This window comes from Bufo gargarizans, chromosome 6 (assembly GCF_014858855.1).
Source record: "Bufo gargarizans isolate SCDJY-AF-19 chromosome 6, ASM1485885v1, whole genome shotgun sequence".
In the NCBI taxonomy this organism is placed as follows: Eukaryota; Metazoa; Chordata; class Amphibia; order Anura; family Bufonidae; genus Bufo; species Bufo gargarizans.
The window spans coordinates 152,804,846-152,949,024 of NC_058085.1; the positions used below are offsets into that span (position 1 = coordinate 152,804,846).

General features: G+C 45.0%; 1 protein-coding gene across 2 annotated transcripts; it reads left to right on the forward strand.

Annotated features, from left to right (window-relative positions):
* Nucleotides 1–14,213: 14,213 nt before the first annotated feature.
* LOC122942482 (acyl-CoA desaturase-like) lies at nt 14,214–77,587 on the forward strand. 2 transcript variants are annotated; one of them, XM_044300132.1, is made up of 6 exons: nt 14,214–14,294; nt 57,725–57,989; nt 63,628–63,758; nt 66,176–66,381; nt 68,818–69,050; nt 71,637–77,587. In XM_044300132.1, exons 2-6 carry the CDS (start codon nt 57,743–57,745, stop codon nt 71,834–71,836), a joined length of 1,017 nt encoding a protein of 338 aa, XP_044156067.1. In that variant the 5' UTR covers nt 14,214–14,294; nt 57,725–57,742; the 3' UTR covers nt 71,837–77,587. The 2 variants fall into 2 exon arrangements, with proteins under 2 accessions (XP_044156067.1, XP_044156069.1); XM_044300134.1 differs by lacking the exon at nt 14,214–14,294 and adding an exon at nt 42,854–43,011.
* The last annotated feature ends 66,592 nt before the right edge of the window (nt 77,588–144,179 follow it).

A 144,179-nucleotide genomic window follows, 5' to 3' on the forward strand; every position in this document is an offset into this window, starting at 1 on the left:
GTACCATCACTTTTTTTGTATGTATTTAGAAACCCAATTGGATGACAAATGCCGTATATCTACAGACGTGGACAAAATTGTTGGTACCCTTTGGTCAATGAAAGAAAAAGTCACAATGGTCACAGAAATAACTTTAATCTGACAAAAGTAATAATAAATTAAAATTCTATAAATGTTAACCAATGAAAGTCAGACATTGTTTTTCAACCATGCTTCAACAGAATTATGTAAAAAAATAAACTCATGAAACAGGCATGGACAAAAATGATGGTACCCCTAACTTAATATTTTGTTGCGCAACCTTTTGAGGCAATCACTGCAATCAAACGCTTCCTGTAACTGTCAATGAGACATCTGCACCTCTCAGCAGGTATTTTGGCCCACTCCTCATGAGCAAACTGCTCCAGTTGTGTCCGGTTTGAAGGGTGCCTTTTCCAGACTGCATGTTTCAGCTCCTTCCAAAGATGCTCAATAGGATTGAGGTCAGGGCTCATAGAAGGCCACTTTAGAATAGTCCAATTTTTTCCTCTTAGCCATTCTTGGGTGTTTTTAGCGGTGTGTTTTGGGTCATTGTCCTGTTGCAAGACCCATGACCTGCGACTGAGACCAAGCTTTCTGACACTGGCTAGTACATTTCTCTCTAGAATTCCTTGATAGTCTTGAGATTTCATTGTACCCTGCACAGATTCAAGACACCCTGTGCCAGACGCAGCAAAGCAGCCCCAGAACATAACAGAGCCTCCTCCATGTTTCACAGTAGGGACAGTGTTCTTTTCTTGATATGCTTCATTTTTTCGTCTGTGAACATACAGCTGATGTGCCTTGGCAAAAACTTCGATTTTTGTCTCATCTGTCCACAGGACATTCTCCCAGAAGCTTTGTGGCTTGTCAACATGTAGTTTGGCATATTCCAGTCTTGCTTTTTTATGATTCGTTTTCAACAATGGTGTCCTCCTTGGTCGTCTCCCATGTAGTCCACTTTGGCTCAAACAACGACGGATGGTGCGATCTGACACTGATGTTCCTTGAGCATGAAGTTCACCTTGAATCTCTTTAGAAGTCTTTCTAGGCTCTTTTGTTACCATTCGGATTATCCGTCTCTTAGATTTGTCATCAATTTTCCTCCTGCGGCCACGTCCAGGGAGGTTGGCTACAGTCCCATGGATCTTAAACTTATGAATAATATGTGCAACTGTACTCACAGGAACATCTAGTTGCTTGGAGATGGTCTTATAGCCTTTACCTTTAACATGCTTGTCTATAATTTTCTTTCTGATCTCTTGAGACAGCTCTTTCCTTTGCTTCCTCTGGTCCATGTCGAGTGTGGTACACACCATATCACCAAACAACACAGTGATTACCTGGAGCCATATATATAGGCCCAATGGCTGATTACAAGGTTGTAGACACCTGTGATGCTAATTAGTGGACACACCTTGAATTAACATGTCCCTTTGGTCACATTATGTTCTGTGTTTTCTAGGGGTACCATCATTTTTGTCCATGCCTGTTTCATGAGTTTATTTTTTTACATAATTCTGTTGAAGCATGGTTGAAAAACAATGTCTGACTTTCATTGGTTAACATTTATAGAATTTTAATTTATTATTACTTTTGTCAGATTAAAGTTATTTCTGTGACCATTGTGACTTTTTCTTTCATTGACCAAAGGGTACCAACAATTTTGTCCACGTCTGTATATCATTACGGATTGTTTGTGCCCCCATTGTCTCAGCTATTATTCCTAGTTTGATTCTTAGATATTATCTTTATCTTTCATAGTTGATATCCTCAATATTCATAATTGATATACTTGTTATTCATAATTTGCAAGAGAACCAGATCAATACTCAGTTTTTATTCTATCTTCAAGCTACTTCAAGCTATATTCAAGCCTCTGTTGGTACTGTTAGTATTCTGTCTTTTTTCAATTCACTGTTAGTATTTCTGTAATCTTGAAAGAGGTCCATTATACCGATATTTATATGAATGCTGTGAAAGAGAAACCCTCATTGAGACCATTTGGGCTCATTGTATTTAATCTATCAATCCATCGTGCTTCACACTGTAGAAGTTTTCTATCCAAATTTCCACCTCTAGGACCTAGATTTAATTTTTCTATACCCCAAAACCGCAAAACTGATATTTTATTTTCATGTACATATTTGATGTGTCTGGCAATTGGGGTATCTTTGCCTGTCTCAATGGAACTGAGGTGGCTCGATATGCGACGTCTCAACTCCTGAGTGGTCTTGCCCACATATAGCATGGGGCAAGGGCACGATGCTATATATACAACCCCCGTGGTCTTACATGTGATTAATTCTCTAATGGTATATTCTTTCCTGTCTCCAGGATTAGTGAATTTCCTTATACGGGGGATGTATTTGCAGAAGGAGCAGTCTCCACATGGGGTTGAGCCGCTATATTTTGCTCTCAGTGATCTATTCTCCATTTCTTTTTCTTTTAGGTGGCTATGAACCAGTTGGTCCTTCAAATTTGGGCCTCTTCTATAGGTGATGCTTGGATGTGGGGTAAGTACTGTCTTTAGATCTCTTTCTGTCTGAATGATGTGCCAGTATTTATCCAAAATACTACAGATCTCTTTATTATAACCATCAAAGGTGCCAATGCACCTGATGATCTCGTTCTTTTTTATGGGGGATGACTTCAAAAGGTCCCTTCTATCCGTCGTTCTCGCCCTATTGAAAGCCTTTTTTAGGGGGGCCGTAGGGTATCCCCTCTTTTTGAATCTCTCCCACAATTGCCCACTTTCTTTCATGAAGGAAGCCTCATCTGAGCAGTTGCGACGAGCCCTCAGATACTGGCCAGTGGGTATTCCCCTTTTCAGGGGTGTTGGATGCCAACTGGACCAGTGTAAGTAACTGTTAGTGGAGCTCGGCTTTCTATGTATCTCAGTGCTCAGATGCCCATCTTCAATAATTTTGATTTTTAAGTCTAGGAACACTATTTCCCTCTCCTGAAGCTCATACGTAAATTTCATACCTATGTTGTTATCATTTAGTGCTTGGGTGAAATCATGAAAAAGTGACTTGTCTCCTTCCCAAAAGAGGAGTATGTCGTCGATATACCTGGCTGCCATAGTAACACTGAAAGCATTTTGAAGAAATGCTTTCAGTACACTTGCGTTTTTCCGGATCCGGCGTGTAATTCCGGCAAGTGGAGTACACGCCGGATCCGGACAACGCAAGTGTGAAAGAGGCCTAACCCAAACCCGAACTTCTGTGAAGAAGTCCGGGTACCAAACATGCCGATTTTTCTCACATAGGTGCAAAACGCATTAAAACACTTTGCACTCACGCAGAAAACTCTTGCATTTTCCCGCGACGCAACCGCATCCTATCCGGCCCTCACACGCGACGCCCATGTGAAAGAGGCCTAAGGCTAGGTCTACACGGTGACATTTGTCACGCGTCATTTTGTTGTACCAATGTGACGCGTCAATTTTCATAATGGCAGTCTATGGTGTCGCACTGCAAAATGCTGCGACTGTCGCGTCACAGTCGCAGTATGTCGCATGTTGCATTGCGACAACATACAATGCCATTATAAAAATTGTTGCGCGACATTGGTACAACAAACGACAAATGTTGCAGTGTAGTTGTGCCCTATCTGTCGCACGACAAATGTCGTTGTGTAGACCTAGCCTAAGGGTGTTATTCTGGCACCTCCCCGGTATTGACACTATAACCCTATACAGGGATATGGATGTTGTCTTCACTGTAGGTTAGCGACTTGACCTCTACTTCCTGGAATGGTCCCGGCATACTTAGCAGCTGAACCTCGCACTCAAACTCTGGTGCAAGCACCTGGAGGCTCAGGAACCAGGAAATGCATCAACACCACAGGCAAAGTCTGAACAGACACCAAGACTAGAATCCAGGTCTCTAGAACATAACACAAACAGAACATAACTGAGACCAACCAAGCAGGACAACACAGACAGACATGGCAGGATCAGGTCAGAAATGACAGAACAGACATGGCGATTTATCAAAAGTGGAGTAAAGGAAAACTGTCTTAGTTTCCCCTAGAATCTGATCAGATTCCACTTTTTATTTTTCAAAGGAGCTTTGAAAAATGAAAGGTGGAATCTGATTGGTTGCTATGGGCAACTAAGACAGTTTTCACAGCTTGCAGCGGTTTTGTGTCTGGTCAAAAAAACTGAATGGAAAGCATCCTGATGCGTCCTAAACTGGTTTGTTCTGTTTTGTTCCCAATGACAATGAATGGGGACAAAACGGAAGCAGTTTGCCCAGAATGAGATCCTCTGCCCAATCTCAAAACCGGAATGCAAAACGCATATGTGAAATTAACCTGACACATTTACAATGTCTGGTGCCTTACGCCTCTCCTAGTCCTATCAATATGACCACAACCATTAAAAGGGGTTTTCTGAGATATTTTAACGGATGACCTATCTGGATAGGTCATTAGTATCTGATCATGTGGGTCCAACAGCCAGGACCTCCGCCAATCAGCTGTTTGAGAAGGCACAGGCGCTCACAGTAGCGCCACAGCCTTCTCGCAGCTTTGCCTAGGGCAAAATGGGATTGAGCTGCCATACCAAGCACAGCCGCTATACAATGTACGGCGCTGTTCTTGGTGAGCTGAGGGAAGGGTTCTTGGAAAACCCCTTTCAATACTGCCATAAATTAGCTCTAAACTTCCTTGTAATAGTCAGCTATAGTATAACATTGTCCTTCACCTCTGCCCTAGTATTTCATGTACAGAAAAAGCATACACACACTTATACTAATGTAAAGGGTTTCTGTCAGAAAAATGGGTATTAACCTGGCTGATATAAGCAATGTGCTAATGTCAGTTGAACATAACTATATTAGTCCTATGTCATTATGTGCCGTTAATTAGAAAAACAAACTTTTATAATATGCAAATGAGCCTCTAGGAGCAGGGGGGGCGTTGCACCTGCTCTGACCCTGGGTTCACACCTGAGCGTTCGCGATGGAGCGCTCTGTATGCGCGATTGTACGGGCGTTTACAATCGCGCATACAGAGACAAGCGAACGCCCATTGTCGCGCATTCCCGAAAGTCTATGTACGGGAACGCGCGACAAAACGCCCCAAAGAAGCTCAAGAACTTTTTTGAGCGTCGGGCGTTTTACAGCGCGATCGTACGCGCTGTAAAACGCCCAGGTGAGAACCATTCCCATAGAGAAGCATTGGTTTCTCCTTGTTGAGCGTTTTACAGCGCGTAGGAACGCGCTGTAAAACGCTCAGGTGTGAACTTAGGGTTAGAGGCTCTGTTCGCTTACCTCCTTCCACGCCCTTCTACACTTGATTGACAGGGCCAGGCCAGCGTTGGTCTCCTGTCTGCCAGGGAAATTTTGCGCCTGCGCCGTCCAGTATTCGTTTCCAGTGAGGAAGCCGGCGAACGTCCTTCCCTCACTGCACCTGCGCCGGATACTGAAGGAGACGGTGCAGGCGCGAGACTTCCCCGGCAGACAGGAGACCAACTCTGACCTGGCCCTGTCAATCAAGTGTAGAAGAGCGCGGAAGGAGGTTAGCGAACAGAGCCCCGCCCCCGGCTCCTAGAGGCTGATTTGCGTATTATAAACGTTATTTACAAAAACTAACGGTGGCAGGCAGTGACATGGGACTAAGGACGCATGCACACGGCCGTTTTGGTCCGCATCTGAGCCGCAGTTTTGGCGGCTCGAATGCAGAACCATTCACTTCAATGGGGCCGCAAAATATGCGGACAGCACTCCTTTGCTCCGTTCCGTGGCCCCCGCTTTGCGGACAAGAATAGGCAGTTATATTAAAGGCTGTCCATGCCGTTCCGCATTTTGCGGAACGTGCACGGACGCCATCCGTGTTTTTCAGATCCGCAATTTGCAGACCGCAAAACACACCACAGTCGTGTGCATGTGCCTAATAGTTATGTTCAGCTGACATTAGCACATCGCTAATGTCAGCCAGGTTAATACCCATTTTTCTGATGACAGAAACCCTTTAGGTTTATTACAGTTTTGGGTTGACCTTTAATCTACTCAGGAGACATCGGGAGTTTTCTCTGGAACATCACCACTGAACTTTGTAATGTCTGGTGACAACATTGTATCACATAGACATGTGCTGGCAGGGCAGTAAGTGATCAAATAGAAAAAGGACCTCCACATGTTGCAATGAGACAATTGCAATAGACAAAGCATTATGCAAACTAATGTTTTGTAATACCCTGCTAATGGAATTTTTAAATCTTTCAGAATATACTGACCGAGACACAAATGGAGCTCGAAGACAAAAAATACGTATTCTCCCTGGCTTTAAATAATAATCCACTGACAACTCTACCCTTTTCATTTTGGGAGAGGGTAACATCAGCGGTTACTATTTTGGCTATGACATCAAGAGCAAGTTTGTGGCAAGGACTACAACATCAAATATCATGCAACCATGCATTGTGCCATGTTTAATATCCAGTCTAACCAGCAGGCAGCATGTTCTAGAGCAGGAAGAGCTGAGCAGACTGATGTGCCGTTTTGTAGGGAAATATATTCAGTATGACTTGTATTATATTTATTTATATCTCTTCTCATTCTGCACTCAGTCCAGTGGGTGGTTCTCAACAGGGGTCAAGTCCTGGGAAAAAAAGTGTGGGAACTCACCCAAGATGCAATGCAACCCCCCCCCCCCCCCCCCCGCATACAATCCCACACAGCAGCGCCCCCCCCCCCATACAATCCCACACAGCAGCGCCCCCCCGCATACAATCCCACACAGCAGCGCCCCCCCGCATACAATCCCACACAGCAGCGCCCCCCCCGCATACAATCCCACACAGCAGCGCCCCCCCCCGCATACAATCCCACACAGCAGCGCCCCCCCCCGCATACAATCCCACACAGCAGCGCCCCCCCCGCATACAATCCCACACAGCAGCGCCCCCCCGCATACAATCCCACACAGCAGCGCCCCCCCGCATACAATCCCACACAGCAGCGCCCCCCCCCCGCATACAATCCCACACAGCAGCGCCCCCCCCCCCCGCATACAATCCCACACAGCAGCGCCCCCCCCATACAATCCCACACAGCAGCGCCCCCCCCCGCATACAATCCCACACCATAGTCCCCCCATCATACAATCCCACACCATAGTCCCCCCCCATCATACAATCCCACACCATAGTCCCCCCACCCCATCATACAATCCCACACCATAGTCCCCCCACCCCATCATACAATCCCACACCATAGTCCCCCCACCCCATCATACAATCCCACACCATAGTCCCCCCCCTTCCCATCATACAATCCCACACCATAGTCCCCCCATCCCACATGGCACACCTCACAGAATTGTCAGCCCCCTCCACAGGCTTCACATGTCCCTCTCAGGCAGACACTCTCCCCTGTCAGTGCTAAAGACGCTGGTGCGCAGAGCAGCCATGCCTAACCTTCCTGCTGTAATAGAACTTCTGAAGCGCGCGCTGGCTGCCGACCCACGTGACCTAGAAATGTCACGTGATAGTGTGACGTCAGAAGGTCCGTTTGGTGTCTGGAGTTTAGACACTACCCTTCTGTTTGTATCGCTGTCCTGAGGACAGCGATATAAACAGAAACAGATCACCATGGAGATGAGCGCTTCACTTCCACAATGGAAGCGCTCATCTCAGTGCCTGCCCCGCCGCCGCCGCCGCACACAGATGAAAGGGAACGGCGTTCCTGCCATGAAAAAAGTGCAGGACCGCCGTTCCCACGCGTTCCCCCTGGACTCGACCCCTGGTTCTCAATGACTGACAGCCTTCCCTATATAAGCATGCTCATAGAGTTATCTGTCAATCATTTAGTAGGATAGCCCACTGGACTCCTAAGCTCAGAATGAGCTTAGGAAATTAAAAGGATTTTCTGAGATAACTGATGACCTATCTGCTGGAAGGACCCAGGACCCCTGCCGATCAACTGTTTGAGAAGGCACTGACACTTGCCATATCACTGCGACCTTCTCATTTTTTTAGCCTAGGCCATGTGATGTCACATTCATTGCTCACATGGCCTAAGTGCCACTCAGCCCCATTGAAGTGCATGGGGTTGAGCTGTGATACCAAGCACAACTGCTATACGATGTACGGCGCTGTGCTTAGTGAGAAGCGAGAAGGCTGTGGCACTACTGACAGTGGCAGTGCCTACTCAAACAGCTGAGCGTCAGGGAATCCCAAGTGTCAGACCCCACCAGATACTAATGACTTATCCAGAGGATAAAATATGTCGGACAACCCCTTTATTAAAAATAAAAAATAAATGACGAGCTATACTGAATATTTTACCACAAAACTATACATCAATCTGCTCAGTTCTTCCAGTTCTATAGCATGCAGACCATAGGTAGAAACAGGGCCGTTTCTAGAGCCGGGCGAGGGGTGCCACTTCACGGGGCGCATCACATCAACAAGCAAAATGGGGCGCTAGTCACAGGTGTTTACAGCTGATCAGCAGCAGGGCCAGGACGCAACTAATGAGCGCTTCCATTGTGGAAGAGATAATTAATGAACGAGGCTGAAGGAGCAGCGAGTACAGCGCTCCCAGCACTAGCTGTACTCACCGCTGGCCCTCTTCTCTATGGCTGCAGTATTTTTTAGAGCAGCCTCGTGAGGGAGGAAGAAGGGCCTGTGGGAGCGTGTCAGGCAAGGAGGCGGGGCCAGTGTGAGAAGAGGACAAGGCACTGAGGGCTGGGTGGAGCTGCAAGAGAAAGGAGGAGGAGCTTATCTGGGGATAGCTGACCTGTGAGGAACTTTCTTCACAGTGAGTACAAACTATAATGTAAATGTACTGGAGCCTGTGCATGAGGGCTGTTCAGTGTATGAGGGGAGAAGCTGTGGCGGCACTAGTGCTGCACTATGTCTTGGCAGTGCAAAGCTCCAGGATGTATTGCACATAGGAGCACACTATGACCTGGCGCTGTGTGATGTCAGGACACAGCGCTAAACCAAGAGTGATGGCATGTGGAGGAGAAGCAGAGAGGGGCGTATACACCATATATATATATATATATATATGTAGAAAACGGGACAGCACTCCAAGACTTGAAAAGGATAGAAATCTTTATTCACCCATGTGAAAAATAATTGCAACGTTTCAGCTCACAACTGAGCCTTTCTCAAAGTTTGAGAAAGGCTCAGTTGTGAGCTGAAACGTTGCAATTATTTTTCACATGGGTGAATAAAGATTTCTATCCTTTTCAAGTCTTGGAGTGCTGTCCCGTTTTCTACATATATAAGAAGGTTGAAGCTTATTCCTTTGGACATAGCACCTGAGCCAGCAGACTGGCGCCGCCGAATTCTTTTTCTGGTATATATATATATATATATATTTTATTTTTTTTATTTTTTTTCTAGTCTGCTGGCTGCATTTAATGTACTAAGGAGTGAGGTGGAGGTTATAGGGGGTCTGAATAAATTTGAGGCCTGTATAAATTCCCTAGAAACTGCCCTGGGTAGGAATGCACCTTCAATAAGACAGATACCCTCTCACTGTTTTTGGTTAATTTCATCAGGCATATGAAGATGTTTGTTTTCCATGCTAGTCAAGGTCTTACAGTTTATCTCAATCGGCTATACAGAAAAGCATGCCCCAGAAGCAGCAGACACAGCAAAACCCAAGGTCAGGCAAAAGATAGACATGCTGCTGGTTTTTAAATGTGATGTGCTTGTGTTTAAAAATCAATAAAATGGTGGAGAGTTATCAAAACTAGTACAAAGGAAAACTGGCTTAGTTTCCCATAGCAACCAATCAGATTTCATCTTTCATTTTGAAAAGGAACTCTGCAAAATAAAAAGTGGAATCTGATTGGTTTCTATGGGAAACTAAGTCAGTTTTCCTTTACACCAGTTTTGCTAAATCTCTGTTTCCAGTACAATGATGAAAAGATATAAATGTCAATTTTCCACTGCTGTGTGCGGTTTGTGATCGAAGTGGATGTAGCAGGGATTGTTTCCTGTCCGATTTTAATAATGAAGATCTAAGGAGAAAGGGTGCTGGGTGGAGAAAGATCAGGGAAGCAGCAAAAAGGATGGACAACACCTGGAGATTACATTCTAGTTGACTACATAATACCAGTGCGGTGGCGCTGCTTCCATCTTTGAAGAGGAGTTTCTGGAATCACGAGACTGATTCACTCAACACTGACATGGTGAGGTTTAATAGGTGTATTTGTCTCAGGCAGGCATTTTCGGATAGACTTTTCTATGGGGACAAAAATCCGATAAAAAAAAAAGGCAATACAAACATTGGCCCTGATTTATCATGTTTTTACTCCAGAATTTTACAAAATAGGGATTTTGCTACTTTTTGCATTTCTATACACTCATTTTAAAATGTGGATGGGAAAGTGGGAGTGGTTAGCCATGTTAATGAGTTTGACTCACAGATTTATCACTGAGAGTTTCAAAAAGTTGCAGGTAGCAGGGTGGAGTAGTAAAACTGGGGTAGCTTTTCTAGACAAAAGTATTAGGTTTAAAGGGGTTGGCCACTTTCTAGTTACTGTTGATCAATGTGTTTGTGAGACGATTATAGGGCACTTAGTAATATAGCTTATGTTGAAATTCTGCACCATTTTCTAGATTTAATAAGGTATGCTCCCTTCTTTACTAGGTTAAAATATTAGGGGCATAGGCCCTTGATGTTTTATCCCAGGCCCCGAATGTCCTGCCTGCCAGCTAGATACAACTGTAAGTCCTCAGGACAGCAATATAATTGAATCTAATGCCCTGCAAGAGCTGAAGGACCTGCAAGAGCTGAAGAGCTGACATCACAGTCCATTTGATCAGTTCTAAATGCAGTATCTGAAAAGGACCTGTTATGATGTCCCCATCATGTGACCAGTGCAGGAGAGGACAGTACTCAGCAGTGAAGTCCTGGAAAAGAAGCTGAGGTCTGCTACATGATGAGAGGTAAGTAAAGGGAGAGATTCTCAATGTGAGGCAGAGCAATGCTGGGAGTTGTGGTTATTTAACTGGGACTGTATGTTAGGGCTGAAGGGAGGGGTGTTATTTACATGGGACTGAATGTTGAGGGAGTGATTGAGGCACTCTTGGGGAGCATTATTACTATGGGGGCACTATTATTTCTTCAAGATAGTATTTGGGGGTAATGGGAAGCACAGCAAGCAGCAGGATAACACTGTGCGGACTCTAGGTTGGGGGGTGATAGAAAAGTGAGGAAGCTAAGATGTCAGTGTCACACTCTGCAAAGATGAGGCGGCTGAGAGAAGTTGTCCGGACCAAATTAAGAAGATGACAGAAGATCTACATCGGAGCCCAGAGTGGTATTACCACCTTTTTGCACCCCCACTATATATTATGATTGACCCTGTGTCATTATATGCATTTATTTCCATATCCTGTATAATGTGAATTTCCTGATTTTGCAACTGTTAACATGTAATGTGCCTGGTTCACCAGCAGATGGCGGCAATCTTGGCAGAGCTAGTTTCTCTGGAGTGGAACCTTTTACCCATTCCAGCCCTCTATAGAGAGGGAGGTGTTAGTTAGTGAGGGTTAGTCTAGCCCCCTCCCCCCCACCCGTAAGGGGAAGGTCGTGTGTCGGCCAGCAGAGCACTGTCTGCTCTGCTGGGCCCAAAGGCCCATGCTACAAGCTTCTGAGCCAGGAGGAAAGGTTCTCTGGATAAAAATAAAGAGAGAGCAAAATAAAGATAAAGATAAAGATGGCATCAGACTAAAGAAAGCTAAGTACAGCAGAGAGTTTCTATTTAATCCAGCCAACATAACAGAGCTGAAGAGTACAGATGTAGCAGAGCCAATTATGTTTACCTGCCTGAAGTTAAGCGTAAATCTGCTGATGACCAAGACAAAGTTGGAAGATTGTTCCCTGATGGTTTATGCCAAGTAAAGCAGTGTCAACGTTAATAAAAAGATAAAAGTCTGGACTCCATTTCTTCTACTAATCCCTCAACTGTTAACCCTATTTGCACTTCTGCGGACAACCACACTTGGGGTTCAGGATATCCAGGTAGGAGCACCGTGACAAGCGCAAAGCTGCACCCAAAGGGACACTATAGGCAACCCTTACACCACTCTGGCATTCCTACACCTGGGTTCCACCATCACCTTCTACATAGGGGAACTTAGTTCCTCATTGCTGAAATGCAACTGGCATCACAACAAAAACTCTTATAAACACCTGTAGAAGAGACGGACCTGCCAGCTGCAGAGACATCACCTGGATGCGACAGGTATGTGCTGCTGTATAGCAAGTACAGCAAAATGTCTTCAGTGCTAGTGTTTGCAGGGAGGGGGGGGGGGGCGTTTGGTCGACTTAGAGAATTAGTACATATGCATTGGGGCTTGGGCCCCAGATCTTTTGAGACCCTAGCAATGCCTCTGCTTCCCGCCACAGGTCTGGTGAGTGGGGGTGGACAAAAATGTAATAAAAAGCTGGAGAACTGCAATAATGTGGTCCACAGGGGGTTTCATAAGGGTTCCAGGACTTTCAAGATTCATAATAGCAATGCAAAGCTGCGTTATTCTTGCCATAAAATATAAAAAAAACACTAAAACAAACATAATGCGCATGTGAACAGAGACTACTGTTCTCTGGTAAATATATTATGCATGTGTAGTTACCTGGGGGTAGTACTATTAAATCTTTAATTGCTGTATTTTACAGTATATGTTTAAAGGGAACCTGTTATCTGGATTTTGGGTATAGAGCTGAGGACATGGGCTGCTAGATCGCCGCTAGCACATCCACAATATCCATTCCCCATAGCTCTGCTTTTTTTGTGCACAGGGAAGGAACATTATGCCGACACTGCACATGCGCTAGCTCACGCATCGCGAGATTATGGCGCTCTAGCTTTGTGATGTCGGGGAGCAAGAAGGAGAGTCGGAGTATGCAGGGCAGTGCTGGGCTGGGCTCCTTCACAGTGGCCGTGGCTGGGCTCCGGAAATGTTAGTAACAGCTCCTTGGGCTTCTTACGTGCCTCATTTACATATAAAAAATTGTTTTGTTTTGCTTTTTTACACAAAAAAAAGCACAGAGAGCTATGGGGAATGGATATTGCAGCTGCGCTAGCGGAAATCTAGCAGCCCATGTCCTCAGCTCTATACCCAAAACCCAGGTGACAGGTTCCATTTAAGCAATGATATGTAATGTTATGTATTTTACATGCACTAGGTCATTTTATCCAGCAGGGTTGGTAACGGTTGCCAATGGTGGCAGGTAGAGGGTGGATATCCTTTCTTGGTATAAGTGGACTGGTCTAAATTCCTGCCAGGAGGGGGAAGTCTACAGTAGTTAATCAGATCGCTAGAAGGAGAGAGGATGTGAGAGGTTCTGTTCTGATAGTGGGGGGGAGTTAGGAAGCAGCTTGTAGAACATCCACCCCCATGAACCATATCTTTTTCCCCTGAAAGGAAGTTCAGGAACTAGTTACCCTTCTCCTGCAAGAATAAGAACTAAAGACAGCCTCAAATGAAGCCTTGAGATTACAGAAAGCAGAACAAGCAGCGAGATACTGCTTTACAGACACTGCTGCAAGGTGAGGGATTACAGCCAAGACACCATCACTTATCCAACAACCACTAGGTCAGTATCATCTAAGTGCAGAATTGACATTATCTAACGTGCAACCATACCCCCTCATCTGGTGCCACAAGTTATATTTCTGTAAATAGAGACTGTTGTATGTTTATTTCTGTCCTGATTCACTTCACTGCACCCCAGGGAGCAAGGGCCTGAGGGAATACACAGTGACAACACTTCATCAGGGCCATTGTCACTCCTACCCTCTGCAGAGGCTCCACAGGGGGTTGCTGCACATGCAAACCAACATATGTATGCAATGTTAATTACAGCCATAAGTCATATATGATTATAATGACCTATTTCAACACGTTACCGTTGCTTAAAGAAAAAAAGATTTTCTGATCTATAGAGGAAAACTGTAGAAACCTATAATTGGACACAAAATTTCACATATGAAAAATACTAAAACATTACATGATAGAAGACATGAAATACGTATCTATGTATCATGTTTCATCACACTAATCAACTGTTAGATATTTGTAGATAAGCTTTTTATAGCTTTCTTATCAAACTTATGACAAGGTTTGATGTTGTGCAAGGAGGGTGGACTTCCAGATTAGATCACATGCAGATGAGCCCTGGTGTATAAAGCTGGTGTGTTGTCACTGCATGTCATAATCTGGATCAGGGGTGGCACGGCTATTGTTCTACACACTGTGGTCCAGCACATAGGTCCTGTGAGCAGCTACAACTTGTATTGTAAGTACTAACGTTTCTTGCATTTTTCTACTTTGTATGATGTTGCTATATTACATTATAGGCTGTCACATACAGTAACTTACATATAATACATATAAGCCATAAATTGTGGGAGAGATTAATAAAAACCGGTGTAAAGGAAAACTGGCTTAGCTGCCCATAGCAACCAATCCAATTTCACAATTTTTTTCAGAGCTCCCTTGGAACACGAAAGGATCAGTCTGATTGGTTCTTAAGGGCAACTAAGGGTCCATTCACACGTCCGTAAGTGTCCTGCGGATCCGCAAAACACGGACACTGGAAATGTGCATTGCGCAGCTTGCGGACCGCACATCGCCGGCACTATAATAGAAAATGCCTAATCTTGTTCGCAATTGCGGACAATAGGACATGTTCTATTTTTTTTGAGGAAGCGGAAGTGCGGATCCACAAATGCGGAAAGCACATTCCGGCCCCATTGAAAATTAATGGCTCTACACCCGGTCCGCAAAATTGCGGAACGGATGCTGACCCATTTTCCAGATGTGTGAATGGACCCTAAGCCAGTTTTCCTTTGTGTCAATCTCCCTCAATGTGTCTATGCCAAGAACAACATCCTAGTGATGTTACGTTGGAGGATCTATTAGGTTGATGTTAAGGGAAATATTCATTGATATTTTGGATAATACCAATAATTATTATTTCTAAATAGGCTTGAGTCATCTAGAGATGACTCCGCCTATTTATACTATAAAACCTCTGTTGCCTTACTCTATTACTGAACTACCTGTGACACTACTATTATGGCAGCAATTACAATATTACAATATAAGACTACACACTGTACTTTGAATTCAAAAATATATCTACACACACACCACAGAACAGTAATATAAACACAATACAAACCTAACTACACAATTCAATTCCCAATTCCACCCCCCACACATACAATCTATACATTACACTGACACACAAATACCAGCAACCCACCCACCTGGCTACACACTGTCCCTATGGGGTACCAGGGGTTACATGCAGGCCAGGGGTAGCAGTGGCACTGCAAGGGTTAACACAGGGTTCTGGGAATGCAGGGGTATATATATATATATATATATATATATATATATATATATATTTTATAGATACACACACACATAAACCTGGGGCATAAATGTGCAGCAATAAGCCCACATACATATATCATGCTGACACAAGTGTGAATATATACATATATATAGTACAGACCAAAAGTTTGGACACACCTGTTAGTTCCTGATAATTGCCTGCTCATTAGAGGATGTGAGAGTACATATACAGCACAGACCAAAAGTTTGGACACGCCTTCTCATTCAAAGAGTTATCTTTATTTTCATGACTATGAAAATTGTAGATTCACACTGAAGGCATCAAAACTATGAATTAACATATGTGGAATTATATACATAACAAACAAGTGTGAAACAACTGAAAATATATTATATTTTAGGTTCTTCAAAGTAGCCACCTTTTGCTTTGATTACTGCTTTGCACACTCTTGGCATTCTCTTGATGAGCTTCAAGAGGTAGTCACCTGAAATAGTCTTCCAACAGTCTTGAAGGAGTTCCCAGAGATGCTTAGCACTTGTTGGCCCTTTTGCCTTCACTCTGCGGTCCAGCTCATCCCAAACCATCTCGATTGGGTTCAGGTCCGGTGACTGTGGAGGCCAGGTCATCTGGCGCAGCACCCCATCACTCTCCTTCATGGTCAAATAGTCCTTACACAGCCTGGAGGTGTGTTTCGGGTTATTGTCCTGTTGAAAAATAAATGATGGTCCAACTAAGCGCAAACCGGATGGAATAGCATGCCGCTGCAAGATGCTGTGGTAGCCATGCTGGCTCAGTATGCCTTCAATTTTGAATAAATCCCCAACAGTGTCACCAGCAAAGCACCCCCACACCATCACACCTCCTCCTCCATGCTTCAAGGTGGGAACCAGGCATGTAGAGTCCATCCGTTCACCTTTTCTGTGTCGCACAAAGACACAGTGGTTGGAACCAAAGATCTCAAATTTGGACTCATCAGACCAAAGCACAGATTTCCACTGGTCTAATGTCCATTCCTTGTGTTCTTTAGCCCAAACAAGTCTCTTCTGCTTGTTGCCTGTCCTTAGCAGTGGTTTCCTAGCAGATGTTCTACCATGAAGGCCTGATTCACACAGTCTCCTCTTAACAGTTGTTCTAGAGATGTGTCTGCTGCAAGAACTCTGTGTGGCATTGACCTGGTCTCTAATCTGAGCTGCTGTTAACCTGCGATTTCTGAGGCTGGTGACTCGGATGAACTTATCCTCTGCAGCATAGGTGACTCTTGGTCTTCCTTTCCTGGGGCGGTCCGCATGTGAGCCAGTTTCTTTGTAGTGCTTGATGGTTTTTGTGACTGCACTTGGGGACACTTTCAAAGTTTTCCCAATTTTTCGGACTGACTGACCTTCATTTCTTAAAGTAATGATGGCCACTTGTTTTTCTTTACTTAGCTGCTTTTTTCTTGCCATAATACAAATTCTAACAGTCTATTCAGTAGGACTATCAGCTGTGTATCCACCTGACTTCTCCACAACGCAACTGATGGTCCCAACCCCATTTATAAGGCAAGAAATCCCACTTATTAAACCTGACAGGGCACACCTGTGAAGTGAAAACCATTTCAGGTGACTACCTCTTGAAGCTCATCAAGAGAATGCCAAGAGTGTGCAAAGCAGTAATCAAAGCAAAAGGTGGCTACTTTGAAGAACCTAGAATATGACATATTTTCAGTTGTTTCACACTTTTTTGTTATGTATATAATTACACATGTGTTAATTCATAGTTTTGATGCCTTCAGTGTGAATCTACAATTTTCATAGTCATGAAAATAAAGAAAACTCTTTGAATGAGAAGGTGTGCCAAACTTTTGGTCTGTACTGTATATATATACACATATATATATATATATATATATATATATACACATACACACACACACACACACACACACACACATCCATATCAATGAAGGGGCAGATACACATATACACCCACCTGACTTCCCTATACAGTTGACCATTTCTTTCAAAGTCTATACGGTAAAACGTATTTATATGTCCCTCATCTACCTGGGGGCTCTACTTTAAATTTATCAATAATATTAAAAGATGTCTAGTTATCTAGTTACTTACATATAGATGGTTGTACATCCTTAGGCTGCTTTCACACTAGCGTTCGGGTGTCCGCTCGTGAGCTCCGTTTGAAGGGGCTCACGAGCGGACCCGAACGCAGCCGTCCAGCCCTGATGCAGTCTGAATGGAGCGGATCTGCTCAGACTGCATCAGTCTGGTGGCGTTCAGCCTCCGCTCCGCTCGCCTCCGCACGGACAGGCGGACAGCTGAACGCTGCTTGCAGCGTTCGGGTGTCCGCCTGGCCGTGCGGAGGCGTGCGGATCCGTCCAGACTTACAATGTAAGTCAATGGGGACGGATCCGTTTGAAGATGCCACAATATGGCTCAATCTTCAAGCGGATCCGTCCCCCATTGACTTTACATTGAAAGTCTGGACGGATCCGTCCGAGGCTATTTTCACACTTAGCTTTTTTTTGCTAATATAATGCAGACGGATCCGTTCTGAACGGAGCCTCCGTCTGCATTATTACGATCGGATCCGTTCAGAACGGATCCGATCGAACGCTAGTGTGAAAGTAGCCTTAAAGGGTTGGTATACCTTTGGTGGAGGGGCATTAGCAACCCCCCCCCCTCCCCCTCTTCTTGGCCAGGCCTATGAAGGGAAGCATAAATACATGCTTCCCACTCCTATCATCAGCTGCTCTGCCACTCTGTTTTGACGCTGCTGTAGCCAATTGCTGGCTGCAATTGTGACCTGCTACCCTTGCATCACATCAACATTTGGCATGACACAAGGAGGGGGGGGGGGGAGCTCACTGCTGTGACCAAAAATTGGCTGCAGCAGCGTTAAAAAGGAAGTTTATTTCCTGAGAGCGTAGCACCCAAGGCTGGGGAGTGGGGAGCCAGCAGTGGGAAGTACAAAAGTAAGGTTGCAAAAAAACAACAACACACCAACGTGCACAACCTCTTTAAATGCTATGAGCACCTTTGAATGAGTTTATATTTATAAATGTATTGTATTTATTTTGGGCTAAAAAACCTGTTTCCAGTTGGAACAGATTGTTCTATGTGAACAGGGATCTGCTGCCCAGAATCAATGAGCCTGTATGGGGACAAGTGATCGCATCCCCAAACAGTGAAGGAGAAGCTAGGTTCACCTCTTCAGCAGAGGTTCTGTCCACAAAATGCCTGTATTCATGCCAGAAACACAATTGACCATGGCTACAGCAATACAGTGAATGGCAGCACTTAGCTGCACGTTTATTGGCTGCAGGGAGGCGATTCGAACATCGCGCTCGAGCACATGCTCGCCCAACACTAATAAGGAGATATCACCTTTGTCTATAGATAAGACAAGATCCACCATTCACAATAGTTATGCTCACATTGTGGCTTGCGTCATAATAGCTCTCCTACTTGTGGCCCCTCACTGTAGTTATTCCCACACATCACAGTAGTTATGCCCACCTTTGTGCCCCTTCACAGTAGTTATGCCCCAGTCACAGTAATACTCATGCAGTGTCCCAGGGGGTCAGTAGTGTATGCTGGGCTTTGTAGTGCAGATTGACCACTAACCTGGGATCCACTGTCGTCTTCAATTTTGGTCAAATACTGGAACAGGCAGGTATTAAAAGTTCGTGACGCCAGTGTCAATTAAACGGTGACACGCCGTGTAGGGTATGGTAAAAGAATGAAGCAAGCATAGGATAGCCAACAAAAACTGGAACATTTACTGAATATCAGTGAATACAGCTGGTTCTGGGGAGTACAGAATGGCCGGTCTTAGCAAGGCATTATACAGAGTGTTGATTACAGGAGATGCAGTACAGGCGGCTTGCACACTATTCCTGACTGGTCCTGCTACATGTGACTTTCTCTCCAAGGTCTAATGCCCTTTATCTGGCGTACCCTTGAAGCTGTCCTTATCTAGTACCTCCTCTGCTGTCTTGAGTACCTCTTGCTTTGTCTGATCGGCCTCTGTGGTATTCTGTGTCTTCAGGCTGATTAGCTATGCCCTTCTGACTTCTATGCATACGGACTCAGGAGGGAACCCTCTCTGCACTGAGTCTGGAAACTTCTAACTTCCTGAGCTAGGCCCTAGCCTATTTATACTGAACTGGGGGCTCCCTCTGCTGGCTGTGATAAGGATTGCCGGTAACCGGCCTGACTGGCTTAAAGGGAACTACGCACTCAAATCTTAGCAGTGTCGGGTAGCCTACCCGTATGCTGCACACCCCCAGACTTTAACGTGAGTAAGGCCTCGTACTCACACACATGCCTGAACCAACATAAGCTGATGCATAATTTAAACATTACATTATAAATATAATAAACAACTATTTCACATAAAAATATAACATTTGCACTAAATGACGCAAGAAAAAGGGGCGTCTTCTTTCTTCTTAGGCACGGCCGCTGACCTGGCACAGCGGACTTAAGGTGAACCAGGTTAGTCTATTTTTCTTGACTGAAGTATAATAGGGAACTACACAGGGTTTCCCCGTGGGTGTAGAACAGGCAAGGGCTCACGTGGAGGAGTCCATTCTTGCGCACAAACATCAAGCAGGCTATTTCCGATAGTAACTGTTCGGGAGAAGACACCACCAGCATAGTCAAAGTCTCTTAAATGGACTGGCGGACGTCCCCTGGTCATCCGGGTGGACCTTCTCAACACAGGGGTTTCCTCTTCCCTTAGCACCGAGGTAGAAGAGAGAGGAGCAACAGGAGGATCTCCATCCGTGAGACCTTGGTCAGGAACAACGGGAACAACAGGAACAACAGGATCCACTAGAGGGGGAACTGGATCCGGGGCATCTTGAACCGGCTCTTCTGGAAGTAAAGGTACAGTAGGTGCTGGAGCGGGCACCAACAAGTTCAACCATGGTGTCAGAAGCCAATGCATGGGATCAGCGTCATACCTTAGATTTCGGACAGCCTGCATAGGATCCTCGGGCTGTATCGATGACTCTGACACAGGGGTTTCAGATATAGAACTCTCGGCACTGGGTCCTGGTGTCAGGCAGAGCTTTAACCGGTTTCGGTGTACAATTTGGGATCCCCTGCCCTCCCGGGTGATCTCATAAGTGTGAGTTCCAACATTTGGGATTGCAGTGACAACATAAGGGCTTTGCTCCCATTTACTGTCCAGTTTACTGGTACGGCGGTTATTTTTTAACCATACCACAGCCCCTATTGTCAAGGGTTCAGCATGGGCTGCTTGGTCATAGTCTCTCTGCTGCCGGTCTCTGGCATAGTCCATACGTTCCTGAACAATAGCTTGGGCCGTATTCAATCGCCTTTGGTGTTCAGCAACCCAGTCGGTATTAGGGAATGGGTTGATGCAATCAGGTACGAGTACATCCAAGGAGTGGTCAGCAGGCAATAACCCTTGGCGCCCAAACATCAAATAAAAGGGGGTATACCCGGTGGAACAGTGTATGGTATGATTGTATGTGAACATGAGCTGTGGCAACAGATTAGGCCAATCTCCCCTGGTTTCAGGAGGCACGGTCCTCAGCATCTCTATCAAGGTCTGATTCATTTTTTCACATAATCCATTACCTTGCGGATGGTAGGCCGTCGTCCGGATCTTCTTACAGTTGTGCAGGCGGCACAGTTCATGGAACAGGTGGGACTCAAAAGCAGGACCTTGATCGGTGAGGATCTTTTCTGGACAACCGTAGGGCAGGAGGAAGTGTTTCCAGAACAGTTCGGCTGTAGTCTTGGCTGTCTGGTCTCTCACAGGCACCGCTACAACAAACTTAGTGAAATGGTCAATAATAGTCATAGCGTACACATACCCTGAGCGACTAGGCTCCAGTTTCACATGGTCGATGGCGACAAGTTCAAGAGGACGAGTACTTACAATGGGTCTCAGTGGTGCCCTCTGATCATGGTGTTCACCTCGTTTCAAGGCACAGGCTACACACTCCCGACACCACTTCTCCATGTCTTCTCTCATGCCCACCCAGTAAAACCGCTGGCGGATATTTGCCTCAGTCTTTTGGACCCCAAAGTGACCGGATTGATTGTGGTACATCTCCAACACCATACCTGCATCTCGTCGGGGTATGAGAATTTGATGCACTCTTTCGTTGGACACTGGGTCTAGGCTTCTCCGTAGCAACAGGCCCTTTTGTATGAAGAGTTGATGGCGCTGTCTCCACAGTTTGATGAGCTCAGGATCTGTACTCTTACGCCGAATCCTCTCAGGGGTTCTGCCACTGGTAATGAAGTCCAACAATTCACCCAGCACTCTACTTTCAGACTGTAGTTTCACCCACCTTTCTTCTTTGAGTTCCGGCCTACTGGGGGGTGAAGGAACTGCAGCTCTGTTACTGGTAGCCCGAGCCTGATCCTGTTGAGCAAATTTATGGTAGAAGGCCGGCATTTCTACATCTTCCCAAGCATCTCGCACATCATCAGGAGCTGTCTCTGTGGGAAGTCTGGATAAAGCATCAGCATTGTCGTTAGTACGTCCAGCGCGATATTTTACAGAGAAATCATAGTTGGCGAGACGAGAGGCCCATCTTTGCTCCAAAGCCCCCAATTTAGCTGTATTTAGATGTGCCAGAGGGTTATTATCAGTGAATGCAATGAATGGGGTAGCGGCTAGATAATCTTTGAATTTTTCCGTCACTGCCCACACTAATGCCAGGAACTCTAGTTTGAAGGAACTATAATTCTGGTCATTTTTCTCAGCTCCTTTCAGGGAGCGGCTTGCATAAGCTATCACTCTTTCTTTTCCCTCTTGAATCTGGGCTAACACAGCCCCCAGGCCTCGCTTGCTAGCATCAGTATACAGATGGAAGGGCTTGCTGTAGTCGGGATAACCTAACACGGGAGGCTCGGTCAGTTTCTTTTTTAACAACTGGAACGCTATCTCTCTCTCTTCATTCCACTCAATGAGCACTGGAGTTCTAGGACTTTTCTTGGGCTGCCCCCTCAAGAGTTCCTGGATAGGATCGGCTATTTGAGCAAAATGGGGGATGAAACGTCTATAGTAGCCGGCAAAACCCAGGAAACCCCTCACCTCTTTGACGGTAGTGGGTACCGGCCAGTTACGGACAGCCGCTAACTTATCAGGGTCAGGCTGTACGCCCTCTCCGCTTACCACATGCCCCAGGTATTTTACCGCAGGTTTGAGCAAGTGGCATTTAGATGGCTTTACCTTCAGGCCATATTTGACAAGGATTTCAAAGACCTCTGCTAAGTGTTTCAGGTGGTCTTCATATGTTTTTGAGTACACAATGACGTCATCTAGATACAGCAGCACTGTTTCGAAGTTTTTGTGACCCAAACACCGCTCCATTAGTCTCTGGAAAGTTCCTGGGGCATTACATAACCCGAACGGCATACAATTAAATTCAAACAGGCCCATGGGAGTGGTGAAAGCAGTCTTTTCCCTATCTGCCGGGGCCATGGGTACTTGCCAGTAGCCACTGGTCAAGTCCAATGTGGAGAAATAGGCAGCGGAGCCCAGAGCAGTTAGTGACTCTTCAATGCAGGGTAGTGGGTACGCGTCTTTGTGGGTTATTTGGTTAATTTTTCTATAGTCCACGCAGAAACGGATACCACCATCCTTCTTCTTTACAAGGACCAGGGGTGCCGCCCACGGGCTACGACTGTCCCGGATTACATTAGAGTCTTTCATCTCTTGGATCATTTCTTTTACAGTCTGATATGAAGTAGGCGGTAAGGGTCGGTATCTCTCCTTGATAGGAGGATGAGAGCCAGTAGGTATGGTGTGTTGTATGGCACTAACCTCTCCATAATCAGCAGCATGTTTACTGAAGGCCTGGTGGTGCTCTCTGACAAGCCGTAGTATCCCTTCTTGTTGATGTTGGGGGGTAGTCTCGTCCCCGACATGTAGCTCTTCCCACCAGGGTACCTGTGACTGGGGCACCGGCGGACATCCGCTGCCTGCAGCTGGCGGCTTTTCTGTCACTGGAAGACGGATGATGTCTTGGAAGAACACCTGAGAAAGCTGGGCAACAGGGTAATGCTTAGTAAGCGCAACAGGATGATCACTCAGGTTAATCAGACGGACAGGTACTTTACCTTGGGAGACGTTCACCAGGCACTTGGCAGCTCTCACATAAGGGTAGTTCTCCATCTGGATTGGCTCCACCAGGGCTGGATAATCTTGGCCTTGGACTCCCAGGACAGCACGACACCATAAGAGAGTTTGGGAATTAGGAGGCAAAGTCACAGGCTTATTATCACGAATCTTGGCAGTACAAATTTCTCCTTTCCCGTTAGCAAACCTCTGCTGGGCACTTAACACAGTGATAGTCTTTTGAATCACCCTCTTGGACGCAGAGGAAGCGGTGGGCAGAGTCTGGTGTAATACGGCAAGTATTTCAGCATAACAGTTTTTGAAGACATTGGTGCCTAGAATGACAGGATGTCCTCCTCTGTCGCCGGCCTGTACTACTATCACCCCCTGTTGAGGCAAGGTTACTTCTCCCACCTGCAGGGTGGGTTCCCAGTATCCATGGATCTTTACCGGTTTGCCATTGCTGGCGATAATCTCTACCCAGGATTCAGGCGGCTGGGTCAATTGATTGGTGTCCCAGAATCTTTCAAAGGCGGGCAGCTGAATAGTAGTGACCTGAGACCCAGTATCTAATAGGGCTTCAAAGGGGACCCCGTTAATCTCCACATTGATTTTAGGATGGGATCCTACATACCGTGGCATCCAATTTGGATCTTTTGGACCTAGTGTTCTACCTCCCGAGGGGTGGTCCTCAGCCTCAGGGGTTGCCCGTTTAACTGCCAGCAAGTGGATTCTGTGTGTCCCATCTTTTTGCAGTATGTACACACGGGCCGCTGGCGACCCCTATTGCGCCTCCCAGGATCCCTGGGGTGAGTCTCTTGGTATGGAGGTGGGAACGGCTTAGAGGGTGACAGGAACTCTTCTTCTGACATCATAGGTTTTTCCCATTCCTCCATTTTTCTGCACACTCTCTCTAGGCTTTTAGTGAGGTGATTTACTTGCTCTGTCAGCATGGCGATAGTATCGGTAGCTGTAGCTTGAACAGCTTGACCGGCCTCAGCTCGGTTAATAATAAACGGTTTTGACCTGCAGGCTGATAACTCAGGTGGGGTGCTCAACTCTGTAGATACTGCTGACCCCAGAATTTTTATAGCCAGTTCTTTAAAGTCCAGAAAGGTACTGTTAGGGTGTTGGGCGGACAGCATCTTTAATTGGGTCCTTATTTGCTCACTAGACACTCCGGTAATAAATTGTTCCCTCAGGGTCTGATCCTGGTTATCAGCTTCCTTGGGATCTATCTGAATTACAGCCCCCAAAGCCTCCTGAAGTGATAGGGCATAGTCACGGAGGGACTCACCGGACTTCTGTTTCTTGCCAAAGAAGTGCATCTTTATCTCTGAGGCAGTCCTCGTTTCAAAAGTGGCCCTGAGGCGGGTGAATATCTGCTCCAGAGTACTCCTTTCAGCAGCAGGCCAGGATAATACCTCTCTGCGGGCAGCCCCCTCCAGTTGCGCTAGCAAGATTTCCATTTGCTGATCGGCATTTATGGGGTACAGTTTGAATAAGGCCAGCAACTTTTCTTTAAAGTCTCTTAGGGTATGGACCTCTCCGTTATAGCGGGGAAACCATGGGGCCCCAAAGTAGTAAGGCATGGTAAAGGGCATCATGCTGGGGGCTATAGGATGATTAGGAGCCGCAAGCTCTCCCGGGTCCGGCCGCTCGGCAACTCCCGGATCTGACATGTTAACTTATTACAAGGTGGCCGCTGGTGACTAAAGGGGCCGGAACAATCCCCTTCCCTCCGGATACAAGTTCTTACCGGTTTCGCCGGGTGTGCGCAGGCCAAATCTCGTGAGACTCCGGACGTCCTGTGTACGCGGTGACGTTGCTGACGCAGGAGAAGCAGGGCCGCGGCGGTGTGATGATGAAGAGGGGCGGGATTCTCTGTGTCTTTGAAGGGATCCGCCCACGGAGGTCCTCAGCAGCGCGGGAAACTTTACTCCAGGCGGCCGGTGGCCATCTTGATCACGATTCCCTGACAGCAAGCAGGGTGTTGCAAAGTCCAATAAATCACAGTCCACAAATACGATTTTCTCTCTGGGGGTAGCGCAACACAGTACAGCGTCTTTGATTCCTCCCAGGCACAATTTCAATCCACCGGCTTGGAAATAAAGGGTACAGTCCTCGCAATACGGTGGTGGAATAGTTAAAGCACACAGTTCACACTTCTCTGCACTGTAGAAGTATGCGGATCCTGTTCGTGACGCCAAAAAGAGCGATGCAGTGTCCCAGGGGGTCAGTAGTGTATGCTGGGCTTTGTAGTGCAGATTGACCACTAACCTGGGATCCACTGTCGTCTTCAATTTTGGTCAAATACTGGAACAGGCAGGTATTAAAAGTTCGTGACGCCAGTGTCAATTAAACGGTGACACGCCGTGTAGGGTATGGTAAAAGAATGAAGCAAGCATAGGATAGCCAACAAAAACTGGAACATTTACTGAATATCAGTGAATACAGCTGGTTCTGGGGAGTACAGAATGGCCGGTCTTAGCAAGGCATTATACAGAGTGTTGATTACAGGAGATGCAGTACAGGCGGCTTGCACACTATTCCTGACTGGTCCTGCTACATGTGACTTTCTCTCCAAGGTCTAATGCCCTTTATCTGGCGTACCCTTGAAGCTGTCCTTATCTAGTACCTCCTCTGCTGTCTTGAGTACCTCTTGCTTTGTCTGATCGGCCTCTGTGGTATTCTGTGTCTTCAGGCTGATTAGCTATGCCCTTCTGACTTCTATGCATACGGACTCAGGAGGGAACCCTCTCTGCACTGAGTCTGGAAACTTCTAACTTCCTGAGCTAGGCCCTAGCCTATTTATACTGAACTGGGGGCTCCCTCTGCTGGCTGTGATAAGGATTGCCGGTAACCGGCCTGACTGGCTTAAAGGGAACTACGCACTCAAATCTTAGCAGTGTCGGGTAGCCTACCCGTATGCTGCACTCACCTTTGTGCCCCTTTCGGTTATACCCCATTTGTACCCCCCCCCCCTCAGTAGTTATGTCCATTTTTTTGCTCCCTCACTGTAGTTATGGCCAGATATGTGCCCCCTCACACACTGTTGCTGATCCCTGTAGTACATTCTGTTTTTCATATTGCTTTGAAAAGCAGTTTGAGCACAATTTGTCCAATCTGTTTGGATCTATCAGGAAAAATAGAATGAGATTATTCTACGTTTCCCATCCACACTGATGACTCAAAGATCCAATGTAGAAGTTTCCAAGCATACTAAAGACTAAGAATTAATAGGATCAGAATCATGTTGGTGCAGAGTATATAAGGGGATTGTCAAAACAACAAACACTTGTCGTCATCACAAGAAGCTTTTAGTTCTAAAATATTTCAACAGAAAAAGTCATTTTCTCACAAGTGGCACTTGAATGATATGAAATACAAACAGCAGCATCTCAAGGCAGGCTAATAGGGAGTATTTAAGTAGGTTTCCTTTCACCCCTCCAAGATTTGTGGGGATTAACAGGTGCATTTAAAAAATATGGCTTCTATGAGCAGGGTGCACTTAGCCTTTCTGCTGCCTAAGGGAAAATTGAAACGGCGCACCCCCTCCCCATGCCGAATTCTTAACCTAACCCCTTCCCTCCAGCCCTACTGTTAAAGACATACTTGCAAAACATTACATACAGTTTTACAAAACATACAGGATAAGGCCTCATGCACACGGGCGTTGTTTTGGTCCGCATCCGAGCCGCAGTTTTGGCGGCTCGGATGTGGACCCATTCACTTCAATGGGGCCACAAAACATGCGGACAGCACTCTGCATGCGGCTCTTTGCCGCTTCAAGTGTGGCTCCAGTGGTGGAGATGGGAAGCAGCTGCGCAGCCTAATAGAGAACATGGCATGTGCCACTAAGCGCGTACCATGTTCTCTTCACTAGCACAGTGGAGAAGGAGGGAGTCCGTCCCTCCCTTCCCATTGTGACGCGGCTGCCCCTGCCACCAATGGGGAGATAGCAAGGAGGAGAAGGGGAGCGGCTGTGGCCACTGCACCACCAATGAATGTAGTTAACACATGAATTCAAGTATATGAGGCAGCGGGTGGCAGCAGCAGTATCGTATACCCGGCCTCAATAGCGGGGCATGCGATCCCTCGAACCGCGGAAATTAACCACTCATGTGCCGCATGCCCCGTTTTCAAAGACGGATATACGATACCACTGCCGGCACCCGTTGCCTCCTATACTTGATTTAATGTGTTAATTACATTCATTGGTGGTGCAGTGTGCCCCCCCCCCCAGTATTATAAATTCTGACCATTGGTGACACAGTGCCCCCCCCCCCCCCAAGTATTAGTATCATTGGTGGCAGTGGCCACAGGGTCCCCTCCTACCTCTTTATTGGTGGCAGTTCCGATCGTAGCCCCAGCAGTGTAATCCTGGAGCTGTGATCTGTTACCATGGCAGCCAGGACGCTACTGAAGCTCTGGCTGCCATAGTCAGCTCCCTGCTGCTGTGTGTACTATGCACAGGTCAGCAGGAACAGTGTGAAATCCTATTCACCCTAATGGAGCTCTATTAGGGTGAATAGGACAAGGGCTCTAGCCCCTAAGGGGGCGAATAGTAAATAAAAAAAAAGTTAAAAACACCAAAATACTAAAAGTTTAGCTTGCTCCCTATCCCAATTTTACATATGAAAACTTACAATAAAAAATAAACATATTACATATTGCCATGCCCGAAAAAGTGTGAACTATTAAAATATTAAAAAATATTTCCTATGTGGTGAACGCCGTAACAAAAAAAGCACAAAAAAACTAAATACAACCGTGCGATGTATAGCTTGTTGCTCCTGATAAGCATACTTTTTTTTTTCCTGGCTTTTTTTCCTGTCTGTAAAGTTGGCCACCCCTGATGTAGACATTCTCTTTCCTTATCTTCTCCATTCAGACCAGACCGCCATGATGATTTCTCTCAGCCATCTTTTGTCTCTCCTGAGTTTCACAAGCCAAGATCTCCGTTTCCTACTTTTCCATCATCCTCCTACCTTCTGAACACCCCATACTGCCACCCCCAATACCATACTGCAGAAATGGAATCCCCCTGAGAATACTAGTACCACACAGATAAGGCTTCCTTTAATAATTTCCACACAGTGCCCTCCAAATTAACTGCGCTCAGCAAAGCATTGTGCCAAGCTGATACTATTCCAGGCTCCCCCCCCCCCCCCCCCACAGTAATAGTGCTCCAAAAGATCCCACCTATAGTTATAATTATTTTCCAGAGTGCACAGTGGTAACCATGCCTCCAAATAGTAATGTCTCCCATTGTGCCCCAGAAGCAAAAATACCCCCATAGTGCCCATGCTAGTTATCATGTTCCCCATAGTCTCCCACCATAATTACCCCAGTAGTAATAATTCCCCTTATAATTCCCCTTATAATGCCCCTGTGTGCCAATAGAAGAAAATACCCCCTTATAATGTGTGCCAAAACAAAAAATGTCCCCTCATAATGTGTGCCAGTAGGAAAAATTTCTTTTATAACATGTGCCAGTACAAAAATAGCCTGTTTTAATGCCCTCGGTAGAACTAATGTCCCCATAGTACCCCCCTTATAACGTATGCAGTAGAAAAAAAATATTCCCTATTATGTGTGACAGTACAAAAATGTCCCTTTTTAGTCCCCCAATAAAACTAATGTGCCCATAGTGCCCCCCAGTTATAATAATGCCTGCCCCAGCCCTGTAAAGGCCCAATAGGCCAAAGAAAAACAACAAACTGAAATACTTATCTAAACGCCGCTGTCAGTATTCTGTGCAGGACACAGGCCTCTTCCAGTCTGTCCTGAGCTGTGCCCTGCTACGGTGGGCCTATCTGTGAGGGATGATACAGCAGGGAGATGAAACAACAAATATAGCAAAGCCCTATAATAGTGCATATTTCTATCATCCTTAAAGGGAAATCAGAAAATGACCTATTGTTTAAATCACATTTTTAACCCGTAGAGGACCTCCATCATACATGTATGGCGCTGGTGAACGTAACTTAAAGGGGTTGTCCGGGTTCAGAGCTGAACCCGGACATACCCTTATTTTCACCCCGGCAGCCCTCCTGAGCCTGGCATCGGAGCATCTCATGCTCCGATGCGCTCCCGTGCCCTGCGCTAGATCGCGCAGGGCACAGGCTCTTGTGTTTACAATAACACACTGCCGGGCGGTAACTTCCGCCCAGCAGTGTGTTCGGTGACGTCACCGGCTCTGAGGGGCGGGCTTTAGCTCTGCCCTAGCCGTTTTACTGGCTAGGGCAGAGCCAAATCCCGCCCATCAGTGCCGGTGACGTCACCGGGGTTCCTGTCAGCCCCATAGAGAGCCCCGGTACATCACCGGAACTCAGAAAATGCCTTTGCCCTGCGCGATTTAGCGCAGGGCAAAGGAGAGCATCGGAGCATGAACTGCTCCGATGCTCATGTCAGGGGGGCTGCCAGGGGGAAAATGGAGGGCTGTCCAGGTTCAGCTCTGAACCTGGACAACCCCTTTAAGGACCAGCGCCGTACATGTACGGCGGGCTGAACGGGCAGGTGCAGGAGCTGCGCCCGCTCGATGAGCAACACGGACCTGGCAGTCACTGACAGCCGGGCCCCTGTTGCATACGTCGGCATCGGTAAAAACACTGATGCCGGAATATTAACCCCTTGTATGCCGCGGTCAAAGCTGGCCACAGCATGCAGGGGGGTTTGCGGAGGGTACGGGTTCCCTCCGCATCTCCATCGGGTCCCCGCGCTGCAGTGACGGGGAACCGATGGCAGAAAAGACAGCCCGATGCCTTCAATAGGCATCGGGGTTTGCCTTCTACGGAAGTCAATCAAACCGTCATCTCATCCCGCAAGAAATGAGACCCTATCTAAAACAGTCGCAAAAAAATAAATAAATAAATACACACACAATCTAACCTGTCAGATGAACATTGTAAAAAACCAAAAAAAAAAAATTTGTGTCATGGGGTAGAGTCGCGGGTATAAAGATAGAGCGGAGGTGCACCCCCTGAGCTGCCACCCAGTCCCCTGTCCCTGCCTACTTGCACCACCCGCCCTCGGTGACGGGGCGCAACTGGGTGACAGTCCCTGACCTGAGTAAGTGCAAGCAGAGAGATAGAGACAGCAGGGAAGCAGGACAGCCTATGAGAGGTAGCACTAAAGCGGACAGAGAGGTGGAACAAGCAAGGTACCACCAAAAACGGAAGGGCAAGGCGGGTCAACTAGCCGGGGTCAGTCCAGGAGGTCACATCAGTACAAGAGAAGAGGCAAAGACAAACTCCAAAAGCAAGCCGAGGTCAAAATCCGAGAGGTAGCGTCAAGGTTCAGGGAGCAGGCAGAAGAGGTGTCAGGAAGCAGATCAAGGGTCAAATCCAAAAGTAAGCTAAATAACAATAATAATACACAGCCTAAGGGACCAAAATCACAGGCAACCTGTAGCCAGCAGGTTGCCTGTATTTATAGTGGGGAGTGAGGGTCATGTGACGTGGCCAGCGTCACATGACCGACAGACAAACAAGTCGAGCACCGAGTGATCAGCTCGGCGCTCAAGGCAGACCTAGGAGCATGGAGCCTCCCAGCTAGCAAAAGCCGCCCTGGGAACGAGGCTGAACACAGATCCTCGCTCCCGAAGCTAAGCAGCCGGTCTGCGGCTGATGGGAGACCGAGTGCGCTTTCGGTGCCCTGTTACACTGTGCCTTGGTTACCTTGCCTCACAAAAAGTGTAATATAGAGCAACCAAAAATCATATGTACCCTGAAATAGTACCAACAAATCTGCCACCTTATCCCGTAGTTTCCAAAATGTGGACACTGTTTTGGAGTTACTACTCTAGGGGTGCATTAGGGGGGGGGGGTCTTCAAATGTGACATAGTGTAACAATGAATTCACAATTGCTCACCTGAAATGAGGAATCGTCTAGGCCTGGAAGGTAGGTAAGGAGTCCAATGGCTGAGACAATCCGGAGTAGTGGAAGCAAGCAGTGTTGAATAACAGTACGGGTCAGTAAAAGGTAAACACAGCAGTTTTAGGATAAGGCAGAAGCGTGGTCAGGTAACAATCAAAGTTCAGTACACAAGTAAACACAGCAGATTAGGATTAGGCAGAAGTGTGGTCAGGTAACAATCCAAGTTCAGTAAACACAGCAGTTAAGGAGGACACTAGATAGAGGCAGGAAGCACAATAATCTGGCAAGGAGGGAGTGACAAAGTCTGGTTTATATAGGAAGTTCCAATCTGTGGCTGAATAGGAAACTATTAACTTTTTTACCACGATTATGAAGTACAATATGTGACGAGAAAACAATCTCAGAATGGCCTGGATAAGTAAAAGCGTTCCTGGTCCTTAAGTGAAATATGGCAGGGTCCTGAAAGGGTTAAAGAATTTTTGATGGTTATTTTTAATTTTCCATGACAATATTTATATTTAAACAAAAATCATAAAATCCTATGGTTTTCGCACTGGCTACAAAGCCTAATAATAGGCACCATTTCCTGGTCTATACAAATCACTGTACTGCAGTTATCTGCTTATCTGTCATTCTAATCCCGTCTGTAATGATATCACCTCTGTGTATAGATAACATAGGATCATCCACTCACAATAGGTGATTGTCATTGTTCTTTCCTTGTACAATGGTCTCTGCACAGGTCACAGAGCATCCCATACAGGACTGGTGCAAGGATTTTTGCCACCCTAGGCAAAAGCTAATTTTGCCGCCCCCTTGACTCCGCCTATTGACCCGACCCTTTATATATCATTGATAATACACACATCAGCTGCTGCAGAACATCTTTGAGCTCAATGTCTGTTCATCAATGGTGGACATTTACCTCGCAGCCCCTATTCAAAAAGAAGTTCCACAGCAGCTGAGGCGTACATTGTAAATCACATTATCACCGCTGCGCCAGAACCTTCTAGAACATACCACAGCCGCTGCAGAACTTCCTTTTGAAGAGGGCCTGGGAGCTAAATGTCTATCACTGATGAACAGACATAAAACTTAAAGACGTTCTGCAGCAGCTGAGTCTTGTATTAGAAGGTCTCGGAGCTGTCTGGGAATATAACTGATAATACATGCCTCTAATAATACAGCTGCTTCAGAACCTCTTTTGGAAGACGAATTGTGAGATAAATGTCCATCATTGATGAACAGACATAAAGCTAAAAGAGGTTCTGCAGAAGCTGAGCCATGCATTATGAGATGTGGAGGCAACGTGACTTATATAATACACACCTCAGCTGCTGCAGAACCTCTTTGAGCTCAGTGTCTGCTCATCAATTATGGACATTTAGCTCCAAGGCTCTCTTCAAAAAGAGAGCCATGCATTAGGAGCTCTTAGAGCTGTGCTGGGAATATAATTGATAATACATGCCTCAGCTGCTGCAGAAACCCTTTGAGCTCGACATCTGTTTTATGAGTGATGGACATTTAGCTCACAACTTGCCTTCCAAAAGAGGTTCTGCAGCAGCTGAGCCGCGCACTGTGAGATCTGGATGTGATGTGACTTCAGCTGCTGCAGAACCTCTTTTACCCTGTAAATAATGCCAGCAGGGCTGTGTAAGGTGCCGAGATGCAGTACCGCAGCGGTATCCTGAGCGGACGCCAGTCTGGCAGGCAGAGGAAACAATGGCTCCACACTTTGCACGGCAGCAGCAATCAGTGCAGTTGTCAGAAGCTGGCCGGGGAGGGGGGGCGGAGGTGGAGGAGGGTGAGGAAGGGGGGAGGGAAGTAATAAAGGTGGGGGTTCACCTGGAGGGAGGCGGGACCAGGGGTAAGGAGCGGGGTGGTGCCACTCTTCACAGGGCAGGAGGGGGGAGGCAGTTAGGAGTGGAACGTTCCTCTGGTGAGAGAGAAAGGAAACCAGGCAGACGTGCTGGGCGTGGTTTGTCATCAGTGGGCGTCTCTGATTTCACACGAAAGCCTTTAGTGTGGAATTAAGGAGGCGTGGTCGCACTCGTTGAGGTAGGCGTGTTTCCAGTGTCATACGAAGCAGTGGTAACTGTTGGGAATGTCATGGGCGTGTCTGCTGAGAGTGGAGGGGGTGTGGTTTTGTTGGTGGCATGGCGAGGGGAGGAATAAGGCACCACTTGCAGGAACCGGAAAAGGGGAGGAGGTAGGAAAAGGTGCTGAAGGAGGGGAGAGAGGGAAAAAAAAATACAATGGAGCTTGTGTGTGTCTGCGGGAGATTAAAGCTGCTGCCGAGCATCAGAGCGGCGCCCCCACAAAGAGTGCGCTCTACGCGGTGGCCTACTTTGCTTATGGGTGGCGCCGGCCCTGATCTCATATAAGTCAATGAGGTTATTACATAATGTCATGTCATGGCCCAATTCACATGCATCAGATCTAACACCGTTTTCAGTGCAAATTCTGCTTTGAAATTTGTGTCAAGTCCAATGACAATCCATAAATGCAGGGGATTATCCCCACTGAACGACAATAGAGCTAGTCCCTGTCCAGACCTGCAGTACATCTAGAGGAAATACAATGTAAAAAAAATAAAATAAATGGGAGTGTAAGCCTCGGGCTAAACCCTTTATTGGGCATGTGATCTTTTAGTGACATTCATCTCTGTAGTACTTTTTCAGCCAGGCAAAACATGTTGCAGTTTCATCTTACAAGATTTATCTGTACTAGATTAACCTGTACAAAGAAAGAAAACAAGATAACTGATTTATTACAAATTGCACCAAACTATCAAAATGATAAGCAATAAAAAAAATTAAAATGATTTGCTACAAACACTGGACTAAAGACCTACCTAAAAGGAATATGTAATCAGAAAATGACCTATTGTTTAACTCACGTTTTTATATTTTTTATGATATTTTTAAATTTTCCATGTAAATGTCTATATTTAAACAAAAACCATAAATTCCTGCAGTTTTCGCCCTGGCCACTAGGAGTAATAATAGGAGCCACTTCTTGGCCTGTACAGATCACTTTACTGCAGTTATATACTATTCTAATCCTGCCTGTAATGATATCACCTCCGTGTATAGATAAGACCGGATCCACCATTCACAATAGGTGATTGTAAAATCTTATCTATTCTTTCCTTGTACAATGACCTCTGCACAGTAGAGAACTCTCCCATAGAAGTCAGTGAGGTCGCTTCCTGACCATTGTGTCTATGGTTCATGGGGCTGCCGTAAAGAAATGTTCTCAAAACTTTCTAAATGCTGTTAAGAACTGGTCAGGCAAGATGGCCGCCCCCATAATCATGTTCAGGAAATCTAATATAACAAGCTGAGTGTATGTGTGTATGTGTATGTCCGCTAAAGGAATCCGCACCGTCGCATTTACAATCACAAAATTTGGCACACAAGTACATCAGGTGCCCAGGAAGGTTTTAGGCCAGGTCTCCGCTCTCTAGGACGTACCATTCCTGAGATATTCCCCCCAAAAATGCATTAGCCAATAGAAGCTTGGTCGCATTACCCTTATCAGCCAATCGAAGCTTGCAGGTCCTCCAGCCTCCACATACAGTTTTACTCCAGGTTTCCATAACAACCCAGCCATTTATTTTCACTGCTGTAGGAGAGCTTTAACCCCTTAACGAAAAACGCTGTGCACGTACGGCGGGGGATGCATTGCCAGAATGCATTCCGCCGTATATGCACAGCGGGCTGATCGGCACCGGAGCGGTGCGCGCCCGATCACTGCAGGGGCCTGGCAGTCCCTGGTAGCCCGACTCCTGCTGTATCTGCCGACATCACTGTTTACAGCGATGCCGGCGGATTAACCCCTTCTATGCCGCGGTCCGCCATAGAAGTTGCTTCCGGCGGGTGAGGGAGTGCATCGAGTCCCCGCGCTGCTGTGGCGGGGATCCGATGGGTGAGAAGGCAGCCCGATGCCGTGCAGAGGCTGCCCAATGCCCTGCATGGCATTGGGACCTGCCTTCTACGGGTGCCGAGGAGATCCAGCCTCAGGCTGGGTCTCCTAGGCAACCTGTTAGTGTACTACTCAGTGTCTTACACTAACAGATGTATTGTAAAGCATTGCAGAGGGGATCAGACCCTCAAAAGTTGAAGTCCTCTGAGCCGCTACATAGGACAATTCCCCCCAAAAAAAAAAAAAAAAAAAAAAAAAACGATGGCTCTGACTATGGAGACACTAAAACATGATTTTTGTTTGTTTCAAAAATGCTTTTATTGTGGTAATTTTTTTTTAAAAAAGTATACATATTAGGTACCTAATAATGAAATATTTTTATTCAAATTTACCACTGTCATGAAGTACAATATGTGACAAGAAAACAATCTCAGAATGGCCTGGATAAGTAAAAGTGTTTTAAAGTTATCACCACATAAAATGAAACATGTCAGATTAGCAAAAATCAGTCTGGTCCTTAAAGGGGTTCTACAATTTGTTATAACTGATGATCTATCCTCTGGATAGCTCATCAGCATCTGACCGGCGGGGGTCCGACACCCGGGACCCCCGCCGATCAACTGTTTGAGAAGGCAGCGGCGCTCCAGCAGCGCCACGGCCTTCTCACTGTTTACCGCTGGCCCAGTGATGTCACGACTAGTATCAATGGCCTGGGCGGGGCTAAGCTCCCAGGCCAGTTGATACTAGTCGTGACGTCACTGGGCAAGCGGTAAACAGTGAGAAGGCTGCGGTGCTGCTGGAGCGCCGCTGCCTTCTCAAACAGCTGATCGGCGGGGGTCCCAGGTGTCGGTCGGACCCCCGTCGGTCAGATGCTGATGATCTATCCAGAGGATAGATCAACAGTTAAAACAAACTGCAGAACCCCTTTAAGGTGAAAAATGGCCCAGTCCTTAAGGGGTTAAAGGCAATCTGTCACCAGGATAATCGCTATTGCAGTAAAGCCATGGCCTAATAGTACTTAGTACCTTATTTCAAGATGTGCCTTTGTTCCAGCAATAGATGTTTTTATCCTCTAAAAATCCTGTTTATTTGGTATGCAAATGAGCCAGTAAGGTACCCAGAGGGGCGTCACTGTTGCAGGATGGAGCCCAGACACGCCCCCTGCCACAATGTGTCCACCCTCAAAAGACTCAAAACCCGCCCCCATGTCCAGCTAAGCCACGCCCTTATCTGGTTAGGCCTCTGGTAAGGCCTCTTTCACAGGGGCGTCATGGATTTGGGCCAGATAGGATACGGGTGCGTAGCGGGAAAATGCGCAAATTTTCCACGCGTGTGCGAAACATTTTAATGCGTTTTGCGCATGCGTGAGAAAAATCGGCATGTTTGGTACCCAAACCCGAACCCGGACTTCTTCACAGAAGTTCGGGTTTGGGTTAGGTGTTGTGTAAATTTTATTATTTTCCCTTATAACATGGTTATAAAGGAAAATAATAGCATTCTTAATACAGAATGCTTAGTAAAATAGGGCTGGAGGGGTTAATTTTTTTTTAAATAAATCAACTCACCCCATCCACTTTGTGTTGTGTAAATGTTATTATTTTCCCTTATAACATGGTTACAAGGGAAAATAATAGCATTCTTAATACAGAATGCTTAGCAAAATAGTGATGGAGGGGTTAAAAAAATAAAATAAATTTAACTCACCTTAATCCACTTGTTCGCGCTGCCCGGCTTCTCTTCTGTCTTCTTCTTTGCTGTCCAGGAGGAAAAGGACTTGTGGTGATGTCACTGCGCTCACCAAATGGTCCGTCACATGATCCATGGTGATGGATCATGTGACGGACCATGTGGTGAGCACAGTGACTTCACCACAGGTCCTTTTCATCCTGGACAGCAAAGAAGAAGACAGAAGAGAAGCCGGCCTGCGCGAACAAGTGGATTAAGGTGAGTTAAATTTATTTTATTTTTTTAACCCCTCCATCACTATTTTGCTAAGCATTCTGTATTAAGAATGCTATTATTTCCCCTTATAACCATGTTATAAGGGAAAATAATAATGATCGGGTCTCCATCCCGATCATCTCCTAACAACCATGCGTGAAAATCGCACCGCATCCGCACTTGCTTGCGGATGCTTGTGATTTTCACGCAGCCCCATTCACTTCTATGGGGACTGCGTTGCGTGAAAAACGCACAAAATAGAGCATGCTGTGATTTTCACGCAACGCACAAGTGATGCGTGAAAATCACTGCTGATATGCACAGCCCTATAGAAATTAATGGGTCCGGATTCAGTGCTGGTGCAATGCGTTCACCTCACGCATTGCACCCGTGTGGAAATCACGCCCGTGTGAAAGAGGCCTAAAAATCAACTTCTGTCAGCTGCAGAGGTGGGAGGGAAGGTGACTTTCTCCCTGCAGCTCACACTTAGACAGTACAGTGCTGCTGTCTTAGAGTGAGCTGTTCAAAAGGACACACCCCTGATCCAGTAAAGGCCACTGTTAAGGGGGCGGGCCCATGTGGAGGTCGCTGTCAAGGGGGTGGTATGCTGTGAAAGTCACTATTAGGGCTCATTCAGGCTGTATGCTATCCGCAAAAATGCGGATCCGTTTTTTTGCGGATTAGATGCCGACCCATTGACTTCTATGGGGCCCTTTTCTATTCTACGGTTCCGCAAAACAAATGAAACATGTCCTATACTTGTCCGTGAAAATCAGGACATGGCACCATTGAAGTCTATGGGTCCGCAAAAATACAGAATGCTGTCCTTTTTTTGGGGATCCGTTTTTTTTTGCAGATCCGCAAAAAGACGGATAGCATTCAGTATTTTTGCGGACAGCATACGGCCATCTGAATGAGCCCTTAAAAGGGAAGGCTGCTGCAAAGGTCAAAGTTAAGGGGGTGAGCTGCTGTGGAGGTCCAATTTTAAGGGTAGGGGCACTGTGGGGGGGTCAGTGTTAAGGGGTGGGGGGCTGTGGAGGTCACTCTTTTGGGGGCGGGGTGCTGTAGATGTCACTGTTAGGCCCCTTTCACACGGGCGAGTATTCCGAGCGGATGCAATGCGTGAGTTGAACTCATTGCGCCCGCAATGGTTATAAGGGAAAATAATAGCATTCTGAATACAGAATGCAATGTACAATAGCGCTGGAGGGGTTAAAAAAATAAAATAAAAATTTAACTCACCTTAATCCACTTGATCGCGCAGCCGGCATCTCTTCTGTCTGTCTTCTGTGCTATGTGAAGGAACAGGACCTGTGGTGACGTCACTCCAGTCATCACATGATCCATCACCATCATAATGTGATGGATCATGTGATGACTGGAGTGATGTCACCACAGGTCCTGTTCCTCCACACAGCTAAGATGAAGACAGAAGGAGATGCCGGCTTCGCAATCAAGTGGACTAAGGTGAGTTAAATTATTTTATTTATTTTTTTAACCCCTCCAGCGCTATTGTACTATGCATTCTATATTCAGAATGCTATTATCTTCCCTTATAACCATGTTATAAGGGAAAATAATACAATCTACAGAACACTGATCCCAAGCCCGAACTTCTGTGAAGAAGTTCGGGTTTGGGTACCAAACAAGCATGATTTTTCTCATCTCAATGTTTTCCACTCGCGCGGAAAAATCGCCCGTGTTCCCGCAACGCACCTGCACATTTTCCCGCAACGCCCGTGTGAAAGAGGTCTTATAGTGGATAGTGTTGATATCTTTTAACGACACACACAAACATTAAATTAAATAGATTAAATATACCCGAGCGAAGCCGGGTCCTTCAGCTAGTAGAATAAAAAAACATCTGTAATCTGAAAAATGAATCAGATTAGAAAAAAGGATATGTGCTGCTATCTGGTGTTAACTGGAAGATAAAAGCTTTTGTGACACAAGAGCACTTGTCAGCTGGATCAACCTAGCAGGCCTACTACCTGGTAGAGTTGATCCTACTGATTAAAATGACACCTGTCTTGTGAAAATTGGTTAAGACATTCCTGAGAAAAAAAGGCATTTTTTTTATTTTCTTTATGCAAATGAGGACTTCAGTATACTGAGGGGGCGGGTCTTAACCCTTCAGTGCTGGCCACACCCCTCGGTGCACTGCAGCCCTTGTTTTCTTAAAGTGAACCTGTCGCCTCTGCTATGCTACCCTCACTGAGCGTTTCTAAATGTTCATTGTGTTACCCTCAACATATAAATTACACTTTTTATTTAATTTGCAGACAAATTCAATAAGTATTATGCATTTTTGTACTTCCGCCTTTTATGCAAATTAACTATAGCCCTTTCAAACAACTGATTGGCGGGTTACTAAGAGCCAGACCCAACCGATCTCATATTGATGATCCATCCCCATATCATGAAATTGGACAACACCTTTAATAAAAATGGTTTTAATTTAAATATTAAATATTGTGCCACTTTTGTCATCTACACATCATATGCAGAATATCAGAATTCTTTCCAACCTTTACGTCACATGCAGCCTCCAAATAACACGCTCTATGAGGGCTGAGCAGGCCCCACACTGCTGCAGAGGTAACTACAGGTCATCAGCCATTTCACACATCAGCACAGCAGGTTGAATCATTTCCTATGAAATCCCCCCTCACCGGGCTCCAGCTTACAGTCCTGCCTTCAGCGCATGCTCCCTTCCCAAAGACAGGGCCAGGACTTGTACAGCAATTAAGAAAACCGAGCGAGCCAGCGATTGAAATGAAATCCTGAGCCACTAAATCCACCGTGAATCCAACGCGTTTCAGAACACAGCCATAGCCAGCACTGCACCAACCAGGCTGATGAAGGAACAGTCAAGCAAGCCAATCGCCGTCAGCGCACGTAACCTGAGAATGACACCATCCATACAGGTTAACCCTTCAATGGTCCTATGACTGCAGCACCTGTGTAGGTTTCCTCGGCTGTGACACTGCTGTTTCTTTGGAGGCACACAACGTGATACAGTGATGGTGCAGCAGGAGGTCTTCACTAGTGGAGCGTGGAACACATGGGCAATGATGTGTTCAGCGTTCAACGTACAGACATATAAAACGATATACTTATACACTATAAAAGCAGTATATCTTTTTATATAAGGGTATAATGTAATTGACTGCACTTTTTACTGGTCAGACATATGTCAAACGGACCCCCTTCTGATATACGCTAGCCGTGTACCGTGGGTGAACCTAAAGGGGTCAATTATCAAACTAGTGTAAAGTAGAACTGGCTGCTGCCCATAGCAACCAATCAGATTCCACCTTTCATTTTGGACAGCTCCCTTGGCAAATGAAAGGTGGAATCTGGTTGGTTGCTATGGGCAGCAGCCAGTTCTACATTACACCATTTTGATAAATGACCCCATTAGTGCTCAGTGATGGATCCATTTCCTGCACAGGGTTTTCCAGGAGTTAAATAAAGATGACCTATCTTTAGGATAGACCATCAATATCTGATCAGTAGAGGTTTGACTCTTGGGCCTAGGGTGCTACACACGGTGCAGTTTTTCCGTGCAGTAAAACCGCAGGGTAAGGCCCCTTTCACACGGGCGTTGCGGATTGGGGCCGGATGCGAAACTCGCACTATTTTGCAAACAAGTTCAGTCAGTTTTGACTCTGATTGCGTTCAGTTGTTCAGTTTTTTCCGCGCGGGTGCAATGCGTTTTGATGCGTTTTTCACGCACGTGATAAAAAACTGAAGGTTTACAAACAACATCTCTTAGCAACCATCAGTGAAAAACGCATTTGCTTGCGGATGCAATGCGTTTTTCACGCAGCCCCATTCACTTCTATAGGGCCAGGGCTGCGTGAAAAACGCAGAATATAGAACATGCTGCGATTTTCACGCAACGCAGAACTGATGCGTGAAAAACAACGCTCATGTACACAGCCCCATTGAAATGAATGGGTCAGGATTCAGTGTGGGTGCTATGCGTTCATGTCACGCATTGCACCCGCGTGGAAATAACGCTCGTGTGAAAGGGACCTAATACAGTACCAGCAAAGCGTGAGATGAGACAAATCCCATGTACACTTTGCTTTCTCACTCAGTGCGGAAATTGACCTACCGTGTAGATGAAATCTGCAGGGTCAATTGTTGTGATTTTTTTTTGTGTGGCTAAAACCAGACAAAAAACGTGCCGAAACCGCAATAAATACTGCAGATTTCTGTGCTTTATTGTGCGGTTTTGGCCTCATGCACACGAACGTATTTTGTTTGTTCCAGTTTTTTTTGGCGGATAAGATGCGGACCAATTCATTTTAATGGGTCCGCCAAAAATGCAGACAGCACACCGTGTGCTATTCACATCAGTATGTCCGTTCCGTAGCCCCGCAAAAAAAAAAAAATAACATGTTCTATTCTTGTCCGTTTTAGGCATTGTTACAATGGATCCACAAAAAAACGGATGGCATACGGATGTCATCATTTTTTTGGGGGCGGGTCTGCAATTTTCTGCACCCTGAGGCAGAATGCACACGTCTGTGTTCCGCGGCCGAGAGCGGTCCGTGGTATGCCGGGCTGGATTCCTGTTCAGAGCAGGAGCGCACGGCATCATTGGTTGCTATGACGCCGTGCGCTTCATGCCGCCGCTGCTGTACAGTAATACACTGGTATGATCTATACGAGTGTATTACTGTACAGCAGCGGTGGCATGAAGCGCACGGCGTCATAGCAACCAATGACGTTGTGCGCTCCTGCTCTGAATTCAGCCCGGCATACCACGGACCGCTCTCGGCCGCGGAACACGGCCGTGTGCATTCGGCCTAAGGCTACCTTTTCTTCATGGAAATTGATGGATTTTAAAGCCACCGGCACACGGGTGCGGATGAACGCACATGAGAACCGCACAAATTTCTGTGTAGGTTTATGTGCGTTTCTGCAACATATCTACACCAAAATCCGCAATGTCTAGTGGCGGTTTATGTTGTGGATTAGATACGGTTTTGCTGCAAATCTCAGCCTTCCATTGAAAAAGGTAAAATCCGCAGCTAAAACCGGACAACGGAATTGACATTAAGCGTACCCTTTCCACAGACGATTTTGGAGCATTTCTACAATGGATTCGCTCCTGATTTCGCCCTTTGCATTGCACCGCTGATTGGATGAGCCATACCATTTTGCTGCAGCGGCAAATCCACCGCACATACTTGGGTATGCTGACACGTGGCGAAAAAACGCAGCAGATTTTCTGGCGCGCCCCAAATCAGCAGTATTTATCAGTACTGACAAACTGCTGACTTTTTAACAATGCACTGCATGAAAAACAAAAAAAAAGGCCGTTGATTTCACCCTTTGCCATGCAAAATCCGCACCATTTGGCATGGGTTTTTTTCTGCAGTATTTCAGTCAGGTGTGAACATGCCCCACCGACAAAGCATCTAGGGAGAGGACAGGGATGGGAGGTGTGATGGTTGTGCTGCTGCAGATGAAGCAAGCCCCGCTGCGGGCAGTGCAGGGTTAAGAGCAGGAGGTGTGTGTGAATTCCAGCTTGTAGAGCAGTCAGCAGATTGCAGGCGGCCAATGGAAGGGGGCAGATCATGTGGCACCAAATTTCAGTGGTCCAATAGAATGGCAGCGCTCTTACTGGAATAATGTACAGCCATCATTATCATCTCAATCCCTTCCCCGTCAGCAGCCGAGGCAGCAGCTCCACTGGGGTCACATGCACCTTCACTGCCTGATCGCTGCAGAAGAGCCCGAACAGCATCCATCCCTGCACCAGGATCCGGCACCCAGCAGGTACCTATGCCCCGACTGCCTGGCACAAGCAGCCCCTGCAGAGGGCTGACGACATCCATGTCTTTGTGCCATTCCCTCCTGCGACATAGATCAGCGCGGAGTGGGCGTAGAAATCTAGGGCACGGTCATCGCTTCCCCGGTGCCCGGGCATTATTATCATTTATCCAGGATGGTAAATGAATGGAGCGGGCAGGGTGAGGGCACAAATAGGTGGATGGCGCACACATATCGGGCTGCGTCATCCATGAGAAATACATCTGTCACACCCCCCTCAAGGCAGGACATGGACTCCTGATTAGGGTGCCCTAGCTGGCCTATAAAACCATGGCATCCTGCCTAGACAGCGAGCTGGCCTGGCCTCCTAGGTGGCATGTAAATAATGTATAGAAGAAAAAACATGTCATTTCAGGAAAGTTTGGTTATGTCATGTTTGCATTTGCTTCTATGGCGTTTAGACGTCCCTTTTCTGGGGGCAGGGATTCAGTCGGAGACCCCGGTGGCGCGGCGAGAGCTGCGGAGAGCAGGCCTTTGTTCGGGGACCGTCTCATGTTACTGCGTTGCAGTCATTTTTTTTTTTTCCGCCCGGTTTGTGCTAATTGTTGGGATGCGACATCATGTGTCAGGATTACCGCATGCAGCATCTCACCCCAGTTGGAAGCCAGACAACATCTGCCAATGTTAGAACCCATATTCTATGTATGTCTGTGTATATATATATATATATATATATATATATATATATATATATGTGTGTGTGTGTCAGCAGTGATTAGAGAATCTAGGGATCTACAGGCAGCACAAGGAGGACATCTTATAACATGCGTTACATTTGCACAAATATTTTGAGGAACGTCACACATCAGCAGCTCCACTAAATATTATTCTTCCTCTAGGGATTGTTGAGCAAATGGTAAGTCTCAGACAAAGGCTCCCGGATGCTGTCCTGTCTGTTCCTCCAGCGCCTGCAGTGCAGTACTGGTAAATTCTAATACCAGGAGCCCCACAAGCTATAGGACAGGGATCGGGAAACTACAACTCCCAGCACGCTTCATTAAATGATGTGGAATGTCCAAGGCCAACCAGTCATCTCTTCATGACGGGTGTTGTAGTTTCGCAAAAGCTAGTGACAAAAGGTTGCTGACCCCAGCTATAGACTCTCTTTTACTGGATCAGTAGGTTCACCAAATTTGTACTTTGGATGCCAGTTAGATGTCCTCCAGAAGGAAAGATATTACCCAAACCATGCATGAGAAAAGCTCGCCTCTGGAATAAAGCTCAAGAGTTTTAGTTCTACGGAGTGCCACCTATAGGGGGGGAGAGGTAGCAGTTGCTCCAAGCCCAGGAGCCTGAGGAGGCCCAAACAAGACACCTGTATTATAGAAAATGTGTGCTGGTCAAGTTACACCTCTGGCTGGAGGGAATGGGTTAGGTCAAGAATTTGGCGTGGTATCAGGCAGCACAAAGGCAATGTGCTTTTCTACCCCTGGCCACAAAGCACCAAGAGAAGGGTAGTCCAAGCTGCACTCTTGTACCAGGGTCCATGAGCCTTTAGCTACGCCCATAGCCACCTATATTTCTTTTCCTCTGGATTACCCAAACCTGAGGCACTCATCTACTCCTACGGAGTGCCACCTATATTTCTTTTCCTCTCAATTACCCAAACCTGGGACACTCATCTACTTCTGCGTAGTGCCACCTATATTTACTTTCCTCTGGATTACCCAAACCTGAGGCACTCATCTACTTCTACGGAGTGCCAGCTATATTTATTTTCCTCTGGATTACCCAAACCAGAGACAGTCATCTGTAGAGAGCTGTTTCAGGGTTCTAGTTCATCATCAGGACAGAGCAGGGTACTAGTTGCTGGGTGAGATACCTTTGAAAGTAATATTTTAAGGAAATTTAGTAATTTTGGCATAAAATTGTTGTGGTTGCAATATGCCTCTCGGCCAGGTTGGTCAGGAGGAGCTGTAAGTAGTATATGGTGCTTGCTTCTGACATGTGCCTCGAATGGAACCTGGAGACATCGGCAGGTGCTGTTACACATGGCACTGAATCACAGCGTTACAAGCTTCTTATAAATGCTCTTTATTATACAGTGAGTCACTGTAATACTTGTACGTCATTGGTTGTGTGGATGAGTTGTGCAAAATGTTACTCAAATCATTTCTGGTCTGGTTTTAATGTAGACTGGTTCAATGGGCCATACAAGTGAATTTGTTTTTCCCACAGAAACCCGTAACTAATTGGAATACACGTTTCCTTGCCGATAATTAAAGGGGTTATCCCATGAAAATTATACATTGGATTGTGGGGATCTGTCTGCTGGAACCCCCTGAGATACCTAGAATGAGGTCTTCCCAAGTCCACTCTCTGAATGGAGCGGTAGAGCACATGTTGGTCTACTGCTCTATTCCCAAAAGGGGTAAATGGTTCAGTGGATTGACATGTACTGTCACTCCATTCAAAAAGGGGACTTAGGAACCCCTTGGGATCGCTGGGGTCACCACGGTCCGACCTTCCACAATCTGATATAGATCACATATCCTGAGGATGGGTGATAAATAATTTACCGTACATGGGATAACCCCCTTAAAGGGGGGCATTCCTTTTGTGAATGGGCCCTTAGGGTGAGGCCTTAGTGTAACACAAAACTGGTCTAAATGGCTCCTGAAGGATCTTGCACAGATGAGCTAGTGGATAGGCAAAATATCATATTTTAGGTCTCTGTTTCTATGTCCTTCTGGAAGAAATAGCCTGCTTGCAATACAGTACCACTTCCCGAACACTTCAATCTTCCTTGAAGTGCCTTAATACCTCATGTGTCATCCTGAGGTAATCACCTTTCCTGTATACTTTTTTCACTATGACACTCATCAATTATTTTATATAATAATAGTCATTTTTTTCTACCCACGGAGAATGTCAAACCAGGACTACAGAGAACCCATCTTGAGGCTGAGGAATTGCTTCACATGATATCATCAATTAAACAGATTCAGGCTGCTTTCACACATAGGTTTTTAGTGGATTTTTTTGCATTTTTAGTGAAGTTTTTTTCCACTTGCTTTTTCTGATGCAAAAAAGCTTCAGATGTTAGCTGAAGGTCTATGTGAAAAATAAATTGCAGGACATTCAAAACCTTTTTTGCCACTGGAATTTTTGTTTGTTTTGGTTGCTTTAAAAACAAAAACAAAAAAAAAACGCAGCATGTTATAGCCTTTGGCTTTTTTTAGGCATTTTGACAGCACATTTTCTATAGGTGAAAAATGCCATGAAGAAATACTGTCTAAAATTAAGGCAGTGTAAAAGTAGACAGTCTTAAAAGGGTTATCCTATGAAAAAAATTAGTCAGACATTATATTGTACATGACAACCTCCTTCTAACATAGCTAGAACCAGCCCTGTACCTCACATGGATCCAGAGATGTCCTCATTCATTGCTCTCCTAGATTTATATCAAGCTGACCGCTCAAGGGGAGTGTCTTCTCTGCTGCAGCTAAGGGTGTGTGTCCATGCTGACCCTATCACAGCTCAGGAGGCAGCTGAAGGGTGAAACTGAGCATGTGCGGCCTTCTCAGTGAGCAGGACAAAGAAATAAGAAAAAAATAAACAGTAGGTGGCGCAATACAGATATATTTTATTGAATAACTCAGTGGCTATGCCAAATTTTTAATTACATGCAATTAGAAAAGTATTAAGATCCAGGTGCTGGTTTGAATTGTAGAATATTTTTCGTGGGATCACCCCTTTAATTGATCACAGTGGCTGATGCTGAATAATAAATCTGTTTATGCCAACTATAAGTTGACTTAGGGCTCTTTCACACTTGCGTTCTTTTCTTCCGGCATAGAGTTCCGTCGTCGGGGCTATATGCCGGAAGAATCCTGATCAGTTTTATCCTAATGCATTCTGAATGGAGTGAAATCCGTTCAGGATGCATCAGGATGTCTTCAGTTCCGGAACGGAACGTTTTTTGGCCGGAGAAAATACCGCAGCATGCTGCGCTTTTTGCTCCGGCCAAAAATCCTGAAGACTTGCCACAAGGCCGGATCCGGAATTAATGCCCATTGAAAGGCATTAATCCGGATCTGGCCTTAAGCTAAACGTCATTTCGGCGCATTGCCGGATCCGACGTTTAGCTTTTTCTGAATGGTTACCGGGACGCTAAAGTCCTGGCAGCCATGGTAAAGTGTAGTAGGGAGCGGGGGAGCAGTATACTTACCGTCCATGCGGCTCCCGGGGTGCTCCAGAGTGACGTCAGGGCGCCCCAAGCGCATGGATGACGTGATCACATGGCACGTCATCCATGTGCATGGGGCGCTCTGACGTCATTCTGGACGCCCCGGGAGCCGCACGGACTGTAAGTATACTGCTCCCCCGCTCCCCACTACTACTATGGCAACCAGGACTTTAATAGCGTCCTGGGTGCCATAGTAACACTGAAAGCATTTTGAAGACGGATCCGTCTTCAAATGCTTTCAGTTCACTTGCGTTTTTCCGGATCTGGCGTGTAATTCCGGCAAGTGGAGTACACGCCGGATCCGGACAACGCAAGTGTGAAAGAGGCCTAAGTGTTACTCCAAAAATGTGCCAAACGTTTGGCACACAGCAGTGCATTTAGGCCACCCCCCTTTCCGTGAAGCCACATTTCTTTCCCTCCAAGCCATGCTCCCATGTCGGACGAGGTGTAAAAAAGTTAGAACAAATGATAAATGCAGTGCAAAGCACGTATACCAAGTTTTTGGAGCAAATTGCGCGTACATGGCGCATCTTCAATAGGAAATCTGCCCCACTGTCTGCCACAATACCACAAAAAAACTCAGCAAAATATGCAGGTGCCCAACAAAGTCTTGATTGTTTTTTCTGGCATTTTCAGGGGTTGAAAACACCAGTTTATGTATCTAGAGACCCTAAGGCTACTTTGACACTTGCGGCAGTGTGATCTGGCAGGCAGATGCGGATCCGTCTCACAAATGCATTGCAAGAAGGATCCGTCTCTCCGCTTGTCATGCGGACAGACTGATCCGGCTTGTATCTTTTTTCACATTTTTACCAGTCTGCGCATGCGCAGGTTGGAAGGACGGATTCGGCATTCCGGTATTTTGAATGCCAGATCCGGCACTAATACATTCCTATGGGGAAAAATGCCGGATCCGGCATTCAGGCAAGTCTTCCGTTTTTTTTCACCGGAGATAAAACCGTAGTATGCTACGGTTTTATCTTTTGCCTGATCAATCAAAACTACTAACTGAAGACATCCTGATGCATCCTGAACGGATTACTTTAAATTCCGGTATAGAGCCCCTGTGATGAAACTCTATGCCGGAAAAGAATAACGCTAGTGTGAAAGTACCCTAAGGCTACTTTCACACTAGCGTTTTTCTTTTCCGGCGCTGAGTTCCGTCCTAGGGGCTCAAATCCGGAAAAGAACTGATCAGTTTTATCCCCATGCATTCTGAATGGAGAGCAATAGGGCTGCAACGATTAATCGATGTAATCGATTATATTCGATAACTGGATTCGTTGTCGACGAATCCAGTTATCGAATAATCGCCGATTCGTTGCTATTCGGGCGGGCGGGCGGTCGCTGCATCTTTATTTTACCTTTTTACAATGACGCTCCCACTCCTGTAACAGCCAGGCAGAGCGGACGGCGGCGTAACGTCACTCACTCACGTGACACGCCTGCTCCGCCTCCTTCATTCATGAAGTGGGCGGAGCAGGCGCGTCACGTGATTGAGTGACGTTACGCCGCCGTCCGCTCTGCCTGGCTGTTACAGGAGCGGGAGCGTCATTGTAAAAAGGTAAAATAAAGATGCAAGCATCGGGGCCGGGGCTGTTAGGGAGAAGGGGGAGGGGGGATCTGTCTATGGCACTGCTATGGGAAGGGGGGGTAACTGTGTATAGCACTGCTATGGGGAGGATCTGTCTATGGCACTGCTATGGGGAGGGGGGTCTGTGCACTGTTATGAGGAAAGGGATCTGTGCACTGTTATGCCCATAACAGTGCACAGATCCCCCTCTCCATAACTACGCCGTCCACAGATCCCCCTCTCCATAACTACGCCGTCCACAGACCCCCCTCTCCATAACTACGCCGTCCACAGATCCCCCATAATAGTGTCGTCCACAGATCCCCCATAAGTGTCGTCCACAGATCCCCCATAAGTGTCGTCCACAGATCCCCCATAAGTGTCGTCCACAGATCCCCCATAAGTGTCGTCCACAGATCCCCCATAAGTGTCGTCCACAGATCCCCCATAAGTGTCGTCCACAGATCCCCCATAAGTGTCGTCCACAGATCCCCCATAAGTGTCGTCCACAGATCCCCCATAATAGTGTCGTCCACAATTTGTTTTAATATGGCCTTTGAACATAATTTTTCAAGTAAGATCATATAAACCTCTCTGTTTTGTAATTTTGTCGTTTTTTCCGATTAATCGATTAATCGTAGTAATTAATCGGCAACTAATCGATTATTCAAATAATCGTTAGCTGCAGCCCTAGAGAGCAATCCGTTCAGGATGCATCAGGATGTCTTCAGTTCAGTCTTTTTTACTGATCAGGCTTTTCAGAAAACCGTAGCATGTTGTATTTTTACCTCCGGACAAAAATCCGGAACACTTTGACTGAACGCCGGATCCGGCCTTTTTCCCATTGACTTGCCGTGTGTTCCGTCAAACCGGATCTGGCTTTTGCATGTTAAACCCGAAAAATTTGAAAAAAAAAGTCCAAAAATGGCGGATCCGTTTTTTCCAATGCATTTTTTCATTGTGATCAAAATCCTGATCAAGATTCAAATGTAATCAGTTATCACGCGTTTTTCTGGATCCGGCTGGCAGTTCCGGTTACAACACCTGCCTTTCTACTCTTCAGTGTATTGTACTGTGATCAGAGGAATCGGTGGCGTCTGTTTATCCAGAACTAATGTTTCAGTACTTTCATCATCCTAGCGGCATTTCTCAACAACCGCCCAAAATAGGACATGCAATACACTGACATAACTGAAGTCATGGGAGTGTATTGCACTTTAGCCTACTGACCCAGATATTTTTAACCACGTCATTTTCTATGCAGTGAACACTTTTAAACTCCAATATCCCAACCGGGAGGAAGGCAAGAGCCACATAACTTGTGTTCTCAGCGTAATCATAGTTTATGGTCGTTATCAGTACATGCACAGCACACAACATAGGTGACTTCTATCAGGCTTGATCAGGACACAATATCCAGATCCTACTGCAACTTATTGGGCTTTCTTTAAAGAATAACTGTCATTTAAAGGGAGTCTGTCACCACAATTTGCCCTTATAGACCACTTACATAGTACTGTAGCATAACTATAGATCAGTCAAATGGTACCTTTGTCTTTTTGTTTGAATGTTCACCAGGGGCAAAAACTGAGTTTTATTCATATGTAAATGAGGGCTCGCAAGTGCCCAGGGGCGGCATTCGTGCTGTAAGTGCCCAGGCCGCTCTTCCTTCTTCTCACATAACCTCTCCCCAGCCTGTTGCTTGGCCCGCCCTGTATGCCTCTTACGTCATCCAGTGTACCGGCCGATATCCCGCTGGCGCATGCGCACTGTGATGACCATTGTAGGCAGCAGCATCATTCCATGAAGTGCGCATGCGCGGGGCAGGATATCGGCCAGTACACTGGATGACGTAAGAGGCTTACAGGGCGGGCCAAGCAACAGGCTGGGGAGGGGTTATGTGAGAAGAAGGAAGAGCGGCCTGGGCACGTACAGCCCGAATGCCGCCCCTGGGCACTTGCGAGCCCTCATTTACATATGAATAAAACTCAGTTTTTGCCCCTGGTGAACATTCAAACAAAAAGACAAAGGTACCATTTGACTGATCTATAGTTATGCTACAGTGCTATGTAAGTGGTCTATAAGGGCAAATTGTGGTGACAGACTCCCTTTAATTTTTCCCCATAAATGAATGAAGTAAAGATCACAAATGCTCTTGTAAATCTTTTTAGAGAAAAACACCTTTCTCCACTTATTCAGCTGCCTTCCTTCGCCCTTCCCCAGCCTACTGTACTGATCATTTACTCTCAATTCACTGGCTGAATCTGTCTCCAGTGAAGAAGGCTTAGGTTAGATTCACATCTGCTTCCGTCACAGATTCCTGCAAAATAAAGGATGAAATACCGCTGCATGCTGTTCTATTTTGTCTTGCATCATGCCGATAGCTATGCTGGAAACCTAAACACAGAGGCTGCTCCTTCTAGTGTTTTATCTTACTCCAGTGCTGGATTCACAGTGACACTGTTCATTACTGCTATATAATGGGGGAGATATGTCAAGACTGGCAGATATCCCTGCGCTGGAGTGAGATGTTTCTGATTTGTTAAGAGGCAGAAGCCTCTCTGCCCTGCCGCGTGCCAGAAACTGGCATAGACTTCAGCTATAGCTTCCGCCACTTTTTAGAGAAAGTTATAGTAAATGTAGTGATGGCGCAAAGCCTCACCCTCTTTTCCTTGATACTTATGAAAAGTTCAAAAAGTAGCAAATTATGGTGCAAACATGCCGTGCTCCATAAATGTCTCTCACTGTCTTCCTGCTGCTGCTTCTTAAAGGGGTTGTCTCATCATGGACAATTGGGGCATATCGCTAGGATTTTCCCCCATTGTCTTATAGGTGTGGGTCCCACTGCTGGGACCCGTACCTATATCCAGAACGAAGCCCGGCAAGGTGGTGGCTAGAGGACTCCGGCCACTACCAAGCCGGCTCCCCATAGAAGTGAATGGGAGCTCCCATTAATTTCTATGGAGCCGACGGAAATAGCCGAGTCAGCGCTCGGCTATTTTCGCCAGCCCCATGGAAAATGAATGGAGGGCGCCTTCTTCACTTGCGGGGCTCCATTCTCGAAATAGGTGCGGGTCCCAGCGGTGGGACCCGCACCTATAAGACAATGGGGGCATATCCTAGCGATATGCCCCCATTGTCCATGATGAGACAACCCTTTTAAGTATATGCTACAGATAGGAGAGCAGGATCTCCTTGTTTCTTTATGTGCTGTGTGTTGGAGACTTCATAGTAGCTAGTCTCTCTGGTTTTCCTGCAGGCAGGGCTGGTTTTAGGCTGTCAAACTGCCCTTTATTATCCAGCAGTAGAATAAACAGAAATCTCACTGATAGAGCTGTAGCAGGCCGTGACGGCAGTGTGAACAGAGGCCTTACCTAGTCATCTGCTAGTTTGTCAGATACTGGCTTGTTCATTCTTGGCACGAGAGACTGGTTCATGAGGTGTTGTTTTATTATCTGCAGCCGCCTATTTGTCCAGTAATTGTCATTTTACACGTTTCCTGTTATTGCTGCAGCGCTGTTTATCTGTATCTGTGTTATGTCACTTAACCTTATTTTATCACTGGCAATTTCAATTCTACAACTTCTATGTCAAAGTAAGGCTTGGCGAGTCCACTATCTGAGCAAGAAAAGATTAGACAGCTGAAATACAGATGCCTGGTACTTATCTTCGTTGACATCTGCTGCCAGTGGAGAGTTGGGACACATTAGATCAGGGGTGTCAAACTCAAATTCATCGGGGGCCGCATCAGCAGTTTGGTCACCGTCAAAGGGCCGGTTGTATCGGACTTATGGGGGATCTGTGGGTGACACTTATGGGGGATCTGTGGGTGACACTTATGGGGGATCTGTGGGTGACACTTATGGGGGATCTGTGGTGACACTTATGGGGGATCTGTGGTGACACTTATGGGGGATCTGTGGGTGACACTTATGGGGGATCTGTGGGTGACACTTATGGGGGATCTGTGGGTGACACTTATGGGGGATCTGTGGGTGACACTTATGGGGGATCTGTGGGTGACACTTATGGGGGATCTGTGGGTGACACTTATGGGGGATCTGTGGGTGACACTTATGGGGGATCTGTGGGTGACACTTATGTGGGTGACACTTATGGGGGATCTGTGGGTGACACTTATGGGGGATCTGTGGGTGACACTTATGGGGGATCTGTGGTGACACTTATGGGGGATCTGTGGTGACACTTATGGGGGATCTGTGGTGACACTTATGGGGGATCTGTGGTGACACTTATGGGGGATCTGTGGTGACACTTATGGGGGATCTGTGGTGACACTTATGGGGGATCTGTGGGTGACACTTATGGGGGATCTGTGGGTGACACTTATGGGGGATCTGTGGTGACACTTATGGGGGATCTGTGGGTGACACTTATGGGGGATCTGTGGGTGACACTTGTGGGGGATCTGTGGTGGCACTTATGGGGGATCTGTGGTGACACTTATGGGGGATCTGTGGTGACACTTATGGGGGATCTGTGGGTACTTACAACTACAAGCGCTCGCCACTCGGTAGGCAGGAGGGAGGAGGCAGGCCGGGAGGACAGGCGCTGACAGCGTGAGTCATCCGTCATGCGCCCACGCCGCCTGCTTCATTCATAAAGTGGGCGGCGCAGGCGCGTGACGTATGACTCACACTGCCAGCGCCCAGCCTGCCTCCTCCCTCCTCTCAGTCTCGGCGAGCGCTTGTAGTTTTATTATCACTTCCTGCAGGGGCCGCCTGCAGGAAGTGATAATAAAAGGGGAAGGCTGGCGGCCGGCGGCGGGCCACATGACAAGGTCTGGCGGGCCGGATTCGGCCCGCGGGCCTTGTGTTTGACACCCGTGCATTAGATGGTCGTCCAGTCCAGCCAAAATCGGCAGTTTTGGATGACATTTATCCAATGGCTACCGTTATCTTTGAACGGACAATTTAAAGGTAATGCAAAACAGAGAAGTGGTTTTCATGTGCAATGTTTGCTTGAGTAGGTCCAACAACTTTCTTGGCGTGCCCTTTCCTTAAAGGGAACCTGTCATGTTGAAGATGGTGTTTGAACTGCAGGCAGCATGTTCTAGATCAGAAGGAGCAGAGCAGATTGATATAGATTATGTGAAAAGATTCACTAAAACCTGTAATTTATTCATTTAAAGGGGTTATCCGACTCTTTGTAACTGATGACCTATCCTCAGCATCTGATCAGTGAGGGTCTGACACCCAGGACCCCCTCCGATCAGCTGTTTGAGAAAGCTCCAGCGCCTTCTCAAAGCTCAACCTAGGCCAGTGACGTCCCAACCATGGGTCACGTGGCCTAGGTGCAGCTCAGCACCATTTAGCTGATGGGAGTCCTGGTTGTCGGACCCCCACTGATCAGATGCTGATGACTTATCCAGAGGACAGGTCATCAGTTACAGAGTTGGATAAGTCCTTTAAATTCCTGTTCATTTTGAGCTCTGAAGTCAAAGAGGCGGTCCTATCAGTGATTAATAGCCTTCTCTCTATGGCTGTGTATACAGAGATAGCTGTCAATCACTGATAGGACCGCCTCCTGGACTTCAAAACCCAGAATGATCAGGAATTTAAATGAATAAATTACAAGTTTTACAGACTCTTTCCCATAAAACTATACATCAATCTTCTCAGCTCCTCCTGCTCTATAACATGCTGCCTGCAGCTTACATTACAGTTTCATGGTGACAGCGTCCCTTTAAAGAGAGTCCAGTCCCATGGTAAAGGTGTACAGCGAATTGCATCTGCAATGCAACAAAAATTGAACCCAACAGTTATCCGGCAAAAGTTAAAAGGAACCTGTCAAGTTCAACATTTAGTCCAGCCTGAGGGGAACTTGCAAGGCAGGATCTACACTTAGGCCCCTTTCACATGGGCGAGTTTTCCGCGCGGGTGCAATGCGTGAGGTGAACTGAATCCGGACCTATTCATTTCTATGGGGCTGTGCACATGAGCGGTGATTTTTACGCATCACTTGTGCGTTGCGTGAAAATCGCAGCATGCTCTATATTGTGCGTTTTTCATAGAAGGTCCCATAGAAGTGAATGGGGCTGCATGAAAATCGCAAGCATCCGCAAGCAAGTGCGGATGTGGTGCGATTTTCACACATGGTTTCTAGGTGACGATCAGGATGGGGACCCCAGATGACATCCATGACAAGATGGAAATTACTTTCCAGAGCATCATCTACCAATGGTCCGTGAAAATCACTGACAGAACATGGATGCTTTTCATGGACCCATAAACTTCAATGGACGTGTATGGTCTGCATCACGGACCAAAGTAGTGCATGTCTCCATAGACAGTCAGTGAAAAATTACTGATGTGTAAAAAAAAAAAAACACATTAAAATCAATGGGTAGGTACTGACGTGTGAAAGAGGCCTTACAAAGCAGAAATGACTTAATGACTATCAGCCTTTCCTGTATGAGCATGACTATAGAGATAGCTGTCAGTCGTCAGTTAGGACTACCCACATGGCACTTTCACACATGCCAGTTTGTTGAAGTTTTTGAAGCCAAAACCTTGGATTAAATTGAATAGAGGAAATTAGAAACTTTTCTATATAATTTCCCTCACTTTATGATCTGCTCCTGATGTTGATTAAGACATTGTCAAAAAGTTGCAGCAAAACAGCTCGCACCAATGAATAAAATCACTGTATTCTCTATAACTGTCATTGTTGAGGGAAAAATAGCCCATATTTAATTTACAATAAATATTGCCCAATGAAGGTAGAACCTAATAACAGCTATCCTCAAAAAAATAGAACCATTAAAATTTAACAAGCTTGTATAACAGTGTACAGCCATTAAAGGGGTTGTCTCATCATGGACAATGGCGGCATATCGCTAGGATCGCTTGTCTTAATAGGCCTTACATTTTAATGCTGTACTGAGACTGATCTCCATACAGCATTAAAACAAAGTTTTGAGCGAATCAACTTCAGATCTCAGATTCGAAGCTCGATTCGCTCAAAACTAGTAGGTAACATAAAACATTTTAAAGAAAACCTACTTTGGTTAGTTGTTACGGGGCTTCACCTTAATGTATTGAAAGAAAATGGCCCAAAGACCTATTCAGGCCAGAAGAAATTTGAAAGTGGCACCAACTTGCAAAGCATCATGGTCCTAAATTCCAAGACCATTACAAAACCACTTAGTGGCCCCCTGATATCATCTTTATAAATAGATGCTGATTGCATCCATGTATAAGTAATGTCTGGTTGGAATTGCTCTTAGATGCCCGAACATGCCACGAGGAGTTATATCACTTCAATAAACACACAACTTGTGCCATAAATTCCTGACTCAATGTAGGTGAACTGACATGGTCTTTTTTTGTGTTTTTTAAAAAGTGAAGTAATAGAAGAAAAACTAATATATGTGAATAACTAAAGATATCATAGGGCCACATAGCAAATCGTAGTATGGGCCCCCGGTGAGATTTTTGACAAGTTTGCCATTTTATTACCGTAATTCGTGGAGGGATCTTTAAAAAAAAAAAAAAAAAAAAATATTTTTGGCTAATTCTACCTGACTTCTACGTGGGAAAAAGTGGAACAGGTGCTTTATATATAAGAAAACTGGCATAAGTACATTGATAAATCTTCTCCCATAGACCTCAGTTAAAGGGGTTGTCCGGGTTCTGCGCTGAACCCAGACATACCCTTATTTTCACCCAGGCAGCCCCCCTAAGGCTAGCATCGGAGCATCTCATGCCCTGCGCTAAATCGCGCAGGTCAAGGTCTCTTTTGTTTTCAATAACACACTGCCGGGCGGAAACTTCCGCCCGGCAGTGTGTTCGGTGACGTCACCAGCTCTGATAGGCGGGCTTTAGCGCTGCCCTAGCCATTTAACTGGCTAGGGCAGCACTAAATCCCGCCCATCAGTGCCGGTGACGTCACCGGGCTTCATGGCAGCCCCATGGAGAGCCCCGGTACGTCACCAGATCTCCAAAAAATGCCTTTGCCCCGGACAACCCCTTTAACCCTCACGCGTTATATTCTAAATCTGCCTCTCTGCAGCAACCGCTAGGGGGAGCATCAGTGCATAGGAATTTATACAGTTACCATTGAACTAAACAGAATCTGTAAATGTCTCTAAACACTAAGCATCTCTGCAGGAAAATGCTGTAGATTTATGTCAAGAAGAATTTTAGCAGCAGCCCCCCTCACCATGGGCCTCATAGTAGTGGTATGGTCTGCTTCTATGGTAAGTACTCTGCTGGTAACTGCAGAGCCATAAGCATGGAGCTAGTATGGGGGCAAGTATGGAGTTGCACAGCCTCTGTAAGTCCTGTATGCATGGACATATTATCCTAGCAGTACCTCCATACATATGGTCCATACAACAGAAAAAAAAACTTTGTACGACATCTGGAGGTCATAGTGGGCTTTTGCACAGACTCTAGGAAACCCCTCTTGCAGCTCTGAAGCCATAATACATCTGTATGCATGAGGTCTAACTTTGAGGGGAAAAAAAGGTAAAAACTAACACATTGATTACCAAATATTGCAAAGATTTGACTATTGATCCTCAAGGTGGCCATACACTTTGGATTAACGTCATTCAAACCTGGTCAACTAATGTATATGAGGGTGTTTCCACTCCAGCAAATGTCAAGCTAAAGACGGATGGGGGCTTTGGGGCTTCCTTTGGCTCTCAGTGGAGATAAGCCACTGTCACAGGAGTCTGACAGCAGCTTTCTCCACTCTCCCCTTTCAGCACGCATGCACACTTGGCCAAACCGAGTTGTCGACCGCTATCTGAAATATGCGGCCATCTTTAGGAAGCATCATAGGCATTATATACTTTAAGTCTTAACCTTGCTTTTCAATCTTATTGTCATAATAGTTGTACAATTTATTTTTCCTCTTCTTTTTCTCAGTGTTGATCCACTGTTAACATGATGTATCGGGGAAGTCAGACTGTGGGCACATATGTGGAAAATCCCAAAATAAATGGAGAGGACATTGGACAAGATCGTGAAATGTCAGACGATGTATTTGACACTACTTATACTGAGAAGAAAGGTCCCAAACCTCCAAGAAAAATCGTTTGGAGAAATGTCATTCTGATGGCTTTGCTACATTTTGGAGCATTATATGGGCTCTCCTTTTTACCAGCTACGAAACCCGCTACTATCATTTGGGGTAAGACAGCCTTCTCTTCTACCTTTAACAGATAGATAATATCTAAGTTAGGGTTATTTTCCCTCACAAATGGCTATTCAATGAAACGACAAAGACTTTGTGTTACAGCAGAGTTATTGTCATGAGACCTTGTTCACTGCGAAACAGAAGCTAAGAACTATTAGAATAATATCATGATGCTTCTTTTCACAGAGGTTGCATGGCATTAGAAGAGGTCTGCTTTGCTTTCCAGAATCGGTACTCCAGCTCAAGGAACTGGCTTGCATTCCTAGCGCGAGCTATACAGCCAGGGTTGAAGGAAGATCCCACCTGTCCATTAAAAGGGTTGTCCGGGTTCAGAGCTGAACCCACAAAATATACCCCTCTTCCCCCTCTCAGCCCCTCTGACATGAGCATTGGAGCATTTAATTTTCTTTTTCTGAAGATCCGGTGACATACCAGGCTCTCCATGGGTAAAGCTAGGTGGAGGCTTCTGCCTAGCAGTGGGCCTGGTGGCGCCACCGGCACTAATGAGCGGGCTTTAGTGCTTCCCTAGCCTGTAAAAATATAAACAAAAAAGTCCTTTCTCTGCATGATACAGCGCTGGGCAAGTGAGAGCATCGGAGCATGAAATGCTCTGATGCCCATGGCAGAGCGGTTGAGTGAGGGAAGAATGGGTTATGTCCGGGTTCAGCTCTGAAACTGGACAAATCCTTTGATCATGCGGTGGTCCATGATCAAAAAGGGCTCCCCTGCGATCGGATCACCAAGTTGGGGAGGCAATTGACAGTCAGCCCTAAGATCCTATGAAGGACCCCAGGGCTGTCTGTTCAGCAAGTCTGCTGTGATACAGAGTATAATCTATTATCATACAGAAGTATGCAAATGCATTTTAAGTGTTAATTAAAGTTATGAAATGGTGATCCCATAATGAGATAAAACATTTTTTTCTAGGTGTTTAATACTAATGAACCCCCGCCAATTGGCTGTTTGAGGAGGCCACGGTGCTCATCTCCTTGCAGCTTACCAGGCAGAACACCATCCATTGGACAGTGGCAGTGCTTGGTATTGCATTGCAGCCCCATTTAGTTGAATGGGACTGAGCTGTGCCTAGGCCATGTGACAATGAAAATGATAAAACAGGCCTAGGAAGAGGCCGCAGCGCTCAGCGGGGTGCCACTTCCTCTTTAAACAGCTAATCGGCAGGGGGGTGACAGGAGTTGGACCCCCAATGATCAGAGAATAAGATAGGCCATCATTATGAACATATCGGTTAAAATAAGTTTTAAAAATAGTGTTTGACTCACATACTGTAAGCTACATACTTACCAACTTTTAGGTTGGAAAAATCAGGGCATTCAAAACCCCACACATGGAAATGCCCAGACACCGCCCGAAAAATACCTGGTTATGGGTGGGGTTATTGTTAGCCCTGCCCATTTTTGCCCGGGACAGCCCAAATTTGCCAAGACTTTGAATTTGGAAAAGTTTGAAACTATGAAGCTACTGTATGTAATGGACCTAATGGGCCATTATTTTTTTAACATGATACACTTACATTTTGTTAGTTTTCACCTTCGTTCACTCCAGTAGTGCTGCTCTCCCACAGTTGGCCAGTGCTGCTCTCCCACAGTTGTCTTCAGCTGCCAAGCGCACATGTAACAGGTCAGCCAGTTTCATAGGTACGAATCTGCTGACAGATGCCCTTTAAGGACTAGTTATCTGAGACATCTACTTTAATTAGAAGTGCTCTCCATGTGACTTGTCTGCTTTATTGAGCCTCAAGAAATTGTGGGTAAATGTAATTAGTGTTGACAGCAAACACATTATAGCTTGAGTTACAAGTCATATGATTTTTCTGTTATGCAGTTACTGCATTTGTGCAATATTTGTACATTCAGTCATTTCCTGTATGTCGGGTTTAGAGTAGTTAATAAGTAGAATGACAGGATATCAATATTAGAGATAGTAAACAATAATTTTACCCCTTAGTGAGCACGCACATTTTTTAAAAAATTGCATTCCAAGAGCTATAACTTTTTTGTTTTTTCATCATTGTACCTTTATGAGGCCTTATTTTTTGCAGGACAAGCTATAGTTTTTAATGCACTATTTTGGGTACATATAATTATTGATTAACACCAGCTATCTGTCTTAAACCCCCTTAGTTTACGGCAGTAAAAGGGCGTATTAGTGGCCAGTAAGGGGTTAACATAGATCCTACAGTAAAGTTAAAGGAGTTATCCCATGACTAACGTAAAAAATGAGAACCAGACATCATATAGTACACGACAACCCCTTTCTAACAAAGCTAGAACCAGCCCAGTACGTCTCATGGATCCAGAGATCTCCCCATTCATTGCTCTGCTAGATTTATATTAAGCTGACCGATCAAGGGGATTGTCTTTTCTGCTGCAGCTAAGGGGGTGTGTCCATGCTCTCCCTATCACAGCTCAGGAGGCAGTTAAAGGATGAGACTGAGCATGTGCGGCCTTCTCAGTGAGCAGGACAAGGAAATAAGAAAAAGAAAACCGCAGGTGGCGCTATACAGATACATTTTATTGAATAACAGCGGCTATGATACATTTTTTATCCCATGCAGTTACAAAAGTATTCAGATCCAGGTGCTGGTTTGTAGAATATTTTTCATGGGAAAACCCCTTTAAACATAAAAAATATTTAAACAATAGGTAATTTTCTAATGACACATTCCCTTTAAAGCAAATACTGTTAGCATGTCTTTATGAAAAGGTTATTGTCGTGGCATGGTTTCCACCAGTGAGAACCAGAAATAAAATATAAAAGGTGTGGAACAAAGGCATGTATACAGTCGTGGCCAAAAGTTTTGAAAATTACATAAATATTGGAAATTGGAAAAGTTGCTACTTAAGTTTTTATAATAGCAATTTGCATATACTCCAGAATGTTATGAAGAGTGATCAGATGAATTGCATAGTCCTTCTTTGCCATGAAAATTAACTTAATCCCAAAAAAAACTTTCCACTGCATTTCATTGCTGTCATTAAAAGACCTGCTGAGATCATTTCAGTAATCGTCTTGTTAACTCAGCTGATTGGGTTAAAATGGCAGACTTGACCTGTTAAAAGGAGGGTGATGCTTGAAATCATTGTTCTTCCATTGTTAACCATGGTGACCTGCAAAGAAACGCATGCAGCCATCATTGCGTTGCATAAAAATGGCTTCACAGGCAAGGATATCGTGGCTACTAAGATTGCACCTCAATCAACAATTTATAGGATCATCAAGAACTTCAAGGAAAGAGGTTCAATTCTTGTTAAGAAGGCTTCAGGGCGTCCAAGAAAGTCCAGAAGCGCCAGGATCGTCTCCTAAAGAGGATTCAGCTGCGGGATCGGAGTTCCACCAGTGCAGAGCTTGCTCAGGAATGGCAGCAGGCAGGTGTGAGCGCATCTGCGCGCACAGTGAGGCGAAGACTTTTGGAAGATGGCCTGGTGTCAAGAAGGGCAGCAAAGAAGCCACTTCTCTCCAAATAAAACACCAGGGACAGATTGATCTTCTGCAGAAAATATGGTGAATGGACTGCTGAGGACTGGGGCAAAGTCATATTCTCCGATGAAGCCTCTTTCCGATTGTTAGGGGCATCAGGAAAAAGGCTTATCCAGAGAAGAAAAGGTGAGCGCTACCATCAGTCCTGTGTCATGCCAACAGTAAAGCATTCTGAGACCATTCATGTGTGGGGTTGCTTCTCATCCAAGGGAGTGGGCTCACTAACAATTTTGCCCAAAAACACAGCCATGAATAAAGAATGGTACCAAAACAGCCTCCAACAGCAACTTCTTCCAACAATCCAACAACAGTTTGGTGAAGAACAATGCATTTTCCAGCACGATGGAGCACCGTGCCATAAGGCAAAAGTGATAACTAAGTGGGTCGGGGACCAAAACGTTGACATTTTGGGTCCATGGCCTGGAAACTCCCCACATCTTAATCCCATTGAGAACTTGTGGTCAATCCTCAAGAGGAGGGTGGACAAACAAAAACCCACTAATTCTGACAAACTCCAAGAAGTGATTATGAAAGAATGGGTTGCTATCAGTCAGGAATTGGCCCAGAAGTTGATTGAGAGCATGCCCAGTCGAATTGCAGAGGTCCTGAAAAAGAAGGGCCAACACTGCAAATACTGACTCTTTGCATAAATGTCATGTAATTGTCGATAAAAGCCTTTGAAACGTATGAAGTGCATGTAATTATATTTCACTACATCACAGAAACAACTGAAACAAAGATCTAAAAGCAATTTAGCAGCAAACTTTGTGAAAACGAATATATTTGTGTAATTCTCAAAACTTTTGGCCACGACTGTACTATAGATATAACCAACAGGTTCCAGGTCAGCCCCAGCGGTGTGGACCAGGCTTCCCGTGTACTCCATGTTATCAACCCAAGTAGGTCTCATCTCTCTTCAGTCCTGCAAAGGATGGAAATGAAGGGAGCACAGTCCCAGACAGTCCCAAAATGGAGGGTATATGAGTGTCTACCAGTACAAGGTAGAGCAAATGTTGAGCTGTGTTCTTCTATGTATGACCATTTTGTTCTATCCATGGCACACAAATCACCCATACTGTGGAAATATAGAATTATTCCAGAGCCCTTATAAAAGTATATTACTGCTACAAGCCGGTAAAAGATTCTGTAAAGTAGTCTATGAAAGACCTTATAGACTGGAGTTTATTAAAGCCGTAGAAAATGTAGCAAATGGTTACAAGGTTATAAGGTCACTGTCCATAAAGAACTGGTGGAATGCATTTTCCTGGTATCTCCATTGTTCGGTGCATTATCCTGCTAATTTGATCATTCAGCCTGTCCTGATGTAATGAGAAAGCAGTGAACTGTCAGCAGTCTGAATAATGGATGGCCAAAATATCTTTATTCTTCTGTGTTCTCGTGTTCGTACAACGTCGAGGTGGGTTTGTTGTCTCCTTTGTAATGTGAAGAAAGTGATGCTTCTGTAGGTTTCCTGATATTCTTTAAAGTGAACCTGTCACTTTGAACATGGAGTCTGAGCTACAGGCAGCATGTTATGATATACAGTCTTATGGCCAAAGATTAAAGGGATTCTGTCACCAAGTTTTGGGCTATAGAAATGCGGACATGCACGGCTAGATCGCCGCTAGCATGTCCGCAATATACTTGTATGTGTCCAAGGGGCTATACGAACCTTGGGCTCCTTCACAGGCGGGCGTTCGTATAGCCCCTTGGACACCTACAAGACTAGTTTCCGTATCTCTAAAATCCTTTTTTAAAGAAAATAAAAGCACACAGCCCTATAGGACACGTATATTGCGGACATGCTAGCGGCGATCTAGCAGTGCATGTCCGCATCTCTATAGCCCAAAACTTGGTGACAGAATCCCTTTAAGTAAAACTTGTAATTTATACTTTTATACTTGTGCCCATTCTGAGCTCTGAAGTCAAGTGGGCGGAGCCATTAGTGATTGACAGCCGCCTCTCTATGACTGTGTATACACAGGTATCTGTCAATCACTGATAAGACCACCTCCTGGACTTTAGTAGGAATTAAACTCTTTTTAGACAGATTTTTGGCACAAACACATTAGTAATCTGGCCAATGTATCCATCTCTGTGTTCTTGGCAGTAATTCATCTCATTGTTCCCACAGCCTTGGTGTGTTTCATGCTGAGTGCCCTGGGAGTGACCGCTGGTGCCCATCGCCTCTGGAGTCATCGATCCTTTAAAGCCAAGCTGCCTCTAAGGATATTTTTGGCTGTTGTAAATACTATGGCTTTTCAGGTAATGTTTTCTTGATTTCATTTTTTATTTTTTTAAATCTTGAAGGAAGACATACACTTATAGGATCACATATCCTTCTGAAGAACCCTACATTCCCAAACAAGTAAATTATTCTTTTTACTAGAGATTATTGTACATCAGCTTTATGGTAGACTCCTTCTAAGTTAAAGGGGTTATCCCATGACTAATGTAAAAAATGAAAAATCGGACATCATATAGTACATGACAATCTCTTTCTAAAAATGCTAGAACCAGCCCTGTACCTCGCATGGATCCACAGATCTCCCTATTCATTGCTCTGCTAGATTTTTATCAAGCTAACAGCTCAAGGGGAGTGTCTTTTCTGCTGCAGCTAAGGGGGCGTGTCCATGCTGACCCTATCACAGCTCAGGAGGCAGCTGAAGGATGAAACTGAGCATGTGCGGCCTTCTCAGTGAGCAGGTCAAAGAAATAGGAATCAAACAGCAGTTGGCGCTATACAGACATATCTTATTGTATAACTCAGTGGCTTTGCAAAATGTTTAATTACATGCAATTACAAAAGTATTCAGATCCAGGAGCTGGTTTGAAAACTGTAGAATATTTTCATGGGACAATCCCTTTAATACTCTCACCGGTGGTAACCATCAGATGTTTGCTGGATAACGCTGCAAATTTCAACAGCGTATAATAATATATGGAAATAGTCAACTGTATCCTGCTGGGTGTAGGACAGATTGTATTTGAAACCATTCGATTTTATGACTACACCTTAGACACCTAGCAACCATTTATTTTACTCCCGTCATAGAAATAAATTGCAATTTAAACCTAGCCAAATGGTGTGGGTATTAGAGTGGTGTTCCAGTTTTACTAAGAACATTTTTCAATGGAAAGTTTAATGAGTTATTCCTATCTAAAGAATTTATGGCATATCAAGAAGAGAAATGTCTGGTTGCAGATCGGCTAATGCTCTGGCTTCTCTTCTGCCAATAAAGATGGCCTCACTTCTTCTTAGACAATCTGATATACACTGTCTGGCCCTGCTCTTGGATTGCCCAGCAATTATCACCTGATTAGGCTACCTAATTGGGCTACCAAATCATAGTGTACATCAGGTCGTCTCAGAAGTGGTGCGGCCATCTTGAATGGCAGAATAGGAGTCTGGGAATTGGCAGATCAGCAGCTAAAAAGACAAATAGGAGTTCACCATGTAAATTGTTACTTTCATTCCCCAGTTAATGTGATTTCTTTTCTTGAACCGCGGGGAAATCGCTTTAATAAAGGAACCCTAAACCCCCCCCCAAACACCCACACACCGTTTATGACCCCCAGCTAATAGCAAGAGCAGAATATGGCTAATATAGAGCATCATTCGCTCTGGAGGACTTGAAATGTCCTAACATTAGAGCGACTACCCATTGGTTTTGACATGTAATGCTTCATTGGGCCCTGCAGTGGTCCAAAGCCATCAATTACTGGGGGCACTCAGCTTATTAGTGGAGAATCCTTTTAACAAAAAGAGAGAGAGTTCAATGCTGCCCTCCCCATTTACACCACACAACCTATTGCAACTGTTCAGCTTATTAAAGAAGTAAACAACTTAGTTATAAATAATAACTTTCTAGAAGATAATGAAAACCATAATTTAACTTTCATAATACATATAATTTAGTTGTTGTTCTTTCTATTTTAGCCCTAGGTGTCTTATCAAGGGACATGGCTTAGTAGATTAAAAGGTTGTGTGTAATTGGCAGCTGGCATCTCCAATAACATATATATGCCATTCGTTCGCATTACATTAAAAATGTACGGTACCTTAATTTTGAGAGTAACTTTTGTTAGGTTGACGGTTTTTAGGCTTAAGTTACTCGAACGACTGGAATCAATCTTGTTGTTTCAGAAATTCACTTTTCCATTTGTTGGAAAATTCTACAGTGTATGAGAACAGGTGGGGTAAAAGCGATTGCATTAACGGTTGCTTGGTCACCCCCCTTCCACACCAGTCATTTAAAAATTAAAATAACAGAAATTAGCTTCAAACGATTAGTGTATCATTGTTTACATTTGCGCCCTTCCTGGAATGACTCTGACACTCATAAAGATCTCATCTAGGCCCCATCCTACATTTTATTTGGTTTTGACAATAGGCATTGAAGGTGGTAAGCCAATAAGGAACGATGGTGTGAGGCGGGGAAGGGGTCAAATACAGGTGGTCAGAGGTGATTGGCCTACTTAAGAACAGAAAAATCTTTAAATAAATGGACTGGAAATACCACCAACTGAGACCTACTATACAAGGGTCTTGTAAATATCCAAAACTTTGTTTGCTAAAATTGCACCTAAATGTTTTGAAACAGCAAAAATCTCAAAACTAATCTAAAAAGCATATGGCTGAATTTGCTGTAGTTAATTTGTATTTCTTTCCATTGTTCTAGAACGACATATATGAATGGGCCAGAGACCACCGTGCCCATCATAAGTATTCAGAAACTGATGCAGACCCTCATAATGCAAAGAGAGGTTTCTTCTTTGCTCACATTGGTTGGCTGCTGATGAAGAAACACCCAGATGTAATAGAAAAGGGCAGCAAGCTTGATTTAAGTGATCTTTATGCAGATGAGGTGGTGATGTTCCAGAGGAGGTAAGATTTCTGATCCCAGCAGAGACATGGTTGCTTTGTGTCAATAATGCATGCTCTATAACATGGTATTGAACCACATGGCCGGTCTGTATCCACCTGAATAATACATTTTTCCATCTGATTAGGGCCTAAAGGGTCTTGCAGTGTATCACTGCCTAAATGTACAGTTAAAAGGAAATCTTTATTAGGAAATGTATTAAAATTACTAGGCTCATATGCCCTTACTAGGACTAGGCAGAATAGGAGAAGCACCAATGTGGAGCTGTGTGAGAAGATATCCACAGTCCCGCTGGCACTACAAATGGTCAGAGCAGTAGGTATGCTGATAGATTGTCGCAATACCTATGTACCTTGCGGTACTGCTGTATCTCTGCCCTAAACCACTTCCCAAAGGAGAATTAGTAGTAATTGAAAAACTGACTGGACTTTTGTACGTCCACAAGTGAGTACTACTAATACTATCAGTGTCAGACGCTCCTTGTATAACCTGGGTAGAATCACCAGGTCCCACAGCAAGATAGCCGTTTAGACACTACAACTCTATGTCAGGTTGAGGCTTTTGAACAGATATTAGCCCCCTTGGCCTGACTAGAGATGTGCCAGGAGCATCAGGGAGAGAAGTAAGACATTATTATGCCTGGCTAATAGACTATCACTCCCTGCACTACTTAGCAGCCGCAGCAATCAGTGTCAGATTCAAATGCCCTACATGCACTCTACGCGTTTCTGTGCCCCTATCAGCGGGACACTTTATCAGGAGCACCAGGCAAAACGAGAGGAGTCATTTTCTGACAATCGCTGAATTATCATGGAGTCAAGCGTTAGCGGCGCTATGATGGCACATCTCTAGTCAGGCCAATGGGGCTAATATCTGTTCAAAGCCTCAACCTGACAGAGTTGTAGTAATATGCTCAAAAAGGGCAAAGTGTAGGTCCTGCCAGGAGGTGGATCGCGACAGCTAGACATGAGCTGAAGTGATCTATAATAGCATAGAAGGCGTATTATAGCATGCCTAGAAAAGAGATTGACTGGGATGGGGGGGGGGTCAAAAGCATGATATGCTACTGGATGAAAATGAGAACTAAAAATAAGAATTAAGAGTGGTATGTAATAAAGCATGAGGTGGTTATGAACATGCAATGATGATGATACCTTTGAAAGGAAATGCGTAATGAGCAACAATAATAAATAATAAAAATGCTAAAAAAAAAACTATATAACGATATAACTGAAGCTTAAGAAACAGTAATGTGTCAATGGGTGAATGATGCGTTTGATATGAAAAGGTGGGTATAAGTATATATGAAATGTTTATTTTATATGAAAGATATATATGAACGAATGCATGTGCAAAGAGGGGGGGAGGGGGCAGCTTGGTGTGGATGAAATGGGAGGGGGGGGAGGATGTAAATGATGTAGCTAGTATTGCTAATAATAAAAAATTGGGGCGATAGCTAAAAGATTGATCTCAAATGCTTTGTTAAGGCCGTGTGGGTTCAGGCAGTTCAATTTGTATATCCAGAACATTTCCCGTCTTCTCAATGTCTGGATGATATTGTAACCGTTGGTTCTGACTTGCTCTATGGGGGTTACAATAAACCTGGAAAAGAAGCCTTGGTGGTGAATTGTAGCATGTCTGGAGACGCTGTGTTGTATGAATTTCTTTTTTACGTTTTTACGTTTTTTTACGGGTTCAGTGGTTCTGGATGGGTCGTTGAGTGGAGGGTTAGTGGCTGTGTGTTCCTTAAGCCAAAATTTGATATTATCGGTACTGAAATCTGTCCCCTCTCTTGATAATTTGCCTGCTTTTTAGTTTAGAGTTTCTTTTTCGTGTGCAATGGCCCGTGTTGTTACTAGCTGCTCGTATTTGATAAAAGAATGGTGTGCCCTGTGTGCTAGAATGTGATTATGGTATTCCGGAATTTGGTCCCTAGATCCAAAGCTACTGCCTTTGGGTGGGTTAGGTGGCAGGGCCTCACTACACACTACACTTTGGCACTTGCATATACTACTGGTGGATTTTCCTGTCGGGTTGCCCAGACATGATGGTATATCGTAGGCAGGATCACATTATTACCATCTATTGTAGAGCTGTGTTGGGTGTAGTGAGACCCGTCCTCTCACACCTCCAGGCAGCGTTGCAAGTGGTGGCAACCAGTTCTAGGACAGGTTTCTGGTGGTCATATTAAATAATTCCCGGAGAACCCCTTTAAATAACAATAATGCTTATGAAAATTGATAAAATTCTGGGTTCTCACTCCCCTTTTCTTAATTGTAAATCCCCACCTATCACTTGGTTTAACGTGATGGACATGTCTTCTTTCAACCGTGCTATGTAACTATGTTACCGACATTTCACATCAAACCTGATGTACCACATAGGTCAACACTGTTGTACACTTAGGACTTTAATTTTGTTTTTGTTCGTCCCATCAGGCATTACAAGAAATTGATCTTGGTGATGTGCTTCATATTTCCCACTGTGGTTCCTTGGTATTTCTGGAACGAATCACTGTATACGGCGTTCTATGTACCCGGTCTCCTGCGTTACACATTAGTACTAAATGCAACATGGCTGGTGAACAGTGCAGCACATATGTATGGAAACCGACCATATGACAAGAATATCAACCCAAGAGAAAACAAATTTGTCGCAATAGGAGCATTTGGTAAGTTCTCAATGTCTGTTTTAGATGGTGTATTTTTAGTGCATAAAGATAGCATATCTTTTATCAGAAGTGCTTATATGTTCTGATATAAAGCTTATTGTACCTGATAAAATACAATCTACAGTAACTACCCCTGTATAAAGGAGGGACAAATACCTACTCTGATTTATGAAGCTGTAAAGCGACTGAAGCAACTTTCTAAAAGCCCCTTTACATGTGCCGATGAATGTTTGTACGTGCGTTCGCAATCCTTGCCCTATGTCAGGGCTTGACAAATTTCCTTGGAATCTAGGAGCCAGCTAAAAAAGTTAGGAGCCCTTTTTTTTTTTACCTTATAAAGCCTTATTTTCAGCGACAAAAATAACACCTCTTAAATTAACATATAAACAAGTCTAGAACCAAACAACATGGACATTGTTTATTATCAGTGTACTGCGACGTCACTGTGTGTATAATCCCTGCTCTGTAACGTCACTATGTGTATAATCCCTGCGCTGTGACGTCACTGTGTGTATAATCCCTGCGCTGTGACGTCACTGTGTGTATAATCCCTGCGCTGTGACGTCACTGTGTGTATAATCCCTGCGCTGTGACGTCACTGTGTGTATAATCCCTGCGCTGTGACGTCACTGTGTGTATAATCCCTGCGCTGTGACGTCACTGTGTGTATAATCCCTGCGCTGTGACGTCACTGTGTGTATAATCCCTGCACTGCAGCTGACTGAACTGAGATCCCTTCCCCAGGATGTTTGGTCCGGGCTCATTCATCTCATAGAACTGCAGCTATGAAATCCACAGCGTATTGCAGCAAATACCAGCAAAATGGATAAGATTTTACCAAAAATCCTCACACTTCATAAAATCCACACGGAAATGAACGTACTGTGCACATTTCAAATCCTCACTGTGGTAATATAGGATTTCACCATGTGTAACTGATCGTGGCTGAATTCCACACGCTACATGTAGAGTTTGATAAAAATCCACAACAGGTAATCCTCTGTGGAAAATATTTCCATCGGAATTACCCTAGGAATACTGAGGGGGCCTGTCAGCTCTCTCATGGATTGTCACCAAGCTTTCCTGGTCTCCTAGTCCTGAGGAGAATATATCTCAGTATGGGAACATATAGAGAAGTTATCAGATGATTTAGCCATTCAGGAGTCTTATGGCAGCTCCTAGGAGAACTGTGTGGTAGAAGTCTGTCACCCAGCTTTCCTGAGGAGAATATATCTCAGTACGGGAACATATAGAGAAGTCATCAGATGATTTGGCCATTCAGTAGTCTTAGTTCTCATAGGAGCTGCAACCCGGCTTTCCAAGACTCCTGAATGGGTAAATCATATGATAACGTATCTAAATGTTCCTATACTGAGATATATTCTCTTCAGGAGACCAGGAAAGCTGGGTGACAGACAGCCTGTATACCACACAGCTCTCCTAGGAGCTGCCACCCGGCTTTCTGTGTGGTATACAGGCTGTCACCCAGCTTTCCTAGAAAGGGATAGAACTAAGAAATGGCCACATGGTAACTTCAGGAATGGCCACAATATCCAGTCCCCATCACTCTTATAGCTTTTATTGTGTCAAAAAATGATTTTATAGATATGTAAATGAACCTTAGATGAGTCCTGTCTCCTTCATGCTTGAGAGAGAAGTCCAGTGTTCTCTGACTCTGAGCCCAGCCACGGCCACTGTGAAGGAGACTAGCACTGCCCTGCGTCCTCCGAATCTCCTTCTTGCTCCCCGATGTCACAAAGCTAGAGCGCCGCAATCTCGCGATACGCGAGCTAGCGCATGCGCAGTTCGTTCTCTGAGGCTGATGCCAGCACAGAGAAGGAACACTATGCCAACACTGCGTATGTGCTAGTTCGCGCATTGCAAGATTACGGCACTCTAGCTTTGTGACGTCGAGGAGCAAGGAGGAGATTCGGAGTATGCGGGGCGGTGCTGGGCTCCTTAACAGTGGGCGTGGCTGGACTCCGGAAACGTTAGTAGCTTCATTTTCATGTGTATATATAAAATCGTTTTTTTTACACAATAAAAGCACACAGAACTATGGGGATTGGATATTGCGGATGTGCTAGCGGCCATCTAGCAGCCCATGTCCTCAGCTCTATACCCAAAATCCAGGTGACAGGTTCCCTTTAAGCTGGCCATATACACTCAAGCCAAGGGTGCATGTATATGGGGGTTATGAGGAATAGCTGTTGGTTGAACAAATGTTATTTTGTGATCTTGTCATATAACCACAGACACAATGCCTTCTGTGTCATAATTGGGGCCTGGATGTAGCATGAGTTGTGTTACTGGTTTACAGGGGTATTATGACTAAGTACATTTATGGCATAACAGCCATCAATGAGATTTCAATGAGAATTATATCTTTCCTCATTTCACCTGTGGTGGTGCGGCAGGAGCATTGAACACTTCAGACTACATCTGATAGCTGGGGGTCCCATCAGTAGGACTCTGTTAATTAGCTTTTTGACTTGGGACTAAAGCCGTCAACCCCTTTAACTATATAACACGACTAGTTACCATTTCCTGTTGTGTTACTTGCTAATTTGTGTTATCCTTTTCCAGGTGAAGGCTTTCATAATTACCATCACACTTTCCCCTATGACTATACCAGCAGTGAATTTGGAATCCGGTACAACCTCACCACATGCTTTATAAATTTGATGTGCTTTTTGGGCCTCGCCAGTGACTGCAAGAAAGCATCAAAAGAAACCGTAATTGCTCGCCAACAACGCACCGGAGATGGAAGCCACAGGAGTGGCTGATAACAATAACCATAATATATATTAGAATACCCTTTTCTAATATATTTAACAAATCAAAAAGTATAGAGCAAGGTTAAATATTATTACTTTAACATCACCCAACACGGTGTTCTTTTAATTGATACTCTTTTGATTAAAGTAATTATATCTTTACCTTGAGTTTTCATCTCTTCCATTTGCTTTTTTTTCCAGAGTAATAACCCTATTGTACGCTTTTGTATGTTAGATGGGGTTATTTTTTTTTTTGTATTTATGTGCTGTGACGTTGTTTTATTTTCTTCTCCAATTTACCTTTTTTGCCACCTACGGCTGGTGCATGTTCTTGTCCGATCTGTACCTACTGTACATTTTTTTTCCTTAAGCACTGACCACAACTCCAGCTCGCTCCTCAGTTTTTATTGACTGCTCTCAGGCTTTCTGCAAAAAGAATGAAATCCAATAAGAGGAACACTTACAAGTGCCATTTTAACAATTTGTACATAAGGGATAAAAGCTAAATGCTTTTTGTATCTATTTCATTTACTCTTGTACAGAGTGATTTTCAGACAGTTTCCTTGCTGTCTTGCTATTTAAGCTACTTACTACCCCCCCCACCACCACCACCACCACCAGATCCTTGTCGGATGCAGTGGTGGGGTGCGGAAATTAGGACACAGTATATGCTTCATTTGAGTTGTGGCAGTATGCATAATAATGTTTGCTTAGACTCTTAGTCTTGCATAAACACCTTGAAACTTGTAACTAAAATGGAATTGGTAGGGGAATTATATATATATATACACACATTTCCATTGGCTTCCTCAGTAGAACTATTACCTTTATCTTGTGGCTATTACAGGACTGTACGTTTATCTTATAGTTACTATAGGGCTGCTACATGCTAACCCATGGAAATGTTCTCTCTCTCTCTAACAGTCTAGCATTGTAGACCCCAACTTGTTGCCTTTCTGCCATAACAATATCTATTAGGTAGGCATGATGAATTAACATTGATAAAAAGCCTTGAGTAACCAACCTTGATGTAATGTGTATTGTGTTAGCTTGGCATCACTAGTATGAGGCTCAGGAATAAAAGAGCATGTTAGATTTGAATTCCATTTCATTACGTGCTGGGTTGAAATGTTGACATGGTTGATTGGTTATATAGCTTGACGTCTTGGTCCCGATAGGCGCTGCAATCTAGATTAGCTTGTTTTGGGTAGTGTGTACTGGGGCATGGCTTTAGTCACCCTCTTTTTGTAGATTATGAGATTTCTTTAGCTATTTGTATGGCATATTTATGACTTAATCTGAAATAATTGCTAGTAGCACTTGTAGCACTTCTGACTTCCTTCTAGACGTTTAAACGTAAATCTTAATTGTACCTTATATGAACAAAAAGCACTTAAAACAAATTGCGCCAAAATCGGATTTTTTTTCCCTCTTATGTTTGTGCCATGCCATAAACATAAAGGAATACATTCTCTATGTGCCAACATAAGAATGTTGCGCAGACGTGATTATCGGCTATTAGGCCATTGTTGAACCAGGTTCCTTGTGCGGACATAAGAATGCAGTTGCATCGCTCACAGCGATATTCTGATTTTTAAGCATTCTTATCAAGTCAGTAAAAAATGTTATCCATTCTAAAAAAAGGGATGTAGACTGAACATGAATGTTCAGAACCAAAACCTATAAATCCCATTATTCACATAGTTTTAAAACTTTGTGAAACTTTAATGTATCTGCTGTCCTCTAACAAGAAGATGTAGAAGGACAAATTGATATAACTTTAGTTTGCTTTTTGAACAGTTCCTTTTAGTAAAAGATATCCTTTTATGTTACTGTAAGCTGATCAAAAGCTGTCCTGCTGTTGGGACCCTAATTATCAGATACAATCTATGTGAGGACTGGGCATCAAGTTTATAACCCCCCTGCAGCACCCCCACAGGGTAAAATAAGAATTACAGTGTCTGTTGAAATCAAGGTGCTGCCCATGTAATGGAGGGATGTACCGAGTCCTCCATAGTAAGAGACTGTATCTTTTTTTTTGTTAGTTTTTTTCCTTCCTGGCTAATAGATGTAGGTCTGAAATGGTACTGCTTCTATTAATTCATACTTTCCTAATAAGAGATTTAAAATGGGTTCTCTAAATAAGTCAGCCAGTATAATAATAAAAGTGAGGCTAGTTTCCACTCCATAAAGTCGTGTTTTCTTTATATTACTATCAAACTGTGTTCTCTATTGTTATGTTTGACAACCAATAATGTTATATTAAGTATTGAATGTTTAGTAGCCAATTACTGTATGTACATTTAAGTTGAATTTTGTAAATTATAATACGCTCTGATTATTCTAAAGGACTACGGGCTTAAAACAATAGTGCCGTGTGATAATGTCATTGTCATAATTGTGCATACTTATATCCAACTCATAGTAGGTTTTTGTCTGTATGCACGGCTAGATGTTGTTTGTGGTTGGCTTGATAGCTTAAAGCCTAATATAAGCATGCACTTCCTCGGTGCAGAATATTAGCTGTTGGCCATTTAAAGAGCACCAATCCTTATAGGGATGATTAAACATAAACTGGTGCTGTACATGAAGAGACTTGGTTAAAAGGAATCTGTCACAAGATAGATCAGTATCAATCCATCTTACATTCCAGATACGTGCTGAACGCTACTTTGTATAGCCCTTGGTCCCATCATCATAGCTGCAGCCAACTTGAAGAAATACGTGTTTTTATTTTACGTTAATTAACCTCTGGGTGCAACAAGAGCAGTGCTATTGCACCCAGAGGCTCACCTCCCTTTCTCCTATGCCGCGACCCCACTGCTGAGACTGAGTGAAAACATCCTTGTACATTATGTACTCAGAACACGCTCCCAGGAGACTTCAGGGCAAGCTGTGAATATTTTTTTACTGCCTGGTCTGTAAGTCTTAGCAGTGAGGAGACAGGGAGTGGAGCCCCTGAGTGCAACAGTAACACCCTTCTTGCACCCAGAAGCTGATTAACATGAAATAAAAATGCATATTTCTCCAGATTTGCAGCAGCTATGAAGATGAGTACAAAGTTGGAATGTAAGTTGGATTGATACTAATCTATCTCGAGACAGATTTCAATGGCTTTTGTATTTTATGAAAAAAAAATCTCCAAACGTGAAGAATTTTACCAAATATCTTGGCCTTACACTAAGTTTGTTCAAATGGAAATTGGAGGTATTGGTTATATACCAACTGCATTTTCCTATTGGCTCCTTTGGATATATTTTATGTATTTGAACAGAAGCACTTAGATATAAAGCACCTAAAACAATGTTATCAATGTAAATGTCTTAAAATAAATGCCCACCTGGAAATATAAACTCCAACTACCTCCCCCTTTAGTGGAATAATGTATAGTAATAAAACACCTTCTACAAGTGCAACTCATCTTGTGATGGCAGTCCTTTCCTCAAAATGTCTGGATGTCATCTTCAAAAGTATCAACATGACACCAGATGTACAGTGTTAAATATTATAAAATAATATAGAACAGGGTAAATGAATGGGTGTTAATTGGTCATCTTGAATTCGGTTTTAGTATTACACAGTGGAGCTGGAAGAATGAATGTTCTCCATCTAAATTCGTTTTTCGAAAACTCTGATTAACATCACAGTTTGAGGCAAGGTTTAACTTGGTGTCAATTGTATATGTATATGTATCACAGAGACAGAGGAGAGGTGGTAATTCCAGGTTGGTCTTAGTTTTATAGGTAGTGAGACTCTTTACAGAGGTTTGATCTCCACAGAGAGATCATTATTAGCAAACAAGAAAGATGAAATGTAGTTAAATCATGAAAATGGGATAGAGGCACCAAGATCCCATTGTAGTAGGCATCTAGGAATGTGGTAGTGTCAAGCAGCATCAGAAAGGGGGCTAAGGTTCATGCTAAGCTGCCACCTCCCTTGTCTGTAGCCACCACATGGTCAATTCAACTTCTAACTGAAGACACATCAAACACTCTGGTTGCTAGGGACACATTGGAGAACAATTGCCTTTTTAATAGGTTTCCAAGCCCTTTTAACCAGCCTTAGATTCCTTTGGTCTTCAGCTCAGTAAAATTGCCACTGAGAAGACAGTCTTTCTTCTCTTTATTTCTTCCATATTATTGATAAAATTAGTTGGAAAGACCTTTGAAGGTTAGCTGTGGAAATTATACAAAGCTCAGCAAACAAGGGTTCATGTTTTTTTTTTTTTTTTCTCTAGCTGTCCTCAATTGTTGTACAATGTTACATACACATGATAAAAAAGGACCTTTTGTGAGATGAACCAAAATGTCCTGTTGGACAAGTGTAATGGATATTTCCATAAAATGCCAGTCTCTGTGTTGTTTCCTTGACTTGAATTTAGAGCAAAACATAGGCCTAATTAGCATATTGTCCTCCGCTATGGTGTGGCACTACACTTGAAGTAAAATGGTACAGGGTACACATCAAGACATTCTGTGAATAAAACTATGGCTCGCTACTTTGAATGATTTCTATATTCTACATCATTTTATTTTGTGTTTGAGGTGCCTTCTCTGCAATGCCACATTTTGTTTTCTTTGGTGATACATAGAGCTAGGGTAGATACGATGCAAGACTGGTGGTGTGTATGTGTTGTTTGTTGGCTTTACTGTTGTGTTTCTTGGCTCCTCTGCTGGTAGGATTTTCCTATGCCTCTTTTTTGGTTGTGGTATTCAGAATATAGTTTAGCTCTTAAGTCAAGCCCAATAATATTTAAAACAAAAGTTGGTGATATAAGAATTGGGTTCTCGTGACTTGACACTGTGGCAACACTAACCCTGAGATATTCACTTGTACTTAGTATATCATGCTTTCTGGTCCAAATAGGCTGTGCTGGATTTCTACTTTGGGCTTTGGAATTCTGGTTTGTTTGGTTTTTAAGCCCAGCAGTATACTCAAAAACATTTGTCCGAGTTCTGAAAAAAAAATAGCACTGTAAATCTGATGGACAGCAATATATAACTAAGCTAAGCAAATTTTAGGCTTCTGGCAAAGCCAGAATGCAGAGAGATTCAGCAGCCTGTTACCTGCCGAAACAGTCTGCCAGATCCCAAAACGCTAGTGTCCAACTGACCTTAGTATATTAGTGATATATGGGTTCATTTATCAAACTGGTGTCAATTAGAACTGGCTTAGTTGCCCATAGCAACTAATCAGATGCCACCATTCGATTTGGAAAATTTTGGAAGAATTTTTTCTATGGGCAACTAAGTCAGTTCTACTTTACACCAGTTTGATAAATGACCCCAATAGTCTTCAAAACTGGAAAATAACATATATATATATATAAATATCCTACATTTGTACCAAGAATGGGAAGCCAATTAATAAAATAAGGACTTTGAGGGACTTTATAGAGAGTAATGGACATATTTCTTTAAACATAGAGAGTCTTTCAAAGCAAATGCTTTTCATACATGCGTAGAAAAAAACATTTGTGTCATTTCAGTATAGTATGTCGTCTTGTGATTTTGTTGGAAAAACAACTGTGCGTCTTTGTCTAGATTTCTTGGTTTGGGAATATCCAGTTAAATCCAGGCTTTTGGGGACTAATGTTAAGAAATCACAAACTTCAAAGAGATATAAACTAAGGGATCAACATTGAACACCCTAATGAAAGTGACATTGAATTGTGAAGCTGTTTGTATACTGTTCCAACAAAAGTGTTTAAATGTGCAACAAAAGATAATGTTTTCTATTAATAAAAACCTGGTAAAACAATCTTTGTGCCTGTCTCCCATCATTTCACGATTAAATATTCAGTATATTATGCTGCACTGTATGAATGATATATTGTAGGTGTATACAATATGGTCTCCAGAAGATATCCACATTAAAGAGATTGTCCCATCTCAACACATTTATCGTATATTTCTAGATATGCTATGAATGTCAGCCAGGTGTGAGTTTCACCTCTAGGACCCACTTCTGTTTTCAGGATGGGGCCCCTGAAGCGAAGGGAGAGCAGCCACATTGTGCTCGGCCATCCCCCATTCACCACTATGGGGCTTCCAAAAATAATGGAGCAATGGCTTGTCCATTTCTGTCATTTCCATAGCAGTGAACTGAGATGGCCACGCTTGAATTGCTTGTTCTCCATTCAGTGCCATGGGACTTCCAAAAATAGAGGAGTACGCTCACTCATCTATTTCCCCTCATTCCCATAGCAGTGAATGGAGAGGGCACCGCTCTTGCGCAGCGTGGACTCCTTCAGTTCAGGGCCCCTGTTTTAAAGTAGGGGGTACAATGTAAACAAATCACCTGATTCTGAGATAATGGTGGAAAAACCCTTACACCAGGCATGTCCAAACTGCGGCCCTCCAGCTGTTGCTAAACTACAACTCCCAGCATGCCCTAATAGCTGTAAGCTATCCAGGCATGCTGGGAGTCGTAGTTTAGCAGCAGCTGGAGGGCCGCAGTTTGAACATGCCTGCCTTACACTAACACATGATAAAGGATCCCCGAATTCTTCATGCCTCCTTACCCTTATGACCATGGCGAGGAAGAGTTTGACTCAAGCTCCTTCAGACAGCTGGTCAGCAGGGAAGGTGGCAGTCAGTGATCTAACATTGATAGCTTATCCTAAGTGCCATGTACACAGAAGTGGTAATGCTGCTTAAAGGGGTTGTCCAGGATTAGAAAACATGGCTGTTTTCTTCCAAAAACAGCACCACCCCTGTCAATGGGTTGTGCCTGGTATTGCAGCTCAGCTCCATTGGAGTCAGTGTGTCTGAGCTGCAAAACTGCACATAGGTGCTGTTTTTTTTTTTTTTTTTTTTTTAAAGAAAGCAGTCATGTTTTTCTAATCCTTTAAGGCCTCTTACATGGGCCGAATGACCCGGTAAAAATTGAAAATGAACGGCTACTGCAGTCTGTCTCTCGCCATAGAAAAGCATTGCTTCTTGGCAGCTGATTTACACAGAATGATTTGCTGCCTAGAAGCGATGTTTTTGGGTCCCTCATCAGCAACGCTTTCTCCTGATGAACCAGCATTTGTTTGGTCATCTGGTGATCAGTGACACCTTTACACAGGGCAGTTATCAGGAACAAGGTTCCCTAGGAATGCTCCTGCTCGATATTTGCCCCAATCATATGAGGAGGCCCGGCTCTCTGTGAGCGCTTAGACCTCTTTCTAGACTTAAGTGACTTCACAGTCATCGGTCATATGGCCTAGACGTAGTTCAGCCCAAGTCAATCGAATGGAGCTGAGCTGTAATACCAAACACAGCCGCTAACCAATAGACAGCACTGCGCTTAGTAAGCTGTGAGGAGGCTGCGGCACTCACCGTACGCTCTAGTGAGCACTAGGGCTTCCTCAAACAGCTGATCAACTGAGGTCCTGGGAGTCAGACCACCACTGGTCTTATATTGATGGCCCGTTCAGGGACATACTGTTAAGTCGCTGAGTGTCGGTACACTCATTGACAAGAAACATAATGCACCCGGATAGAAATCTCAGATCGCTACAAAATTAGACATTTAGGGGGTCATTTATTGAACAGAAATCTGCGACTTTTACCCGCTCATGCCAGGTCTAAAAAAGTGGGCAGGGAAGGGGATGTCCTATTTTTAGGTATAGAAAATGGTCTGAATGTAAGACAGCTAGGAAGTTGTCTTACATTTAGAAGCAGCAGTTCTAAATAGTGCAGGGCTTTATTAAGACTGGCGTCTAAAATGCCGGTCTTAATAAATGTACCCCTTAGTCATTTCTCAGACGGATATGTAAATGAATACAGGTGTGATCTTATTAGATACTGGGTCTTGCCACAAAACAGAGTTAAAGTGCTTCCCCACATGTCCTAAAAAAGTCTTTCAGAGGCTGCTTTTGAGTAGTGTACCTCTCGGTGACTGGTAGACATGCCTATATGACACACTAAAAAAAAAATTGGCCAGTTGAGATACTTTGACAGGGGGCGAATTATTGGACTGAAAAAAGCAGAATGGTCATTTTAATAAATTGCTCACTATCTAGGCCGTTCTGATATAGCTTTTAGGAGGTATTGAAAGCAGTGGTTACATGAGGGCACTCCTGCACGGTGAATAGGCTCTGGGCGGACCAGACAGACCACCAGTAGAGGAGATCATTTGATCTGGCAACAAGCATAAGCACAGTGGAACAGTTCCATTGTTCACCATCCAGACATACAGGTGAAACTCGAAAAATTAGAATATCGTGCAAAAGTTCATTTATTTCAGTAATGCAACTTAAAAGGAATTGCATTAATGCAGCTTAAAATTTAAATTTTGTGAAAAGGTTCAATATTCTAGGCTCAAAGTGTCACACTCTAGTCAGCTAATTAATCCATCCCCCCTGAGCAAAGGGGACCTGAGATTGAGATTTCGGGGTTTCATAAACTGTAAGCCATAATCATCCAAATTATAACAAAGGCTTGAAATATCTCGCCTTGCATGTAATGAGTCTCATATGTTAGTTTCACCTTTTAAGTTGCATTACTGAAATAAATGAACTTTGCACAATAGTTTCACCTGTAGATGGCACCTTCAGACCCAGACCATTTCCAGAGGCTTAGGGCTCTTTCACACTTGCGTTGTTCTTTTCCGGCATACAGTTCCGTCGTTGGGGCTCTATGCCGGAAAAATCCTCATCAGGATTATCCCAATGCATTCTGAATGGAGAGAAATCCGTTCAGTATGTATCAGGATGTCTTCAGTTTAGGACCGGAACGTTTTTCGGCCGGAGAAAATACCGCAGCATGCTGCGCTTTTTGCTCCGGCCAAAAATCCTGAACACTTGCCACAAGGCCGGATCTGGAATTAATGCCCATTGAAAGGCATTAATCCGGATCCGGCCTTGAGCTAAACGTTGTTTCGGTTGCCATGGTAAAGTGTAGTGGGGAGCGGGGGAGCAGTATACTTACCGTCCGTGCGGCTCCCGGGGCGCTTCAGAGTGACGTCAGGGCGCCCCATGCTCATGGATGACGTGATCGCATGGATCACATCATCCATGCGCATGGGGCGCTCTGACGTCATTCTGGAGCGCCCCGGGAGCCGCACGGACGGTAAGTATACTGCTCCCCCGCTCCCCGCTACTACTATGGTAACCAGGACTTTACTAGCGTCCTGGGTGCCATAGTAACACTGAACGCATTTTGAAGACAGATCAGTCTTCAAATGCTTTCAGTTCACTTGCGGTGTTACGGATCCGGCGGGCACTTCCGGCAAATGGAGTACACGACGGATCCGGACAACGCAAGTGTGAAAGAGCCCTTAGCAGAAGGAAATTTTGTGTCTCGGCGCCATTACATGTCCTGCCATTGACAGCCAGCTACTGGCACCTTCGTTTGCAGTGGTGTTGTGAATGAGAAACCTGGACTGCTACGGAATGGAGCCATCTTTATAATCCAAGTTCTGTTTGGGATCCCGTGGTGGTCGGGTTCGAGAATGGATGCCTCATGGTGAGCGCTTCAACCCTGCCTGAGCTGTGGAGCAACACACTGCCCCAACTGCTGGTGTGATGATCTGGGGAGACCTCATATATGACAGTCGACACCCCTAGTAGTGTTATGAGGGACACTAACAGCTCAGTGATATTTGCAGAACATCCTGCGGCCAGATCATTTGCCTTTCATGGCAGGGCTTCCAGCTGGCATTTTTCAGCAGGGTAATGCTCACTTACACAAAGCAAGGGTTTCCTAGGAGAGTCTCTGCCACATTACAACACTTCCTTGTCCTGCCTGGTCGCCAAAATTATTGCCAATCAAGCATTTATGGGACCAACTTGAACACCAGCTTCGGCAACCTATGAGTGTGCAAAATCTACAAGCCCAGCTGCAACATGTGTGGACAAATGTATCACAGGATACCATAGAGAACCTGTATGACTCCATGGACTTACATATATCACCATCAAATTCATACATATAACGTTTCATTCAATTCCAACAACTTCTTGGCAACTGTAGTTGATGGCGTAGGCTCAGGAGTTACCAGCTGTAATATATAGCTGGCACCCTGCTCTCACTCCCAGCATCAGAGATAACTTGAAATGCTGTCAGTTTAACCCTTCCTCGGAGTGGTTAGACAGAGGGCGCTCCCTCTGCCCTTCTATTGGCACCCTGCGTATGCAGCTGCGGAGTCTGAGTAGTTGTCACGGCAGCTGGTGATTATTACATCATGCCTGTAAAAACCCTATAAGGTGTAATACAGTACAAGTGATCGCAGGTTAAATTCCCTGAAAGAAAAAATGGTTAAAAAAGTTTTTACAACAATTTTTTTAAATAGAAATAGCTAGAATTGCAATTTTTTGGTCACCTGAGCACTGTTGGGGCTAAAGTATCTCTGTAAGAGCACTGCTGTGTTAAAATTTTGCATGGCATATCTACAACAGGCTTTAGCACAGTGGGCACAGTCAGGAGCAGCAATTTGCTATGTGAGCTCCCGCATGAACCCACTTACTCCACTTGGGAGATCCCCAGAGCTAAATTTCAGGGGTCATAGCAAAGGGTCTGATTTTTTCCTTTTTAATAAATTATTTTTTAAATTCTAGTTTTCTGCTTTAACCTCTTGTCCTTATGGAGTATGGAGCGTACATTTGGGGGTGATTGATTATTATTATTTTTAGCACAAGGCCACAACATTGTACACATTGTATGTCACTCTGACATTACAAACGCTGTCTTGGCATTAAAGGCCTGTGAAACTGGCTGACCTGTTGCATGTGCACGTGGCAGCCAACGGCATCTGTGTTTGTCCCATCCTCAAATGTGGCGGGATTGCTAATAAAAATTACGTTTTTATATATATGCAAATGAGCCTCTAGGACAGGGGTACTCAAGTACTTTTTCTAAAGGTCCACATACCTGAGTCTTCTGTATGAAGGTCCGAGCTGCAAAACATAAAAAAATATGTAAGAAGGAACGACACCATTGGCGTGTAGCGCTGCATTTTTATTTTATTTTTTACAATAATCCAGACCTCCAAACCCACCTAATCTCCTTTCTGCTGACCAAACAGTAAGAATGTCCTTTCAGTGCCCTCTAATAATAATGATGCCCCTTTAATGGCCCTTAGACAGTATGATATCTGTGACGAATACCACACCTCGTGCCCTCTTGACGTCGCCTACATCGCTCTCACAAGACACGGTATGGTCACGGGTTACCAAAAACGTGACGTAACACCCTCCAGAGGAGCAGGTAAGGTCAGCTTGGTACAGTTTACACAGACACCTCCGGTCCACGCGGGCACAGAGAGGCAACAAGCTGAGAGAGCCTTTTCACTGCCGCAGTGAAAACAGCGCTGTCTCAGCCCGGGTATCTGCCACCAGCTTCTCGTTTGATATAAGCCCGGTCCGCTAACGGGATTATATCGGGTGAGAAACCAACCCACGGTAGCTTATAACTAGGCCAAAACATGGACGTGGGGATTCATGATCGACATACAAGATAGCGCAAGATTGAATTATATATTTAATCGCCGTAATGGCACACTAGATATAGCACAATATACACAGAGAATATATACAGTGGTCTGAGGTTACAGATACAGGTTATATGGGTACAACAGGGTTAAGCAGAGCAAAAGTCAGTTACCGGGTAAGATCAAAGTTCCTTTCAGTTGTGGTGTGTTCTTTGCTGTAGTCACATGAAGGGCAGTGATCTCAGCTAGTTCCTGAGTCCCCCTAAACACATTACACAATGTGACTCATCTTCAGAGAAAGACACGCCCGCTTGCTGGCACGAGCCTTTTAACCTGTAGCCAGCCCCTCCCCTCCCGGCCTTTGGGAGGGGTCCACCCCCCTCTGCTGGACTGGCTGCAAATGACCCCCCAAAAAATCCTTTAGGGTTTATAGCTCCAGTCCAGAAGGTCACAGGGAGATGGTTCTGGGACCAACGGATCCGCCTGGGTTTTGGCTACAACTAGAGTCCAAACATAGTGCAGCTATTGGGTTTCTGTGGGGAGATATGGATATCTCCCTTCCCTGGCATGCCTCCATGAAACAAAGCCTATGGGCATGTTCACTGTGGCCACCGGGACACAAATATTTATCTGGTTTGCGCCTGCGATGGCAGGGCGATTTATAATTCCTTATGAAATGTAGGTGCCAACATGTCTTGGAGGTATTGATCTTGGGCGAGAGCTGAGACCCCCTGCTGGGGGTTTTCCTGCAGATTTGGTTGCCTCCAAACTGGCTGGTTGAGGTGTGACATTATATACCTGGGGCCTCCTTATAGCCTGAACCCCTGGGGCTTTCTCCCTTGCTAGCTGACAATCAGATGGCTGGGGGGTGGGAACATATTTTGCATGTACACTGACTGTGTACAAGCCAAAAGGTAAATCAACTGACAATCAGGGCTGTCAGTATATAATAATCCATATTCCTCACAATATCCCTTTAGTGCTCCACAGAGTACGATACCCATAAGTACACCCTCACAGCAGGGTGATCCCTTGGTGCCCCTGACAGATTGCGATACCTCCTTAGTTCCTCCCCACAGAGTATGAATACCCTAAGTGCCCCCTCACAGTACTAATGCCCTATCTGTGCCCCTTCACAGTTGTAATGCCCTCTTTGTGCCCCCTTCACAGTAATAATCCCCATTGTGCCCCTTCACAGTAATAATCCCCATTGTGCCCCCTTCACAGCCATAATCCCCATTGTGCCCCTTCACAGTAATAATCCCCATTGTGCCCCCTTTACAGTAATAATGCCTATTAATAGTAGTAATGCCCATTGTACCCCTTCATAGTAATAATTCCCATTGTGCCCCCTTAATAGTAGTAATGCTCATTGTGCACCCTTCACAATAATAATGCCCATTGTGCCCCATTCACAATAATAATGCCCTCTGTGCACCCTCCGTAGTAGAAATCCCCATTGTGCCCCCTTAATAATAGTAATGCCCTCTGTGCTAGTAATGCCCATTGTGCCCCCTTCACAGTAATAATGCCCTCTGTGCCGCCTTCATGGTAGTAATTCCCTCTGTGTAATGTGCCCCTTTTAGAGTAGTAATGCCCTCTGTGCCCCTTTCACATTAGCAAGTCCCTCTGTGCCCCCTCCATAGTAGAAATGCCCATTGTGCCCCTACAGAGTAGAAATGCCCATTGTGCCCCCTACAGAGTAGAAATGCCCATTGTGCCCCCTACAGAGTAGAAATGCCCATTGTGCCCCCTACAGAGTAGAAATACCCACTGTGCCCCCTCAAGAGTAGAAATGTCTATTGTTCCCCCTTCACATTTACAATACCCATTGTGCCCCCTCCAGAGTAGTTATGCCAATTGTGCCCCCTCTGTGTTAAAAAACAAACAAAAAAACAAACACAGTAACTACTCACCTTGTCCAGTTCCTGAAGCTCACAGTCCTCTCTCCCCTGCAGACACAGATCGCTCTGCAGCACTATATGGGCAGAGCTTATGCAGATTTCCAGGCTGCAGGCTCCACCCACACATACAGCACAATCTGTGTCTGCAGGCTGAATGGTGGAGCAGGGAGAAGTCTTCCTACTTCACCATGGAGAGCGCCGCCAACCTGAAGGAGGGGAGGAGCGCGGGGAGCTGAGTGGTGAGTGACAGGACCTCAGCTCCCAGCATTCCAGCAATGAGCGCTTCCATCTGTATTGGTGTAAGCGCTCATTGCTTCTAGGCTCTGGCACCCTGTGAGAGCCGGCACCTGGGTGCATGCAGGGGTCCAGAGAGCTGGCATTTGGACAGCTGTCCACCAGTTGAGTACCCCTGCTCTCGGAGCAAGCAGGGTGCTACACCTACAATTTCTGCTCTCTCTGCAACTGCCTTGCCCTCTCCACTTTGATTGATAGGGTCAATCTGCATGGATCTGTCAATGAAAATTCAGAGGGCGCAGCAGTTGCAGGGTAAGCGGAGCTTCTAAATGTAACGGCAACACCCCCATTGCTCCTAGAGGCTCATTTTCATATATTAAAACATCATTTTTCTCAGCAATGAGGGCACATAGGTACATGGGACCAACACAGATGACTTCAGCTGCTAAGTGCACATCTAACAGGTCAGCCAGTTTTATAGCTACAAATCAGCTGACAGATGTCCTTTAAAGAGTGTGAAAGAGGTTGGATACAGTCCTTGGAGACCTCAGGGCAATCTGAGCACTTTATATTTGGGTCGAATTTATTAACATGCTGGTATGGTGTAGATTCAAAACATTAAAATGGTCAGTCAACCGAACAACAATAATTCATAATCCCCATTTAAGCCCCTTGGTTCTAGCGTTTGGAGTGTATGAATCCAATAGGCTTCCCTTTGTTTCAATCTCTTTTGTCTGTCACCACCTCGTCTTGGGATTGGGAAGTGTTCTATAATTTGGAAACATAGTTGCAATATGTTATGGTTATATTTATCGAAATGTGCAGGGACTGGGAGGAGCAAATTTTGACAACGTATGGTAGACTTGTGTTGGCAAACTCGGTTGCAAATACATTGTGTCATCTCACTTATGTAGAGTAAACCGCATGGGCATTTTAGGATGTATACTACGTAATTGGTGTCGCAGGTAAAGAAACCTTTAATGTTTGGATGTGTGGATGTTTTATCTACATTTGAGCATTGTGCGCAATGGAGACAGGGAAAGTCCCTTTCCTTAAGGTCCCTAAAAATTGTTGTCTGGACACTCTTATGGTCTGCTTTGATTAAATGGTCACAGAGATTTCTCAAATGTCGTGTGCATGGAAGAAAGGGTGTCTGAAATTTATCTATTTTCGGGTATGATCTGGCCAGGATGTTCCAATGGCGTTTGGAAATGTTTGTTAGTTTGTAGGAGTAAGAATGAAGAGTATGCACAAAGTGTATTCTTTTATTAGGGTGCTGTTGTTTCCTAGTGGTAGGAAGGAGACTTTGAATTTAAAGCCTGTGGATACCCTCTATTTTGGAATTTCTCTGTCATTTCTTGTATCCTTTCTGACCATGTTTGCTCGTTCATAACAATTCTATTGACCCATGTGAATTGAGATCTTGGAAGTGAGCGTTTAGTGGACATGGAATGAAAACTGTCATAATTTAATAGATTGTTACTGTCCATCGGTTTACAAAAGAGGTCCATGGTTAATGTACCGTCATTATTCTTGAGGACCAGAGTACCCAGAAAACTAATTGACTGTTGGTCAGTGTATTGTAAATTGAAGCTCAGGATATATGGTATTGATGAATTAATGAAATGTATGCAGAGTCTCCAAAGGGCCATCCCAAATTCAAAAAATTTCATCTATATATCTTTTCCAAATAAGCCACCGTTATTTGTTATATTGTTTTCCCTAGCTTTCCCTCCTGCTTGCTTCTGTTTACCCTTCCCCACCTGTGGTGTATGTTGTATGGTGTGGGCCTTGTTTGCTGGTGTGTGTGCTCCGAAAGGGGCTTTCTTTTCCGGAGGGGTTGGAAAAACAATATAACAAATAACGGTGGCTCACACAGACATAATCACAACAGCCCAGGAGCAGAGCTCCACACCAAGCTGACAACTAAATACAAACTGACCTCTTGCTCCACCACGCCAACATAGGAGGCCTGAGGTCACACCCACCATACCTACCAAACAAACCTTAACACCAAAGCAGGGAAAACACCAAAACAAATACACGTTGCCGGAGGCAACAACATGCAAGGCAACCATGTCACGACACACACCACAAAGGCTGTGACACTGCCCCCGCATGCAGACACAGCAACATGTTGCCGCAGGCAACAGCACGCGTGGCCAAGTGTCACAGTTCACACCAAAGGCCGTGACAGTTAGATACTGTGTGAGGGTCGCTCTGATTTTATTGGCTATTGTTATGGTAGGATTACAGTCAAATTTAGTGTAAACCGTATTGTCCTCCAGTTATCTGCAAATCTCAGAGATGTAATTTGTTCGATCCATAAGACAATTGCGCCTCCTTTGTCCGCCGCTTTAATGATCAGGGTGGACAAAGTGAAAGGGATAATGCTCCATAGGACTCTTCCTGACCTTAGCCTGACTGTGGACATCCCCCACAAGAGCTAACATCGGTCTTCTTCATTCTGGCAATGCGTTCCAGCATGGAACGCATCGTCACTTCGCTTCCTGTCAAACTTCACCCACTGGCGTGTGTTCCACACTGGAACACACCACCATTTTGCTTATTACAAACATGGAATTTTTTTCACTGAGCTCTCTACGAGGGACATTTTGGGAACACAGTAGGCTCATTTATCCTACCCTAGACAACTTATAATCTCTGCCCTCTCAGTATTCACCTCATAAACCTCTTTTACAACTATTAAAAGCATCTTTATATCACTTTTGGTTCGGAGGTCACACTTCTGGCCCCTGTACTATGTAAATCCTGTTCAGGACAAGTTTAAATCAGTAGACAGCATGATGTGAATACATCTCTAAAATACTGCTGTCATCGACATTCTTTCATCTAATGGCAACTAGGTGGGTTTCGCTTCTTTCTACCATTCAGGGGACCCGGTCAAGTATAGTTTAGAGATTGTCTAGAATGTTTACAATGTATAATAGATTACAACTTGTGGTCCTTAACCTCTATCTATAGCATATCGTTTCTATCTAAAGAACATCATATATTTGGCATATCATATATCATCTAACTGGAATCAGGATCTGAATCTAATCAATAAATCCCCTGATACCACCAGAGATTCCGTCCATTTTTTCAAGATTTATATTAAACTATATACTTCCCCAGCAGAACCAAATACACAGTACAGCACAAAATACTGCCCCAGCACAGCACAAAATGCTGCCCCAGGAGAACCAAATACACAGTACAGCACAAAATATTGCCCCAGCATTGCCAAATACACAGCACACAATACTGCCCCAGCAGAACCAAATACACAGTACAGCACAAAATACCGCCCCAGCACAACCAAATACACAGTACTGCCGTCCCCACTGCAGCATTCAACTCTATCATCATCCTGAGGACGGCAATACAGTTGAATGCAGGAGGGCACTTTCTTCTGCCAGCCAGGTGGATAAGTACCAGAGGCTCCTAGCATTAATGCTGACACCATCAGATCGTTATGTACCTGACTGGCAGCTGTGAGGAGGGCTCGGTCCTGTAAGGTCTATATATCACAGAAAAAAACTTCCCCTAAAATGTAAACTTTATTAAAAAGATCCCAAAATTATAACAAAGGCAAACCCTGGAAAAAACCCTACAAAGTCTCTATTCCACCCTATAAGAGCCAAACTGCTACCCTGACAAGGGCGATCCCACTGTCTTCTTTGTTGTCTCTAGAAAACCCTGTGCACACTGGGGTATCCAGGTAAGGAAGTGGAATCACAACAAAGTAATAAAACGGGAAGGTAGGATTTTAATTGTTCAGATGTCTCAGGATATTAGCTAGTTTCTCATCAGGGGCTCTTACTATAGAGAAACAACCGGGACATAGTTGGCAAATTGAGACAATCTTAGATGTTAGGGGCACTGGATAGCACTGTTATGGGACACTGTGGATGTCACTGTTATGGACGCACTGTGGATGTCACTGTTAAGGGGGCACTGTGGATGTTATTGTTATGGGGGCACTGTGTATGTCATTGTTATGGGGGCACTGTGGACGTCACTGTTATGGGGGCACTGTGGATTTCATTGTTATGGGCACTGAGTATAAGTTATAGGGCTCATGCACAGAACCGTATCTGTTTTGCGGTCTGCAAGTCGCGGATCCACTAAATGTTACTCTCCGTGTGCGATTCACTTTTTTTTTCAGTCCTATTGAGTTCTATGGGTTTTAGATCTGCATTATGAGGACCAGAATAGGACATGTTCTATCTTTCGCAGAACTGACATACAGATTTGGAAGGCACATGGACGTCATCAGTGTGTTTTTTACATCCATATGTCAGTTCCAGTAAAGACAGAACATGTCCTATTCTGGTCCTCAAAATGAGGACCTCAAATCCATAGAACTCAATGGGACTGCAAAAAATGTGGATCGCAAAATGGATACGGTCGTGTGCACACTGTGGAGATAGTGAGGGAAGATCCTGTGGACTGTCAGTGATAGGATTAAATACACTACTCAGCAGGCTGTATCACACAGAATAGGATTAGGTACAGATGCGTTTGGATACGCTTGCTGATTCAAGCTATTTTTCACACTCTGGAGATAGTGAGGGAATAGTCTGCAGACGGTCAGTGATGGGATTAGATACACCGCTCAGCAGGCTGTATCACACAGGATAGGATTAGATTGCACATGTGAGGGCAGAGCCTGTGGACGGTCAGTTATGGGATTAGATACACCGCTCAGCAGGCTGTATCACACAGGATAGGATTAGATACACATGTGAGGGCAGAGCCTGTGGACGGTCAGTGATGGGATTAGATACACCGCTCAGCAGGCTGTATCACACAGGATAGGATTAGATACACATGTAAGGGCAGAGCCTGTGGACGGTTAGTAATGGGATTTAGACACTGGGTGAGAAGTAGATTCATTCTGGGTGTAGAAAGATGGACACAGGAGTTGTAGTGAGGGTGGCTGCAGACAGAGCAGTGAGGGGGCGTGGCCAGCCTCATCACTGTGCAGTGCAGCCAGGCTTGTGTATCAATAAAGTTATGTATTCAACAAAACAAGGGGAGAAAGTAATCAGATCTGCCTGGGTAATGTGATGTCTTCCAGGGTGGAAGGAAAGCTCAGACATGAAAAACTGGTATTGGAGGCATATGTATGCATGGTGAGGGGGTGTTAGGAGCACATAAAAAGAATTTAGATTTTGGGACCGGACCACCTCTTTAAGGTTTCCTGCATTTCTGTATTAGCATTAACAGAGGTTGATCAGAATAGTTTTGAAGACATCTCCTCACAGTGTGTGTGCATGTGTATACATGTTTATACAGGTACGTGCACACAGTGCATATATGCTGTATGCTTGCATCTGTCACTAGGGATGTATTTTACACCTCAGGGGTTAAGTGCAGCTGCTGCCAGCATAATGTGTTAGAGCAGAAGAGGCAGGAAACCCCATGTGGTTACTGATTGGCTGATCAGGATCAGACAAGTCAGCAGCGGCTGTGATTGGCCAGAGGCGGCTCAGGAGCTGGAGGCCGTTCCCAGACGTGAAGTCTATGCCCTACAGTTACCTCTGGCTGACTGGTTCACAGGGTTGGCTATTGGTCAGCTCATTCGGCTGTTCCCTGGCAGCCAGTGACTGCACACTGTGTTCAGGCGAGGTGTGGGACGTGTTCAGTAACAGTTGTCTGTAAGGGTAGAAATATGCGTAATCACCACAGACGCCCCTGCAACACATTGCTAAGCAAAGCTGATGCAAGGTGCAAAAGGAAATGTGATGCTTGAACACGTCCTCTCCGTCTATATATAAAATGTGTGAGGCTACTGAAGCTAAATAAAAATGGCGCAGTTGTGTCAACGTGTGGCGCATGAAGTGTGCAAATACAGTACATAGGTATCTATAGAAACCTATGGAAGGGATGGGTGCTGAAACAGTGTAGCAGAGTACGTGACTCCCTGGCTCCCTTTTCCATGCAGCCAACAAAGCAAGGACACAAATACCACGTCATCCGTTTTACAATGGCAGTCTAAGATGCCATGTCATACGCTGTATGGAAGAGGTCGGCAACCCCCTGTTCTGCCCTGCGCCTTTAATAAACAGACTCGTCAGATGCGCCACGCAGAGGCGTCTCTTAGGCCTACCCCTGATGCATCCCGCCACCAGTCTGCTACCTCACGGGTTGGCTGGTGATGCACCGCGCTGCACCTTTAAGGGTACTTTCACACTTGCGGCAGAGGATTCGGGCAGGCAGTTCCATTGCCGGAAACTGCCTGCTGGATCCGTCAAAATGTATGAAAACTGATGGCATATCCTGATCCGTATGACAAATGCATTGTAATGCCGGATCCGTCTCTCCAGTGTCATCAGGAAAAACGGATCCGGCATAAAAAATTTTTCACATTTTTTGCGGTCTGAGCATGCACAGACCGCAATGCCGGATCTATTTTGCCGGAACACTCTGGGCCAGATCCGGAATTTATGCATTTCAATGGGAAAAAAATGCCGCATCCGGCATTCCGGCAAGTGTTCCAGAATTTTGGACGGAGATAAAACCGCAGCATGCTGCGGTATAAGGGTACTTCCACACTTGCGGCAGAGTGCTCTGAAAAGCAGTTCCGTCGCCGGAACTGCATGCCTGATCCGGCAATCTGCATGCAAACGGACAGCATTTGTAGACGGATCCGGATGTAGACAGATTGCAAGAACGGATACATCTGTCTGTTTGTCATACGGACAAACGGATCAGTTTCTATTTTTTATCACATTTTAATGGTCTGCGGTATTTTTAATGCAGGATCCGGCGCTAATACATTCCTTTTGGAAAAACGGCAAGTGTTCAGTTTTTTTGGCCAGAGATAAAACTGGAGCATGCTGCGGTATTATCTTCATCCTGAACAGTCAAAAAGACTGAACTGAAGACATCCTGATGCATCCTGAACGGATTGCTCTCCATTCAGAATGCATGGGGATAAAACTGATCAGTTCTTTTCCAGTATGGAGCCCCTAGGACGGAACTCAGTGCCAGAAAAGAATAACGCTAGTGTGAAAGTAGCCTAATAAGGGCTCTTTCACACTTGCGTTCTTTTCTTCCGGCATAGAGTTCCATCGTCGGGGCTCTATGCCGGATGAATCCTGATCAGTTTTATCCTAATGCATTCTGAATGGAGAGAAATCCGTTCAGGATGCATCAGGATGTCTTCAGTTCCGGACCGGAACGGTTTTTGGCCGGAGAAAATACCGCAGCATGCTGCACTTTTTGCTCTGGCCAAAAATCCTAAACACTTGCCGCAAGGCCGGATCCGGAATTAATGCCCATTGAAAGGCATGAATCCGGATCTGGCCTTAAGCTAAACGTCGTTTCGGCGCATTGCCAGATCTGATGTTTAGCTTTTTCTGAATGGTTACTATGGCTGCCGGGACGCTAAAGTCCTGGCAGCCATGGTAAAGTGTAGTGGGGAGCAGGGGAGCAATATACTTACCGTCCGTGCGGCTCCCGGGGCGCTTCAGAGTGACATCAGGGCGCCCCGCGCGCATGGATGACGTGATCGCATGGATGACGGATCCGTCTTCAAATGCTTTCAGTTCACTTGCGTTTTTCCGGATCCGGCGTGTAATTCCGGCAAATGGAGTACACACCCCGGATCCGGACAACGCAAGTGTGAAAGAGCCCTAAACTAAGAAATGTCAAATGCGCCATATAGGGCGCGTCCCCTAGGTCCGCCCCTGATGTATCCTGCCATGTCAGCCACCAGAGTACAGTCTACTACCTCACAGCTGGCTGCATAGCGCTACTGCTGTACACCAGAATCTGATAAGTGGACAGGAGCAGGCAGATGAAAGGAGGCTGAGAAGCTTGGGGATGGGGGAAACTAGCATGGTGAGTAATTTGGGGACAGATGGTGAGACAATGGGGAGCAAGCTTTTGACAACTTTGGTGGGTGGGAGTGGATGGCGAGTCTGCAGATAATTGCTGATGAGATTGGGTGGACAATGGGAAGCAGGCTTTGGACAACTTTGGGGGTTGGGGGAGGATGATGAGTCTGCAGGTGATTGATGGGGAGCAAGCTTTTGACAACTTTGGGTTCTGGAGGAGGCTGGTAAACCTGTGATTACTCTGTTACTCTGTATGGGGAGGGGGGGGGGGGATTGAGATCTGGATGTTATTGGTGCATTGGGGTTGATCTCCAGGGGCGTAGCTAAAGGCTCATGGGCCCTGCTGCAAGCTTGCCCCCCTACCCCTTTCCTTCAGTGCTTTATAGCAAGGGGCAGGGGTGCACCTAGCCTTTCTGCTGCCTGAGGCAAAAATTGAAAGGCCCCCCCATGCCAAATTCTCAACCTAACCCATTCCCTCCAGTCCTACTATTAAAGGGGTTGTCCTCTTTTTACTACTGATGACCTATCCTCAAGATAGGTAATCAATATCAGACCAGTGAGTGTCTCCCTACACCCCCGCCGATCAGCTGTTTTAACCACCTCCCGTCTGCCCGTTGACTATAAACGTCCAGGAGGTGGTTCTCTATCTCTAAATGGACGTTTCTGAACGTCTATTGAGAGATGGCAGCTGCACACTTATCGTGCAACTGCAGAGCGGGTTGCCCGCTCAGTTACAGCAGGGCACCCCAGAGACAAGGCAGGGACAGTTCCCAGGTGTCCCTGCCTTCTAGATCGCTGTATACACAGCTATTCCCTGGAGAATGCAGGAGCTGTCGGGTCTTTCACAGACCTCGATCAGCCCTGCACTAAGGCTGTACAGCGTTGTATTCTGCTGTACAGCCTCTCTGAGGGGTGTATTTCCCCTGTAACTGGGGCTACTATGTCAGCCCCAGTTGCAGGAGAAATCAATAGTGGGGGGAAAAAAAAGTTTAGTTGAATGTCCCCCAAAGGTCTTGTATGACCTTCTGGAGGACGCAAAATGTAAAAAAAATAAAAAATAAAGTGTTAAAATAAAAAGATTTTAAAAAGTTTAACATGTAAAAAAAAAATATTCCCCAAGTAAGAAATTTCAATACAATGTAAAAAAATAAAATAAAAAAAAAATAAACATATTTGGTATTGCCGCGTCCATGACGGTCAGCTCTATAAACATATCACATGATCTACCCAGTGCGATAAACACCATAATTTTTTTTTTAATGGTGTAAAAAAAAAGAAGCCATTTTTGTCACCTTACATGACAAAAAGTGCAACACCAAGTGATCAAAAAGACGTATGTCCCACAAAAGGGTAACAATAAAACCGTCACCTCATCCCGCCAAAAATTAGCCCCTACACAGGAAAATTGCTAAAAAAATAAAAATAAACTATGGCTCTCAGACTATGGAGACACTAAAACTTTTTTTTGTTTAAAAAATGCTATTATTATGTATAACTTAAATTAATAACAAAAAGTATACATATTAGGTATCGCCACGTCCGTAACGATCTGCTCTATAAAAAGATCACATGACCTAACCCCTCAGGTGAACGCTGTAAAAATAAATAAATAAAAACTGTGCTAAAACAACTAATTTTTGGGTCCCCTTGCCCCATAAAGTGTTATAATGAATGATCAAAAAATCATATGTACCCAAAAATCATACCAATAAAAACATCAACTCTTCCCGCCAAAAACAAGCCCCTGCACAAGACGATCGGCAGAAAAATAAAAAAAATATGGCATTCAGAAAATGGAGACACAAAAACAAATTTTTTCCCAAAAATGCTTTATTACATAAAACTGAAACAAACAAAGAAAGTAGACACATTTGATATCATTGCGTCCCTAACAACCTACTCTATAAAAATAGCACATGATCTACCATGTCAGATAATGTTGTAAAAAATAAAAACAGTGCCAAAACCGCAATTTTTTTGTTACCAGCCATTGTTATAAGGGAAAATAATAGCATTCTTAATACAGAATGCTTAGTAAAATGTGCCTTGAGGGGTTAAAAAAATAAAACAATTAACTCACCTCATCCACTTGATTGCGCAGCCGGCGTCGTCTTCTTTCTTCTTCTTTCAGGACCTGCAAAAGGACCTTTGATGACATAATCGCGCTCCACAGGTGGTGAGTGTGGTGACGTCAGCGCAGGTCCTGCTGAATGAAGATAGAAGATCCTTCTATCTTCATTCAGCAGGACATGCGCTGACGTCACCACTCTCACCACGTTGTGAGCGTGATTACGTCATCAAAGGTCCTTTTGCAGGTCCTGAAAGAAGACGATGCCAGCTACGCGATCAAGTGGATGAGGTGAGTTATGTTTTTATTATTTTTTAACCCTCAATTGACATTATACTTGGCATTCTGTATTAAGAATGCAATTATTTTCCCTTATAACAATGTTATAATGGAAAATAATAAAATCTCCAGAACACCTAACCCAAACCCGAACTTCAGTGAAGAAGTCCGGATTCGGGTCTAAGTACCACATTCCGTTTTTACTCCTGCACGCGCAAAACGCATTGCACTCACGTGGAAAAAACTGAACATCGGAACGCAATTGCGTGCCTACTCGTGCAGTAGAGTTATGCTGGAACTGCTGTATTGAGGGTAGCCTGAAGGGGGCTACCCCAGTGTGGATTATGTAAGGAAAAAGGTGGGGGGTTGGGTGGGCAGACATGCCGGCGATCGTGCAGCAGGTACCGGCTGCTGCCTTTTAACCCTATGTGGTCCCGCCTCCCCCAGCACAAACACAGCAATGAATATCATTGCTTAACACTTGTGCTAGGATCGGCTGAATGAGAACTACGTAACTGTACCTACCTGAAGCAGTAGAGTTATGCCGGAACTGCTGTATTGAGGGTAGCCTGAAGGGGCCAAAAACCACACGGATGCAGGGAAGGTTTGAATCAGTGGCGTAACTACCGGGGAAGCAGGGGAAGCAGCTGCTTCGGGGCCCGGGCTGCCGAGGGGGCCCGGCGCCCCGGCAGTGTGTGTGACAGTTTATTTTCAAGTTAGTTAAATATTGTGTTCAGGGCCCCTTCACAGCAGCCGCTTGTGTGATCTAATCTTACTGTCTGCTAAAGTCTCCTGGTCTGGGATTCGAACCCACAACCTCCAATCTATCAGTGAATCAGTGGCAAAGCATTTACCCTCACAGCCATAAAGGCTGCATTACAACTGATTGGGGGGGGAAAAAAAATAAAAAATACATCTATACACATGACAGCTGCCCAAACACACCTAGCACTGCTATATCTGTATATGACAGCTGTCCCTGCACACTCAGCTCTGCTATATCTCTATATATGACAGCTGCCACAGCAAACCCAGCTCTACTACATCTATACACATGACAGCTGCCGAAACACAGTCAGCTCTGCTACATCTATACACATGACAGCTGCCCCCAACACACCCAGCACTGCTATATCTCTATATGACAGCTGTCCCAGCACACTCAGCTCTGCTATATCTCTATATATGACAGCTGCCCCAGCAAACCCAGCTCTACTACATCTATACACATGACAGCTGCTGAAACACAGCCAGCTCTACTACATCTATACACATGACAGCTGCCCCCAACACACCAGCACTGCTATATCTCTATATGACAGCTGTCCCAGCACACTCAGCTCTGCTATATCTCTATATATGACAGCTGCCCCAGCAAACCCAGCTCTACTACATCTATACACATGACAGATGCCTAAACACACCCAGCTCTGCTACATCTATACACATGACAGCTGCACCAGCACACTCAGCTCTGCTATATCTCTATATATGACAGCTGCCCCAGCAAACCCAGCTCTACTACACCTATACATGGCAGATGCCCAAACACACCCAGCTCTGCTACATCTATACACATGACAGCTGCACCAGCACACTCAGCTCTACTATATCTCTATATATGACAACTGCCCCAGCAAACCCAGCTCTACTACATCTATACACATGACAGCTGCCGAAACACAGCCAGCTCTGCTACATCTATACACATGACAGCTGCCCCAGCACACTCAGCTCTGCTATATCTCTATATATCTATCTACTGTATAGCAATACTTAGAGATATATAGATGTAGCAGAGCTGGGTGTGCTGGAGCAGCTATCATATCTAAAGATATAGCAGAGCTAAGTGTGCTGGGACAGCTGTCATATAGAGATATAGCAGTGCTGGGTGTGTTTGGGCAGCTGTCATATGCATAGATGTAGCAGAGCTGGGTTTGCTGGGGCAGCTATCATATATAGAGATATAGCAGAGCTGAGTGTGCTGGAACAGCTGTCATATAGAGATATATCTGAGATACTGCTATATCTGTATATGACAGCTGTCTCAGCACATTCAGCTCTGCTATATCTCTATATATGAGCAGCTGTCATGTGTAAAGATGTACACTTAGCCAGCTATAACAGTAGAAGTCTCATATTTTTTCTGTCAGCCACAAGGCAGCTGGTATGGTCTAGTGGTTAGCTGCTTTGCCCCTGAAGCAGAAGGTTGTGGGTTCGAATCCCAGCAGAAGCTTTTCTCAAATACAAGCAATGACTCCATATAAGGACATACAGGGCGGGACACAGGAAGAGGCTGCATCGCATCGCATCGCTGACATGGAGGTAAGTAGAAGTGTTTATTATTATTTTTTTAATACCCGACTGTTACTGCCATGGGGGAGCGGGAGGCACCTGATACTGGCAGTGGCACCTGATACTGGCACATGGTGGGAGGGGGGTTGGCACCTGATACTGGCACCTGGGGGGGAGGGGGGTTGGCACCTGATACTGACACATGGGGGGGAAGAGGCACCTGATACTGGCACATGGGGGGGAGAGGGGTTGGCACCTGATACTGGCATATGGGGGGGGGGAGGGAGAGTGGCACCTGATACTGGCATATGGGGGGGAGAGTGGCACCTGATACTGGCACCTGGGGGGAGGGGGGGTTGGCACCTGATACTGGCACATGGGGGGGGAGAGGGGTTGGCACCTGATACTGGCATATGGGGTGGGGGGGGGAGGGAGAGAGGCACTTGATACTGGCACTTTTTTTGTGTGGGGGGGGAGATGGCACTATGATACTGGGACATGGGGGGGGGGAGGCACCTGATACTGGCACCTGGAGGGGAGAGGGGGGGTTGGCACTTGATACTGGCACATGGGGGGGGGGGAAGAGAGGAACCTGATACTGGCACATGGGGAGGGGGAGGGAGAGAGGCACTTGATATTGGCACTTTTTTTGTGGGGGGGGGGGGAGATGGCACTATGATACTGGGACATGGGGGGGGAGGAGAGAGGCACTTGATACTGGCATGTGGGGGGGGGGGGGTTGGCACTATGATACTGGCACATGGGGGGGAGAGGCACTTAATACTGGCACTTTTTTGGGGGGGAGATGGCACTATGATAATGGGACATGGGGGGGAAGAGAGAGGCACTTGATACTGGCACATGGGGGGGTTTGGCACTATGATACTGGCACATGGGGGGTGGGAAGGAGAGAGGCACTTGATACTGGCACATGGGGGGAGATGGCACTATAATACTGGGACATGTGGGGGGGGGGAGAGGCACTTGAAAAAATTGGGCTGGGCATAACATTTTCAATAGATGGTTCTGCAAAAAACGGAACGGATACGGAAGACATACGGATGCATTTCCGTATGTGTTCCGTTTTTTTTGCGGACCCATTGACTTGAATGGAGCCACGGACCGTGATTTGCGGCCAAATATAGGACATGTTCTATCTTTCAACGGAACGGAAAAACGGAAATACGGAAACGGAATGCATACGGAACACATTCCGTTTTTTTTGCGGAACCATTGAAAGTAATGGTTCCGTATACGGACCGTATACGGACCGCAAAAAACGGACCGCAAAACGGAAAAAAAAAAACGGTAGTGTGAAAGAGGCCTAAGGCTGAGTTCACACTGGCGAGACACGGGCGAGATCACAAGTGCGGATGCAGTGCAATTTTCATGCATGGTTGCTAAGGTGACAGTCTATTCACTGTATTTATTTTCCCTTATAACATGGTTATAAGGGAAAATAATCGCATTCTTTAATACAGAATGCTTAGTACAAGGTCAATTGAGGGTTAAAAAAATAAATAAAATGAACTCACCTCCTCCTGTTGATCGTGTGACATCACCACAGGTCCTTTAGCCGGCAGCTCATGATTAAAGAAGTAAGAAGAGATCGGCAACTACGCGATCAACAGGAGGAGGTGAGTTAATTATTTATTTATTCTTTAACCCTCAATTGACCTTGTACTAAGCATTCTGTATTAAAGAATGTTATTATTTTCCCTTATAACCATGTTATAAGGGAAAATAATTACATCTACACAACCTTGAACCCAAACCTGAACTTCAGTGAAGAAGTTCGGGTCTGGGTACCACATTCAGTTTTTTATCACACGTGTGCAAAACGCATTGTACTCGCGCAATAAAAATTGACCAACGGAATGCAATCGCAGTCAAAACTGACTGCAATTGGGTACCTACTCGCGCGGGTTTGCCGCAGTACACCGCCGGGAGGCATCCTGAACAAATCCGTCACGCCCGTGTGAACTCAGCCTTAGGGCTGCAACGATTAATCGACGGTATCGATAATATGCGATAACTGGATTCGTTGCTATTCGGGCGGTCAGGTGCTATGCCTGCTGGTCCCGTAAATCCTGCATGCTCCCCCACCACCGCAGTTAAGTCCCTGACCCCTGACTTTCAGTCCCACCCTCCTCTGACCCTCCGCTCACAGATCAGGTGCTTCAACAAAAATCCTTACTTCGTTAAAAAAATACCTTACCCCACGTGACTTTAGGGGGTGTGCGCCTCAACTTCTGGGGGTGTGCGCCTCAGCTCAGGTGCACTACCACGGCATGGGTAAGGTAAAATTACAGTGACCCACTGACTCACGGACCCCGCGAGTGCGCCCTCAGGGGTAAGGAGATCTAACAGTCTTTTCTCCTTACCCTCACACTGTGCACACGCAGATTTTGAAATCTCCCTTTGCTCCCAGCACTATCAGCCATCCGGGGGGTGGGTTCAGCATAATGGGGGGCATAACCCTAACCCTTGTGTCAGATCTCCTTTCCTCTGAGGGTGCACGCGCGGTGTCCGCGAGTCAGCGCTCCCTTTAATTTTACCTTACCCGTGCCGTGGTAGTGCGCTTGCGCTGAGGCACACACCCCGGAAGTTGAGGCGCACACCCCCGGAAGTCATTAGGGGCAAGGTATTTTCACGAGTAAGGATTTTTGTTAGAAGACAGGCGCTAATGCTACTGCTCTCCTCCCTCCCCCCGCCACCTGACGCGCTACGTCGTGCATAATGCTACATCGTGTGTACATTTATGGAGACTCAGCCTGCCCTGGAGGCCCTCACCCATAGCACGCTAAGCCCTCCTGCCGTCGGTAGGCCATTTGCCCGCTGTATAATGTGTCCTGCTCAGGGCTCATGCTGCCACTGTTACTGCCGCATTGCCACAGTGTCCCAGGCCTTTGCACATTGCTATACACATGGGGGTATGTGCAAAGCATTGCACCCTAGTGGCTGTAGTACAGACACTATGATTCAATGCTCTTCCCAGTCTGCACATACCTCCATGTGTATAGTAGGAGTGTACATACTAGGGTATACAGACTAGTTTTATTAAAATGTAAATAAGCCCCTCTCTTAATAAAAATGTATCCCCCTTTTCCTATGTTTATATATAATTAATGTAATTTTTATAATTATGTAACTCCTAAAATTGTTTTAATATGGCCTTTGTACATAATTTTTCAAGTAGAATCATATAAACCCCTTTTTTTTGTAATTTTTGTGTTTTTCCCGATTATTTGAGGAAATTATCGACAACTAATCGATTATTCAAATAATCGTTAGCTGCAGCCCTAGTCTCCATATTCTGAGAGCCATAGCTTTTATATTTTTTGGGCGACTGTCTTAGGTAGGGTCTCAATATTTGGCAATATTTTGGGGTGCTTCTGACTTTTTGATCGCTTGCTATTACACTTTTTGTGATGTAAGTTGACAAAAAATTGCTTTTTTGACACCGTTTTTATTTTATATTTTTTACAGTGTTCAACTGAGGGGTTTTGGTCATGTGGTATTTTTATAGAGCAGGTTGTTACAGACGCGGTGATACCTAATATGTCTACTTTATTTTTTTACATTTAACACAATAAAAGCATTTTTGAAAGAAAAAAATCATGTTTTAGTGTCTCCATCTGAGAGCCATTGTTTTTTTTTTTTGTTTTTTTGGGGCGATTGTCTTAGGTAGGGGCTCATTTTTTGCGGGATGAGGTGACGGTTAGATTGGTACTTTTTTGGGGGGCATACATCTTTTTGATCACTAAAAGTGCAACACCAAGCGATGTAAGGTGACCAAAAATGTTTTTTAGCATAGTTTTTATTTAACTTTTTTGATGGTGTTCACCTGAGGGGTTTTGGTCATGTGGTATTTTTATAGAGCAGGTTGTTACGGACGCGGTGATACCTAATATGTCTACTTTATTTTTTTACATTTAACACAATAAAAGCATTTTTGAAAGAAAAAAATCATGTTTTAGTGTCTCCATAGTCTGAGAGCCATTGTTTTTTTTTGTTTTTTTGGGGCGATTGTCTTAGGTAGGGGCTCATTTTTTGCGGGATGAGGTGACGGTTAGATTGGTACTTTTTTGGGGGGCATACATCTTTTTGATCACTAAAAGTGCAACACCAAGCGATGTAAGGTGACCAAAAATGTTTTTTAGCATAGTTTTTATTTAACTTTTTTGATGGTGTTCACCTGAGGGGTTAGGTCATGTGATATTTTTATAGAGAATTTTTTTTGTTAAATTTTTGGGGGTCTGATCCCCTTAATACTTCTGTATTGTGATGCTTTGGCTGTAAGTGTATTACACACTGTAATACACTTCAGCCTGTTTCCTGTAAGATCCAGGGGGCTGGATCTCACAGGCTGTCACGATGCCTAAGTAAGGCATTGGGCTCCCTTCCCTGCCATCGGGTCCCCGTCACAGCAGTTCGGGGACATGATGGAAGCTCCGATGCAATTTTACACAAACATATTCAGTCAGAGAAATACACTTCATGTGTTAACTGAGCGCTGCTCCTGTGACACAGACTCCCAGCATTATAATGATGTATAATGCTGTGTGTTCCTGCCTGACCTCCACTGTAATGATTGTACTCACATAATGCTGTCAGTACAGTTTATTACACAGGAGGTTGGGCAGGAACACACAGCATTTAAATTATAATGCTGTGAGTCTGTGTAACAGGAGCAGCATTCAGTACCAGACACACACAGCACACTTCCCTCACTGAATACACTCGTGTGAAGTTGCTCCTTTCACACGAGCGAGTTTTTCCACGCGGGTGCAATGTGTGATGTGAACGCATAGCACCCACACTGAATCCTGACCCATTCATTACAAAGAGTCTGTGTACATGAGCGTTTTTTCACGCATTAGTTCTGCGTTGTGTGAAAAACGCAGCATGTTCTATATTCTGCGTTTTTCACGCAGCCCTGGCCCTATAGAAGTGAATGGAGCTTCAGTGAAAAACGCATTGCATCCACAAGCAAGCGCCGATTCAATGCTTTTTTCACTGATGGCTGCTAAGAGATGTTGTTTGTAAACCTTCAGTTTTTTTATCACCCATGTGAAAAACACATTGCACTTGCGCAGATTTTTTTTTTACAACTGAACGCAATCGCAGACAAAACTGACTGAACTTGCTTGCAAAATAGTGCGAGTTTCACTGAACGCATCCGGAGCCAATCCGTCACGCTCGTGTGAGGGAGGCCCTAGTGTCCTTTCAATTCAAGTCTACTTTCACACTAGCATTTTTTGCAGATCCGTCATGGATCTGCAAAAATGCTTCTGTTACAATAATTTAACCGCATGCATCCGTCATGAACCGATCCGGTTGTATTATGTCTTATATAGCCAAGACGGATCTGTCATGAACTTCATTGAAAGTCAATGGGGGACGGATCCGTTTTCTATTGTGTCAGAGAAAACGGATCTATCCCCATTGACTTACATTGTGTGTCAGGACGGATCCGTCTCTCTCCGCGTCCCAGGACGGACAGAAAAACACTGCAAGCAGCGCTTTGGTGTCCGCCTCCAGAGTGGAATGGTGACTGATCGGAGACATTCTGACCGGATGCTTTTCCATTCAGAATGCATTAGGGCAAAACTGATCCATTTTGGACCACTTTTCAGAGCCCATGACGGATCTCACAAACGGAAAGCCTAAATAGTCTTGATATTATAATTGATGATATTATAAATAATTGGTACCAACAGGCATCCATCATGGACTGATAACTAAAAGAACCTACATAAGCTCCTAAGAGACACAAAGTCACACCACTACAACTGAAAGCTGAGTAAACATGTAAAGTACATACGTAAAGTACATGTTTACTCAGCTTTCAGTTGTAGTGGTGTGACTTTGTGTCTCTTAGGAGCTTATGTAGGTTCTTTTAGTTATCAGTCCATGATGGATGCCTGTTGGTGCCGATTATTTATAATATCATGGGCAGGTGGCAATAGTCCACATAGGCTGTATAGCTGCATTATTTAATTGTATCCAGTCCCGTGGTCGGAGGGAATATACTTTTCTTGTGGATTATTTCGTATGGTGTTTGGTTGTTTTATAGGAGTTTATGCTATTTTTCCATACGTGATATTTTGGGGTTTTGACCTCTATTGGAGTTAAGTGTCCATGGGAACTAAAATGGTAGTAGATAAATCAGACTTTCGGGTAGCGCTATCCAATACATTTCTATAACAGTTTCTGAAAGCCTGTGTAGATTTTGTATTGCTATTCAAAACCCCTTCTTATTAGCATGATAGGGCAAAGAGTAGAACTGGTACTGGGTTATAAATATTCTGCTGTTCATGGACCACAGCACTGCCCATTGTACTCAGAACAGTCTCGTGCTTCCCAGCTTTGTCTATTTCTTCATTGTGCCTTCACTGCCTGCATTTCTCAGAAAGCAAAAACATTGTAAAGCTGAAAGCAAGCAAAGGCATTGAAAAACTAAGCACTTATCTGGTTTAGTTATCAGCATAATCTCCTTTTCTGTTTAAGGGGGTTATCTGACAAAAGGTATTATTATGCAATGTTTAGGACATTTCAACTTTGTTATTGCTACATGCATGAAATAAAAATATTGTTCATTTTTTTTAATGTGCAGCGAGCCCCAGAAGAGCCGGTGCAGAGGATAGGAATGGTAGCGGCCCTGATGAAGTATTTTGTCTCAGTGTACTACCTCAGGTCGTTGCTCTCTGGGGATCGCTGCAGTGGAACTGTAGAATGAGGTCAGAAGTGAACGTAATGCTGCAATTTAGCAGTTGTTAGTGTAGATGTCCTCTGTCAGGCCCAGATGGTTGCTTTAACTAGCCTAATGGTAGTTTGGGAAATGGGTGTCTTTAGCTGTAGTCCCACACCTTCCAACAGTGTCTTTGATGCAGGTGTTCAGCTGTTCATTCTGCTGTCTGACTTCTCAAGGATTGTTCTTCTTGCAGTGTGCTTCCTCTCCTCACTACGGTTACACAGGAACTACTCCTCCTGGTAGAAGCCAGATCAGCCCACTTCGCCAAAAGGAGAATAGAGTGGTTAGACCTGTTCCTGCCAACCATAACCTTACTTGTAGTTACGGCCAAAACATGAACAATACAATATAATACAATACATAACTATTTACAATATAGCGTTTGCCAATACCCCCAGGTCTGGAGTACTGCATATAAATATTACATTCTCTTTTCTGGTAGAGCTCCTTGTTGTTTCTCATGTGGCTGAAATTCTGATCCACCTTCTCTTGCATTCAGTGGTCAACCAGGCAGGCTCAGTAGCTTCCCTGCTCTCTTCCTCCTCTCCTTGCCAGAGTGTGGTGATCTCATAGAGAAGCAGCTAAAGTAATCAAGACACCTTTCATTAATTCCTCCCCCGACTGCTACAATCATAGAAATGTATAGCTAGAGGTCTCTATCTGGACAGCGGAGAAAAAAAAGTAAGGTGGGACTACATAACATAGTGCTATTTATAAGTAAAATCAATGGGGCCATGTGTTTGAGGAACTATTTTCTATATACAAGAGAAAAGAAGGTTAGCAAGAGTTTACTACCGTGCACTACTGGAAGATGCAGGTGCTTGGTTGCATCAAGTGTTGAGTTGCTCAATGCCAACAGAGACTAAAGAGTCCAGAGCCAAGTGACCAAAAGTGACTTCAAAAGAGAAAATGCTGAAATTTGTTTGTTTTGTTTTTAAGCCAGATTCATTCTGCTTACAAAGCCATTTTCAGACCCTTTTTTAAATTGTTTTTTTTTTACGTAAAATGGGAAGTAACTCAGGCATGGGTACTTGCAAAATAGTTTTGTTCTCTAATAACACCTAGAGGAGGCTGATGTATGGACTGTTTAGCTACACCCCTAGGAAAGTCTAGTGAGTTGCTTCTTGCAGTGGAAGTGAAAGGTTGTTCATGTGCTCACTTGACTTAGTACAAGGCCTCAAGTTGCAAACGATAACCTGGATGATCTACCAAAAGAAGACATTGCAGTACTCCAGGAAAGGAGAGGTGTGGTTGTGTGTCGGGGGAGGGGGGGGGGTTAGTTTCAGGATCTGTATAGCTGTGCAAACTGAGTTAGTAAAGTACATTGCTACCTAAAAGTTTATAGACTTTACTGCTGTAAGTGGAAAATTTCTAAACACGCCATCCATATTGGGACACGACCTGGCCCGTTGTATCTTAAACCAGGGCTTGACAAATTTCCTTGGAATCTAGGAGCCAGCTAAAAAAGTTAGGAGCCAGGCGGAGCCGCATCATAAAGCCCCCAGTAGATTCCCCCATAGTGCTCCCCCCCACACTTCTCCATAGAGCCCCCCAATAATGCATGCCAGTACATAGGGCCCCCAGTAGATGCCCCCATAGTGCTCCTTCCCCTCTTCTCCATAGTGCCCCCCATAATGTGCCAGTATATAGGGCCCCCATAGTGCTACCCCTCTTCTCCCTAGTGCCCCCATGTTGTGCCAGTATATAGGGCCACCATAGTGCTTCCCCTCTTCTCCATAGTGCCCCCCATATTGTGCCAGTATATAGGGCTCCCATAGTGCTTCCCCTCTTCATAGTGCCCCCCCATATTGTGCCAGTATATAGGGCCCCAATAGTGCTTCCCCTCTTCTCCATAGTTCCCGCCCCCCATATTGTGCCAGTATATAGGGTCCCATAGTGCTTCCTCTCCTCTCCATAGTGCCCGCCCCCCCCCATATTGTGCCAGGATATAGGGCCCCACCCCCCTTCTTGCCACAGTATACAATAAATAATAAAAACTCATATACTTACCTTATGCTGCTGTCAGTGATGCGATGGAGGCCTCTTCCGGCCTGTGTCCCGCACTGTATGGCTCAGGCGGCTCGAGGAACTGGCAATGGAGACTCCTCTCCCCTGCTCCTCCGCACCATTCATCTGTATCGCTGTCCTGAGGATGGCGATACAGATGAATATGGAGATGAGTGCTTCCACAATGGAGGCGCTCATCTCAACTCCTGCTGCCTCCGGACAGAACGGGCCCCCCTCCGGCGCTCAGCACCCATTGCCCGTGCACCTTTGAAAACGGGCTGACAAATACCCAAGTGCCAGGACCAAATTCCTGATCGCCATGGCGACCTGACACCTGGGATTTGTCGAGCCCTGTCTTAAACACTACACTACGTGCAGAATTATTAGGCAAATGAGTATTTTGACCACATCATCCTCTTTATGCATGTTGTCTTACTCCAAGCTGTATAGGCTCGAAAGCCTACTACCAATTAAGCATATTAGGTGATGTGCATCTCTGTAATGAGAAGGGGTGTGGTCTAATGACATCAACACCCTATATCAGGTGTGCATAATTATTAGGCAACTTCCTTTCCTTTGGCAAAATGGGTCAAAAGAAGGACTTGACAGGCTCAGAAAAGTCAAAAATAGTGAGATATCTTGCAGAGTGATGCAGCACTCTTAAAATTGCAAAGCTTCTGAAGCGTGATCATCGAACAATCAAGCGTTTCATTCAAAATAGTCAACAGGGTCGCAAGAAGCGTGTGGAAAAACCAAGGCGCAAAATAACTGCCCATGAACTGAGAAAAGTCAAGCGTGCAGCTGCCAAGATGCCACTTGCCACCAGTTTGGCCATATTTCAGAGCTGCAACATCACTGGAGTGCCCAAAAGCACAAGGTGTGCAATACTCAGAGACATGGCCAAGGTAAGAAAGGCTGAAAGACGACCACCACTGAACAAGACACACAAGCTGAAACGTCAAGACTGGGCCAAGAAATAGCTCAAGACTGATTTTTCTAAGGTTTTATGGACTGATGAAATGAGAGTGAGTCTTGATGGGCCAGATGGCTGGATTGGTAAAGGGCAGAGAGCTCCAGTCCGACTCAGACGCCAGCAAGGTGGAGGTGGAGTACTGGTTTGGGCTGGTATCATCAAAGATGAGCTTGTCGGGCCTTTTTGGGTTGAGGATGGAGTCAAGCTCAACTCCCAGTCCTACTGCCAGTTTCTGGAAGACACCTTCTTCAAGCAGTGGTACAGGAAGAAGTCTGCAAGGTAAGAAAAACATGATTTTCATGCAGGACAATGCTCCATCACACGCGTCCAAGTACTCCACAGCGTGGCTGGCAAGAAAGGGTATAAAAGAAGAAAATCTAATGACATGGCCTCCTTGTTCACCTGATCTGAACCCCATTGAGAACCTGTGGTCCATTATCAAATGTGAGATTTACAAGGAGGGAAAACAGTACACCTCTCTGAACAGTGTCTGGCAGGCTGTGGTTGCTGCTGCACGCAATGTTGATGGTGAACAGATCAAAACACTGACAGAATCCATGGATGGCAGGCTTTTGAGTGTCCTTGCAAAGAAAGGTGGCTATATTGGTCACTGATTTTGTTTTTGTTTTGTTTTTGAATGTCAGAAATGTATATTTATGAATGTTGAGATGTTATATTGGTTTCACTGGTAAAAATAAATAATTGAAATGGGTATATATTTGTTTTTTGTTAAGTTGCCTAATAATTATGCACAGTAATAGTCACCTGCACACACAGATATCCCCCTAAAATAGCTAAAACTAAAAACAAACTAAAAACTACTTCCAAAAATATTCAGCTTTGGTATTAATGAGTTTTTTGGGTTCATTGAGAACATGGTTGTTGTTCAATAATAAAATTAATCCTCAAAAATACAACTTGCCTAATAATTCTGCACTCCCTGTATATGCTAGCATATTATAGTAGCATATTATAGCTATCCTACCAAAAATATTATTTCCATTAGAAAAAGTTGTCAAAGCTATGCCTGGCCTATAACCATACAAACCATCTGTGAATTGTCTTATAATACTGTTGGATGTACTATAACCCTCATTTTGCACTTCAGTAAAGAGTGAAGTTTGTTTTGGTACATCTGGCTTGGTTACGGTCTCTAACACCATCTACCAGCCACTTCACCATCAAGGGCACCCCGACATCATGTGTCCACTTTTCATTGTCCTGGCCTAGGGAGCGATGGAGTGAGAAAAGCCACTGTGGTAGTCTTTCAGCTAGAGCCACTGCCGCTTCCATCCTCTGCTACAGCTCCTCAGGTGCTTGTGGCAAAAGCAGCCTCAAAAGGTGTTTATTCATGTTAGGATAAAGATTAAAAACATACCACAGACTACAATTCCTTTGTGTTTTCAAGTATAGCTCCATACTGTGGGGGGTTAGCTCTTCTCCGGGGGTTAGTCACACAAATATCTTCGCCAGACACCAAGTTTCAGGTCCAAACATCGCTTTATTTGGCACCTCAGCAAAAATGATACAAAATATACACCTGCCCGGCTGGGCTGTAACGAAACATAACATAACGTGACTCACCTAAAGCACCGTTCACACACGGTCATAACATGCGGCTTTCCCAGCCCAATGTCCATCAGTCTCCTGGCTGTACAGAGCACCGTTCATACACGGTCTAAAGTCCAGTGCCTTTATGGGGGAGTGTGGCCCAGTAGTCCTCCCAACTCCGGGCCTTGTGACCACTTGCGCCCAAGCGTCCCCCAACAATCCGGCTAGCACCTAGCCCCGTGGCCCCTCAGCCAGCCCAGCTGAGACCACTCTTCCAGAGCCTCCAGCAGGACTGTTTCACAAAAACTCTGTCTCCTTCCCCAGACTGGGATCCACACCCAAGTCCAGCAACAGGATTAAATACCATCCCTGGACATGGGCATATTCCAAAATCCCAGACTGGAGCATGGGGAACAGGCACCCACCCAACACATTGCCTATTCCAAGTAAAAGCCCGCCCCGGACTAACTGGAGCAAGCTAAGCTAACTGTCTTGGTGTCCACCAACTAATTTGGTGGCCACCTATATCTAGGGCCTTCACTCCACCAAGGCCGGACCCCTTGGTGACACACTCCTGGTGCAAACAACACCCCTTTTTCATGCTTCTTCGAGACTTTACTGCACCCATCACTATTTAGATTGCCACAATACCTATGGCAAAACTGAATTTTAATTGTTTGCCAGGAACTACACCATAAGCACATAGTTTATATTCCAAAACACAACTGCCAGTGCCAATCCAGGTGAATGTCATTGTTCACATATTGTTTGGTTGTCCTCTGTGAAGTATCAGTCAATTGACACCTCTGATATGAAAAAATTACTTTTACATGTTTTAATGGTTACCTTTCTGGTAAAGTTATACTAAGTTCTGGTTGCAATTTTCATACCTTCATTCATTTGCAGACCCTCTGATTCAGTTTGTAACTTGCTCCGAGTTTCAGACTATTCACATATAAGTTCTCATGTCCCTCCTTTTAATACATGCTGAATATGATGTGTGTCCTGGAAGCTGCTGCCTTCACTAGCTCTCATGTATCAGCACAGCCTTATTCCTAACTGCTGTCCTCTCACTTGTGTTGAAAGTCATTGATGCTGAAGGGTGTGTCCTTCCCCAAAAAGTTTGACAGTAAAGGGGTTTTCCAGCTTTTATATATTGTCCTATCCTCCAGTTAGGTTATCAATATCGGATCAGGTGAATGGGAGCTGAGCAGCAATACACCAGGAAGCCTTTTGCTTCTGACCACTCTTACGTTTCTTGTGGCCACAAAGTGCTGGTTGTTGGGGTGCCAGGTGTCAGACCCCCACTGAAATAATATTAATGACCTATGTGGAGGATAGATCATCAATATCTAATTGGTGGAAAAACCCTTTAAATACCTAAGCCTTATTACCAGTGATAACTTCCAGGCTATATAAGAGTACAAACTAACAATAAATTTCAGTCGGTACGTTGCATCTCATCCACAAAAAAACACAGACGAGAACTGCCCTTTTGTCCACTACACATGATGGCTGACGTAGCTGAACTGATTGTCTCAACAACGCATGACCTGAGAATTTAGACATGTCTGCCATCTAGTGACACAGTAACATCACAACATCATAATTTGTCTCATCCAGCTACAAGCATCAGATATTTTACAACTTATCCTCAGTCTATACAAAGTGTATAAAGAGGTGTATACTTTATACTAGGGTTGTAATTCAAATTCCAGAGTTTTCAACTACTGGATGTAAAATTCTTCATTAATTTACTCACGCAAAATTATTCTTCTGTCAAATATTCTCAACATCATTTAAAATTTACTTCAGTCAAACCATTAAATGATGTTCTTTTTTTTACCCCTGTTTTGCACAGTAATCCTATATCTACCAATGGTCTGTATCATTGAGCATACCATATTTTAGATGATCTTTGTAGGAATATCACCTAAGAAGTTTGATGACAACCTCTAAAAACTACTGAGCTATGTGGATAATACCTTGTATTTTCAGAGCTGATGGGTATTAAGTTAATGCTGAATTCTGGCAGCCTTAAGAGGCTCAAAGGGATTGTGTCATCTCACAATTATGAAGGCAAGATGAGACACCATGCCGACCACCAGCCGTCTGGGAAACAGCGAAGCGTGCCTGTGATTGCTGTTTCAGTAGTTCCCATTGCGGTGTATGAAAGCTTATGGAAACAGCATAGCACAGCAAGCTATGCTGTTTCCCTAAGGGCTCATGCACACAACCTCTGCGGATCCGCAAAACTCGGATATTGGCCATGTGCATTCCACATTTTGCGGAACGGTTGGAACAATTGTCCTATAATAGAACAGTCCTATGCTTGTCCTTCATGCAGACAATAATAGGACATGTTTAGGGATGAGCGAACTTCTGTTTTCAAGTTTGGCATACAAGGTTCAGGTTCAGGGGTGGATTAAGTGCATGTGAGGCCCGGGGCTGTCTACTCCACATGGGCCCCTCCCTCCATTTTAGTTTAATTTATTTCTGTATAAAGAGGCTACAGTGCTTCGTGGGCGCCAAAGTCTCTTCCTAGGGCATATGACATCATATTCATCGTTCACGTGGTCTAGGTGAAGCTCAATCCCATCTGAGTGATTGGGGCTGAGCTGCAATACCAAGCTCAATGGTATCAAATGGACAGAGCTGTGCTTTTTAAGGAGCAAAGAGGCTGCGGCGCTGACCTGAACATTGCGGTCTCCTCAAACAGCTGATTGTCGGGGGTGCCAGGAGTCAGACCCCCACCAATCTCCTAACTCTCTGTGTATAGATGTCATAGATGTTACCTGCAGTCATATGTAACACAGTGAATTATTGTGTTATGTGGGGTGTTACATAAGACTGCAGGGAACATCTACTACATTATCTGCACACAGAAAGTTAGCACTGGGCTTTTACATAGGACTGCAGGTGACATCTACAAATTTAAATCTTAGCCCGCTCTACATATAGGAGAATATAGCACCACATACCTCTTACTTCCAGTGACATCTCCTGTTATGTAGATCTTCTCTTTCCTCTTCTCCTCCGGTTGACCCAGACCACCATGACAAATTCTTTCAGCCGCATCTTATCTCTGCAGAGTTTGTTACACAGACACGTTAGATTTCTCATAATTGGGGTAATTTATCAAACTTGTGTAAAGTAGAACTGGCTTAGTTGCCCACAGCAACCAATCAGATTCCACCTTTGATTTTCCAAAGAAGCTGTCAAAAATAGAAGGTGGAATCTGATTGGTTACTATGGGTTACTTAACCAGTTCTACTTTACATCAGTTTGATAAATTATCCCAAAGGTCCCTGTCTACAGCAATTATAATGTCCTCTAGAGGTCCCCCAGTAATAATAACACCCTATATTGTGCTCCAGGTAATAATGTCTGTATAGTGTCCCCAAAAATAATGTCCCCTAATAGAAACGCCCCCACACTGCCCCCATGTAGTAATTTCCCCCACACTGCTCCCATACAGTAATTTCCCCCACACAGTAATTTCCCCCACACTGCCCCATATAGTAATTTCCCCCACACAGTAATTTCCCCCACACTTACAGCTGCTGCACAGACAGGATCAGTTGTGCGTCTCATTTTACCTTTCTTCTGACAGATCAGGTGCAGAACAGCATGACACCGCCGTGCCCTGCACATGTGGTAATTTATGCTGGAGGGGCACTGTGAATTGTCCCTGCAGTGGAGGCTGAGGACATAGTGGAGGATGAGGAGGAAGAGGTGGACATTGTTGCAGGATCAATGGTGTGAGAATATGGAGGCAGATGCGGCGTCACCTGGCCAAGTTGCTGGTGTGGCTGTGCAGCAACCACATTCACCCAGTGGGCCATAAAGGACATGTATTGTCCCTGACCGTAGTTACAGCTTCACACGTCGGCGCTGCCGTGCACTTTGGCAGACACCGACAGGCTCAAGGACTTACCCACGTTCTATTCTACATAGGTGTGCAGGTCTGGAACTGCCTGTTTGGCTAAGAAATGCCGGCTTGGGACTCTTCACGTCGACTCAGCATAAGCCATCAGTTCTCTGAAATGTGCAGAGTCTACCACTTGGAAAGGGATGGACTGTAGCACCAGCAACTTGGCAAGGAGCACATTTAGCTTCTGTGCGATTGGATGAGTGCACGCATACTGCTGTCTCTTGGCAATCGCTTCGGTGATCGATTGCTGATGGAATGACTGACGAAGGAGCAGGAGCATCCAGACCAGCAGAAGATGGAAAGGATAGACAGCTCCCTTCGGCTGAGGTGGTGGAGCCTTGACTGTCTGAAATCAGGTGCATGCCACTTGATGATGGAGCGGTTGCTGCGGCAGGCTGGACTACCACATCAGATCCACGGTTCTCCCACGCCACTTTATGGTGACGCTGCATATGTTGATGCAGGGCTGAAGTGCCAAAATTGTCACCCTGGCCACGCTTCACCTTCTGCCCATAGATTTTACAAATGGCCATGTTTACCTCCTCTGGTGGCTTAACAAAAACTTACCACACCGCCGAGAGGGTGATTTTACCCCCAACACTCAGTACTGACTGACTGCTACCGCCGCTGCTTCCTTGAACCCTGTGGGGATTTGTTCTGGTAGACAGGCTAGCAGACGCAGTATAGAGGCGACCACAAAGTCTTTAACTTAAACAGTTCAGTGTTTTATTCACACATAAGGAAAAACAAAAAGTGACATTTTGTAGTCTAGGTGTTTGTTCACACCATGAAAAGTCCACAGAACAAAAACCTTCATCTGGTTTGAAGTTTCTCCACCTGTGGTCCACAGCAGGCTTTAGGGGCCTGTTTCTCAGCATGCAGCTCCCAGCCCTTTTGCACGGCACAAGTTCTCATATCCCAAAACGCACAGGGACTGACAGCGCTCCACAGAGAGGAGTAATCCACACCCAGCTGAGACTGCTGGCTGGGTTTGATATAGGCCAGTAAAGACCCGGCCTGGAACATGGGGAGCAGCCACCCACCCAGCACTTTGGCTACTACCAGTAAGAGCTGGATAGCTTACAGCCATACTAAAATAGCAACGTGTCAACCAGCACTAGCTGCCGCTGACACTTGAAAATACCGGCTCTTACTTCACCGAGGCTAGGAACCTCGGTGACACATACCTTCCATTAACGACAGACCCTTGCACTTTCCTACAACCCCTACACCACTACTTTCCGGGCAGGTAGGCTCCTGAGAAGTGGGTGGTCTACCCCGGGCACTTTTGGCTCCCAACCTCCCACTGCTGCCACCCTACTCACTCCCGGCCATGCTAGCGACTTGCTGGCTCCGCCGCTGCCTCATGGGCAAGCTGCCACCCTCTTCTCCCGATGATGAAGCCCTTAATTCACCTGGCTCCCAAGTGTGATCAACTACATCATCATCGAGTTATGACTAAGGACTAAGTGTCTGAAACGCGTAAACTGGTGTTGGGGTGTAAGGATTTGTCTACATGCCACAATTTTGTTACCACAAATAAAGAAATAAGCAACACAACAACTACATTGGAGTGCTGGAACTGCATTTATTGTTTCGTTACCAAAGGACTTACCTTTTTGTTCCGTGCACAAGGGGCTGATATAATCTACTAAAGGTGAGCTGGAATTTTACTATGGACATTGATCATCGAGTACTGTCTGCACGTCAATGATGTCCCCCTCAACAGTCTCTGGGTCAGGAGCCTGACCGCTTGCAACACCAGCTCCCACGCCACTCTCCTCATCACTACTTGCCCGCCTACCGGAGATAGCGGCAGATGTCTCCTCCACATCTTGGCTGGCCAGTAGCTGCTGACTGTCCTCTAGTAGCTCATCCTTGCTGTATAGTGGAGCTGAGCCCACAGCATATAATACTTGTCTGGCTGAGGGAACAGAAAAAGACAGAGGCAGGTTGAGGACAGGTGAGGACACAGGACCTGCTCCCGGGCCATGCCAACTAAGGGTTGTGTCTGATGAACCCACCAACTCTTGGCTGGGGTGTGTGTGATGTCACTTGAGATGAAGTGGATGACCGAGTCAACCATTCAAGAACTGCTGGGTTGCTGGTCAAGACACGACCACTGGATGACACCGGGAGCTCAGGCCTCTTGCTGCGACTCCTGCTGCTACGTCCCCTTACTCTGCTGCGACCTGTGCCTGCGCCAGAAACATTTAGGCCTCTGCAACTCCCCTGTGCAGGGCCTGGCACTTCTCTGACATGCTGTTAGATCAAATAAATAAAAAGGAAATTAAAACACCCCAATAAAGTCGGTCATTTTCTCACTTCACCACACAATGGCTAATAAGCCCTTTTTTTGCCACTAATACAAGCCAAAGAAGGCTTTATAACATATAACTGCACCGCTAAATGGCAAATAGGCCCTTACTTTTTTCCACTTATACACGGCAAAAAGGGCTTTAGAACATATAACTGCACTGCAGAACAGCAAATAATATTTTTTTTTTTGCATGCCCCAAAAATATATTATTTTCCGTTCTGCGGTGCAGTTATATGTTCTAAAGCCTTTTGTGTTGTGTATAAGTGGAAAAAGTTAGGGCCTATTTGCCGTTCAGCGGTGCAGTTATACAGTATGTTCTAAAGCCCTTTTTGGCGTGTATTAGTGGCAAAGAAATATAACTGCACCGCAGAACGGCAAATAATATATATTTCTTTGCCACTAATACACGCCAAAAAGGGCTTTAGAACATATTGTATAACTGCTCTGCTGAACGGCAAATAGGCCCTTACTTTTTTCCAATTATACACGCTACAAAAGGCTTTAGAACATATAACTGCACCGCAGAACGACAAATAAAATATATGTTCTAAAGCCTTTTGTAGCGTGTATAAATGGAAAAAAGTAAGGGCCTATTTGCTATTCAGTGATGCAGTTATATGTTCTAAAGCCCTTTTTGGCTTGTATTGGTGGTAAAAAAAAAAATATATTATTTGTCGTTCAGCGGTATAGTTATACTGTCCATTAAATTGGCTTTTGAGGAGTGGCGTCATTGGTTGTAAGGGACGATTCATCCGATCACGGTGTTAACAGATCACAAAAATCTGGCTTACCTGGAATCGGCTAAACGACTGAACCCGAGGCAGGCCAGATGGTCTTTGTTTTTCACCAGATTCAATTTAATTGTCACTTATCGTCATGGGGTTAAGAACGTGAAAGTAGATGCCTTGTCACGTAGTTTTCCTGGAGTTGGCGATTAAAAAAATCCTAGTACGATACTGTCAGAAGGGGTGGTGGTATCCGCTCTATACCCTGACCTAGAGGTGAAGGTGTTAGAGGCTCAGGGAGACGCACCAGAGTCTTGCCCCTCTGAGAAATTTTTTGTTCCATCAGAATTACGTCATAAGGTGTTTGAGGAACATCACTGTACTGTTCTTACGGGACACCCTGGGAGTAGATCCACTGCCGACCTCATCTCTCGTAGATTCTGGTAGCCGGGATTGCGTAACTGTGTTGAGGACTATGTGTCGACCTGTAGTATCTGTGCACGCGATAAGGTGACACATACTCGACCTTCTGGATCTCTACTTCCGTTGCCCATCCCGTCCAGACCATGGACTACCTTCTCTATGGATTTTATTACTGATCTGTCTAATTTGTCTGGAAAGTTATTCTGGTGGTGGTTGATCATTTTAGTAAAATGGTGCACTTTATAGCATTACCTGGCCTACCTAATGCTAGAACACTTGCGCAAGTGTTTGTTGACAAAATTGTGAAACTTCATGGCATTCCCTCTGACGTGATCTCGGATCATGGGACTCAGTTTGTGTCCAGATTCTGGAAGGCGTTCTGTACTCGGCTGGGGGTACAACTGTCTTTTTCTTCTGCTTTTTATCCTCAGAAGAATAGACAGATGAAGCGCACTAATCAGAGTCTGGAGACTTACTTAAGATGTCTTGTCTCTGAGAACCAGGAGGAATGGTCCTCGTTTTTTCATCATTGTCTTCTATATGGTAGAAAATTCAAAATAACTCGATAAATATGGGCAACAAGTATAAACGTGTGGCTGACAGGAAATGTATGAATGGTCAAGACCTAAATGTGGGTGATTTTGTTTGGCTGTCCACAAGAAATATTAAGTTGAAGGTTCCTTCTTGGAAGTTGGGTCCAAGGTTTATTGGTCCATATAAGATCACTGCCATTATTAATCCTATATATTTTCATCTTGAACTTCCTTAGGCTCTGAAAATTCATAATGTGTTTTACAAATCTTTGTTGAAGAGATATGTTGAACCTTTGGAGTCGTTCCCCTTGCCACCCGCTCCTTTCATGGTGGACGGTAGTTTAGAATTCAAGATGGCCAAGATTATTGACTCTCGAGTTCTCCATAGATCACTTCACTATCTTGTTCACTGTAAGGGTTATGGACCAGAGGAGAGGGTGTGGGTACCAGCATCTGACGTGAATGCCAGTCGTTTGGTGAAAGCCTTTCACAGGTCGTAGAAGGGGGGGTACTATGGACATACAGAGACATATGGACGTTCCCACGTTAGGTGGCAGGAAATCTGTGAGACTGGCAACACGCGGTTTGCTCTGACATGTTTTCCTTTTGGATCAAATTACATCTGTGTTGTTTCTGGTGATTGCCACACCTTCTATCCCCAGGTGTTGCTATTGTGGTAATTTAACCTTCCCTATTTATTGTTGTTTTTCCTACTATGCTGTGCGGTTTATAGCTCCTGTGGGACTTGTGTTTAGCTTGTGTTTGGTTCTCGGCTGATTCATTGAAGATAAGTTTTTCCGTTCCATTTTGTTTTGATATATATGTGTGTTGCCTTTCCCTGTTGTTTGTCATTAGGCCTGAGGGAGACTCCTGTTCGTCCTTCCCTTTGGAGGAACAGGTTGACTCAGTCCTGACATTAGTTCCAGGGTCCTATAGGGTAAGATAGGATTCTAGGTATCCGGTGTGTGAACTTGCCTACCTTTGCGGCCTGTACATACTGGTAGTCTGTCAGGATTGGAGTTAGGGTTTTCTCTAGGAGGTGTCCATCTTCCTTCCCTAGTTTCCAGTCCTTATTCCTATATCCTTTTTCCCTACTATGCTTGGTGTGGTCTTTTCCTCCCACACACGAGCGTGACAATGTGCCATGTAGGCTGCTAATCTCAATTATCTAATTCCAGGGATTGCAGTGTGGCTATTCCGGCAGTACACCCTGGACTTTCCACACCACTGACAAAGGAGTCCAGGTGCAGTTCCGAGAGGTAGTTAAAGAGAGAAAGGCTGCCTGGGAGCAGGGGGAAGAAACACTCTAAATCCTCATTCACATGTCAGTTTTTCACGGACTTGTGCTGTACGTGTTCTCCGCAGACAGCACACGTCCCCATTCATTTTAATGTGTGTATTCAGACATCCGTGTTTTAGCACGGTCCGTAGGTCAATGTTTTAGCAAGGATGCATGCAGATCCATCACATCCATTATAGTCTATGGGTCCGTGAAAACCATGTTGCATCTGTGTTTTACGGATCATTAAGAAGAGATGCTTTGAAAATTATTTTTCAGCTGTTCAGTGTCAGTGAAACATGGATGCAACACAGATAGCAAAAAACAGACACACGGACCCAACACGGATCCTTCACGGACAGCTTCACAGATGCATCACTGACCACCTGCTCATGGATTTGAGCACAGACACGGACATGTGAATGAGGCTTAATGGAGAGGATTCCGGAGCATTATTCTCCACGGTGCACCAGAGAGACAGAGAACGAGGCCCTCATAGGTGACTCTAGCATTTCTTCCTGTTTGCAGATGAACTGTGACAAGACACATGGCGGTACAACTTACTATTGTTTTGGCTGAAGATAAGAGCTTTATGTGGTTGAACTTTAAATGGCTGACATTAAGCCATCCTGTTGGGATAATTTTGTTATCATTTTTTTTTTAAATAAAACACTTATACTGCATCCAATCCTGCTAGTTGCCTACCATTTCTTTCTTGAAGCATTTCGTGCAACACTTTTGACAAAGGGCATAACATCTAATTCTCGCAATACATTTATCCCTAGTATCACAGGGACTTCTGGATCCATTGCACTGAATTATCACCACGTCTGGTCCCAAAGCTCAATGTCAGTTTGCATGTCTCCAACTGTTAGAATGGGCAGACTATTGGCAGCTATCAGCTTTGCCTATTCTGCACTTGCAGGGCAGAGGGAAAGTGGGTCTCTGAGACTTTATTGGCCATTGCCGTTACTTGTGACCCAGTGTCTACTAGACAGTACAGTTCTTCTCCATTAAACTTGGCTGTAACAACTGGGCTCTCTCCGACTAAGTCCATAGCTTCCAGCAGGGGGCACACATCTGTACTTCCTCCTGCAATTTGCTCAATTGCAGATGGAACTACAGTAGTTTAAATGCTGAAAATGCCACGGTTGGGGCAGTTCCTAGCTAAGTGCCCCTCCTGGTTACATGTCCAGCACCTTCTTGCAGGTTGGGCCCCTCTGTATAACTGCCTGGGTGCGAGATAGGCTTGTGCTCTATCTTGAGTCTGAGGTGCCACTCTTATTTCTGACAGTCAGTGTATCCTTTAGTTCTCTAATCACCTCTTCCAATGATGACACCTGGGCCTCCACACTATTCTTCTCTTTGGTGTGAATTTGCCTCTATTTGCTGCAACCTGTTCCTCTTTTTCCTGGCTAATATCTTCCTTAGGGCCCTTTCACATCTGCGTTCTTTTTCTTCCGGCATAGAGTTCCGTCGTCGGGGCTCTATGCCGGAAGAATACTGATCAGGATTATCCTAATGCATTCTGAATGGACAGTCCGTCCTTCAGGATGCATCAGGATGTCTTCCGTTCCGGAACGGAACGTTTTTTGGCCGCAGCAAATAGCGCAGCATGCTGCGCTTTTTGCTCCGGCCAAAAATCCGGAACACTTGCCGCAAGGCCGGATCCGGAATGAATGCCCATTGAAAGGCATTGATCCGGATCCGGCCTTAAGCTAAATGTCGTTTCGGCGCATTTCCGGATGCGACGTTTAGCTTTTTCTCAATGGTTACCATGGCTGCCGGAACGCTAAAGTCCTGGCAGCCATGGTAAAGTGTAGTGGGGAGCGGGGAGCAGCATACTTACCATCCGTGCGGCTCCCGGGGCGCTCCAGAGTGACGTCAGGGCGCCCCAAGCGCATGGATGACGTGATCGCATGGATCACATGATCCACGCGCATGGGGCGCTCTGACGTCACTCTGGAGCGCCCCGGGAGCCGCGCGGACTGTAAGTATACCGCTCCCCTGCTCCCCGCTCCTACTATGGCAACCAGGACTTTAATAGCGTCCTGGCTGCCATAGTAACACTGAAAGCATTTTGAAGACGGATCCGTCTTCAAATGCTTTCAGTACACTTGCGTTTTTCCGGATCCGGCGTGTAATTCCGGCAAGTGGAGTACTCGCCGGATCCGGACAACGCAAGTGTGAAAGAGGCCTTAAGCACCTGGTGTAAGGTTAAGTGGGGCTCCAGCTTGAGTCTCTTGCATAGGGCATTCTGTAATGGCTGACTACTTAGGATGAAGAGAAACTGATCTCGCAGGACCACTTCTGCATTAGTGAAGGATGTTACTTTCTGTCCTTCTTTTCTTTGCAGTGTGGCCATAAGTTGTTGCAATGTTTCATCTTCCCCCTGGTATCTGGTGAAGAATGTCTTTCTCAGCATAGCTTTAGACATTGTATCCCTGTACACATCTTCCAGGATGCATGATATCTGCTCAGAAGTCTATCTTAGCCGGCTGCAGCAGTACTGTCTTATTGGCTTCCCCTTGTAATGTGCTCAGGGCTAGTTCTGCTTTCAGATGTGGGGCAACATTAGACAGACATAAGGCTCACTCCAGCCTCTCTTTACAGTCTTCTAATAAGACATTGGATCTGTTAAATTTGGGTAGGTGGCTCAATAGGGCCTTCACTGGGATCATGGGCTATGTACCGTGCATGAGGATGTTGCACCTTCTGTCGCCATTGTTTCATGGCCAGCTGGTGGTCAAGACTGTGTCTCATCTTGCACTAATAATGACAAGATGAGACAATGCGTTTAAGGGTTAGGCTACTTTCAAATCTGTATTTTTGCTGGATCCAGCATTTGGTCAATAATGCAACCGCCTGCATCCGATCAGAATGGATCCGGTTCTATTATCTCCAAAGTGAACAAGACGGATCTGCACTAAAACAATTGTAAGTCAATGGGCGCCGGATTGACACTAAAACCATTGTAAGTCAATGGGTGCAGGGTCTGGCACTAGTGGCAGTTGCGACCGGGCCTGGCACTCCAGGGGGCCCGGATGCGTGTGAACCCCTGGCCCCTGCAGTAGTGCCACTCAGACCCAGGTGTGGGCCCGCGGCAGCAGTGGCGGCAGGTTTCAGGGAGATGAACGCTTCCATTGTGGAAGCGTTCATCTCCATAGTGATCTGTATCGCCATCCTCAGGACAGCGATACAGATAGCTGTGCTGCGGCCGCTCAAGGGAGGTAGGCGTCTCACTTTCCTGTTCCTCTGATAGGCTGCCGGCACAAGGCCCGCAGCCTATCAGAGCGGTGCAGGCGGGGCAATGACGTCATCACGCCGCCTGAGCCGTACAGCGCGGGACACAGACCAGAAGAGGCCTGCATCGCATCGCTGCAAAGGAGGTAAGTATAAGGGTTTATTATTATTTTTTAATACCGGACTTTACTGGGACATGAGGAGGCACTTCATACTGGCAAATGAGGTGGAGGGGGTTGGCACTTCTTACTGGCAAATGGGGGGGTTGGCAACTTGGCACTTACTGGCAAATGGAGGGGTTGGCACTTCTTACTGGCAAATGAGGGGGGGGGTTGGCACTTCATACTGGCAAATAATGGGGGGGTTGGAACTTCATACTGGCAAATGAGGGGAGGTTGACACTTGATACTGGCAAATGAGGGGGGGTTTGGCACTTCATACTGGCAAATGAAGGGGGGTTGGCACTTGATACTGGCAAATGAAGGGGGGTTGGCACTTGATACTGGCAAATAATGGGGGGTTGGCATTTGATACTGGCACACGGTCGGGTTGGCACTTGATACTGGCACATGGGGCGGTTGGCACTTGATACTGGCACATGGGGGGTTGGCACTTGATACTGGCACATGGGGGGAGAGAGGCACTTGTTACTGGCACATTATTGGGGGCACTATTGGGGACCACAGGGCACAGTATTGGGCTAGTAGGATGTTTTGTCCAGAAGATGGTAGGATGATGGAAAAGTAGTAAACTAAGATTTTTTTTGCTCAAACTGCAGAGATTAAAAATGGCATAAAAATGGTGGTCTGGTCTGAAAGCAGAAGACGAGGACAGAGAACATCTACATTGAAGGAGACGTCACTGGATGTAAGCGGTACGGGCAACATTTATGGGTGGGACTGTGTGTGGGTGTGGTTTGAGGGCGGGTGGGGACACAGGGGCCCCATAATCTCCTATTGCCCGGGGAAATGCCCCTCCGGGGGGGCCCATGGATCAGTTTTGCACCGGGGCCCCATGGATTGTGTGCACACCACTGTCCTGCACCATTGACTTATATTGTGTTTCATGCTGGATCCTTCTTGCTCAGTATCCCATGACACACACAGAAATGCTGCTTGCAGCATGGGGACGCAATGGAACTACTTTTTTTTACATCACCATGTTCTGAACTGTGTGGGGGGGCTCATTTTTTGTGGGATGATCTGTAGTTTTTATTGCTACCATTTGGAGTGTGTGACTTTTTTAGGCTACTTTCACACTCGCGTTTTGTGGATCCGTCATGGATGGATCTGTTCAGAACGGATCCGTTTGTATTATCTTTAACATAGCCAAGACGGATCCATCTTGAGCACCATTGAAAGTCAATGGAGGACGGATACGTTTTCTGTTGTGCCAGATTGTGCCAGTGAAAACGTTTGGCTCAGTTTCATCAGACAGACACCAAAACGCTGCAACCAGTGTTTTGGTGTCCGTCTCCAAAGCGGAATGGAAACTGAACTGATGCATTCTGAACGGATCCGTTTCCATTCAGAATGCATTGAATACAAACTTATCCGTTTGGACCGCTTGTGAGAGCCCTGAACGGATCTCACAAACGGAAAGCCAAAACACGAGTGTGAAAGTAGACTAAATCCTATTTTATTGCATTTGACTCATGGTGAATCGGCCATTTAGAGCCTTTTTTCATTTCGACATTCGACATATTGGAAAATTATTATATATATTATTTTGTTATTATATTTTAATAATACAGGCTCATGATGTTTTATATTTTTTGTTATTTATGTTTTTTTTTTATTCTACAAAAAGGGGGGTGGATTTCAATATTAATATATAAAAAAGTAAAAAAAAATATATAAACAGTTTTTTGTTTTTACTTTTTTTATGGTATTGTACCTCATGTTTGGGGCTGCAAAACTTTATTTTATTTTATTGTGAACCATCATGATTCTTATAGATCTATGATGAGAGGAGAATTTCTCATTTCTTATGTTGGCCTGCCACCTATTAGCCAAAATAAGAATTGCAACTTCAATACCCTGGGTCTCTTCAGAGAAACCCAGCATATTGAATTGAATTACTGGCATCCTCATTGGAGGATGCCGATAAGAAGTGTGCACTTCCAGGTTTTTTGAGCTTTCAGATTTTGGGATCACACTTGATCACTGGCATCTAAAGGCTTTAATGACCGCAATTGGCATTATTGAAACAGCGGAGACATGCCGGCCATGGTGCCTGCTGCATGCGTGAGCTGGCACCATGTTTAACTATCGCTCCAGAGCCGTACATGTACTGCACTGGTAGCAAAAGGGTTGAAGTAAATGTAGCTGAACAACAGTACCATACTTTCCCTATAGACAGCTGTGATCAGTGGCATACCTCCAATTGAGGCAGACCACACAACCGCTATGTGGCCCATAGGGAAAAGGGTCTGCAATGAACCAAATGCCCTAATTACATTGATTACTGTCCAGATGCAGTTTAGTATCCCTATTATCAGTGGAGAAAGCTAAAGGAACTGTGATGAGGTCTTCACAGGTCCTGTACATCTGGTATTAGAAACTGCACAAAGAATGGTGTCGTTCCCAGGTTAGGTAGAAGCATCTGCCAGTGCAACGGGCACCGCCCCCCAGGGCCCTCTACATCACACCCCAGGTGTAGGAAATGCTGTGTGGTGTAGTGCGGCTTTAATGTTTCTTTATGGGTTTCGGTGCTCCTACATGGATACTGCTGGACCCCAGGCTTTGGCTCTGAAGCAAAAAAAAAGGGGAATAATTGAGGGATTTTAAGAAATAATTTGAGTCGAGACCTTGAGATGAATTTCAACAGCAGCTTTACATTGAACAAACATTTCTTCCAACAGCTTACATGCTTTGTCTTGGTTCTAGCAGGCTTTAGCATTAAACTGGCAGGCAAACTCAAATCTGCTATAGCTTTCTCTCACTCTGCTGTACTGACAAGATGATTTAGTAACTTTGATTCTTCTTTATGCTGCACTTCTCTCTGTAGTCGGACTCATGTTTAGGCAAAGGAACTAATCTCCTAGCTCCTGAGGATTCAATGTTTCAGTCTCCCTGGCCAGCAGAGCTTAAGGTGCTCTGGCTGGCGTGGGCACATCCAGCAGAGACGTGCCCCTGCACACCCTTCCCCTTGCAGGGACGGGACATTCCCGCAACAGGTGGAAGGAGACTGGCAACACATGGTTTGATCTGTCATGTTTTTCGCTTGGATCAAATTATGTTGGTGTTGTTTCTGGTGCTTGCCACACCTTCTTTCCCCAGGTGTAGCTATTAGGGTCATTTAACCTTCTTTATTTATAGTTGCTTCTCCCACAATGCTGTGCAGTTTATAGCTTCTGTTTGGATGTTTGGATAGATTGTGGTTGGATATCAGCTGAGTTCCTGATGTTCCATTGCTCCTTTGAAGTTAAGTCTTTCCTTTCCCTTTTCTATTTTGTTTTGGTTCTGTGTGTTGCATTTCCCTATTCGTCCTTCCTTTTGTAGGAACAGGTAGTCTCGTCCCTGCCATTAGTACCAGGGTCCTATAGGGCTAGATAGGACTCTAGGTATTCCTGCGTATGAACTCACCTACCTTTTGGGGTCTGTTCATACTGGTAGTCAGGATTATGGTTAGGGTTTTCACTAGGAGGTGTCCATCTTCCTTCCCTATTTCTCAGGCCTGATTCCCTGTTCCCTCCTATGCTTAGTGTGCTGTTTCCCTCCCACACCTAAGCGTGACAACTACACTCACTCTAACTGGTCCCCACTAGAGTTGAGCAGACACCTGGATGTTCGGGTTCGACCGAACTTTGGAAAAAAGTTTGAGGTCGGGACCCGAACTTGACCCCGAACCCAAACCCCATTGAAGTCAATTGGGACCCGAATTTTTGAGCACTAAAATGGCTGTAAAAATGTCATGGAAAGGGCTAGAGGGCTGCAAATGGCATCAAAATGTGGTTGAGAGCATGGCAAGTGCTTTGCAAGCAAATGTGGATAGGGAAATGACTTTAAATAACATAAAATACATAAAAATAAAAAAATAATAATCTTAATCTAGGAGGACGAGGTCCATATGGAGTAGGAGGTTGAGGAGGCGGTGGATGTGGCGGTGTAGGTGGAAGCGGCGGAGGAGGAGGTAGCCTACACTGGTTTTTGGTTTTAAATTTTATTTTTTAAATTAGGGTACACCCCAAAACATTGGGAAATATAACCTGTGATAACCCCCTGCAGTCGTGCTAAACACACGTTCAGACAATACACTGGCTGCAGGGCAGGCCAGCACCTCCAAGGGGTAAAGGGCAAGCTCAGGCTATGTGCCCGATTTGGAGACCCAGAAGTTGCAGGGGCTGACCCCTGTCAGTCAGTTCGTGTAGGCGTGTGCAAACTTACTGCCCCACCATGTCGCACGTCCCTGTGATGTTCTTGATCCAATTTGATATCTGCTCTATCAACTTTCGATGTTCTTTTCGGCGCCTACCATGGTGATAACGGGTGGCGAGGAATCCACGCCGGAGAGGGAGCTTGAGAAAGAGAGACCACATCCAAGGGAGGATTCATTTTTTCAAATTTAAAATGATAGAGTTGAATTTTGGGAGAATTTATTAAAGCATAAAAGTGTGACAACTTTTTAAAGTTTAAGCATTGAATGAAAGGATGTGGCACGCATTAATTACTGAAGAATTTATTAAATTTTATTCCCTGTCACCTATGCAGAGCAGGGGTTTATTCACGTCTAAAATTGTATAATGTCAACCAAAGAATGTAACAGAAAAATTTGTGAAATTTATTAACCCGTCTACTTGGTAGAGCAGGGGTCTATGGCAGAAAAAAATTGTTTATTGTCACCTGAAAATGTTAAAGAAAAATTATAAAAAAAAATTTAAGCTGTCAACTAGGTAGAGGAGGGGTATATTACACCCATTCACCTAAAAATGTAACAGACCAATTTTTATTTTTTTACCTGTCTACTCGGTATAGCAGTGGTACATCACACCCAAAAATTGTTGAATTTCACCAGAAAATGTAACTGACAATTTTTTTTTTTTAAACCTGTCTACTAAGTATGGCTACATGCACACGACCGTATGTGTTTTGCGGTCCGCAAATTGCAGATCCGCAAAAAAAAAGATGACGTTTCGTATGGCATCCTTTTTTTTTTTGCGGATCCGTTTTTTTTGCAGATCCATTGTAATAATGCCTATGCTTGTCCGCAAACTAGGAAAAAATAGGACATGCGCTATTTTTTTTGCGGAGCAATCTAGCGGACATACTGATGCAGACAGCACATGGTGTGCTGTCCGCGTTTTTTGCGGACCCATTGAAATGAATGGGTCCGCATCCTATCCACAAAAAAAACGGATCGGACACGAAAACAAAATACGGTCGTGTGCATGAGGCCTTTAGCCGTGGTACATCACACCTAAAAATTGTTGAATTTCACCAGAAAATGTAACTGACAATTTTTTTTTTTAAACCTGTCTACTGGGTATAGCAGTGGTACATCACACCCAAAAATTGTTGAATTTCAACTGAAAATGTAACTGACAATTATTTTATTTTTTTACTGGTCTAATAGGTATAGCAGTGGTACCATACACCCAAAAATTGGTGAATTTTACCCAAAAATGTAACTGACTATTTTTTTATTTTTTTTACTGGTCTACTAGGTATAGCAGTGGTACATCACACCCAACAATTGTTGAATTTCAACTGAAAATGTAACTGACAAATTAAAAATGTTTTTTTACCGGTCTACTAGGTATAGCAGTGGTACATCACACCCAAATATTGGTGAATTTCACCTGAATATGTAACTGACAAATTATTATTTTTTGTTTAACCTGTCTACTAGGTATAGCAGTGGTACTATACTGCAGGCATCCTCCATTGTATGCATTTTTGCTGGGGATTGCCATTAGCAGCGGGCCCCAAGTGCAGGATCTGCCCCCCCCTCCCCCGGTATAGATGCACCACTGCATATGGGGTTGAGCACTTCCTGCTTTTTAATACCACGCCAATTTGTAGTTTGTATTTTGAATTTTTGAAGGTGTAGAAACTCTGAGTCTGAATGTGCCTTAATTTCCATCCACAGGCAGCATTCTGGTGCACATGTGAGGCCCAGGCTATATCAGCCAGTCTTGGGTGGGGCTCAGAGCTCTCTGCCTCCTACCATTGTATGCATGGTCACATGCTGGAGGTTACTGGGAGATTGTTTTGAGTCGGACGTTGGGCACCTGTAATTCGCCCACTGGCTCCTGGTATTGCCCATACGGCCCAGGTAGGTTTAGCGTTAGGTTCCCGAGCTACTTGAGAAACCTTGGCACGGTGCTCGGGCTCAGACATGTCCTCCAAGTAGGATATGTTGGCTAATTCTCAATTTTACACCAGTATGAGGGTTAGTAAGGTTGTAAAAACTGACAATTATTTTTTTATAGGTCTACTATGTATAGCAGTGGTACATCACACCCAACAATTGTTGAATTTCAACTGAAAATGTAACTGACAAATTAAAAATGTTTTTTTACCGGTCTACTAGGTATAGCAGTGGTACATCACACCCAAATATTGGTGAATTTCACCTGAATATGTAACTGACAAATTATTATTTTTTGTTTAACCTGTCTACTAGGTATAGCAGTGGTACTATACTGCAGGCATCCTCCATTGTATGCATTTTTGCTGGGGATTGCCATTAGCAGCGGGCCCCAAGTGCAGGATCTGCCCCCCCCCCCCCCCCCCCCGGTATAGATGCACCACTGCATATGGGGTTGAGCACTTCCTGCTTTTTAATACCACGCCAATTTGTAGTTTGTATTTTGAATTTTTGAAGGTGTAGAAACTCCGAGTCTGAATGTGCCTTAATTTCCATCCACAGGCAGCATTCTGGTGCACATGTGAGGCCCAGGCTATATCAGCCAGTCTTTAGTGGGGCTCAGAGCTCTCTGCCTCCTACCATTGTATGCATGGTCACATGCTGGAGGTTACTGGGAGATTGTTTTGAGTCGGACGTTGGGCACCTGTAATTCGCCCACTGGCTCCTGGTATTGCCCATACGGCCCAGGTAGGTTTAGCGTTAGGTTCCCGAGCTACTTGAGAAACCTTGGAGCGGTGCTCGGGCTCAGACATGTCCTCCAAGTAGGATATGTTGGCTAATTCTCAATTTTACACCAGTATGAGGGTTAGTAAGGTTGTAAAAACTGACAATTATTTTTTTATAGGTCTACTATGTATAGCAGTGGTACTATACACCCAACAATTGGTTAATTTTACCCAAAAATGTAAATCACTATTTTATATTTTTCACCGGTCCAAAAAGTATAGCAGTGGTACATCACACCCAAAAATTGTTGAATTTCACCAGAAAATGTAACTGACAATTTATTTATTTTTTAACCTGTCTACTAGGTATAGCAGTGGTACTTCACACCCAAAAATTGGTGAATTTCACCCGAAAATGTAACTGACAATTTTCTTTTTTTTTTCTTTGACCTGTCTACTAGGTATTGCAGTGGTACTATACACCCAAACATTTGTGAATTTCACCAGAAAATGTAACTGACAACATTTTTTTTACCGGTCTACTAGGTTTAGCAGTGGTACATCACTCCCAAATATTGTTGAATTTCAACTGAAAATGTAACTGACAATTATGTTTTTTTTTAAACCTGTCTACTAGGTATAGCAGTGGTACTATACACCCCAAAATTGGTGAATTTCACCAGAAAATGTAACTAACAATAATTTTTTTACAGTCTACTAGGTATAGCAGTGGTACTTCACACCCAAAAATTGGTGAATTTCACCTGAAAATGTAAATGACAATTTTATTTTTATTTTTTTGTTTAACCTGGACTAGGTATTGCAGTGGTACTAGACTCCCAAAAATTTGTGAATTTCACCAGAAAATGTAACTAACAATTATTTTTTTACCGTCTACTAGGTATAGCAGTGGTACATCACACCCAAATATTGGTGAATTTCACAGGAAAATGTAGCTGACAATTTTTTTAACCTGTCTACTAGGTATAGCAGTGGTACATCACACCCAAAAAAATTGGTGAATTTCACCAGAATATGTTACTGACAAATTATTATTTTTTGTTTAACCTGTCTACTAGGTATAGCAGTGGTACATCTCACCCTGAAATTGTTGAATTTCAACTGAAAACGTAACTGACAAATTAAATATTTTTTTTTTACCGGTCTACTAGGTATAGCCGTGGTACATCACACCCAAAAATTGTTGAATTTTACCAGAATATGTAACTGACAAATTTTATTTTTTTTGTTTAACCTGTCAACTAGGTATAGCAATGGTACTATACACCCAAAAATTGCTCAATTTCAACTGAAAATGTAACTGACAATTCTTTTTTTACCGGTCTACTAGGTATAGCAGTGGTGCATCCCACACAAAAATTGGTGAATTTCACCCTAAAATGTAAATTACAATTATTTTGTTTTACTCGTTTACTAGGTATAGCAGTGGTACTATACACAACAAAAATTGGTGATTTTCACCCGGAAATGTAAATGACAATTTTTTTTAACCTGTCTACTAGGTATAGCAGTGGTACTATACACCCAAAAATTTGTGAATTTCACCCAAAAATGTAAATAACAAAGTAGTGAAATGACATAAAATAAAATACGTAAAAATAAAAAGAAAATAGATTTTTAAGGTGGAGTTCCATATGGAGTAGGAGTTTTAGGAGGCGGTGGACATAGCGGTGTAGGTGGAAGCGGCGGTGGAGGAGGACGAGGTAGCCAGCACAGGTTGTTTTTTCTTTATATTTTTTAAAATTAGGGTACACTCTAAAAGAGTGTGAAATATCCAAAATACAAAAATGAGCAATTGTGCTGCAGTATAACAATAGCTGGTTAGTGCCGTTATACATGTCTATTCTGCACAAGGTACGGACAAGTCCTGAGGTATCCATGCCTGGTTCATGTTAATAAATGTGAGCTTGTCCACATTGGCTGTGGACAGGTGGCTGCGCTTGTCTGTGATGACGCCCCCTACCGTGCTAAACACACGTTCAGATAATACACTGGCTGCATGGCAGGCCAGCACCTCAAATGCGTAAAGGGCAAGCGCAGGCCATGTGCCCAAGTTAAAGACCTAGAAGTTGAAGGGGGCAGACCCGTCATTCAGTACGTGCAGGGCCGTCTTTACCAAGGGGCAAAAGGGGCAGCTGCCCTGGGCCCAGTTGCTCCTGGGGGGCCCAAGGCAGCTGCCTCTTGAGCCCTGCTAGCTACTGCCCCGGGTGTCAGGCTGTCGGCTACACAGGCATCATGATCGTACTGTGTTAATGATCTTAATTCTAGGACCTTAATGAGTTTTGCTCTAGGACCTTAATGACATCATTACCATGTGACCAGTAACCTAGCAATTACTGGTCACATGGCTATGAGGTCATCACAGGTCCTACTGAGTGTTGCAGAAGTTAACTGTTGAGATTTTTTGTGTAAAGATTACATCAGAAAAAGGTGACAGGGGCTGTTATGTTAATATACTGTAAACTACTGTATAGTGGGGTGCTGTATACTGTGTGGTGGGCTGTATATTGTGTGGTGGGCTATATATTGTGTAATGGGCTGTATATTATGTGGTGGGCTGTATACTGTGGGGGGGGCCTGTATACTGTGTGGGGGCCTGTATACTGTGTGGTGGGATGTATACTGTGTGGTGGGCTGTATACTGTGTGGGGGGGCCTGTATAGTGGGGGAGAGTGCTATACTGCTGTACTGTATAGTGTGGGGGGCTGTATCGTGTATAGTTTGGGGTGCTGTATACCGTGAGGTGCTGTATACTGTGGGCTGCTATACTGCTCTACTATATACTGTGGGGTACTGTATAGTGTGGGGTGCTAAACTGCATACTGTGTGGTGCTGTATACTATAGGGTGCTATACTGCATACTGTGGGGTGCTGGGGAGCACTGTAACACTAGGGTGAGCCGATCCCTGGTCTCCTTCCTGCAGAGCGGTGCCCACTTCCAGCCCAGAACACTGATCCTGAGCCGCTGGAGTCTTCAGAACTGGAAGTATTTACAGTCATTCACTGGACTCTACCAGATGTGTGGATTTTTTGTGTGTGTGTTGTGGTGGAGGGCGTGATTGCATGCTAAGGTGTGGGAAGGTGGGATCCAGGGGGCCCAAGTAAATTTTTGCCCAGGGTCCAATCAATATTAAAGACGGCCCTGAGTACGTGTAGGCATGTGCACACATACTGCTCCACCGTGTTGGTGAAATGCTGCCTCCTGCTAAGACGTTCCATATCAGATGGTGGTGCTGGTTGTTGTGGCGTGCTGACAAATCTTTTCCACATTTCGGCCATGCTAACCCTGCCTTCTGAGGTGCTGGCGGTGCCCCAGCTGCGTTGGCGACCTCTTCCTCTGCCTTCGCCTTGTGCTTCCACTGTGCCCCCGCTGTCAGGTGGGAATGCCACTAGCAGCGTGTCTACCAGCGTGCGCTTGTGCTCGCACATCTTACGATCACGCTCCAGTGAGGGAATTAAGGACGGTACATTGTCCTTGTAACGGGGATCCGGCAGCGTGGCCACCCAGTGATCAGCACTAATTAGAATGTGGGCAAGTCAGCGGTCGTTGCGGAGACACTGCAGCATGTAATCGCTCATGTGAGCCAGGTTGCCCAGAGGCAACGGAAAGCTGTCCTCTGTGGGAGGTGTATCGTCTGTGTCCTCTGTATCCCCCCAGCCACCCACCAGTGATGGCCATGAGCTGGTCTGGGTGCCACCCTGCTGTGAACATGGTTCCTCCTCCTCCATCTCCTCCTCCTCATCATCCTCCAGAACTGTGCCCTGGCTTGACAATTGTGTACTTGGCGTTTGTGGGTGCAAGAACCCACCCTCTGAGCCACTTGTGAATGACTGGCTGGAAACCCTACGAAATGATCCCTCTTCCTCCTCCTCTGCCACATCCTCTTCCATCATCGCCAGGAGCATTTTTTCAAGGAGGCATAGAAGTGGGATTTTTAGCAAACAGATTATTTGTGCTGTTTTTAAAACAATAAGCACGTCCAGCACTTATCAGTTAGAAGATTTTTCTTTGGTTAATTTATTGAATACGGTACAAAAAATTTGTCATGTCATGATTAAGAGCATGTGTGCTCGAAACGCGTAGACAATCCTCTGCAGACCCACGTTAGGAGGTTGGGTTGGGATTCTCTTGCTGCACAAACACATTTTTTGTACCGTATTCAATAAAGGAACCAAAGAAAAATCTGGACGTGCTTATTGTCTTGGATATGCCTGGGATCTTATCTCTCTGTGCACTGACCTTCATGGGATAATGCTATTTCACATGCGTACAAAGGTGAGCTAGATAATCTAATATTGCCAAAAATGCTGTTTTTGAAGCATGGATGTCAATGTCCCAAAAGCTTAGATGCAGTGCTGGTGCACTGAGCTTGCATAAAATGGATGCCGCCGCCCACCTAACTGACTTGTAAAAGTAATTTTTTTTCAGTGACTGGGCTTAGGGCAGGATAAAAAAATGGTGCCCTGCACCCACACAACACAATATATGTAGATCGCTGAGTTAGATTCACGTTTTGAACAAAGATTCTCTCCTATTCTCTCTCTGAAATCACCAGCAGCATCCTCTCCCTACACTAAGCACAGCAGAGTGACGTACAGCGCTACGTGATTCCAGCTTATATAGAGGCTGGGTCACATGCTGCACTGGCCAATCACAGTGATGGCTTCTAAGGGCAGAGAGTTAAACGCTTGTTGATTGGCTGCTCTGAAATCGCCGAACCTGAACTTTTACTGAAATGTTCGGGTCCGGGGTCCAAAAATCCTAAAGTTTGATACGAACCCGAACTTTACAGTTCGGGTTTGTTCAACCCTAGTCATGGGAGAAAAGCACCCACATTTATGTAGTGGATTATTCCAACATATTGACATTATTATTGAAGCACATACAAATTTTGGAAGTCTACTTGGTGTACTTATGATAAAAATGTACTGCCAAAAGCTAGCGGTATATCCAGATATGGAATGGGGAACAAAAGATGTGGGATTGTGGTTGACTCATGCTACCACAAAGAAATACATTTCAAAAAAATAATTTTCAACAACAAATCAATTCAAAAAGGGGGATTTGTTTTGCATTCAACGAGAGTAAATTGCTTTTGAACTGTAGATATAGACACGATTGCTCCTTTTGTGGAGCATCCCATCCCCATTTTAAATGCTTTAAAAAAAAAGGATCCGCTATCCATCATAAAGAACTGGTTTAAAAAAACAGCGACCCCATTGAATATAGCAAGACCAATTGGTTAAGCATCGATCCAAACAAAATTAAGGCAGAATTCCTAAAAAATGGTTTCAATTTAGTTTTTTTTGTTCCAGAATTTGATGGTAGTGGTTGTAATATAGTTGATAGTTTAAAATCAGTCAAAAATACACTAATGTAAAAGAAAAATGAGAAAAATGAAATTTCTGCAGGTAGGATCATTGGATCATTTTCTCAACCACCTTTTAAAATTTCTGAATTTCTCCACTAGGCATTGTTCCCAAAAAAAGAATAAAAAAAACATTTTTGCTAATATACAACTTCTCTCATCCAAAAGTAGAGATGGCCTTGCGGTTCGCCTGGCGGTCGTTTCGCGATGAACTTTGCGTGTTCGCGATTCGCCGAACATGAGAACATATGGAGATATTAGCACCCGCCATATTCTTTTACATTGTGAAAAACTTTGACCTATGACACATCCATCAGGTGGTACAGGACAGCCAATTGAGATGTTTCAGCACATGGACCTACAACCCTTTATAAATAAACCTGATCTGGTTGCCATTTTACATTCAGTCTTTTGCCAGTGTAGGGAGAGGTTGCTGTGTGGAGCAGGGACAGGCTTTTAGGGACACCAAATGCTAGTTAATAGGGCCACAAAAGTATTTTGGACTGGTATAGGTGTGCTATCGATATGTGTGATACACAGAGGGGTGCGATATACTTATAATATACTTTTATAATGAGTCAAATACACATAGATCTATATAGTGATCACCTGGAAATCAGGGGCCTAGGGGCTTACTAGGGCCATTTTTTATATAGGGTAAGGTTCCGGACGAGGTCGCTCTTATCAGGGCGGGTGGTCTCTGGTAAGGCTATCAGGGCCAGAATAGCACCCCCATGTAGGGCAATATAAGGGACAGTTCTTTGCCCACCCTGTCCTTCATTACCACATCATCATCTAGCCCAGGGATAGATGTTTTCTCTCCCTCTGGGATTCATCGATGTTCACTGGAACCCCCCGGATTGTGATAGGACTTGGTATGATATGGTTTCTGACTTGGTGTTGTCGAGCACCGAGAACTTGTTATTGCCTATCACATCTATGCTTTTTGCTTAACTTTAATAATTTTATTTTCATTTTGAGGGATATTTTTTCAGTTCGCAAAATGGGTCCGCATCTGTTCCGCAATTTTGACCCTTGCTACGCCTTGGGGGCACTAGATGAGGAGGACGCGGATGACAAAAGGAAAGTGGGGTCATCCTCGTCCTCACTGGGGCTCTCGGAGTTGGAGGCAAGCAGGGCGTATTGTCACCACCAGACATCTGAGAAGCTCCGACAGATGTCTTTCAGAACCTCCTCCTTGAGCTTCCTTTTGTTTTTCTTTCATTTTCTCATCTCGTTAGCCTCTCTCAGCTGTCATGTAGTTGCACTGATTGCATCCCTTTAAATCCCTTCCCAGACTGCTTCACTTTGCGGTTTATATTCCTTCCTGGAGTGTGTGCATGCTGATCCTACTTCTGAGTCTTCTACAGATAAGTTTTGTTCATTCATTTGTGTTTTTCTGTTTGCTGGATCCCAGGTGACCCTGACTCCCTCCGTATCAAGTGTAGGGAGCCGGTGGCCGTGTCCCCTCACTATTATAGGGTGTTCAGGTGTTATACAGTTGAGGTACGAGGATATGTGATCATCTACCATTGGGATTTTCGCATAGGCTGAGCAGTCAGGGAGAGAGCCAGGTCTGATGCAGGGCTCTCCCTTTTGTTCCTTAGTTTTGGATCCAGTGAGTCGGATATTCATTTTGTGTCTTCTAGTTTCCTATACACCGTCCGTGACATTATAAACCGCCAAAACCGTCTCAAGCATGGATCCGGTTTCACTTTTGACTGAATGCATGCAGGGTCTTTCATTGGAGGTAGCAGATCTCCGTAAGACTCTTTCTCAGTTTCAGGTGACCGGTTCAGCTTGCGTTCATGGAGTTTGTTCTGAGCCTAAGATCTCGCTCCCGGATACGTTCTCCGGGGGTAGTGAGAATTTTGTTCGTTTTAGAGAGGCTTGCAAACTCCATTTTCGCCTACTTCATCATCCCTCTGGTGATGAGGAACAGAGGGTGGGGATCATCATCTCGCTGCTCAGGGATAACGCTCAGTCCTAGGCCTTTTCGCTGGGCCCTCCGTTCAGTGGATGAATTCTTTTTAGCCCTGGGTCAGATATATGATGATCCGGATCGTATTGCTCTGGCTGAGTCTAGACTACGTCTTTTATGTCAGGGTAAACAATCCGCAGAGATATACTGCTCAGCATTTCGGAGATGGGCAGCTGATACTGGTTGGAATGATGCTGCACTCCGAAGTCAATTTTGCCATGGTCTTACAGAGGGATTGAAAGATGCATTTGCCTTTCATGAGAGACCTACCTCCTTGGACTCTGCCATGTCTCGGGCCGTTCGTATTGACAGGCGTCTTAGAGAGAGAGGAGAAATCACTCCTTCCTGTCATACTCAGTCCCAGGACAGTGCGGCAATCTCATTCAGTGCACAGGGGTCTCAGTCGCTCTCAATCCCTTCTGAGCAGGAGCCCATGCAGCTCGGTTTGATTGCCTCTGACAGTGGAAGATTCAGTCCTCATAGGAAGGTTTGTTTCTGTTGTGGGGGTATAAATCATTTGGCAAATGTTTGTCCCTCTAGGAGATTCAGACAGTCTTTTGAGAGTAATAAAGAAACTAAAAGAAAAAAATCCTTTAAAAATGTTCCATCTGTTACCATTGGCAAGGTTGATGCGGAAATGGAAGGTTTTCCGTTTGCTTGTAATTCCCGTTTTGTCCTACCTGCCAGGGTGGCGCTAGAGAGCAAGAACATTTTTTGTGAGATTTTTGTAGATAGTGGAGCAGCTTTCAATCTCATTGATAATCAATTTACTATAACTCATGGTTTCCAGGTTTGCACTTTGGGAAAGGATATACCTGTTTTTGCTATTGATTCCGCTCCACTTTCTCAGAAATCGTTAAAGGGCATAGTTCACAATATTCGTTTGATTGTGAGTGATGCTCATGTTGAGGATGTGTCATGTTTCGTCCTTAGCGGGTTGCCTACTCCTCTTGTGTTGGGGCTACCCTGGCTCACTAAACATAACCCCACCATTGATTGGCAAGCGAGGCAAATAAATGGTTGGAGTGACTTTTGCAGAGAGAATTGCCTCACGACATCTGTTTCTTAGGTTTCTACTAAGAATGTACCATCTTTTCTATCTGAATTTTCGGATGTCTTCTCTGAGAGTGGTGTTCAGGACTTGCCCCCGCACAGGGAGTACGATTGACCTATTAATCTCACCCCAGGCGCCAAGCTGCCTAAATCTCGTTTATACAATATCTCCCAACCTGAAAGGGTCGCTATGCGTGCTTATATCTCTGAGAGTCTGAGAAAGGGACACATACGACCCTCGAAGTCACCTGTTGCCGCTGGTTTTTTCTTTGTTAAGAAAAAAGATGGTTCTTTAAGACCATGTCTGGATTTCAGGGAGCTGAACAGTATCACAATTCGTGACCCTTATCCGCTTCCTATGATCCCGGACCTGTTTAGGCTACTTTCACACTAGCGTTCGATCGGATCCGTTCTGAACGGATCCGATCATAATAATGCAGACGGAGGCTCCGTTCAGAACGGATCCGTCTGCATTATTTTAGCATATAAAAGCTAAGTGTGAAAATAGCCTCGTACGGATCCGTCCAGACTTTCAATGTAAAGTCAATGGGGGACGGATCCGCCTGAAGATTGAGCCATATTGTGGCATCTTCAAACGGATCCGTCCCCATTGACTTACATTGTAAGTCTGGACGGATCCGCACGGATCCGCACGCCTCCGCACGGCCAGGCGGACACCCGAACGCTGCAAGCAGCGTTCAGCTGTCCGCCTGTCCGTGCGGAGGCGAGCGGAGCGGAGGCTGAACGCCGCCAGACTGATGCAGTCTGAGCGGATCCGCATCCATTCAGACTGCATCAGGGCTGGACGGCTGCGTTCGGGTCCGCTCGTGAGCCCCTTCAAACGGAGCTCACGAGCGGACCGACGAACGCTAGTGTGAAAGTAGCCTTAACCAGATTGTTGGGGCTAAAGTTTTTTCCAAGTTGGATCTAAGAGGGGTATACAACCTGGTCAGGGTCAGAGAAGGAGACGAATGGAAGACGGCTTTCAATACCCCTGAGGGCCATTTTGAGAATTTGGTTATGCCTTTTGGTTTGATGAATGCTCCAGCCGTCTTTCAGCATTTTGTGAACAGCATTTTTTATCATTTAATGGGGAAATTTGTATTAGTGTATCTAGATGACATTTTGATTTTTTCTCCTGATTTCAAAACTCATAAGGAACACTTACGTCAGGTCTTGCTCATCCTGCGGGAGAATAAATTGTACGCTAAACTGGAAAAATGTGTTTTTGCGGTTCCAGAAATTCAATTTCTGGGGTTTCTTCTCTCGGCTTCTGGTTTTCGCATGGACCCCGAGAAGGTCGGCGCTGTACTTGAGTGGGAGCTTCCTGAGAATCAGAAGGCGCTGATGCGTTTTTTGGGCTTTGCCAATTATTACAGGAAGTTTATTTTGAATTATTCCTCTGTTGTTAAACCACTCACTGATATGACTAGAAAGGGGGTAAATTTTTCCTCCTGGTCGGTAGAGGCGCGTAAGGCCTTTTCTAATATCAAGGAGAGTTTTGCTTCCGCTCCCATCTTGGTACATACCTGATATTTCTCTACCCTTCATAGTTGAGGTTGATGCTTCTTAGGTGGGTGTGGGTGCGGTCTTGTCTCAGGGTCCCTCTCCTGCCAAATGGCGACAGTGTGCCTTTTTCTCGAAGAAACTCTCCTCCGCAGAGAGAAATTACGATGTGGGAGATAGGGAGTTGTTGGCCATCAAGTTGGTTTTTGAGGAATGGCGCCATTGGCTAGAGGGAGCCAGACACCCTATTACTGTGTTTACTGACCATAAGAATCTGGCCTACTTGGAGTTAGCCAAGCGTCTGAACCTGAGACAGGCCCGATGGTCTTTGTTCTTTTCCAGGTTTAATTTTGTTGTCACGTTCTGCCCTGGGGTTAAGAATGTGAAGGCGGATGCCCTGTCACGTTGTTTTCCGGGAGGTGGGAATTTTGAAGACCCGGGTCCCATTTTGTCTGAAGGTGTGGTGGTCTCTGCTCTTTATCCTGAATTGGAGGCAGAGGTTCAGGTAGCCCAGTCAGAGGCTCCTGATCTTTGTCCTCCTGGGAGGTTGTTTGTGCCTCTCGCTTTAAGACACAAGATATTTAAGGAACACCACGATACTGTCCTTGCTGGGCACCCGGGGGCAAGAGCCACAGTGGATCTCATCGCTCGGAGATTCTGGTGGCCAGCGCTTCGTAAGTCGGTTGAGGGTTTTGTGGCAGCCTGCGAGACCTGCACTCGTGCCAAAGTCCCTCATTCACGGCCATTAGGTCCTCTCCTTCCCTTACCCATTCCTTCCCGTCCTTGGACACATCTGTCCATGGACTTCATTACGGACCTGCCTCGTTCCTCGGGGAAGACTGTGATTCTGGTGGTGGTGGACCGTTTTAGCAAAATGGTGCATTTCATCCCTTTTCCTGGCTTGCCCAATGCTAAGACGCTGGCGCAGGCATTTATTGATCACATTGTCAAATTGCATGGTATTCCTTCAGACATAGTCTCTGATAGGGGCACGCAGTTTGTTTCCAGATTCTGGAAGGCTTTCTGTTCTCGCTTGGGGGTTCGGTTGTCATTCTCTTCTGCTTTCCACCCGCAGTCGAATGGCCAGACAGAGCGCGTCAATCAGAATCTGGAGACATATCTGCGCTGTTTTGTGGCGGAGAATCAGGAGGATTGGTGTTCTTTTTTGTCCCTTGCTGAGTTTGCTTTAAATTACCGTCGTCAGGAGTCCTCTGATAAGTCACTATTTTTTGGTGCATATGGGTTTCATCCGCAGTTTGGTACATTCTCTGGAGAGGGGTCTTCTGGTTTACCTGATGAGGACAGATTCTCCTCGTCGTTGTCATCTATTTGGCAAAAGATTCAGGATAATCTAAAGAGCATGAGTGAGAGATATAAGCGTGTGGCGGATAAGAGACGTGTGCCTGGTCCGGACCTGAATGTTGGTGATCTGGTGTGGTTGTCTACTAAGAATATAAAATTGAAGGTTCCCTCCTGGAAGTTGGGTCCTAAGTTTATTGGTCCTTACAAAATCTTGTCCGTCATCAATCCTGTTGCCTACCGTCTTGATCTTCCTCAGACTTGGAAGATCCATAATGTTTTTCATAAGTCCTTATTAAAACCTTATGTCCAACCCATACCCTCGTCTTTGCCTCCTCCTCCGATTGTGGTTGATGGTAATCTTGAATTTCAGGTCTCTATGATTGTGGATTCTCGTGTTGTTCGCGGTTCTCTCCAGTGGTCCTGAGGAGAGGATGTGGGTCCCAGTGACGGACATTAAGGCCACTCGTCTCATCAGGGCTTTCCATAGGTCCCATCCTGAGAAGGTGGGCTCTGAGTGTCCGGAGTCCACTCGTAGAAGGAGGGGTACTGTCACCACCAGACATCTGAGAAGCTCTGACAGATGTCTTTCAGAACCTCCTCCTTGAGCTTCCTTTTGTTTTTCTTTCATTTTCTCATCTCGTTAGCCTCTCTCAGCTGTCATGTAGTTGCACTGATTGCATCCCTTTAAATCCCTTCCCAGACTGCTTCACTTTGCGGTTTATATTCCTTCCTGGAGTGTGTGCATGCTGATCCTACTTCTGAGTCTTCTACAGATAAGTTTTGTTCATTCATTTGTGTTTTTCTGTTTGCTGGATCCCAGGTGACCCTGACTCCCTCTGTATCAAGTGTAGGGAGCCGGTGGCCGTGTCCCCTCACTATTATAGGGTGTTCAGGTGTTATACAGTCGAGGTACGAGGATATATGATCATCTACCATTGGGATTTTCGCATAGGCTGAGCAGTCAGGGAGAGAGCCAGGTCTGATGCAGGGCTCTCCCTTTTGTTCCTTAGTTTTGGATCCAGTGAGTCGGATATTCATTTTGTGTCTTCTAGTTTCCTGTACACCTTCCGTGACACGTATGCCTCCTCGGCCGAGAACGTCTGGCGGGCCATAGGGTAGAGTGTGTGCCACATGTGTGGAAAACTTCATTTAGTGTGTGTGTGTGGGGGGGGGGGGGTGTCAACCCCACCTCCTGCCTGTGAAGCTATCCTGAAAGGTGATGTCACCATCACCTCTTGTTTTCCCAATTTTTCGGACTGACTGACCTTCATTTCTTAAAGTAATGATGGCCACTCGTTTTTCTTTACTTAGCTGCTTTTTTTTGCCATAATACAAATTCTAACAGTCTATTCAGTAGGACTATCATCTGTGTATCCACCTGACTTCTCCACAACGCAACTGATGGTCCCAACCCCATTTATAAGGCAAGAAATCCCACTTATTAAACCTGACAGGGCACACCTGTGAAGTGAAAACTATTTCAGGTGACTACCTCTTGAAGCTCATGAAGAGAATGCCAAGAGTGTGCAAAGCAGTAATCAAAGCAAAAGGTGGCTACTTTGAAGAACCTAGAATATGACATATTTTCAGTTGTTTCACACTTTTTTGCCACCAGAATAAGGGAGATCTTAGGCCGTAACTGGGAGACTTTTCTCATGGACCCTGATCTGGCCGCGGTTTTAAGCCCCCACCCCTCTGTGACTTTCAGGAGAGGTACCAATTTAAGGGACCGGTTGGTAAGCAGTCCACTATAGCCCACCAAAGAGACAACGCACGTGGCTGGATAGCCCGGTTAGAGGCTGCTACAAATGTGGACACTGCAGCTTCTGCAGTTGTCTCACCCAAGGTAAATACTTTGCATTGGACCCTGCGGGTAACACCCACCACATACGTGATTTCATTAACTGCCGCACCACAGGCGTTATTTACCTTCTCACCTGCAAATGCGGCAAGCGTTATGGGGGAAAACCCGCAGGGAACTACGCAAGCGTATGGGTGAACACATTGGGGACATACTCAATGACAGAGATACCCTGGTGGCGAGGCATATCCACACTGATCATGGTGGCCGGACCTCAGCCGTGATGTTTATGGGCATTAAGCATGTCCCAAAACCTCAACGGGGGGGGGGGGGGGGAGACTGGGATAAGCGTATACCCCAAAGGGAATGTTGGTGGATCTTCAAATTGAATACCACCAACCCCCATGGCCTTAATGACCAGCTACAGTTTGGATGCTTTCTCTAATGGAGTCGTGCTTTAGACCTGCACTCGTTCCAGCCTGCACCATCTCTAGCTGGTCTGGGGCGAATGAACGCCATTTCGCCACCCATAATGTTGTCCTTCAGTGGTAGGGTCTGTGACTATGACCCCCCCCCCCCCCCCCCAGTTTATATGTGAGTGGTTCTGTAGTATCTAGGCACTGATACGTTGTCTAGCTCCACCCACTCAGATTAACTGAGCGATGTGTTGTATCTGCCCACTGGGCATCTGTCCATTGCAATAGGCTTCCCTGCGTTCGCAGTGCGCATGGCCAGATTGCACAGATAGGTACTGATAACAGTAGGACAGCTCCTGCACTCACTGGACCTCTGGCGCGCGCTCACGTGACATTTGCCGCAACACGTGATGCCTGTTTGTCACACCCGCGGCCACGTCCCGAGCGCATGCACGGACTAATCTCCGCCTCCCCCCTTCCTTTGAAATAGAATCAGCGCACCAAACAGTGCTGCCAGATGCTACACTGCCGCCGGTATGACACATCTTGTCTGACGCCGGTTCACCTAGATGTCTGCCACACGCACCCTAGGTAGAATTTAAGTAGACTTAATTTACACTTTATAGATTTTATATGACCTTTGGTGCATTGCTTGCAGGCCCCTCTTCTACTGGGGTCAGCCAGTGCATCTCTATGTGCATTATAATTAGTGTATTATAATTACCTTAAGACAGTTCTGTTTAGAGGGTTTTCCCTTGTACTTTTGTGTGTTACAGGTGCTCCTGGTTATTTGCCATACGCACTCCAGGTATACAGTGAAAGCACGCCACATACCATTAAGTGGTCTGAGCCAGTCTGCGCCCCCCTCTTCCCTGTTTAGTAATACTCTATTTATTCTTTGCAGCTGAGGTCGGCTCTAGTGAAAGTATGCCACTTACCACCAGTGGCCTGAGTTAGTCTGCCCCCTCCTGCTTAGCAATACACTATCTACACTGTGCAGTCGAGGGCAGCTCCAATAGTGTCACCCCTCGTCCCCTGACGATTCATGGGGTTTATTGTGACTAACCCATAGGTATGTTCAGTTGATGAAACGCATAGGGACAGGTGAACATACCCATCTATTACATTTATGGTTTTATTACCATCACACCAGGTGTCTATCCAATCACCCCGGCAGGGTCTTACAGGGAACTTAGACCAGGGTGAGGTCCCGGACGGGACCACCCCTTGCGGGGAACGGATCCTGTGTTAGGGCACTAGGGTCTTAACAGGTCAAGTAGGGTGCAACAGGGGCAGTTTACCTCCCTGAGGCTCTCTACTATGTATCACCGACTCTCTGAAGACCTCCCCTAAAAGGACACCTTACTCAGAATCTACAAGCTGGAAAAGACCATCCTTTCCAGTGACATCCTGTGCTCCGTGAATAGCGCTGCCTATGAATCTTTACCGGTAAGATCTTTCCTTGTTATCTTACCCACATAAGGCACCGTCCTGGTCCTTGCATTGATGCACAGGACTCTGACGATAGTCTTCACCATTACGTGTGGCTCCTCTTGATCCTTGGGGTCCACACATATTCAACAAGAGTCTGCCCGTGGGACCCCACCTAGCGTGACCCGTTTGACCACGGGATACGCCTATTTAGGGTCCCGTCTGTGTCTGTCTGTTTATGTTTGTAAGAGGATATTTCTCCCTGTTTTGGGGATATTCTAATCTATACCATTAAAAATTACATTTTAATATGTTACTGTCCCTTTGATTCTCATATAGTTACGTTTTTGAGCATTACTTCGGTGAGAGGTGCGGTCGCACTATTCTCGCTTGGAGGGACGACTCTCCCTTTTTGTACTTTCTTCTGGCCACTCTGCCATAAAGCCCAACTCTATGGAGCGTACGGCTTATTGTCGTCCTATGTACAGATACTCCAGTCTCTGCTGCGGAACTGTGCAGCTCCTCCAGGGTTACCTTAGGTCTTTGTGCTGCCTCTCTGATTAATGCCCTCCTTGCCCGGTCCGTGAGTTTTGGTGGGCGTCCGTCTTTTGGCAGGTTTGCTGTTATGCCATGTTCTTTCCA

What these genes read in the sequence shown, in the direction of transcription:
- LOC122942482 (XM_044300132.1), top strand. Translation starts at nt 57,743, where the DNA reads ATGATGTATCGGGGAAGTCAGACTGTGGGCACATATGTGGAAAATCCC. An exon ending in ACCCGCTACTATCATTTGGG is followed by an intron (nt 57,990 to 63,627) that starts GTAAGACAGCCT and finishes TTGTTCCCACAG; the next exon opens with CCTTGGTGTGTTTCATGCTG. An exon ending in TAAATACTATGGCTTTTCAG is followed by an intron (nt 63,759 to 66,175) that starts GTAATGTTTTCT and finishes CCATTGTTCTAG; the next exon opens with AACGACATATATGAATGGGC.